The 144179-nt window shown below is 41.2% G+C and overlaps 6 protein-coding genes and 1 non-coding gene across 7 annotated transcripts; 5 read left to right on the top strand and 2 right to left on the bottom strand.

The window, feature by feature from the left end:
- Positions 1-16761: 16761 nt before the first annotated feature.
- Positions 16762-28796, top strand: LOC131231251 (uncharacterized). Its single transcript, XM_058227383.1, has 4 exons — positions 16762-16962; positions 21832-21990; positions 24338-24556; positions 27957-28796. The coding sequence occupies exons 1-4, from the start codon at positions 16789-16791 to the stop codon at positions 28296-28298; spliced, it is 894 nt and encodes a 297-aa protein (XP_058083366.1). The 5' UTR covers positions 16762-16788; the 3' UTR covers positions 28299-28796.
- Positions 28797-32884: 4088 nt separating this feature from the next.
- On the top strand, positions 32885-40413 carry LOC131231595 (stem-specific protein TSJT1-like). The gene is made up of 4 exons (XM_058227844.1): positions 32885-33128; positions 38995-39235; positions 39928-40048; positions 40121-40413. Exons 1-4 carry the CDS (start codon positions 32929-32931, stop codon positions 40318-40320), a joined length of 762 nt encoding a protein of 253 aa, XP_058083827.1. The 5' UTR covers positions 32885-32928; the 3' UTR covers positions 40321-40413.
- TRNAI-UAU (transfer RNA isoleucine (anticodon UAU)) lies at positions 37315-37388 on the top strand. Its single transcript has one exon. It is a non-coding gene; the product is annotated as a tRNA-Ile (tRNA).
- Positions 40414-58306: 17893 nt separating the features above from the next.
- LOC131231937 (monothiol glutaredoxin-S17) lies at positions 58307-68996 on the top strand. Its single transcript, XM_058228339.1, has 3 exons — positions 58307-58529; positions 60070-60144; positions 67142-68996. The coding sequence occupies exons 1-3, from the start codon at positions 58359-58361 to the stop codon at positions 68381-68383; spliced, it is 1488 nt and encodes a 495-aa protein (XP_058084322.1). The 5' UTR covers positions 58307-58358; the 3' UTR covers positions 68384-68996.
- Positions 68997-73117: 4121 nt separating this feature from the next.
- On the bottom strand, positions 73118-91922 carry LOC131231037 (pentatricopeptide repeat-containing protein At4g21705, mitochondrial-like). Its single transcript, XM_058227117.1, has 2 exons — positions 91563-91922; positions 73118-74537 (listed from the first exon to the last, which is right to left on the bottom strand). The coding sequence occupies exons 1-2, from the start codon at positions 91839-91841 to the stop codon at positions 73278-73280; spliced, it is 1539 nt and encodes a 512-aa protein (XP_058083100.1). The 5' UTR covers positions 91842-91922; the 3' UTR covers positions 73118-73277.
- A 21330-nt stretch (positions 91923-113252) lies between these two features.
- Positions 113253-131883, top strand: LOC131230764 (pentatricopeptide repeat-containing protein At2g20710, mitochondrial-like). Its single transcript, XM_058226731.1, has 2 exons — positions 113253-113586; positions 130489-131883. The coding sequence occupies exons 1-2, from the start codon at positions 113305-113307 to the stop codon at positions 131722-131724; spliced, it is 1518 nt and encodes a 505-aa protein (XP_058082714.1). The 5' UTR covers positions 113253-113304; the 3' UTR covers positions 131725-131883.
- A 10610-nt stretch (positions 131884-142493) lies between these two features.
- Positions 142494-143730, bottom strand: LOC131231006 (E3 ubiquitin-protein ligase RMA1H1-like). The gene has a single exon (XM_058227054.1). The coding sequence runs from the start codon at positions 143723-143725 to the stop codon at positions 142988-142990; it is 738 nt and encodes a 245-aa protein (XP_058083037.1). The 5' UTR covers positions 143726-143730; the 3' UTR covers positions 142494-142987.
- Positions 143731-144179: the final 449 nt, after the last annotated feature.

Below are 144179 nucleotides of genomic sequence, written 5' to 3'. Positions count from 1 at the left end.
CCATGGTGTGTCTACTTACGGTAAACGCGGCTTCCCTGTGAAAGGAACTTCCTGTTACGGTAAGGTTGGTGGGGCCCACCGTGATATTTTTGAGATATCCACCCCGTCCATCCATTTTTACATATCATTTTAGGACATGGGTTCGAAAATGATACAGATCCAAAACTCAAGTGGGCCGCGTGAGAGAAAACAGCGAGGATTGAACATCCACCGTTGAAGCATTCGTGGGGCTTTAGAAGTTTTGGGATAAAATAATATTTTTCTGTTTTCAGTTCATCTCGGTAGGAATGAACTTATGAACGGTATGGATGTTATGTAAACATATCAGTGGGCCCAGGGAGGTTTCAACGGTAGGCATTTTCCTATCCGAATGTTCATAGTCGTTTGTCCCAGTTGAGTTTTAGATCTGACTCATTTTTAAGCCCATAGCCTAAAATGATCTTTAAACACGGATGGACGGTGTGGATATCTAAAAAACATCACGGAGGGCCACACCTAGCGTCCCGTCGCAGGGAGTTCCTGCGAAAGCCCTTCGCAGGCAATCCGCGTCCCCGTTCAGGGTGATAAGTACTGATAACTCATACGATCATGGAATGTGTCGATCAATCCAGACCGACCAATCGATAGCCCACCTCATGGATGGACCAATTGTCAAAGAATGAAGTGATGGGTTGTTTTGAGCCATCCGATCTATAGACTTATCATGAGCCGTCTATCCAAACTTTTCTTGACCACCAAAGAAATTGATGATGGATCTGATAATCGTCACTAATTTTCACCTACGGCCATCCAAGATGTGGTCTACTAATTGGACAGTGCAGATCTATCACCAACCAATGGTTCACAAGCTTCGCCAGCACTACACTCCTATAAATACATCTCTCGATGACTGCCGTACGTGCGAGATCCAAGTCATCCCAAACCCAAGATTCAGGCCAGCCACTCTTCAGGTGGGCCACACGTGCAGATCAAATGCATACCACTGTTAAAATCTTTTCAATGAAATATCAGATGAATATAAACCATCATGATTTCAACGTCCCGACGAATAAACCAAGGGGCCCACCTGATGGATGGTCAGTCACGGAAGTTGTGTATTGACCGTTGATGGCCTCTTGCAAATGGCACTCGAACGCACTTGCGTATAAAGAACGCATCTTCAAAAGTTTCTATGATAAAAGGGGCATTGCATGATTGCATGTGGCATTTAAAAATCGACGGCTAACAAAGGGTAGCGATAGGTGTGGCCCACTTAAGCTTTCTATCTTGATTAGACACGACTGGTGGCCCACCCACCCACTTTTCTTCATGTAAATCAATTTGGGCCCAGTTACTTTGATCCTTGGAGAACAAGTTATTTTGTAAGGATTGAGGGTGGGGCCCACCGGAAGTTCCTGTGGTCGAAGCTACGTGGGTCCCATGGAGATATCCGTGAGAAATCCACACCGTCCAGAAGTTTCTCCAGCTCATGTTAGGACATTATCACAAAAATGAGGTAGATCCAAAATTCAAGTGGACCACACTAGATGAAACATTGGGGATGGAAAGTCCACCGTCAAAGCCTTTATGTGGCCGCAGAAGTTTTGGAACAGGCTAATATTTAAGATTTCATTTCATCCCAGTTAAAAAGACCTAATGAACGATTTGGGTGGCATATAAACATCGTGGTGGGGCCCGGGACGGTTTCAATGGTGGGTATTTTCATTCCCACATTTTCCACTTTAAGTTACGAATCTACCTTATTTTTTGAAACATATTCTAAAATGGGTTGGAGAAGTTAATGAACAGGGTGGATTTCTCCTTGACATCTCAGTGGGCCCCACAAGCAACTTTTATCCTCCATTACAGCTGTCCCACCATGAAATTGGACAACCCAAAATTTTTAGATGATCAAACCATTATTAGATTTTTTAAATGGTTGTCCATTGTTTTTTTTTAATATATGGTACGGCCTACCTTAGATTTATATAAGATTGGTGAATCCCATCTTTATAGCAGAATTCTTATAATTGAAGGGTTGGATGGACGCAATGAGATTGGTCCCACTTAATAAAATAAATGAAAATCATCTAAAAATCTTTAAATTCACATATAATCAACATAATGATTAGAACTTTAAATTCACATGATACTCAACATAATGATTAGAACTACCTAATTTTTTGAAGCGTTTAACTTTCATGATGAAAAGAATGTAATGGATGGATTGGATTACATACGCACAGCTCAATGGGCGACGCCCAGCACTTGTAGAATAAGCTTGTTAAGAGGGCTTGAAGAGGAATCGGCCTGAATTTTCTGAACCCCACTGCCGTATCCGTTCATCTGATACTGTGCCTATCGTTGAACTCAGAAATCATGACAATCCAAAACTCAGGAAGGTCTCACCAAAGGAAACAGCTGAGATGGAACACCCGCCATTAGCTTTGTGTAGGGTCTACGGCTGTGTCTATATTTCATCTGATCCATTCATCTAACTTGAATCGTCAGGAAGTAAGCATCCCCCAAAATCACACAACTCCAAAACTCAGACGGGACACAACACGTGAATTTTAAAGTTTAAAATATAAATTCCCTGCGGGGTGGCCCACCTATACTTTAAATGGTCCTTATTTATGGTATCAAGGACAAAAACGAGTGTTTTACCTGACGGACGGAGTGGATCTGATTAAAGTAAAGTAATTCCTTTCACAGAAGCAGTAAGCACGGTCCACACGTACATACGCATGTCACGCAAGGGTCCTCGCCATTTCCCACGGTGGTCTTAACTGCCACCAGCCCGGTGGCTAGTGGTCGGTGCTCTGTGGGCCCACTATGATGAATGTGTTTCATCCATTCCGTTCACCCATTTTTGCAAATCATTTTAGGGCTTTATCCAAAAAATGAGAAGGATATAAATCTCGGGTGGACCACACCACAAGAAAACAATAGTGATTAGATATCGAACATTAAAATCCTCCTTGATTAGGTCATACAGCTCAGATGAAGGGAAAAAATAAAAATCAGCTTGATCCAAAACTTTTATGGCCCCCAAAAGGTTTTTAATGGTTGACGCTTATTCAACACTGTTTCTTGTAATGTGGTCCACTTGAGATTGGGATATGCCTCATTTTTGGTCTCATGCCATAAAATGATCCGTAACAATAGATGGACGGAATGGATGAAACACATACATTATGGTGAGGCCCATAGAAGACCAACCACTAGCCATTGGCCGGTGGCCGGGGAGTAGCCAATCCGTTCCCGATTTCCCACGGTGGTCTTAAGATTTGAATTGTAAAAGACATTAGAGGTATTCGCGCGAGGAGAGATTGAGTACTTATACACGCACATGCGAGAATTTGGAATGGGTGTACAAGATCCAGGCAAGTAACCAGGTGGGGCCCATCATGAATTTTCCTTGGCCCAAAATTAGTATATTCTAGACTTCTGGTGGTCCACACGTTAATGTCGAATATAGACCATTGCTCATCTTTTCTTTTAAAAATTGAGTTTTTCATACGCCTTTTGAGTTGACTGGCCAGATTTTGGAGCTGGGGTATGTTACCGTGGACTTCACCTGATGAGTGGCCAGGATGCAAAGTTGGCCCACTTTGTTGGAACATGTGCTGCGAATTGCCTCTTCCCGCGCTAATCGAAGCGGATTGCATATGTTCCTTTGACGGACTCGGTCCAGTCAAGGGCTCTCTGGGGCCCACCCTGATATATCGGCTTTATGCACACCGTCTGGCAAGATATATCTTTTGCCTTAAAATGACGTGAGAAAATGGATGGACGGCTTGGATAAACAGATACATCACGGTGGGCCCACCCACAGAACTGCCCGTTCGGGGCTAGAGACGGAAGGGTGGTAGGACGGTGCGGATAAAACGTATAAATTATGATGGGCCCCACAGCGCCAGCCACAGGGTCACCAGAAAATCCGCTTCCCATAAAACACACTCCAATTATTTGAGGAATCACGTCATGTTGTGGCAGAGTATGGTAGGCCGTACTCTCATGCACAAGCATCAGATCCATGGCATGAGTGTGCGTAAATCCAACCGTTCAAAACATGAAACACCATTGTAGATGATGCATAAAATAAAACTCGACAATGATCTGACTATCCCAACCGTTAGATTGTTCTTTGACCGTCAACCTTGTTTTTCTCGCCAACCACTCGATTCTCAAGATCCAAGCCAACCATTGGGTGGGTCCCAGTGTTTCATGCCAGCTACTCATCAGGTGGGCCCAAAATATTTTGCCCATTCATCCTTCCAATAAATCCGTGACCTATGATACATCTGTGACCTATCCTATGAATAAACTAGCAAGATTTTACGTCCAAACACATACATCATGGGTCCCATTCGATGGATGGTCTATGACTAAAGTTGCATCTTTGATATTGACCATTGATGGCATACGTAGATGTCAGTTGGCGCGATTGTATAATGGAAACATCTTTCAAGTTAAAAGTCCCTAAAAAGCATTACATGTGAAGTGAAATATAAAGAGCTTGGTGTTACGCTTCTATTTTGGATAAGAGCTACCGGCTGTCTTAGTCACTCAATAAAACGGATGCGGATTGCGTCCTACGTATGGGTGTACCTAGGTTAGCTCGATGTGCTCACTCGAAAAAGCGCTATTCCACTCGGTTGGAAGCTGAGCTCGAGCCAAGTTAAGTTGATTTTTTTTAATCTAAAAAATAAGGTAGAGCCGAGTTCAAGTTAGCCCCACCTCTACTCAACTCGGATCAAATCCAACTCGAATTGAACTTGGATCGAACTAGTTCAGTGACTTGGTTACTTGATATTGATATTGCTCACCAAGCGTTTGATGAAATGACTCAACGAAATGTGACCGGTTGCAAGGAAGGTATGTATACGAAACAAATACCTTTCTTTTTTAATTTTTTAATTTTTGTGTTGCTTAGAATGTGTTTAATAAAATACATGTAAAACCATTACTATTGTTTTGCATATAGTAAAATTTTAAAGGTGTAGTCCAGGTGTTTGTAAAAATGCTGCACAGGCGAACTCAACTTAATCTTAGCTCCAACTCGGCTCAAACTGGCCTAAACTGCTAACCGAACCGAGCCAAGCTGGCCAATCAGGCTCGAGGACTGAGTAGAGCCAAGTTCGAGCTAAGGTTAGCTAGTAGCCAAGCCAAGCCAGCTCGACTCGGTTCAACTTAATGTACACCCGTAGTCCTACCCCCGCCCAAATGGATTGCTTTGTGGGGCCCACTGTGATGTAAGTGATTTATCAACGCCGTTCATCGCTTATCTCAGATCATTTTAAGGTATGATCCTAAAAATGAGGCAGGTACACAGCTCCAGTGGACCACACCAAAGGAATCTGCAGTGATAATGACATCCACCATTGAAACCTTTCTAATGGCCACTGTGATATATATATATATATATATACCATACAACCTATTTATAAGGTCATGTAGATGTGGATGAAGTGAAAACAAAGATATCAGCTTGATCCGAAACTTCTCTAGCTCCCAAGAAGTTTTTAATGGTGGATGTTCAATCCCCACTTTGTGGTCCACTTAAGCCTTGCGCTTGCCTTATTTTTTGAATCATATCTTCAAATGATTTGAGAAAAACTATGAACGGCATGGATAAAGCACTTATATCACGGTAAGCCCCACAAAGCCCTGCCCGGACAAATTAGGCGGTGTAGGACACAATCCGCGTCCGAAATGAGCTATTGTGGGCCCCACCATGTAGTGGCCCACCCAGTCATTTTCAGATAATTTTTGTATGGGACCATATACTTGCAATGAATAAAAAGCAACAACTATTTGCGCAAGGATAAGACAAAGAGGCGTCCACACATATGTGGGAATGAACGGGTGCGCTAGATCTTAGGAATAACCAGGTGGGGGCCATCATGAATATGCCTTGGTCCAGAAGCCCATCATGAATATGGTCCATTCCTCACCAGATCCTGGGAATAATCAGGTGGGCCATCATGAATATGCCTTGGTCCAGAAACCCATCATGAATATGGTCCATTCCTCACCTTTTTCTTTCAACCATCCAACTCTATCACAGCAAATTTACAAAAAACAACTTATATAGAATTTACATTTGGTTTCTTTATTTTGATAAAGTTTTGAAAAAGCTACCCCGTTGTGTAAGTAATTATAGTGCTTGGCGACCGCATGAGCAAAGGAGTCCGTAGCTCTCGTGGGCCCCACCATGATGTTTTTACAGAGCTGTACATGAACTGAGTTAACTCGGTTAACTAGCTCGACTCGACATGAAAAAGCTCGATACAACTCGGTTCGAAACTGAGTTCGAGCCTAGTCGAGCTGGTTTTTGGAGCTCGAAAAAATTTCGAGCCAAGTTCAAGCTTTTCTGAGCTCGGATCGAACTCGGATCAAACCAAGTCAGTGATTTGATTACTTTAATATTAATGTTGCTTACCAAGTGTTTGATGAAATGACTCAACAAAGTGTTGGCTGGTGATGAGGAATGTATGGATATGAAACAAATACCCTTGTATCTTGATTTTGATGTTGCCTGTTGAATGTTTGATGAAATACCTATAAACTGTTGTTGTTGTTTTACATACTGTAAGAAATTGAAGGTGCACTCCATGTGTTTGAGAAAATGTTGCACATGCTCGCTTTTGGCTTGAACTCAACTCAAATTGGCCTGAGTTGTTGACCAAACCAAGTTGAATTGGCCAATCAGGCTCGAGGACCAAGTCGAGCCGAGTTCAAGTTGGGGTCAACTAATGGCTGAGCCGAGTCGAGCCGTGTCGAGCTCGACTCAATTCAACTAGTGTACAACTCCATGTTTATATAAAATCCACTTGACCACTAGGTGTAACAGCCCTCATTAGGCTCTTGTTGTGAAGCTTGCAGTGTGATGGGAGAACTTGTTGCTTATGCCTTTTGTTTAGACTGAACAGATGTTGATTTTTTGTTTTAATTAAGGGAATGTTTTTAATTTTTAATGGTTTGTTGTGACTAAAATTACAATAAGTTTGCAATAGCTTTAAACATATTTTTTTTCCCTTTTATGTTTATGAAATCAGGAAGCCCTATTGTTCACCATCGTCTCTTGGGTATGGTCGGATGACAGTACCCTTCCTAACCTTCATATCATGTTGATTGGTTTTTAATTAGTTTAATTCTGTTGTTTACTTTGTCTCCTGAGCATAGTTTAGTGATGGAATCCATTCTAATTCATATACCTTCCATCTCTTGAAAATTATATCAAAGGAAGTTCAATTGATTTTCATGGTTACACCCTTCAACTGGATGAAGATGAGACTCTAAGTCCAGTTGAGTTCTTGAAACAGGCATAAGATCTCCATGATCTGTATAAGTGGATTCTCTAAATCTCTAGTTTCTTACCTCTAAATTTTTTAAGTTTTACATTAATATTTCATAATTATTTCTCAAATTATAATCAATTTAGATTTCATCTTAGTCTAGTTCTAATTCTACCTAGTTTCAGATAACATACGGGTTTTAGTCCCTTGGGATTCGACCTCGATCTCACCGAGTTTGTTACTACATCACAACCCTATACTTGGGGAGTGAACAATAAGGTGGATTTCTTATTAACATCTCAATGGGCCCCACAAGCAACTTGTATCCTCCATTACAGCTGTCCCACCATGAAATTGGACAACCCAAAATTTTAGATGATCAAACCATTATTAGATTTTTTAAATGGTTGTCCATTGTTTATATATATATATATATATCTATATATATATATATATATATATATATATATATATATATGGTACGGCCTACCTTAGATTCGTATAAGATTGGTGAATCCCATCTTTATAGTAGAATTCTTATAATTGAAGGGTTGGATGGATGGACGCAATGAGATTGGTCCCACTTAATAAAATAAAAGAAAATCATCTAAAAATCTTTAAATTCACATTATAATCAACATAATGATTAGAACTTTAAATTCACATGATAATCAACATAATGATTAGAACTACCTAATTTTTGAAGCATCTAACTTTCATGATGAAAAGAATGTAATGGATGGATTGGATTACATACGCATAGCTCAATGGCCCACGCCCAGCACTTGTAGAATAAGCTTGTTAAGAGGGCTTGGAGAGGAATCGGCCTGAATTTTCTCAACCCCGCTACCGTAACGTGGGTGGAACTTTGGTGAGATCCAATCCGTTCATCTGATACTCTGCCTATCGTTGAACTCATAAATCATGACAATCAAAAACTCAGGAAGGTCTCACTAAAGGAAACAGCTGAGATGGAACACCCCCCATTAGCTTTGTGCAGGGTCTACGGCTGTGTATATATTTCATCTGATCCATTCATCTAACTTGAATTGTCAGGAAGTAAGCATCCCCCAAAATTACATAATTCCAAAACTCGGACGGGCCATAACACGTGAATTTTTAAGTTTAAAATAAATTCCCTACGTGGTGGCCCATCTAAGCGTTAAATGGTCCTTATTTATGGGATCAAGGACAAAAAGGAGTGTTTTACCTGATGGACGGAGTGGATCTGATTAAAGTAAAGTAATTCCCCTCACAGAAGCAGTAAGCACGGTCCACACGTACATACGCAAGTTACGCAAGAGTGCTCGCCATTTGCTACGGTAGTCTTAAGATTTGAATTATAAAAAGCATTAGAGGTATTCGCGCGAGGAGAGATTGAGTACTTATCCACGCACATGCGAGATTTGGAATGGGTGTGCAAGATCCAGGCGAGTAACCAGGTTGGGTCCATCATGAATTCTCCTTGGCCCAAAATCAGTATATTCTAGACTTACGGTGGCCCACACGTTAACGTCGAATATAGACCATTGCTCATCTTTTCTTTTAAAAATTGAGTTTTTCATATGTCGATTATATACCGAGTCCGTCGAGGCGGAGGCACAACGTAATCCGCTTCCCCTCGACTCGGAGGCGGATTGCGTCCTACCCCGCCCGTCTCTGGCCCCGAATGGCAGTTCTGTAGGCTGGACCACCGTGATGTGTCTGTTTATCCATGCCGTCCATTCCTGTTCTCAGATTATTTAAGGCATAAACACAAAAATTAGGCAGATAAAACGCTCAAATGGATAACACCAAAGATGACTCTTGCATTTAATGCAACCAAGCTTATTATTTGGTGTGGTCCCCTTGAAAGTTTAATATCTCTCATTTTTCTATTCAGGCCTTAAAATGACCCAATAAAATGGATGGACGGCTTGGATAAACGTATACATCACGGTGGGCCCACCACAGAACTGCCTGTACGGGGCTAGAGACGGGTGGGGGTAGGATGTAATCCGCGTCGCTCGACTCGGCCTGCTGTCTGACGTTAAACATCTATCCGCTCACAACTCAATCCTACTCACTCCACGCCTACAATATAGAATGTCTAGTTGGATCCTCTCCGTTCATCTAGTGTGCTCCATCATAGATGTGCTCTGGCCCAAAATTCTGGTCAGTCTACTCATCAAATAAGCCACACGTGTATCAAGAAATTGGATGGTTTAAATTTTGACATATACGTCACATATAACCCCACTTATTGACATGAGACCACCGTAAAAACCAAGTGGGTCCAGTCCCATGAATGAATGGGATCAGTCACATGTATTCCCTGGCACGTGTGAGGGGTAGGATTGTCCATAAAAGGGGAAGCGGATCCCCTGGTGATCCTGCTCTGTGGGGCCACCTTGATACATTTTATTTATATCCACGCCGTCCATCCGTTTTTCCAGATCATTTTTGGTACGGTACCAAAAAATGAAGCAGTTTGAATGCTCAAGGGGACCACACCACAGGAAACAGTGGGGATAATGACATCTACTGTTGAAACCTTCCTAGGGCCCACCATAACATTTATTTTCCATCCAACCTTCTGATAAGGTCACACATACATATCAACTTGATCTAAAACTTTTGTGCCCCCCTAGAACTTTTTAATGGCGAGCGTTCATTTACCAGTGTTTCTTATATTGTGGTCCAAATGAGATTTATATTTTCTTAATTTTTGGTTTCATACCTAAAATAAGATGAGAAAACGGATGAACGGTGTGGATAAAACGCATACATTATGGTAGGCCCCACAGTGCCAGCCACAGGGTCACCAGAAAATCCGCTTCCCATAAAGCACTCCTCCAATTATTTGAGGAATCACGTCATGTTGTGGCAGAGTATGGTAGGCCGTACTCTCATGCACAACCATCAGATCCATGGCATGAGTGTGCGTAAATCCAACCGTTCAAAACGTGAAACAACATCGTAGATGATGTATAAAATAAAACTCAACAATGATGTGACTATCCCAACCGTTAGATTGTTCTTTGACCGTCCACCTTGTTTTTCTCACCAACCTCTCGATTCTCAAGATCCAAGCCAACCATTGGGTGGGTCCCAATGTTTCATGCCAACTACTCATCAGGTGGGCCCAAAATATTTTGCCCATTCATCCTTCTAATAAATCCGTGACCTATAATACATCCATGACCTATCCTATGAATAAACTAGCAAGATTTTACGTCTTAGCACATAAATCATGGGTCCCACTCGATGGATGGTCTATGACTAAAGTTGCATCTTTGATATTGACCATTGATGGCATACGTTGATGTCAGTCGGCGCGATTGTATAATGGAAACATCTTTCAAGTTAAAAGTCCCAAAAAAGCATTACATGTGATGTGGAATATATAGGGTTTGGTGTGACGCTTCTATTTTGTATAAGGAGCTACCGACTGTCTTAGTCACTCAATAAAACGGCCGCGTTGCGTCCTACTTATGGGTGTACCTAGGTTAGCTCGCTCTGCTCACCGGAAAAAAGCGCTATTCCACTCGGTTGGAAGCTAAGTTCGAGCCAAGTTAAGCTGATTTTTTTTTTTAATCTAAGAAATGAGTTAGAGTCGAATTCAAGTTGGCCCACCTCTACTCAACTCGGATCGAACCCAACTCGAATTGAACTTGGATCGGACTAGTTCGGTGACTCGGTTACTTTGATATTGATGTTGCTCACCAAGCGTTTGATGAAATGACTCAATGAAATGATTTATCAACGCCGTTCATCGCTTATCTCAGATCATTTTAAGATATGATCCTAAAAATGAGGCAGGTACACAGCTCTAGTGGACCACACCAAAGGAATTTGCGGTGATAATGACATCCACCATTGAAACCTTTCTAATGGCCACTGTGATATTTTTTTTTTAAAACCATACAACCTATTCATGAGGTCATGTAGATGTGGATGAAGTGAAAACACAGATATCGGCTTGATCCGAAACTTCTCTAGCTCCCAAGAAGTTTTTAATGGTGGATGTTCAATCCCCACTTTGTGGTCCACTTAAGCCTTACGCTTGCCTTATTGTTTAGGTCATATCTTCAAATGATTTGAGAAAAACTATGAACAGCATAGATAAAACACTTATATCCCGGTAAGCCCCACAAAGCCCTGCCCGGACAGATTAGGAGGGGTAGGACTCACTTCGCGTCTGAAACGAGCTATTGTGGGCCCCACCATGTAGTGGCCCACCCAGTCATTTTCAAATAAATTTTGTATGGGACCATATACTTGCAATGAATAAAAAGCAGCAACTATTTGCGCGAGGATAAGACAAAGAGGCGTCCACACACATGTGGGAATGAACGGGTGCGCGAGATCCTGGGAATAACCAGGTGGGGCCATCATGAATATGCCTTGGTCCAGAAACCCATCATGAATATGGTCCATTCCTCACCAGATCCTGGGAATAACCAGGTGGGGCCATCATGAATATGCCTTGGTCCAAAAACCCATCATGAATATAGTCCATTCCTCACCTTTTTCTTTCAACCATCCAGCTCTATCACAGCAAATTTACAAAAAAACAACTTATATAGAATTTACATTCAGGTTCTTTATTCTGATAAAGTTTTGAAAAAGCTACCCTGTCGTGTAAGTAATTATAGTGGTTGGCGACCGCACCAGCAAAGGAGTCGGCAGCTCTCGTGGGCCCCACCATGATGTTTTTATAGAGCTGTACATGAACTGAGTTAACTCGGTTAACTGGCTCGACGTGACACGAAAAAGCTCAATACGACTCGGTTTGAAATTGAGTTCGAGCCTAGTCGAGCTGGTTTTTGGAGCTCGAAAAAATTTCGAGCCAAGTTCAAGCTTTTCTGAGCTCGGATCGAATCAAGTCAATGATTTGGTTACTTTATTATTGATGTTGCTTACCGAATATTTGATGAAATGACTCAACAAAGTGTTGGCTGGTGGTGAGGAATGTATGGATATGAAACAAATATCCTTGTATCTTGATTTTGATGTTGCTTGATAAGTGTTTGATGAAATACCTATAAACTATTATTGTCATTTTACATACTGCGAGAAATTGAAAGCGCACTCCATATGTTTGAGAAAATGTTGCACATGCTCGCTTTTGGCTCGAACTCAGCTCAAATTGGCCTAAGTTGTTGACCGAACCAAGTCGAATTGGCCAATCAGGCTCTAGGACCAAGCCGAGCCGAGTTCAAGTTGGGGTCAACTAATGGCTGAGCTGGGTCGAGCCGTGCCAAACTCGACTCAATTCAACTAGTGTACAGCTCCATGTTTATATAAAATCCACCTAACCATCAGGTGCAACAGCCCTCATTAGGCCCAAAGCCAAAACCTCAGCTTCTTCCATGGTTCGATTGAACCACGCAATTAAATAAAGTTTATAGGGTAAAAGTAACCCACCAAATTGTTTCCCTTGGTGTGGCCCATCTAAATCACAGATGGGCTTGATATTTTGGTACCGTGATTAAATTTTAGTATATCATCTAATTGTTGGAGTGGATTTCATATAATTACCGTGGTGGACCTTATAAAAGTCAAAGGTGAACATGTCTTTCCTAATTGCTTTCTTTAGTGTGCCCACTTGAATCATAAATCAACCAGATATTTTGATACTAAACCTAATGTAAAATTACACATTTAATTATTAAAACGAATTTCACATACATATCACAATGAGCTTAGCATGAAAATATATTTACCCTGATATATTAAAAAATAGATTTTATGGTCCACCCACCCTTAGTCTTTACGGGATCCACCGTAGAGTGTGTGTAAGGTCTACTTCAATTAATAGATGCATAATTCAAAGATAGACCAAAGGTTTAAAGAAGGGAAGAAAAAAAGAAAAGAAAAAGAGCTGAATCGTTATATGGGTGAGCTAAAATCAATTTCAATTACATGCCAGACAAATATTTAGACAAATGCCCAAATTTAATTCCGTCCATAGCTAAGTTGGACCACGCCAATAGAAGCAATTTAAACGTTGAGCACTTGAATTATAGATGGGCTTGTTTTTAGCTCCTAATAGGTTGATTCATTCACCTGGTAGTTGGGGTTGATTTTGTTTAAACATCAAGGTGGGCCCACTAGAACTGCCAAATCCTTTATGTCATTTGGCAACTTGAGTGGCTATTAATCAATATAATGGAAGATTTTCTAATGATAATTACTTAGATTAATAAGGTAGCTTATTGTAAACATTTTTCAAAAGCACACTGGAATGTAAGTTCTATATAAAGCAGGTAGTTTACTGTAAAATTCCTTTTACGGCCTTTTTCAGTGGGGCTGGCCCGATGGGCTGAGGCATGTAAAGTGTTATAGTGGACCACACTTACTAAATGGGCCAGATGTGGCGGATGTAACTTGTGCTGGCATCTCTACCGCTGCCAAGCCATTTGTGTCTGATCCTGGACGTTCATCTAGTGTGTCCCTCCATACATTTTCTGTGGCCCAAAATTCAGGCCAGTCAACTCATCAAGAAGGCCACACATATGAACAGAAATTGGACGGTTAAGGAATCAACCTGTGGTCCATATTCAACGTATGTATGTGGCAGCTTACTGAGGTGATGCCACCATACAAACCAAGTGGGGCCAAATTAATGAATGGACCAGATCAGTCACAAGTGTGCTGCCTTGGCACGTGTAGGGAGAGGAATCATTGAATAACCGTTCTGACTGTCCTTGTTGACCATCAGACTAATGGGATGATCTTGACCATTTGACTGTCGAAGCTGACCATTATACTTTTTGGGTCCACCCACCCACTAAGATAACCCCTGGTCAGCTCCTCGAGAATGTCTGACCAGAGAGTGGACGGTCGTGATTTACGCATGAATGTTTGCCGTGTGGTTTCCACCATACCATGACGATCATATAGTTTCCGTCTACGACTCATGTCCTGCCGGTACATACGGGAGTGGATCTTCTGTGGAAGGACGCGGTTTGCCTGAAGACCACGTCTGGTGAACCGACTCTGTGGGGCCCACCGTGATATATGTGTTTCATCCACACCGCCCATCTGTTGTTCCATCTCATTTCAGGGATGATCTCAAAAATAGTCAGATCGAAGACTCAAGTCCACAGGCAACGGAGGGGATTGAACGACTACCGTCGAAAACTTCATGGTGGCCACAGAATTTTTGAATCCAGCTGACATTTGTATTATCCCTTCATCTAGGTCTGTGTGACCTTATGAACAGGTTGGATGGAAAACAAACATCATGGTGGGCCCTGGAAAGTTTTCAGGTTGGGCATCATTATCCCCACTCTTTCGTGTGGTGAGGTCCACTTGATCTATGGATGCGATTCAATTTTGGGCTCATGCCATAAAATGAATTGAAAAAATGGATGGACGGAGTGGATAAAACACAGACATCAAGGTGGGCCCCACAGAATCGGGTCACCAGGGATGTTCCTGATGACCTGGTCTCCGGGCAATCCGCGTTGGACATAAGAAGAAGTTAGGTCAGGATGATGTGGACAGTTCTTTGGAGTGGGCCACTGTGGATCGACCGTAGGCTAAATATAGCTCTAGACCCGAGGTTGGACTTGATCTGAGAATCTTGTTATTAAATATAGATAGGGAGAGAGACAAATACTGTGATAGTTCACTATAATTTTTTAAATCGTGGTTAATCGTCCTTCTTACACGTGGCACTATGTACGACTATCTGACCATTCAAATGTCGGATTTATTATTGATGGTACGTACACGTGGCACTATATACGACTATCTGACCATCCAAATGTCGGATTTATTATTGGTGGTACGTATGTTGAAAATTACACCTTCCAATTGACGGCTGTGAAATGGACGGTCAAAAGTTAAATAGCGAGTGGTCCCAAATTCCAAGGGTTTAATAAGATGGTTACCATCATTTTTTCAGCGTGATTTCTGGGATTTTCTCCATCCATTTCAGGGTCAGAAATTTGGACGGCCTGGATTGCTTTGTAACTATGCCATGTCCCCCCTTTTTTTTAAATGGTGCTGAACAATGATAGTGAGTCGGGCCTGACTTTTGAATTGGTTGGGCTGGGCCATGTTGCTGGGCTCAGGCCCGTCCGTTGCCAGTCTTGAGTTTAACCCCCTACCCGAAATATGAGAACTGAGCCCAATTAGGACGATCCAAAATTTAGGTGGGGCCACAGCACTGGACCAGTGGCGATGGAGATCACCTGATGAACGGTTTGGATGGAATGCAAAGAATACAATGGGCCCCAAGACGGGCCTTTAACCCCAAACCGTTCATCAGGTGAACTAATCTAGACCGTCCAAATTGCTCAATCCAACTGTGGATTTAGCATTATAGGAAATTTTAACTGACATGGTAATATTAACCATCTGATTTTCCCTCCCAATTTGGACCACTCAGTATATTACCTTTAACCATCCATTTAATAGCCGAGTAGAATAAATACCATAGGCATATAATTGCTCATCCCCTGCTCATCATTCCTCCTAAGAACTAATTATAGTAGGTTATTAATGATCTATACAGACTCGCATGTTGTTTTTGAAGATCTATATATGAAAAAGATTCCTTCGTAGCATAACTGGAATGCACCAAGTAATACTCTGTGGTTGTGAAGATGGTCGATTATTGTGAAGTGGGTCAAGCAATTATAATAAATGTGAGAAAGTGAAGCATTTAGATTGTAATATTAAAGTTATAAATAATAAAGAATTCAATTAGAAGAAGAGTTTCATATCAGCTAAATCAAAACCAAAATATTATCTTTCAATTATCAATTATAATCTTTAATAATATTTTACTTTCCCTGCTAAGTAAATTATATTCTTTAATGTAATGCGTAACATTAGTCAAATAGCTGATAATTTTACTTGTAATTTGAGTATAGGCTCGCATGAGAAATGGCAATAATTATTTCCACGTGTAATTTGAACATAGTCGGAAGATAGGAGAAATCCACCCCGTCCATCCGTTTTGCCCACTCATGCTAGGACATGAGCCCGAAAAGGAAGCAGATTCAGAATTCAAGTGAGCCACACCACAGTGGGGAGAGAAATACTCAGGGGTTCAATTGTTTGGTTTGAAGTAAGTTACAAATTCAATTCCGTCATACATGCGGCTGAAAACCAAGCAGCAACAACAATAACTAAAAATAAACCGTTCAGATCATGGGTCCAATACAAGATGTAACATGAAACTAAAATTACAATTAATTGGTGATACGACTATTAGATGATGGACATTTTTATTGGACGGTTAAATGAAAAATAAATAAATCCAACGCTGTTATTTTAAAAACAACTGTCCACCAATATAGCATTGTTCAATCAATCTGATTTTTTGAATGTAAATTAATGACGGGCTTTTCAATTTTAGTTGGTTTAAGCTGAGTTAATATGGTACACACGCACCATTTCTAACCGCATGCGTATCAAGTGTCATACACAGCCAGAGTATCAAATAACTCCACTGGCAAGCAAGATAAAGGAAGTAAAAAAACGAATAGGAAGAAAGAGAATAGGAATGAATCTGGTGCAGTTGCATCCGTTATCCCTTTCTCCCGCCAATTCTCACCCTCCGCCATTTCCATCTCAAATTCTCCTGTCCAATTTCTCATCCCGATTTATCGCTGCGAGATATTCATTCAGGAGCTTTTGCAGCAGCAAAGGGAAAGCTGCAGACGACGCCGTCTCGGAGGTAACGAGATATCGCATCGCGCTATTTTTCGAGATTTCACCATCTGTACTTTCTCAATTCCCGAAATGGAGTTTGGGTTGTATGTCCAAACCCCATTTTGGAAAAACTCGAAAACTCGACTCGTACTCGGAAGGTGAGTCGAGTCGAGTTGATTGACTCGGTCGAGTTCTGTCGAGTCAGTTTTTAAAAAAACTGAAATCCTGGGGCCCACCCTCCATAGCCGCAACCGTCCATCCATGTGGGCTCCGCTGTGGATGATGAGTTGTTCGGGAATCCTACCGATTCAATGGTTTCGTGGGACTTGCTGTTGTCTGGAATTGGACGGTTATGATTATGTAAGTCCTGCAGCTCACATTCTGCAAGCAGAAATCCATTAAATGGATTGGTGGGGCCATTTGATCAGTATGGTTTTGCAGTGTGGGCCATCCACAGTGGGGTCCGCCGTATGGATGATTCTGATTGCCGAGAGCGGGCGGCTATGATTTGGGTGGTTTTGTGGCTAACAAAAGAGTCTTACAAAATTTCGAATATGCCAGATGAATGGAGGAAAAGTACGGTGGTACCTATTTATAAGAATTAAAGAGGCACACATAGCCATACTATGAAATGACTGATTGAGCAAAGACTAAGGAATGAGACGAATGTATCAAAAAATCAGTTTGGTCTCATGCCTGGCGGGTCTTACTATTAAAGCTATTTTCCTACTTAGACAATTGATGGAGAAATTTAGAGAAAGCACGAAGGATCTATAATATGGTTTTTACTGACTTAGAGAAAGCAAACGATAGGGTCACTAAAAAGTTAATCTGGTGAGTGTTGGGGAAAAAAAGCAGTTTCAAGATGATAGATTGACATGATTAAGGATATTTATGAGGGAGCGATAACAAATGTGAGAACCACTAGTGAGGAGACTTGCTATAGGCTCGCACCAGTGGTTAGCGTTGAGCCTATACCTTTTCGCATTGGTTATGAATGAGTTAAAGGCATTTGCAGGAAGAGTTCTATGGTGTATGATGTTGCAGATGCCATAGTTTTGGTTGACAAGACGAGGGTGGAAGTAAACACAAAGCTGGATTTATGGAGGGGTGCTTTAGAATGCGAAGGATTTCAAATTAGTTGGACTGAAATAAAATATATGAAGTTCAATTTTAGTAACAGTGAAAAACGAGGAACAAATCAAGATTGTTGACCAAGAGGTTTTCCAAAATGACCATTTTTGACATCTTGGGTCAATAATTTATGAGAGTGGAGAAGTTGAGAAGGATGTTGCCCATAGAATTCAAGCTGGGTGGAAGACATGGAAATGTCCCTTCGTAGTTTTATCTGACATCGTGTACCACTCAAATGGAAATTTTGTAGGATAGCTATAAGACTAGACATGTTTTATGGGACGAAATATGTAGTTAAGGAAAAACATGTATATAGGATGAGCGTGGCTGAAATGAGGATGTTGACTTGAGATGAATGAGTGGCAAGATGAGGAAAGATAGAGTTTGAAATGAATGTACTTAGGAGTAGGATTGGTAGGTAACAAGATGAGGGACAGTAGACTTAGGTGGTTTGGTCATGTGCAACCGAGACCAAGAACTGCGCCAGTTTGGAGTAAGTTGCTACAAGTTGAAGGCTCTAAAAGGGCAAGGGGAAGGCCTAAAAGGGCATGGGTGGAGTAAGTAAGAATACATAACAAGTTTCCATTTAATGAGGCCACAAAAGCATGTCTTGTTCTAAGAAATCAGTCCAACCATCTTATCCAGCCTATTTAACCATCCAACCTTCCATCCAAACATCCATCGGCATTGCAAAATATCAACAACACAATATTTCATCAAGAAATCATTAACAATTGGAACGAAAATGAAAGATTGTGGTCTCAATATTGCGCATGTTGTGATACCAATAATATCAAGAGATCATTAATGAAGAATTGAACACTACATACAACCATGTGCCCATAAAAAATGGAATGAAAAATTTTCTAATAAACAAAATTTTGATGATATCGATACATTAGCGATATTATTGAAATATTGTCGGTACACTTATGATACAAGCATTACCTAGAATTTATATAGTCGAAAATATTGGCGATACATTGGCGATATTGATGCATTGGCAATATAAGCGACATCTAGAATTTACATAGTTGAAAATATTGGTGATCACATTAGTGATATTGATACGTTGGCGATACTTAGCGATACATTGCTAATACTTGGAATTTCTGATACTACCAACATTATCGGTATCGCTGAGCTGGATATTGAGATGAATGAGTGGCAAGATGAGGAAAGATAGAGTTTGAAATGAATGTACTTAGGAGTAGGATTGGTAGGTAACAAGATGAGGGACAGTAGACTTAGGTGGTTTGGTCATGTGCAACCGAGACCAAGAACTGCGCCAGTTTGGAGTAAGTTGCTACAAGTTGAAGGCTCTAAAAGGGCAAGGGGAAGGCCTAAAAGGGCATGGGTGGAGTAAGTAAGAAAAGGCTTGATGAGCCATAGTCTAATTGAAGGTATGGGCCTTGATAGAGTAGAATGGTGGAACATGATTCATGTAGCCAACCCCAATTAATTGGGATACGGCTTAGATGATGGTGATGGTGATGATGATAATGATGATGATGATGATTTTCTTGATGAGAAATATAGACTGGATCAATGTCTAAAAGGCAATTGCTTGATACTCTAGCAAAGTATGACTTTTGATATGCAGACACTCAAGAAAATGTACACATGGTATGCATTTACTCAGACCGGAATTGTTCACAATATTTGTTTTATGCATTAAAAAAAACCCAAGCTCTTGTGGGGTCAACCATGTTGCATATGTAAAATCCACTTTGTCCATCATGTGAGAACCATAATGCACCTTACATACAAAATATAAGCGGGATTAAAAATTCATATAGGCGTGCACCAATGGGAAGAATGTAAAACTTCTCCCAAAATTGCTAATTTCGCACAGTGTGGCCCATCTGAATTTTGCATTAGGCTGATTTTTGTATTACTTCTTCATCCTGGTGAGTTACACCCGATTAATGGGTTTGAATAAAGATACACACCATGGTGGCCCTACACACAAACCTATGGTCGGCAATCCATCTCCATTGTTTCATGTAGTGTGGTCCATTTGAGTTGTGGATCTTGCTATTTTAAGCCTCAGGGCCTAACATCGAGGATGGAATCTGATGGGTAGAGTGAATTTTACATATACAACATGGTGGGCCCCACACACTTGGGCGTTTTATATAGTGCGCAGAACAACAGTTGATGTAGAGGACTCCCCTCCCAGTAGCTCAAACTAAACCAATGAAATAGTGGAGCTAACTTGGTAATCAAATGATCAATCCCGGAGTGGATGGTCCATCATATTCATGTTTTTCTGCAGGCATTTAGTTTATATGGTTAGAAAGGAATCATCGTTGCTTTCGGAATCAGCAAAGGAGCATTTCCGATGTATTCCAAATCGCGAAATATCATATCAAAGAATGGGGGTGTGCATCGAAGGTTATCCAGCAAATTCTGGATTACTGGGCAGTCTTGTAACGTATTTTCTTCTTGATCCTTTGTAATATATATATATATATATATATTCATGTTTTTCTGTTGGTGATATAACATCATCATCCATAGTCTAAGAGATCGAGTGTCTAATCCAGACCATTCAATTCGATTACGACCATAGTTTCCAGATTGGCGGTCCAGCATAGTTCAATTTTGGTTTGCAGATTGCAATCCACATGGACCCTAGTGAATCCAATTCGCCATATTCTGGTCACTGTCATTTTTTCAATTCGCAGTATCACTTGCGTCTATGGATTCCGTTTGTTCAATTTGATTTTTATTTTAAAATCTTATATTAACATGATTTGGATATTAATCTTATATTCAGTCCATGTATTTTTTTGGTTAATCCCATCCCTTTCGAGTTCAAATCATGCAAGTTATAGTGAAAGAGCAGAACTTTTCCAAATTGAATGACACTGGATTTGTGATTTCGTTGAGAATGATGAATGAATTTGCTTTGAATCAATTCGATGCGCTCATATGTGATAATCCAGCGTGTCATGAAACTACGATCATGCAATCACGGCCTTCTTTTCGATAGATGACTGAACTGATTGTTGTCTGATAGCTACATACAATCTCTTGTATTACTCTTTATTCAAGTGTTTGTAGGTAAGCCTCTGTTTGGTGATGGAAGGAAGAGAAACTATAAGGTCTTGATGCATCATAAAGTGCTTAGTGTCCAGATGCAAGTGGGACCAATGGTTATCTGATCCAAACTGCTCATCTGATGGGTTCTGCCATGGATGTGTGATGCACCAAAAATCTCCCAAGTGGAACACCCTAGATACACCCTTTGATCATTGGCCTGCATATAGATGGTTAACCAAAAAGAGTGCAATAAAGAATGACTAGGATCTTTGAATATGGAATGTTGTACGAAGCCCACATCCATGGAGGGGCCCATCAGTTCAACAGTTCTGATCATCTAGCCAGGGGCCCACTTGTATAGCATCCGGACCCATCAACACACCATTGACATTCAGATGTATTAGGACCCTATATTTCTCCCAAGAGGAAAAGATCCTGGTATAAGTGGGCCGAATGGATGGCAGATCAGCTTGATCATGTCATCATGCAACTTCTCGCCTGAAAGTCCAGATGGACATCTCTTTTTCATCCGATTTAGCTGTCTAAAAGAATCCATGCAGCATAGCTGAAAACTGATTTTTTCCTTTTTCCTTTTTTCTTTTTTACTTCTTAATGTATGGATGTATGCATGTTTTTCATACGTGCGAATGTGGTGGATTTTTACACCTTATGTGTGGAATGTGTGAATGTCGTCTTCCATTCTCATCGATAGGAATTCTCGGTACTCTCATCGGACATTCCATGGGATGGTGGGAGTTCATGGAGCACAATGGCCTTGTATTTCTTCAGTTTACACATTCCTCTGAGTTTCGGTGGGCTTTCGCTTGTCACCCAACTACTACATCAACCTATTCTTGACCCCCAAATGAAGGTGAATGAAACAATTGGCCTTTTGGTGAATGTTTCTGAAATTGAAGAAAGAAAACATCTATTAGCCTTCTAACAAGGATAAGAAACGAATCTGGCTGAAAGTTTTAAGTTTCTACAATTGCAATTAGGAACATCTTGCATGGTTCCGTCCTTCTCTTGAAGGACTATTTCATACTTCGCTTCTTCTTCTTTTTTTCCATCTTGTTTTCAAAAGTTTGGGTTAGTAACTGTTATTCTGTCATAGAGGAAAATTTGTACATGTTTATACATTTAGTGTTTGTTTGGTTTTCCAATTACAATGGTAAATGACTGTAAATGGGTAATGGTTATTTACTATTGTAAATGTGCTGGGACATCACTTACATTTGTCTGCAATGATGATTTTGCTAAATTGTTTGTTTCACCCAGAAATCATTGTAAAATGGTAGTTTTATAATGTGAAAATGTAATGATTACAATTTGCTTTACCCACTTCCTTTACGAGTGTATTTGACTCCGATTTATCGAGCCATAATTCATGTTTAAACAAACAACTGGAAATGATAATGACGACTCATTTACTTTGCATTTCATAGGAAATTTGAAAACCAAACAGACCAAGTGCCAAGGCAATTCGCATGAAGGCGGATCCAAGAGGATCTGCCGCAAACATGTGATGGATGTGGATGATTCATCTGGTGGGTACCACTGCGAATGTTTCCTCTACTCGAGAATCAGGCTGGATCATTCATCATAGGCTGCATGCATGTGAGATGAATGTATGGTTGGAAACGGAAGAAAATATGCTCCGGGGTCTGTCTTCAATGCACATGCGACCCCCCTGATATGTTGGCCGACCGGGTTATTTGTCTGATGCATGTTTCAGTGGGACACACTTGATGAATGGCCCGATAATTAGCTAGACCACCTTGGAATGTATGCCATGAACTCCTCTTGAATCTGCCTTCACATGAGTTGCCAAAGGAATGGCTGGTGAAATAGGATTTGTAAAGGCGTGACAAGGCTATGATGATGGTGGTTTCCCCATTTTAACCTCAACAGTTGTAGAGTAAGATGGATACTACAAACATGATGACTTTCAATCTGCTTGTGAATTTCCACACACACTCACTGTGTGTGCCTACACCTACATGCACGCATGCAGAAGATGGTCAGAATGGATGTCATCAACACATCATGGTGGGCCTGCAGACACAGATAGGCAAACAAGGGATGATATGCAAGATAGTCAGAGTGGATGTCATCAACATGCCAAGGTGGGGCCCACAGCAACTGTTTGTCATCAACACACACAAATAGACCATCAAATGCATCGTTGAATGATAGGCCCTGGGCCAAAAGATCAGGTTGGTCCATGATTCAGGTCGGCCACGCCAGGGGAAACAGTTTAGAGGGTGGGTATCCCCCTGTACATTGTTTGCAATCATGTGGTGCGCCTGAATGATGGATGGGCATATTTTTTGGACTCTAGGCCTAACATTGGGTGACAAATATGATGGTCAACATGGATGTCACATACACATCATGGCGGGGCACATCCAGTTTTGCTCGCACGTAAGTTCCCTGCGGCATAGCTTGCAGGGGACTGGTACCATATATATACACATATATTCTATTGATTCATGAGTGGATTACACGAGTGCATGTATACATGCTCATGCTTGCCTCTCCCATACCAGGATCAACCACAACTTCATGCTTTGTGCAACTATAAGGTGCATTTGACACATGTGATGCATCCATCGTTGTGTATTCTTAACATGCCTGTCAAATCCCCTTGATTTTCGTGATATGGGCATCAACATGATCATCATACATTATAATGCAGGGGCATTTTCACACCGGGCTTGAGTGGGGTGGCATGTGGGATGCAGGGGCACACTTGGGGTAGGCAGCTCGTGTGAAGCGGAAACCATGTGAAGTGGGGTCTAGGCTATGAGATAAAGGGATTGTTTCGCCATGCTCTATCAGTTCAAGCTTTTAGAGCAAGTGGTTAATTGTTTTGCATCAAAGTGGTATTAGAGCAGGTGGTCTCATGTTCGAGACTCCTCATAGGGGGTGATTAATGTAGCGGCATTTTCACACTGGGCTCGACTGGGGTGGCCTATGGGATGCAGGGACACACTCGAGGTGGGCCGCCTGTGTGAGGTGGGCCTAACCCATGGGATATGGGGTCTGGGCTATGAGATAAAGGTATTGATTCGTCGTGCTCTATTAGTTTGAGCTTTTAAAGCAAGTGATTAATTGTCTTGCATCATTTTAGCTTCACATTCACCATACTAATGCCTTTGTCATGTATCATAGTTGCATGCTGACATTATGATTTTTATTTCTCTTATTTGAGACAGGCTATATCATTGCCTATTATCCAAACTACAGAGCTGTTGGGGGCTTTAGCACTCTTACAGTACACTACAAAGCGACAGTATAAGCTAACCAGTTTCTTCCATGGTAAGAAGCATTCCGGTGAAAGGAATTGGATACAGGCATCGGCACTGGGTTTTGGTTTTCTGATTTCATTGGTTCTACTCACATCGCTGCTTGCTGACAGATTAATTGGTACAAAGGTTAGTTTAATGCTCTAATCATGTTTTAAACTGCTTAGGAGAGTCATTTGATTCTCTAGTAAGGTTGTCGTTTACATACAGTTATAAGTGGAAAACTAGGCTAAATGCCTTAAGGATAGGCATTTTGGGTGCCTTTATCTCTAGTTTAAACTTGAAATGAGGGCCAAATGACTTATATAGGCAATAAGGTACCTTTACTAGAGCTTTAACATGAAAAGTGGACCGAATCGCTAAGTACAGGGACTTATGTTCCTTTACATAGAGTTTGAATTTGAAAAGTTGGCTAAATGCCTTAATGATAGGCAATTAGGTACCTTCACCTACTTTAACTTCAAAAGTGGGCTAAATGCCTTATGAATACACAATTAGGTGCCTTTAGCTAGAATTTTAACCTATACCTACAATTTTAAATTGAAAAGTGGAATAAATGCCTAGAATTGAACCAAAAATTCTCTTTGTCCATCATCAATTGAATCATTGTTCGTGACCCTAGATTCTATTTTAGCATCAATCTAATTATTGTTCAAGTTTTTTTCTTTTCTTTTTCTTATCAATGAGTAGATCTCTTTACTTGTATGACTTGGATGTCTCATATTTCTTAAAAAAAGTGATTTGATTGATGGGATTTGGTATGATACTAATGAGATCGATGAGATTGATATTCAAATATTTCTTCTTAGAACGTATTGATTTGACCCATAAGTGGGATCACCACCCAATAGCATGTTGCTGCTAGAAGCAGAACCCCGTGTTTCTTATAGAGAATCTCCTAGTTGAAGGATATGGAGTGAGGTGCCTATATTGGAGTTCTAACATGAAGAGTGGGTTGAACGGCTTAATGATAAGCATTTGTGCTTCTATACGGCTATACCTACGGTTTTAATTTGAAAAGCAGAATAAATGCCTTAAAGGATTGGGAGCGAGGTGCTTTTAATAGAGTTTTAACATGTGTTTGTTTTGGGGAAAACAGTGATTAGAGTGATGATTTCTCTCTACACCCAATTTTATTAACCTTAATACAGTTACACTATGGCATCATGTAGGAGCACAAAAGAGCCATAGTCAGCCAGGCCACAACCATACAATATAAGCCCAAGCGCAAATGCATATACAATCTAACAATGAAAAGTGGGTTGAATGGCTTAAAGATAGGTATTTAGGTGCCCGTACATAGTTTGAATTTTAGAAGTAGGCTAAATGCCATAAGGATAGGTATTTAAGTTACTTTACGTACAAGTTTTTAACTTGAATAGCGGGTTAAATGCCTTGATAGGCATGCAAGTATGGCCCTTGATACAGTGGAATGGTCGAACAAAATTCATGTTGGTGGATGAGGTTGTTGATGATGATAGGCATCTAGGTGCCTTTACCTAGAGTTTTAACTTTAAATGCTAAATGCCTATATGATAGGCAGGTACACTAATGCCTCAAGGATAGGCATTTATGTGTTATTACCTAGAGTTATAACTTGAAAAAGGGCCAAAATGCCATAATGATAGGCATTTAGGTGCCTTTGACATTAAAACTAGGTTGAATGCCCTAAGGATAGGCATTTAGGTGCCTTTAACATTAAAACCAGGTTGAATGCCCTAAGGATAGGCATTTAGGTGCATTCACCTTCGGTTTTAACTTCAAAACTGGGCTAAACATTTCAAGGATAGGCATCTAGGTGCCTCTACCAATAGGTTTTTTTTCTTTCCAAAAGGTGATACTACCGGGGATTGAACCCTGGATCACCCGCTCACACTACAATGCCTCCACCAATAGTTTTTGCTTGAAAAACATGCTAAATCCGTTAAGGATATTCATACAAGAGCCTTTAACTAAATTTTTAACATTAAAAGTGCACTAAATGGCCTGAGGATAGGCAATTAGGTGCCTTTAGCTAGTGCGTTAACTTGAATAGTGGCTAAAGTACCTTATACATAGGCATTTAGGTGCATTTGCCTAGAGTTTCAACTTGAAACGTGGGCTAAATGACACTAGGCTAAGCATGTAGGTGCCTTTACATAAAATTTTAACTCAAAAAAGTAGGCTAAATGCCTCAAGGATAGGCATTTAGGTACCTTTTCCTACGACTTTAACTCCAAAAGTGGGCTAAATGCCTTAAGGATAGATATTTAGGTGCCTCTAGTTATATTGTAACTTGAAAAGCAGCTAAATGCCTTATTGATGAGCATTTACGAGGCTTTACCTACAATTGTTACATGAAAAGCGGCTAAATTCCTTGAGAAGTCTTTTACTCAACGCTTGAAATTGAAAAATGGACCAAGTTCCATAAGGATTGCCACATATGTGTTTTTGCTTAGAGATTTCAAATGAAAATGGCATAATTGCCCTAAGGGATAGGCATATAGGTGCCTTTATATTTTCTTAGAGATTGAACTTGAAAAGTGGGCCAGATGCCTAAGGAGTAAGGATAGGCATTTCGGTGCCCGTTTAACAAGAATTTCTGCTTGAAAATTGAGCTAAATGCCTGTAGGATAGGCATTATAGGCATTTAGGTGCCTTTGATAGTTTTAATTTGGACAGTTGGCCAAATGACTTAAAGATGGGTATTTGGGTGCCTTTTACCTAGAGTTTAACTTGAAAAAGGGACCAGATCTCTCAAGGATAGGCATTTAGGTCCCTTTACCTAGAGTTAAACTTGTTGGATCGGAATGATATTTGCATGCTAGCCCATGAAATGTGTGTTGGACCTAATGAACTGTCTAGATCAATGTATTGGATTGTCTAAACATCCCAATGCAGCTAGGAGCTAGTGTTTTGGGCACACTAGTGCATCTCTCATTATATTTAGTGATTAATTGGAAACTTCCCTATTGCACGAGGAATTTTTATGTGGGGCCCACCATTGAGCTCATGAATCCCACCATAGTTTAAAAACATCAATGACTCCTAACCTAGTTGAGTCGAGTCGACTCGGTCAAGTTTCTCCAAAACTGATATGAGTTCTTCCAAGTTTTTTCAGTATGATTGAATATTTAAAAGTATAAATAGTATCTAAATAGTGTCAAGTTGTGCCAAGTCGAGTTTTGTTGATTTTTTAGGTTTTTTTTTTAAGAGTTGAGTGGGGATTTTTTAGAGTTTTGACAGAGTCATGAAAAGATCTAGTTTTTCGCTAGTCTTGATGAAATCTGGTCTACTTGACTCAGGCGAGTTGAGTTGAGTTTTTAAATTATGTTCCCATATTGGATGGTCCATGCTCGAAGAATCTCGTCAATCGAGCCAGTCTTAGCATTTGAGTTTTTCTCATTCTGGACATAGGACGTTTAGAATCGCTGCAAGTTTTAATGTGTGGCCCACCCATGAGGTGACCCATGGATTGGGTGGCGAATATTGTTTATATATTATACAATTCTGTACTGAAAATGTATATGATCTGCCATGCCATTTGCAGGATGTCAATAACCCAATGCTGACAGAGATCCTTTCAAGCAGTAATGCTGCCAAAGTGGCATGTTTCACTGTCTATTGCTTCATCACTCCTCTACTGGAAGAGATTGTCTACAGAGGATTTCTACTAACATCGCTCACTTCCACGATGGAATGGTGGCGGGCCGTCATCATAAGCGCTTGCGTCTTCAGTGCGGCACACCTATCTTGGGAGAATGCACCACAGCTCTTCATCATCGGGTGTGTCCTCGGATGCACTTACTGCTGGACAGGTAATTTAGCATCGTCTTTCACCATCCATTCACTGTATAATGCAGTGATACTGCTGTCCATGATTTTAGCTTAAGAGAGGTTGGAGGCATCATTGAGACTGCATGGGGGTCCATTCCCAAGATGAGGAGAGTTCATGCAGTTGGGCCCACTGTCGGATTCCCTTTTGTGCAAAAGTCGTCCGAGTCTGACGATCATGACCGCCTGCTTATTGGGTTTTTTTTTTTGGGTAGCTGAATGTGAAATGCGGGTTGTTAGATAGGGTTAGCGACAGGTGGCCCATTTGGGGCCTGACCCTCTAGTTACATGGCTAGGGTCCCTAACATGGCTTGAGGGCTGGCCCAGTTGAGAAATCTAGGCCTAGTGTCCGTGCTGAGCTATGCTTGGGCCAATGATGAATGGATGGTTTAGGGCAATTGTGAATTACATCAGGTATTGTGTTGTAAAAATGCAATGATTACAAATTATGGGTGGCCCCACACATCATTAGTGTATATTAACTATTGTGTTTACGTATAATGTCTATTTAGTTATAAAGACTTTACATGTAATCCGAAACATGGTTTTTTGCCAAGTTTCATATTACAGCTAAAAGCTATAATGTGTTCACAGCCTGTAAAGGCTTTATAGGCAAATGCAAGTATCCAAATAGCTTTGCAATCTGATTATCTGCAATCTTTTTATAATTAAGGATTTTACATGCATCTAAATGACATATTACTAAAATATCAAATCGATAAGAAAAATACACTGATTCGAGTGTTGGGATAGAAGATTTCCATTGCAACATATGGAAAAATAAAATTGTAATGATTACAAATTCAAATGTGTGCATTTTATTAAATATGTGTTTGGTGCCGAATTTCATGCTTAAACAAATATTCTAGGGCTATTTCAAACCTTTGATCGCTTAAATCTCGGGCTATCATTGGGCCGGGCTGGGGTTGGGCTGCTTGTGTGGAGCCTGGCCCAAAATATTAAGCCCGTTAAGTAACTAGGCCAGGCTTGGGCTTAATCAAGAGCTCCTCAGGATTTTGAGAACATTTTTTTTTAATGGAACATGCATGATGAGGCACACTTAATGAACGGCTCAGATGTAATGCAAAAGTGGATGGCTGGGGGCTTGAGCTCGGGCTTGATCTCGTGCTCATGCCCTGTATAATCATCACGGGCCAGGCTCGGTTGTGTTTGTTGGGCCTGTTGTGGGCCCAGATTGGGCTCGAGTGTCTGGTTTACATTGGGCACCTGCTTAGATAGACCTTGACCTGGTCTGTGGACAGCTCTATTTAAATATTTTCTTACAGGGCTGGCTCTGGGCCAGCTGACCTTGTAGCTCAAGGACCAGGGCAAGCTGATTAGGTTCAGGGCTTAGGGGTCGGGTTAGCCTGGCTCACAGCTAGCAATTCATTTGCGGGCAATGTGGGGTCGATTGCTCAATTTTGGGGTTTTTTTTTTTTTTTTTTTTTTGTGGTGGGGCCCATTCGCTAACGGTGGTTCCAACTGCTGCCATGTGGTGGGTCACATGTATGATTGAGGCTCCAAATTAAGGAAATTGGTACCCACACCCAAACTGGTTAGACACACCATTTCCCACCTACTTTGTGGTAGATAGGGGTGTACAGCGAGTCGAACCAAGTCTAGCTGGCCTCAACTCAACTCGGATCGGCCACTAGTTGACCTCAGCTCAAATTCGGCTCGGCTCGGTCCTCGAGCCTGACTAGCTAGCTCGACTTGGTTCAGTTAGCAGCTCGGGCCAACTCAAGCCAAGTTCGCCATTGCAGCATTTTCACACACGCCTTGAACGCACTTTCAAAATCTCACTGTATGTGAGACATCAACAATGGTTTTATAGGTATTTTATTAAACACCTTCTAAGCAACATAAAAATCAAGAAAAAAAGGGTGTTGGTTTCATATGCATACCTTCCTTGCCACCTGCCACACTTCTTTGAGTCATTTCATTAAACACTTGGCGAGCAACATCGATCCAAGTTGGATTCTAGCCGGGTTTGATCCGAGTGGAATCGAGTTAGGGCCAGCTCGAACTCAGCTAAAACTCATTTTCAGGCTCAAAAAATCAGCTCTACTCTGCTCAAACTTAGCTTCAAACCGAGACGAATCGAGCGAGCTAACCGAGCTATCTCGGTTCGTGTACAGCTCTATGTAGATGATGGCTGGGCATGGGCCTCTGAATGGGCCCACGTCATGTCCCACCTCACATTGGCCGGTTTGGGCTGATGAATTTGGGCCCACTATATAATTGGGCTGGGCCTCCTTTGGGTTGTGCAAAAGCCCAATAAGACAACCCGGCCCAGCCTGACTTTTTCATTTAAATTGGTTTGGGACCATTTGAAAGATAGGGGAGAGTCTTAAACCAGAGACATTGCAAAGTTGCAAGGTAATCCAGACCGTCCAAATCTCTGTACTGAGAAGACCATGGTAACTATCTATTTTACCGTTCGAACTTGGGCCATTTAATATTCTACTTTTCACCGTCTATTTGATGGCACTCAATTGAATAACTAGGATTGCATGGTCAGTGTGATTTTAGGCATATCGTCCATCCACAATCTGTCCAACAATTTGGACGGTCTAGATGGCTGTACATGAGTGCCATAAGTGGGGAGTATGAGTCAATGGTGGTAGCCTAGCTCTTCCTATTTTAAACAGCTGTTGTGGGGCACGTGATTGTAGCAGTCTGAATCTGTCGGCTCGGATCAATCCATCTTCCCGTCAATCTGTTGATTGGCTAGGACATCAGATCCATGTAGACAGTGGGCCCCAACATGAAGATCATCTCGAGCAAAAAACGAGGCCGATCCACTCATCAAGCAGCCCGCATCATCAAAATCAACGGACGTACAATGGTACGAGTCCGTAAGATGTACGGTCATGATGTAGTCTGTTGTATTTTCAAAATGACCAAATTGTCCTTCGACCGCTATCTCGGCCGTTTTCCTATTTCTGGCAAGAAGATAAACTGAAAAAACCGCCCGGGGAGATGATAAGGTAGAGGCGGTAGAACCGGAATACGGTAGAGCCATCTCTCTGATGTACACGTGGCGTAGTGATAAATCAATGTGGACTGTCCATCTTATAGGAAACTAAAGTAAATCTATTATAACCATTAATTTTCTTTATTTCTCCATCCTAAAACCTGACCGTTGATGAATTCGTTTTCTACCTTTGGTTTTAAGACCAGTGGTTAGTTGGCTAGGGCCAACCGATCTATGTCTGTTTTGAAAAATTGGCCATTGACAGTGGGATCAATGAGATGGACGGTTCCGATTGATATATTACCTGACACATGTACCATAGAGCGATGGGCCAACCATATTCCGGTGCTACCAGCTCCACTGTAACATTACCCTTTTGGCCTATCCTCAGGCCGCCATTTGTTCCCACGTGTCAGAAACTGACCTCAACCACTTCTGCCGCATGCATACAGGTCACTAGCATGCCACGTCATACTCCCGGCGTACGGTAGCATCTTTCGGTTTCAGAAATGGATGAGATCGTTTTGTCTCTGTCGCGACTTAGGATCCAGCGTGTGTCGCTAGCAGTGGGGCCCACATATGTAGTGTTAAAATGATCGTAACCGTCGTTTTCTAGACCCAGTAAGAAAATTACACTGAACGGACGATTCTGATCATTATTATCCGTAGACGAATTTACAACAATAAAAATAAACATTTTCAATGGCTGATATTTGACTATAAAAATCAAAGGTTAAAATCGCCATTGAGATAATTTTCTGGAATTAGATTATTTATTTTATTAATAAGAAGATGGACAGTCCAAATTATCGGATCATCTTAGAATGTGGGCCACGGAGGGTAGCGACGCACGGTGGTTATTAGTCGCGCGACACCGGCAAAGTGTAATTTGGAATCAAGGAATAGTTTAATACTCTGGTAGAGTGTGATGGATGATACTCAGGCAGTCAGAAATTCCTCAAAAATTGCTTGCATTTTCAAAATAAACTGTCCAAATTATTCGCACCAGTATAGATGTATCATAAACCAAATATTACTCAAACTTTAGATTTCCTGAGATTTATTTAACGGTTACAACATAAAAAAATCTAATGGGCTTCATAAAACAGGTGTACACCAATCAGAGGTCAGGATTGTTCAACTAATCTGATTTTTATACTGTAACTTAAATATAGTGCTTTCCACAATTTAAACGGTTTAATTTGGATTTACGCCACGTGTACTATTGCTAAGTGCCTGCGTATCAAACGTCATATGCAGCCGGAGTATCAATACTCCCGTTTGGAATCATGCTCCCCCGCACGTGCAAATAGAAACTTGTCGTAAGACGGGAAAAACATGAGAGATCCGGACCGTTGATTTCGTGGGCCCCGATGTAGATGTGATGTGGCCCAAAATACAGGTTAGTCTGATTATTAGGTGGGCACCAAATGAACAATCCACGTCCAACGGTGTGGCCCACCCAACGAACAGACGGTTCTTTGCTTCTGGACAGAAGTTTGTGAATGGTTGGCAGGCTGGCCCACCTAATAAAGGCCGGATCTTGCACACGCTCTCCACTTTCGCACGTGTGGGGATCAAAGAATGGAAATCCTACTCTCGCGAGTAGCTATTGCAATGCTCGGTCACTTCCACTATAACTGTAGAGCCTTTGTTCGATCAATGCCACAGAATTCCTTTCTCGCCGAAAATTTCAAAGGCTTGTCGGAAAATGTTGGCGGTTTTCGAGAAATCGATCGGAAATCCGCCGGCGGAGCTGAGAATTCCGTCGGACCCGCAAGAGAAGCCGAAGACCCGAGTAGAAACGGCGGAGATGTTCCGGTCTTCGTGGCCCGGTAGCACGTTTTACAACCTTTGTAACGGGAATTTCATGGCCCTCTCACATGCAAATGAAAATCCATTGCACCCAAGGTATTCCTCTCTCTTAAAAATTTCATGGGGTTTATGCCGGTTTTCCTGCATCTGAACCGTGCAAAATGTGGGCCATATCATAAAGATCACCTGGTGCAAAAATCAGGCCGATTGGTGACCATCTGTCCGTTGATCTTGATTTTGACGGCTCTCCTGATGAGTTGACCGTTCAAAAGATAAGAGCCCGATCATGAAGAAGAGCTGGCGCAAGTGTGAACATGGGGTGATCTATGATCAGGTGGACCGAACCTGTATCTTGGTCAGATCGCCGTCCATCCCTTTTCAATGGTGTGGCCAACCTGATAAGTGGGTCAGCCTGAAATTTGTATCAGGTGGCCTTCATGATGGGGCCCACCTTTTGTACGTTTCAGATTTTCTCCAGATTTGGCATGTCGTCAGGAAAGGCAGTGAAGTTACATGGATATATTAGTATGCATGGTTGTATACGATGATCCCTCTTTTATCTTACAAATTTTCATTTGTATACATGTAGTTGAGCTTGCACTTGTTGCCTTGCCTACGTGGTAGTTTCAACCCACTTAGATTAGGTTTCACACCAAATTTCAGGCCATTCTAAAACTCAAGTGGGCCCCACCAAGTACTTTTAGATGTTTTGAGCATAATTTCCGATGATTTCGGATAGTGAGGGTTCACACCGAATTTCAAGGCATTCTAAAACTCAAGTGGGCTCCACCAAGTACTTTTAGATGTTTTAAGCACAATTTCACATGATTTCGGATGGTGTGGCCCACCTGAGCTCCGGATGATTTTTTTGCACTTCCCATAACTAGGGGACCTACCAAATCCACAAAGTGGATGTCCATCACACATCATGGGCCCACAGAGCTTGAACTCATGGGAAGCTACATGAGGTCGATCTCATATAGTGTATTTCCGTTTTTTTTTTTTTTTTTTTTTTGTAAATCCAAGTTTTCCTTAGATATTTTTAGAAACAAGAGAGATCCTGTTATATTATAATAATCAGCTGGCCCACCATAGATTTTACTAACATATATGGTGATCAAGACCGTTGATAGGTCATCAAGTGGATGTGTAGTACACCATCTAAATGGTTCATTATGAATTTCGCTGCAAGATTAATGATCTAGTGAGCTAGGTGTATGAGGATCCGTCCATATGCACATGGTTTCATTTGGACTGGTTGATATCCACATTACCTATCTGAACCGTCCATTAAGTCCAGCATGCCTTTCACATACTGCCTTTTAAAACTCGTACTGATGCAATGATCCAAACTGTCGAGTTAGTGGCCTGAAAAATGGATGTAGAGGATTATTTGTAGCAGATAGGCCCAATCACGGATGCTTTGGACCATCTGATAGTTGAGAGTTTTGCCAGTAGGGGAAAGAAAGGGGACTGGATCCAATGGACAGCTCAGATAGGTGATGTGAATGCTAACAACTTCAAATGCAGCTATGTCCCATGGCCCACTAGATCATTACTCTTGCTACAGTTATGGTCTTGTTTAGACCTTTCATTAGGTGGGCCCCACACGTTGTCGATGTTTGCCTAAAGATCAAGTTAGATCACTCATCATGTGGTCATTGATCTCACATTGTTTAAGACACATCTTAGGGTTTTTGTGTGTAAGAAATGCTCACGTGGGTCCCACTAATTTGCATGACATCTCGTCTCACCATGAAAATGAGATGCCTATAAAAATCAGGTGGATTCAGGTGTCAAGTGGGGCATTATAGAAAACAATAAACAACGGTCTAAAATTAAAATCTCACATCTAAGGGTTGAATGGACTTGATTTTTTGGGCATTCCATTTTCATGCTGAGAGAACCTTATTGAACGGACGAGATGTCATACAAACACCATGATGGCCTCACACTCTAATTAGTTGGATGTGCAACTAATTGGGTGTGACTCTCTCCTCTTCTGTGTGTCTGTCTGTATGTATGTACTAGGTAAGGAATATACATGTGTTATGCAAGAGTGCATAGCGATCCTGAGTTTTCCACCCTCCAATTCATAAAGTTATTATGATGATAGTAAAGGCTACTATATATAGACTAGGATAGTCAAGTGACATATGGTGCACATGAAGAGAGAGAGAGAGTGTGTGTGTGTGAGAGAGAGAGAGAGAGTGCCATATAATGCACATGCAGAGAGAGTCGAGTGCCATATAGTGCACATGCGTATGCCCAAAGAGAGAGAGAGTCAAGTGCCCATGCAGACAGAAAGAGAGATCATATGGTGCACATGCACATGTCCAGAGAGAGAGAGTCAAGTGACCTATAGTGCACATGCAGAGATGAAGAGAGTGTCATATAGTGCACATGTACATGCGCGTGCCCAGAGAGAGAGAGTCAAGAGCCATGTAGTGCACATGAGAGCCATATAGTGCATATGCACGGAGAGATAGGGAGTCCCGTGCCATATAGTGCACATGCATAGAGAGATCGAGTCAAAGTACCATATGGTGCACACATGAGAGCCATATAGTGCATATGCACAGAGAGATAGGGAGAGTCAAGTGCCATATAGTGCACATGCATAGAGAGATCGAGTCAAGTGCCATATACTGCACAAGCACTTGTGCACACAAAGAGAGAGAGAGAGAGGGAAGGGCCATATATAGTGCACATGCAGAGAGAGAGAGAGTCAAGTGTCCACCATATAGTGCACATGCAGAGAGTCCACCATATAGTGCTGCGTGTGCAGAGAGAGAGAGAGAGAGAGAGAGTCAAGTGCCATATAGAGAGGGGGATCCTCGAGTGCCATATAGTGCACATGGATCGAGAGAGAGAGAGAGAGAGAGAGAGAGAGAGAGAGAGAGAGAGAGAGGCTATCAGGTATTACCATAGAAGCCTGCGCAAGATCCAAGTAATTCAATAGGTATTTAGCACCCATGATGTATATGGCAAGCCATGATTTTGTTGTTAGGCAATACAAGAGAAGCATCAAAACTGTATAACTACTGATTTGTCTAATAAGGTATATTTGTTTTAGGATTTGGGGCATTCCTTAGCTGGCCCAATTACATTTGCTACCTCTTCTGCTACACCTGTTCTGTGAACCAAGCTAGTGTACCTAACCAAATGCCACATCGATCCAGATCCACCGTCCATCAAGCAGGTAGTTGTGGGCCCCTTGTGGCTCATCATGATGAAAGAATTACCTAAAAATCAGAGTGTTCCAAAACTAAAGTGGTTGAATTTATAGTTTTTAGGAATGATTTTATGTGGTGGCCCACCTTGGTGTTATATCAGCTTCATTTTTTAGATCAAGTTCAAACAAGGTTTGTTGTACCTGATGGACGGTGTAGAATAATGCAAATTAAGTCTATTTCCCTTTTAGAGGAAATAACCTGGGAATGTACCTAGGCAAGGTATGCAGGCATTTACCTTTTCTACCTAGAATTATAGGTGGGGCCCACAAATGGATAAGTAGAATTAAACATTTGTCTAGCCAGCAGAACGTGCGGTGGTGAGTCTGGTGACTGTTTAAATGAACTGGAGCTGGCCTTTTGTGGTACGGTGAGGTAGAGAGTCTAACCGCAGGTTGCCTGTGGGTCCAAAAATCAATTATAAGTGAATCCTCACCATTCAGTCATGAATGTTTGGCTGTTGAATCCTCACCATTCAGACATTTCATCATCACCAAGCAACTCGAGAAAACGCTACAAACATGGGTCTAGTTTGGCTAAGGTGGGTCGAGCCCAATCCATTTACTTAAAGGCCATGTCTTATCATTGAAGGGCCGATGGGAACCTGATGAACTCGACCTGATCCTAGCTTTGATGCGTGACAGAGTCGGCCGGCCCACAAACCAACCCGACACATTGCTGTCCATAGGTGTGATGAATAGCTAGGTTCAACAATTAGTGGTCCAAATCAATGGCCTATGGGCCTAGGTACCTTGGCTGGGGGCATTGAGGGTGCAAGAGCTTTGCTGAGATACAATGAAGCTCGCACACACGTGTGCTAGCATGGCACATACGTGCTAGATCTTCGACAAGTGTATGAACCTGATCATGGGGTAGGGCATCAATATAGTGGTGTCATTTTGATGGATGGATTGGATCCTGGACACATCATTCCATACGGGCACATGGGTGTTGTGTACATGGCTTTATTGCACATGAACATGGGGTGAGCTACAATTATTTAATTTACTTTTATTTAAAATATCATATGGATAGGTCTAAATCATTCAGGTCCCATAGCTCAGTTGGTTAGAGCGTTGGTCTTATGAGCCGAAGGTCGTGGGTTCGAGCCCCGCCGGGACCATTGGTCTTATGTATAATGATCTCTTATCTCCATTAATGAGTCACCCATCACCATGGCTCATGGGATGGATTATTAGTCCTTTAAGTTCTGTTATTTATATATTTTTTATATCATTTATTATGATGCTTAAGGAATTTTATATACTTTTTTATCATTTATTTTGATGCTTAGATAATTAATTTTATAATTTTTCTATCATTTATCATTTATTATTATGTTTTGTTATTGATATATTTTTCATATAATTTATTATGATGCTTACCATTTCAGGTGTGATATGTGCATGCTTATGGAAAAATGTCATTTGTGTGTGTATGCACGTGCAGGCACATATAGAGAGATGCTTACATAACAACCAGATCTCATGGAAACTAGTGAGTAGAGCCGAACACAAGCCAAGACAGCTCGAACGCTCGGCTTGGATTGGTTTGAAAAAGGTTAGCTTGGATTGGTTTGAATAGAAGTTCAAACCAAACCAAGCCTCGGAGTTAAGCTTGTTTAAAAAAACAAACCAAGCTCAAACCAGAGTAGTAGCGGTTCGGCTCACCTCAAAGCTTGGCTTGATTTAGCTCAGCTTAATTGATTTGACTTGATTCGGCTCATAGATTGTATGCACACTATTTCCTATGGTATAATCCACTTGAGCTTTAAACATGATTCAATTTTGAGATCATGTTAAAATGATATGTAAAAATGGATGGACAATGTGGATAATACATATACATGACAATGTGGATAATACATAATACATATACATGAATGCACATTGTTTCCTATAGTTTAGTCTACTTGAGCTTTGGATATGATTCAATTTTGGATTATGGCCTAAAATGATATGTAAAAATGGATGGATGGCATGAATAATACATCTACATAACAGTGGGCCCACAAAGTTTACTAAGTACACTAAAATAGGTTTCAAATTAGCTCGATTCGACTTGGCTCGGCTCAAATATTTGGACCAAATCAAACCAACCTCAAACAATAGGGATAGGCTCGAAGCTCGGCTCATGTAAAGCCCAAACAAAGTTGTCACATAACCAAACTTGGATTAAACTCGGCTTAGCTCATGCATGCACATGCACAACTCCACTCGTGAGCACTTTTTGACACATGATTTGAAAATAGCACCTCATGAAACCTTAGAGCCCAAAATTTAGATTGATCCAAAATTCTAGTGTGCCATAGCAAAGTGAGAGGAAAATTAAGGGAGGAATTCCCTCTCACTTTGCTATGGCCCACTAGATCAAGCTAACATTTAACCCTACGAGTTTCATGAAATAATCGGGTTAGAGCATTGGTCTTATGAGCCGAAGGTCACGGGTTCAACCCCCACTAGGACCCCTCGCTCTTGTATATTGTTCTTTTTCCTCTATCTATGAGCCAAACCATCGCCATTGGTTCATATCCAAAATCCGAACTATCCAGTTCCATGTGAGCATTTGTGTGTGTTGAAACATTCGCATACAAACCAAAGAATAGGAGTGTGATATAAGTAGGACATGTTCAAATGATATTTTGAATGTGTCTGCTCTAATTGAGTTCTTTCTCAAGTTGATGTTTTCCTCCGCCGGAAGGGAATAAGATGTTTAGTTTTCTATTGTAGGTCGATCGTCGTGATGGATGATGTGTTTTGCATCTTTGTCGGAAATCTAGAGAACGTTTGCGACCTTAGACGACATTACGGGCTTTCTCGGCACACAACAGAAGCAATGCTAGTGGTGGAAGTGTTTCGAGTTCTCCGCGACCGGGCACCTTACCCTTCTGATCAAGTCATCAAAGACCTCGCTGGCAAGTTCGCATTCGTCCTCTTCGATGCCAAGAATGGTACTCTCTTCATAGCCAGGGTAAGAGATTTCACATCACATGATTAAGGTAGCCCTAACTCTTCATTTGAGTGAGACCCACCAGATAATCGCCATCCCATAATTACATGGCTGAGGTCTCCCATTACACGAATTTGAGATTGATCACAACTCTAGTGGGGCCCACCAATATGCTCGACCACAATATCCAACCCTTAGGTAGATCGAAACCATTGATCAATTTGGCCATCCAGATAACATAACCTTAAAATTAAACTGTTTAGACAACCGTAACAATTGAATTTGTAGGCCATTGAATGGACAGTAGTAACTAATGACGAGCCATTTAAGTTCAACAGGACACTATCTAATCATGTATTTTGGAGCTATGGTCCCTCCACCATGGTACACTAAAGTTGGATGGTCTGCATTGTTCCACCTTGAACTCTTGCCCATAGTTAAAAACGACGGAAAATCGACTCAACTCGACCTAGTTGACTCAACTCGACTCAAAATAACTCCGGCGAGTTCTCGAAAAAGTAGTGTTTTTGAGTTCTTTCCTTATTAGTTGAAAGATACATATAATATTGAGGCATGCTGAGTTCAGTCAAGTTCAGCTGAGTTTTTACCGAATCATGATAAAATCTAGTGTTTTCCCAACCCTTTATAAAATCTAGTCGAGTTGAGTTGACTCAAGCAAGGCGATCTAACATGGATATGAAAATTACACATAGGATCGAGAGGGAGGCATTAAGCTCCAATGGGGCATAGCCGGCGACGAATCATTAGTATGTTCTGATGACCCGAAGATCATGTCGGCGGTGTGCGGAAAGTCGTACGCCCCATTTCCACCAGGTATGTATAAAACCAACCTCACTTCTTCCTTTGATATCATCATCCCATACTAAGAACAGACACCACTGGTAGGGTGCATTTTCTTGAATGGGAGTGGATTGGCGAGCTTCGATCATCCTCTATATAAGGTTAGGGCGATCACACGCGAAGACGATGATGGCCATGTGTGTGGGGTTATCTTCCAAGTAGACCTCTACGTGCGACGGCCGAGCATCCCGCGTGTAGGCAGCGCCACGAACTGGGCCGACGCCACTCTTGTGAAGGGAGAATAGGGTTGGGATCGAAGATCGGTGGATCGTCTCAGCGCCATGGATACAAGTAGTCAAATGCATGCAAGGTGACAAGCATATATATAAATATATATCATTAGTAGGAGAATGTATGCAGGTGTTGTGAATTGTAATAAGCTGTGTTAGTTCATCTACAAGCATTGGAGAATAAGATTATCTTGCAATGTTGAGTGTGGGGTCCACCGTGATGTAGGGCCCACTTTTTTGATAAGGTGTACTACTTCAAGTTCACCCCATATAAACCTAAGAAAAGGACTGATCCAAAGATGGGAAGAGATGGGATGAGGGACGGACACCATTAAAACATTCTGGATGTGTGTGGGCCCCACCTTGTTTTGTGTTTGCAACCCCACGTGGTTTTAGAGGTTTTGGGCATGATTTTACGTGTTGTGGCCCACTTGAGTTTTGGATCGGTCTGATTTTTATGCTCGAAGGGACACATGATGGATGGTGTGGATGTCGTTCACACATCACAGTGGGGCCCACACGATGTTATGGTATGGTGGAATGGGGGCCTGGATAAGTGCCCCACCAGGAACTAGCTAGAGACGGACGGTCCTGGCAGGGGCTGTGTGGGGCCCACAGTGAAGTATTGTGTTTTATCCACACCGTCCATCCATTTTTACATATCATTTTAGGACTTGATTCCCAATAGGAGGCAGATCGAAGGCTTGGGTGGACCACACTACAGGAAGAAGTGATGACAACGACGGCCATCGTTGAAACCTACCTAGGGCTTATCGTTATGTTTATTTGCTATCAAACCTGTTCATAAGGTCAGAGAGACCCGGATAAAGGGAATAGATAAATTTAAGCATAATCCAAAATTTCTGTGGTCCCCAGGAGGTTTTCAACGGTAGGCATTCCATGCCTACTGTTTCCTATAGTGTGGTCCACTTGAGACTTAGATCTGCCTCTTTTTTTGGTTCGTGCACTAAAATGATCTTTCAAAATGGATGGACGGAATGGATAAAACACATACATCAAGGTGGGCCCCACAGAGCCATGCCAGGACCGTCCGTCTCTAGTGGGTCCTGGTGGGGGTAGTACCCAATCCGCGTCCAGCTTGCTTTACTGGCAATGGGCCACTTTGTCTGGGTGGGCCCACATGCTTCCCATCGAAGCCGTTAACGGCATGACTTAGTGATGGACCAAACATCTCGATGGTGCATTCCTTGCCACCCGATCGTGTCCTATTTTCAGTTACATGTGGACCTTTTATGATTGCCAGTTGCCACAGATGGATGGCTAGGATTGTTCGAGTGAGGAAGTTCTTTAAGAAGGTACCCATGCATGGTGGGCCCATATCAGGGCCTAGATCAGGGCGTAGATCAACGTTGATGGACAGTTTAAAGTATTGGATTGTATATAGATACCAGGATGGGTCCTACAAAAAGATAATGGTGAGCATTATATATGAGTTTTGGATGATCGTGATTTTTTGTTTTAATGGTTAAAATGAGACATAGTACCTGATGAACGGAGTAGATTTAAACACCGATACCCCCATGTGTCTCTCGGTCTGCGAAAGTAGGGAGCGGATTAGGTGTGACCCAGACTCACCCAGGACGGTACGTCCCTTACAGTGGGGCCCACATTAATGTATGTATTCTCTATCCATTCCGTCCATACGTTTTTCAAGATCATTTTATGTCATTATCCAAAAACTGAGGCAGATCCAATTAGAAGGTGGACCATACCATAGTAAACAGTGATGATTGACCATTAATGGGCCACACGAGTTTTGGATCAAGCTTTTATTTGTTATTTACCTTCATCCAGGCTTATATAACCTTATAGACAGATTGGATGGAAACTAAACAATACGTAATAAATTAAGATGATCCCTAATAAGCTTTTAATGGTGGAGATATAAATCACCACTGTTTCCTATGGTATGGTCCACCTAATAATTGTATCTTCTTCAGGTTTTGGTCTAGTACCCTAACATGATCTGTAGAAACGGATGGACGGCGTGGATGTAGAATACAAACATCAAGGTGGGCCCCACAGTGAGGGCCGCACCGACTTGGACAGTGGGCCTTTTGAAACTATCCCACGCCGTCCACGAGCCATCCATAGCTGAGTAATCAGAAACCTCGTGATCTGATGGCTCCGATCATGAATAGGGATGCCCCAGAAATGTCCCAGGTTGGAAGATCCTAACCGTTGGATATTTGGACTGCAGCCATTAAAGAGATCGGTGTATCCATAACTGCAGGGCCCACCGTGATGTATTTGTTTTATATCCACACCGTCCATCTCATTTTAGACACAAGGCCCAAAACGAAGCAGAACCAAATCTCAGGTGGACCCTACCACAGGAGACAGTGGTGATTGAACTCCCACCATTAAAAAAATTCCTAAGGCCCACCGTAATGTTTACTTTCCATCAAACCTGTTAATAAGGTCATACAGAACTGGATGAAGGGAAAACACAAATATAAGTTCGATCCATCGGATGGATCCACCAAATCCGGGCACCTATTATCGGTACGTAAGTCGATATTGGACGCGGATTGGCGTCCTACCCAACCCGTCTCTCCAGCTGGAAACGGGCAGCATCTTTGAATGGCCACCGTGATATTTGGATCTTATCCATACCGTCCATCCATTTTTTTCGTATAATTTTACAGTAAAACACCCATAAATGAGCTAGATCCAAGGCTCAAGTTGGCCACACCACAGGAAGCAGCGGTGATAATGATTTTCACCGTTGAAACTTTTCTAGGGCCCACCATGATGTTTATTTGTCATCCAACCTATTCATAAAGTTACATAGACCTGGATGAAGAGAAAACACAAATATCAGCTCCATCCAAAACTTCTGTGGCCTCCAAGAAGTTTTCAACGGTAAGAATTTAATCCCCATTACGTACTCCACGTGAGCCTTGGATCTGCCTCATTTTTATACTTTCATCTTAAAATGATTCGAAAAAATGGATGGACGGTGTGGATAAGAACCATACATCACGGTGGCCACTCATAGCTACTGCCCGTTCCAGCCGGAGACGCGCCGGGGTAGGACGCAATCCGCATCCGTTTATACTCAACTTCGCACGTGGACACGAGTCACGCGTGTGCATTAGCTCATCAGTAGGTGATATGCGTACAAAATAAACGAACGGTTGAAAAAGAAAAACTCTACCTACTGAAGTGGGCCATTTGGCAATCAATACCAACCTTTGAGAAATGCCAAAGCGAACACTTGCCAGCCTGCCCTGCATATCCAACTAACAGGTAGGTGGGCCCCACCTGTAGACTTCCAATACACTCCATTCGGCTGTTTTCTGTTGATATTTCCTTATACAAGTGGGCCCCACCTCATCAGGTGGACGGACTACAATGTTTCATGTATACATGCCACCTCATCAGGTGGGCCACACATATAATTAGAACCATGCACCGTTAACGACTTTCTGTCTATTTCTCTTATACATGTGTCCCAAATAGTAGGGGAATACCATCTTCTCGTGTTAATGATCGGCACAGATCCCACACGCACGCGAGAATTCCTTACGTGCGGCGCGATTCATCCCTTTAATTTCTACCCGCGCGAATCTTCACAGAATTTGTTAGAGCTCCGAAGACCCGGGAATCTGACAGCTTGGACCACTCATAACTCGACACGTGTCATGCTCAAAGTCGGTTCCCACCGACTCTTTTTCCATTTTAAAGCTGAGGCGCGAGCCGCGAAAACTTTTACAAAAGGAAGAAACCACAAAAACCCTAACCCTAATTTCTCCCCTTTATCCCTCTCTCTTGAAATCCTAGCCCTAACTTCGATTTCAATGGCGGAATTCGGGCAGAAGGTGAAGGAGCGAGCGATGGAGCTGAAGTCCGTGCTCCAGAAAGGGATGAGAGTCGTCGGTGAATCCTGCAAGAAGGGCTGGTACAAGGTCAGGAAGATGGCCGGCCGATGACGTCTTCGATCCCCTACGAAACCCTAATTCCGACACGTTCGATACGTGTAAATCTCGGATCTTTTCTTAGAATGTTAGGCTGCTTTCATGTTTTGATTTTCGCGTTTGGTTGATAGTTTGGGAACCCTAATTTCATTTAGATTTTTATGTAATTCTCTCTTCTTTAGTTGAATCGTTTTGTTTGATTTTGGAATCGGAAAACGCCCGAGTCGACTCGGTGTCTGATCGGTTTGACTCGCATAATGGAAATTTCACACGTACATAAGGCACACGTGCCAATATGAAATACGTGCGAGATTTAAGCTTTCCATCAGCTTGGCTACACTGGTTTAGATCGTCTGGTGCAGAAATCCGGCTACTTACACCAAACCAAATGAACGGCTAGGATGAGATGTTCTAACCGTGAAGTTTTTGTACACGGTAGCGCACTCAACATGAGGAACTGACTGTGGGGCCCACCTGATGTATGTATTGTATATCCACGCTGCCTATCTGTTTTTCCAGCTCATTTTAGGGTAGGAGCCCAAAAATGAAGCAGATCCAAATCTCAGATGGACCACACCATGAGAAACGGTGGTGATTAAGTAGATCCAGCAGAAAACAGTGGTGATAGTGACATCCACCGTTGAATCTTACTAGGGCCCACCTTGATGTTTATGGATGAAGTGAAAACAGAAATATCAGTCTTATCTAGAACTTTTGTGACCCTTAAGAAGTTTTTAATTGTGGGCTTTGGCTCATGACCTAAGCCTGGGCTTGTTCTAGGCCACCCTTATTGTGGGGCCCACCTTGATGCATGTGTGTATTTAATGTCCATCCGTTTAGGAATGAGCCGAGAAATGAAGCAGATCTAAATCTTAGGTGGACCATATTATAGGCAACGGTGCTGATTTCAGAAACATTATGGTGGGCCCTAGGAAGTGTTTAATGGTTTGGCGTTCTATCACCATTCTCCCCTATAATATGGTACGGTTGAGATTTGGTTCTTATTCATTTCTGGGCCCCTGACCTAAAATGATCTGGCAAAACGGATGGACGGTGTGGATATGAAATATATGCATGAAGGTAGGCCTTACCCAGCCTAGCCACTGAGGGGGATGCTAGTGTGGCACAGTTGCCTCTAAATGTGCTGGGCTTTAGATGAAGGTCTAGCCAGGCCTGGGCTTTTCAGCCAGCTGAAAAACATATATTAATGCGTGTCAACAGGCCGGGCTTGTCTGTTAGTGGGTCCAACCCAACACATAAGATCCAAGGCCCGCTTAGCATGCGCCTTGCATTGCAAGCCCAATCTGAAGAAAATTTGATGGGCCCGGCTCAGAGGAAAATTGATCAATCCTTCCCTACTAAGGAATGAAAGACATGGTGGCCCCACACGCATATATCTAGAGCTGTACACGTGTCGAACCGAGCCGACCTTGGCACAATTGGACTCAGCTTGGCCACTAGCTGACCCCAGCTTGAACTCGGCTTGGCTCGGTCCTCGAGCCTGACTTGGCAGCTCGGTTCTGTCAGCAGCTCGGGCCAATTCGAGCCAAGATCGAGCACGTGTGGCATTTTCTCAAACACGTGGAGTGCACTTTCAATTTCTCACTGTATGTAAAACAATAGCATCAATTTATGCAACATCAAAATCAAGATACAATGTATTTGTTTCGTATCCATACCTTCCTCGCCTCCAATCGACACTTCGTTGAGTCATTTCATCAATATCAAAATAACCGAGTCACCGAACTAGTTTGATCCGAGTTTGCTTCGCATTGGGGTTCAATCCGAGTCTATTTGAGCTCGGGCAAGCTCAAACTTGGCACGTATTTTTTTTTAGCTCTAAAAATCAGCTTGACTCGGCTCTCGGCTTGTACTTACTTTCGATCCGAGTTGAATTGAGCTTTTTCAAGTCAAGTCAAGCGAGTTAACTCGGTTCGTATACGGCTCTATGACTATGGTTGGCATCCCATCCCCACTGTTCCCATAGTGTGGCTGGCTTTAAGCTGGTGTTGTAGAGGCTTTGGATCCATCCACGTCTCAGATTTGCAGCACAATTGGTGAACGGTCATATCACAGCTGTACGCAATGCGGCCTTGGCCCCAATGTCATTGATTCTGTGAGGGGCAGATCGGTTAGAACCCCCCACGACTAATATGTTATCGGATGACACCCAATCCACTCCCCAAAAGTTATAATGAAATTTCTAATTTGATGCATGGTATTATGTGAGATTAGGTGTTGTATTTTAAAAAGATTTTTTAAAATAATTTTATTTTAAAATTCAAAGTTTTACTTTCATATTTTTTTCAAAGTATGTTTGTTTTTACTTCCTTACTATGTCAATGTAGCCCAAGATGATCTAAGCCATCCATCATATGTGGTTTCAGTGGATCATAAGTTAAGACATTCAAAAGTAAGTCCAATCCTCTCCATCGTTTGTAAAAAAAGCTTATTCTACAACTTTCCTGGTGGTCAGCACTGTGGTTTGTTTGCAGAATCCAACTTATCTAAAAAGGCTCACCGCACTATGAAAGCAGGATGCCTTGGAATTATGGCAAAGTCTTTTCAAAAACTTTTAAATGGATGTCTATCGTTTTACAGTGTGGCTCACTTACTTAGGGCCAGTTTGATTGCCCTGTCTTCTCCGGTGCATATAGTAACAATTTACTTTCTTTAACACTAATTACTACTCGAGAATTTTATGAAATTAATGTGGGGCCATCGTGATGTATGTGACTTATCCACACCACTCATTTGTTATGTCAACGGAATTTAGGGTATAAGAAAAAAAACCTGAGGTAGATCCAAACCTCAGGTGGACCACACCAAAGGAAACAGTGGAAATTAAACGCCTACCATTAAAAATTCTTAAGGCCCTTAAAAGTTTTGGATCAAGCTGATATTTGTGTTTTGCCCTTATCCATGTCTGTGTGACCTCATGAATGGGTTAGATGATGATGGAAAAAAAAAAACCTTAATGTGGGCCCTAGTAGGGGAAATAAGTTTCATCAATGGACGAATTTAGACCATTGTTTCCTTTCATGTGAGCCATTTGAGTATTGTATCCGTCTCATTTTTTGGTTCATGCCCTAAAATGTTAAATAAAATAGATGAACAGCGCAAATATATCATATACATTACAGTGGGGTTTACAGTTTTGATTGTATAGACCTGAATTTTCAGCGCAAATCTATCATATACATTACAGTGGGGTTTACAGTTTTGATTGTATAGACCTGAATTTTCAGCATTTCTTCGTCATAGTGGGTCAACTCCATTGAATTGGGTATTGCCAACATAGCTACGTGTATGATGCAACTTCCAAGTTGCCAAGAAGGCAGGGCCTACGAAGATCATCTAGGGTAAAAGATAGGTTGCTCCATGCCTATTGTAGAAACAATGGGTAGTCAATGGATTGACGGATAGTATAGCACATCTAATGAATGGATTGGTCTGATTTAAGATCCCATTGATATTTAAGGTGGATTGTACTTTCTTAGTTGGGATATGCATAGGTGTTATCTGGGTAACACGGAAGACTGTGTGGGTCCTACCTTGATGTAGGTGTGGGATGTCAATGTCGTCCATCCATTTTTCTAGCTCATTTGAGGCAAATGCAAGTAAACCACGTTAGAAAAATAGTAATCACTGAATGCCCACCATTAAAAACTTCCAACCACCCATGGAGGAGCTCACAGAGACACAAATGAAGAGAAAACACAAATATCAGCTTGATTCATAACATTCATGACCTCAAAGAAGTTTTTAATGGCATACGTTCAATTCTCACCGTGTCTTACTTTAGATTTACAAGTTGGAAACACCAATCAAAGACAATAATATTAGGGTTGTCAATGGGTTGGACCTGGGGTACGTCTCAACCCGGATTTTAAACTATTTTGGGCCAGGCCATCAGTTGCCTTATTCAAAATTCTGATTTTTTGGGCCCGAGCCCGGCCCATTGATACCTCTAGCTGACATACAACACATACATTAAGGTGGAACCTACAGTGAGTAAAATGATGGGGTTTTCCTCCTCAATTTAGAGGAGAGGTAGTGCAGCACGGATGTCTTAAATCTTGTTTCACCGCACTATTTGACTGGTTGAGTGGGCGGCTCGACCGGTCGAAGTGAGTTGCTTGACGTAAAGTCCAGCAAGTTAGATTTTTTGGCTTCAACTAGTCGAAGGGGTCCTTCAACCAATCGAGGACCCGGCTCGACTAGTCGAGGGTTATGTAGATTTTGCACGAATTTTGTACGATGCGTAAATTTGAGGTGGTTTCGCAAAAGTGTGAAAATGGAGTTTCTTAAACTGTAAATAGGGGTCCCTAGGACTATTCTAGGGTATGCTAAGGCGTTTTCACGATCGAGAGAGAGAGAGAGAGAGAGAGAGAGAGAGAGAGAGAGAGCTTGTGGAATGGAGGATTCTGCTCGTAAATGTGATCTACAATGCAGCCGACATTTCAGTACTTCTAGGTCCTCATGATCGGTAAGATTTCTCCATTTTTCATTATTTTCTTATTGTTTATCCACTTCTACGTGAGTGAAGAAAGTTTGATCCAAGTGGTGTGTGCTTGTGATCGGTTGTAACATTATACTTCATAGTGAATCGTTGCTCTGGACTAGATCCCGTGGTTTTTACCTCTTCGAGGGTTTTCCACGTAAAATCTCTTATGTCGTGTAGTTTGTGCTTTGATTTATTTCATTGCTTTATTTATATCCCATAATTCTATTATTTTGGGAGGCGAAATCCTAAGATTTTTGTGCAATACTCCCAGCATAAAATATCACTACAGTATAACCCAAGTAACACCTAATCTGCTCTCTGTTATGTTATGCTTGTAAGTGCACTATCCCAGCTGCCAATCATGTGGGTCCATCTATCAATCATGTGGGTCCCTTTATAAAGATTTCCTATATGAAAAGACCAGCGTTCACTCATCAGGTGGCCCACAGTGTATAAAAGAAGAAGACATATCTTGGTCAAGGTTTTAGCTGTTCATTTGTTTTTAGTCTACCATCTTGGCCATCTACACGGTGGGAAGACTGATGGAAGGCTTGGAATGTCCACAGATGTACCTCCTTGATATATGAGATGCTTTATTGCTGACTTGGCAATTCTATGCGGGTTCTGCAGTGGGGAGCGGATTGGTTGAGGCCCGCCTCATCTAACATAAAGTTCTGACGTGGCAATGTTTGATCTGGGCCACATGAGACTGTTAGGGAAGTGGATTGGCTTGTGTACCATACACCACTGACCTGACTGATGTGTTGATGTCACTAAGTTATGTGGGTCCCATAACAATGTATGTGTTATATCAAAACCATCCATCTATTTGGAGAGCTCGTCATAAGTCATGAGCCGAAAAATAAGACAGATCCAAAAATTAAGTGGACCACACTGCAAAAAGCAGTTGAGGATTAAACGTTTACCATTGAAACCCTTCTGGGGTCACAGAAGTTTTGGATAATATGATGTTGGTTTTTCCTCTTAATCAGCTTTAAAATAAACGTTATGGGGCCTATGAATGTTTTAACGGAGATAATCATTGTTCCCACTGGTATTTGTGGTGTGGTCCATTTGAGATTTGGATATGATTCATTTTTAGACTCGTGGTGTAGAATGATCTCTTCAAATGGATGAACGGTGTGGATATAATAAATACATCATTATGTGCCCACATCAGGGCCTTACCTGTTGCTGGGACCAGCTCAACTCAATCCACTCCCTATGGGGGAAGGAGATTGGATGGTGACTTTGCTGTGGCGCCCAGTGTGATGTGTGGTTATCCATCCATCCATCCATCCGTTTTGCCAACTTATTTTAGAGCATGAGTCTAAAATTCAAACAGCTCAAAAGCTTAAGGGGACCACCACACAGGAAACGGTGATGATTGGACACCCATCATTTCAAACTTTTTGGGGCCATAAAGGTTCTGGATCAAGCTGATATTTAATGTTTCCCTTCGTCCTGATTTCATGTGGTGTGGTCCACTTGAGCTTTGGATATGCTTCAATTTTGTGCTCATGATCTAAAATGAGCAGGCAAAATGGATGAATGGCTTGGATAAAACACATATATCACAGTGGGACTCTCTTATGGTGCGGTCCACCTGAGGTTTGAATATGCTTCAATTTTCAGCTCATGCCTTAAAATGAGCCGACAAAATGGGTGAATTGCAGGGATAAAACACATATATCATGGTGGGACTCTTCCGTGGTGTGGTTCACTAGAATTTTGGATATGCTTCAATTTTAGTCTCATGCCCTAAAATGAGCTGACAAAACGGATGGACGGCGTGGATAAAACGACATACATCACGGTGGTCCCCACACTCCTGACACCTCATAGATACGTGGAGTTGGGGTCACACGCAATCAAAGTCCATAGTTCGCCTTCACCAACACTTGAAGTTAGGGTCTTCTACAGTAAGCACGTCATCATCCAGACCATCCAGATCATAGTGCCCATTGCTGATAGATCATAGTCGGACAACCACACTCATTAAATAATCTTGACCGCTCAATTGACGGTTATTAAATGGACGGTTAAAAAATAAACTAGCCAGTGGTCCTACAAAGAATTCCACCTTTTAACAATGAATAACAGGCCCACCATTCAGTGATCTGATCTGGCCTTCCATCTGTGGATGGGCAATGCTGCGCAAAGCTCCCCCATCGTTTGATCCTAGCCATTCAATAATTTGCAACGGCAAAAAGTCCACTAATGGACGATCCTGACCACAGAAAGGTGGGTCCCACATTGTATGATAGTGGATGAGTCGCATTCAATCTTTTTTTTTGAGCAAAATCTTCAAGCCTATCAGGAATGAAATCTCTTCACGAGCCTGTATTTGGAAATCTATGCAATCGCAACAGCTAGATCTGCTTCTCGTGCACCGCTGCTCACGCTCATCTTGTGCTGCCCCCTTCTCAGGTGACACCACCTCAGTCGGTGGGTCCCATCTCTGGAACTGTCCAGTAGAGTCATGATCTGTGATGGATTACAGGGCCCGAGTAGAACGCAGATAAGGTGGGACCCCGGATCCAGGTGGGTGCGGCCTGACTGTGGGGCCCACATCAATGCATGTGTTGTCGGAAACGGATTGGCTACTCCCCCTGACACCAGCCCAATGGCTGGTCCGCGTCATGATGTATGTGTTTCATCCATTCCGTTCATCCATTTTTACAGATCATTTTATGGTTTGATCCCAAAAATAAATGGTATATAAATCTCAGTAGGCCACACCACATGAAAGCAATAGTGATTGGATATCCACCGTTAAAATCCTCCTAAGGCCCACTGTACTGTTTATTTGACATCCAATATGTTGATTAGGTCATACAGGCCCAGATGAAGGGAAAAAACAAAAATCAGCTTGATCCAAAATTTTATGGCCCCAAAATGTTTTTTTAATGGTCAACGCTCATTCAACACTGTTTCATGTAATGTGGTTTAAGATTTAGATATATCTCATTTTTCGTATAATAATGTAAATTGATCTGTAAAAATAGATGGACAGCATGGATGAAACACATACATCATGGTGAGGCCCACGGAGCACCGACCACCAGCCATTGGCTGGTGTCAGGGGGAGTAGCCAATCCATTTCCTGTGTTGTATGCCCACGTAGTCCTGTTTTGTCAGCTCTTTTAGAGGGCACAGTCCTCATTGGTATCTGTGTATTATGGTAGAAGTGTTAGAACTTTTTATAGCACTGCCCAATTTGAACCAAGGGCCCTGTAGCAGGTGGTGAGATATAACGGTTGTTTATCATCTAAAACTAGAGTAGGTTTATCATCGACTATTCATATCCATATATGTATGATCAAGCGATTTATAAAAAGGGTGGGTTTTCATTCTAATGAGTTTATTTTATTTTATTTTTTTTCTCTTTCAATCATAACTTATAGTTTTTCATTGTAATAATCAAGATAACTCAATTCACACAACATGAAAATAGAAGAAACTCAATTACATCAATTGTAATGAGAAATGCAAAAATTATAAAAGCATCCCTTGGTGATTTAGTGTACGTGGTGTGGGATAGTGATGCCTTAGATTTAAGGGCCTGTTTGGGAGGGTGGATTTGGAACCCCCTGGATATTTGGCATCCTGGAGTGTGAATCGACTCTAATCTAAAAGTACTTATCCATGATATATTTACAAGGGTTTAAATTTAATTATTAAATTAACTTTAATATCTCTAATTACTAAGATATGTAATTTTTAACACAATGGTTGTGATAAGCATGCTGAAATATATGCTTTGCCAAAAATGTTGAAATTCCAAGTCTTGAATGGGCTACAAGCACAAGATCATGTTTGAGTGACTAACCAATAATTTTTAATCGTTGATTTACATGGACAATGTTTGGACAGTGCCAGACAATGTTTGGACTGTGCTGATCATCATTAGTGGGTCATGTGCCCAATAGAATGATAGTGTATAGTGACACATATGTTACACCTGCAACTAATGAAATGATTTTAGGTGTAATCCAAGCTCTCACTATGGGTTACAAACCCCTCAAAGAAGGGATTGGAAACCCCCGGTTACTTTATGCTGCCAAACAACTAGGGGATTTGAAACCCCCTCAAATCCCCTCCAATCCACGGTGTCAAACTACCCCTTAAGTGTTCTTTGGTTCAATGACTTGAGCATAGACAAAGAGAATTACACTCCCAAAAAAGAAAAGAAAAGACCTTCCTTTCAATCCAATGCTTTATATAGATGAAAAGAAATTACTTCACTCTTTATCTAAGTTAGGCCAGTGTAATAATGCAGATGGATAGAATTACACTACTCATATGCTAAAGTTAATCTAGTATAATACCGTGAACAAGTTGTCCTATGCCTTCTTTTTTTCTTTTTTCTTTTTTTTTTTTGGAGTTAGCTTGTTAGTACACACACTCCATGAGCCACCCCCACTAGGGATCGACACCAAGACCTCAAGTGTTGACACGAGGTATCTCCTCCAAGTCTACCATTTGAGCTATGGATTTGGGTGTCTCTACTCAATCTGCCAATTGAACAAGTTGTCCTATGCTAAAATAAGATAAAAGATAGGCAATGTTATACTATTGGTTTTAGTTGATATGTGTTTAGGTGGCAAAGACTCAGAACTCTTCAATTTTTCTTATATTCATTTGGGCTTGAGGACAATCATGGTCTATCAAATGACACCATATATACTAATCGTTTATCATATATACTAGTGATTTTTCATTTGTCGGTCATTGATTACACCCACATTCTACCCTGCCCTGCTTTTTTTTTTTTTGTGCAAAAATAAATAATTTGTCGTGAATTTAGGCCAATTAATTTAACATAGTTATCATCCTGCTTTTCGAATATTTTCACCCATAAAAACCACGTGAAATGTCATGATGTATTGATAGAACTCATTACTCGATGTGATCATGTTATGGTCGATACCCATGTTTGGTCACGAGGCCACTATAGTGGTTAGTTAGCCCTGTCACGTGCATAAGATACACGTTCGGAGCTACTCCTGACTTCATGAATTTTGACTTCATTTAGTCATAAGAATGATCAAGTAAGTTTTCCTTCTGTCTCTTGTTAAGATTTCGCTGATATGTGACATCATTTAAGTTGCCGGATATGACTCAAGTAAACTAAGTATTAATAATTCCAAAAATAAAACAAATACAAATCTTAAATGAACAATACGACATAAAACAATTCTTAGATGGGTCATACAATAGGCAATAATAGTCATCGGGCAACCACCGTTAAAAACTTCTTAGGTCCACCGTAATGTTTATTTGCAATCCAACCTTACCATCCAAACTTCCTAGGTCCACCATTAAAAACTTCTTAGGAGTGTTGCCAAGTGCCACCCACATTAGCCTTGTTGGACAACCTCATTTTCTTGGTTGTGTTTGGCTAATTAGTGGATGGGTAGGACCAATTTCATCACGTTCAGATGGTATGCAAATTCACCATTTCTAGATTGGGGGCACCCAAATAAGCTTACATGTAGACGGGGTGATATATGAATGGACTATTTATAGATTTTGGAGACACCCCAACAAGCCCAAGCACTTGAGAGCCAAGTTGGTCCCCAGCCACATGAATTTCCTTTGATCAGAAGTTATGTGGGGCCCACGGACAGGCCTATGAGAAATCCACTCCATCCATTAGTTTTTCAACCTCACAATATGACCTATCATTGAAAATTGTGGGGACTACAAAAGTTTTGAATAAGGATGATATTTGTGCATCTATTTTATTCCAATGTCAATAACATTATGAATGATTTGGATGGCATATAAGTATCATGGTGCGCGGTTGATATTTCCATTCTCACGGTTTCCTACCATATGGTCTACATGAGTTTCAACTCTACATGTTCCTAGAATCCCGTCCTACTGCGAGGTTGAAAAATTAATGGACGGATTGGATCTCTCACGGGCATCTCTCTGACCTGGCAAACCATGTCCACCATCTAAAGAGGTCCCTTTGATATTCAAAAACTGCTAAGCAACACTCGGACAAGACTAGGGGTGCACATTGAACCGGTGGAACCGTGGAACCGGACCAGAACCGACCAAACGGTCCGGTTTTGTCCGGTTCTAGAGTGCACCTATTTCGGTTCTGGTTCCAAAATTCAAAGATAGATGCCGAATTTCATGGTGGGCTATAAGCTTAAAAATCAAGTCAATCCATCACTTGGTTGGACCACACTACATACAATAGTTGAGAGGGGTTGTCCTTCCATCAAAACATTCATAATCATTTATTGGGCCCACTAAGAGGTGGTTCACAAATCCAGCCCATCAATTGTGTGTGTGTCCCACTTGGATGAGGGGCGGATCAAGTTTCAGCCACATCCAAAACTTAGGCAGGTCCCACCAAGTGCTTTTATATGTTTTAGTCATGTCTTCACATGGTTTTAGATGGTACGACCCACATTAGTTGATTTTTGGGATATCATATAAACTAAAGGGCACCCATCAAATGCACGGTATTGATGTTTGATTCAGATCACGGTGGGGTCCACACAGCTCTACCTCCTAGTACCATTTCCCTCCATAAAAGCCATTTGAATTAATTTTAGAGCCCATTTTACAAGAAACCGCTTTTCTACTAAAAAAAAGTTTGAAACCCACCTTTAGACATTAACTGACTTTTGGTAAAGTTTATAGCAATTCATGTTTGTTCTCACGTGCATTTGGATAACGAAATCACATCTTTTTTTTCTAAAGTAGTTAATTGTGTGCGTTTTAGTTATTTTTTTAACGGTTATGACAAACATGGCATTCATCTACATCACCCCAGGCTAGTGGAACTTTTCGCTTCATTGTGGATGGAGCATGGATCAAAATTCATACTGTTTGGGCAATCTTAACCGTCTAATACTGTCTGTGTTTGATTTTGAACCACCCATCATTTTGTTTTTAGCCGTCCATCTGATTGAATCATCAAATCTATTTGGATGGTTGGAGCTGTGGTGCACAGCCGAATAGGCGCCATTTTCAGAGAAACGGTCATCAATCGTGCATGCTAACTTGAAACACGTGTGAGATTTAAGCCCATCAGTACATGGGCCCCAAGGGAGGAGAGAAAGGGGAAAGAGTAGATAGTGGAAGCTGGGAGCCATCTACACCACTCATTTTACAGTGTGTAGAACACTGAACACTCAAGTATGTGGGCTCCCCATGTTTTAAATGTATAAAATTCAATCCGTTCATTCAATTCTATATTCGACGTTAGGTTTTGAAGTAAAAAATTAGTGAAATCTAAAACTTAGATGGCCACACCATATGGAACAATGTGAACGAGATACTGACCATTAATCAGGTCTTACTCACCCGGATGAAGAGAAAAGAAAAACTACAACTTGATAAAAACTTGCATATGTCAAGTAGCAAAAAGTCTACCCGTACGATTTGATTGGAGCATGTGCCACTGCTGGTAGAACTTGGTCTCCAAAACATGTTCAAAAGTTGTTTAGTCAAATATGATTTGAACTGCACTAGCCTCTTCTCATAATTTATTTTCCGCACACTTACAAGTAATCAAACCCTTAACCTAGTGTTGAAACTCTTGTGAGTCCACCAACAGGGCAAGAGTAAGGACCCAATCCTCTCCTAACAATATGTTATCCGATCAAAACAGCCCATTTTTCAATATCATGCAGCCATATGGTGTTGGGTTGACAATCCCGGTCCATATTAACTCAAGTGCACTCACTTACTCTAGGAAGCGGATTGGCTGGTATACCTCACACCAGCTATAAAGTTGCCGTATTGATGTTAGCAAGTTCCGTGGGTTTTAACATAAAGTATGTTTTATTGAAAATATCTGAGGCCACAGAGATCAAACTAATATTCGTGTCTAGTCTTCCCTCTACCTGTACCAGTACGACATTATGAACTGATTAGATATTTACCTGTACCAGTATGATGTTATGAACTGATTAGATGACAAATAAATACAAACGTGGGGTCCTAAGAAGATTTTACCAAGAATGTCATTATCCCACTATTTCCTCTAGTAGCCCACTTAAGCTTTAGACATGTTTCAATTCTAAGCTCATGCAGAGTTTATTCAATACACTGTAGTATTGAGTTACTCACTGCACAACTCTGTACTAGCCAGTAGAGTTGTACATGGGATGACTTGACTCGGCAAACTCGATTCATCAGACTTGTTCAGACCTGACTCAAGTCAATATGAATTAAACAAATTTTGTCAAATTCGAACTCAAATCTAGCCGAGTTCACTTGGATTTAACTTGGTACCAGCTCGACTTATATATATATATAAAACTCAAATTGACATGTGTATTTAGGTTTTGTGTTATGATTTTAGCCCATAGTTACTTGATGCACCCGACTCGACTTGATTGGTACTTGTAACTGGGTCGGACTCAGTTCAGATTTGTCTAAACTAGACCCAAATGTAGATTGGGTTAGGCATACTGGACTTAGTATTAAATCAGGTCTAGTTCAGGTCAAGTCTATTTCAAAATTGAATTGAGTCCGGGTAGGCCTAACACAATTCGACTCGAATGGATGCCCAACTCTACCCACTAGCCATGGTATACGGTCACAAGCGACGCAATCAATACTACTATTCTAAAACTTTTTTAGTTCATAATAAGTTTTTGATGATGAGCTTTCACTCCCCATAACGTGGCCCACTTCAGCATTGGATCTGCCTCATTTTTAACCTGTACCCTAATATGATATGCGAAAATGAATAAACAATGTGGATAAACCATAACATCAAGGTGGCCCTCAAACCCCAGCCTGTATCAAGCTGGCGGGGTAGTACTGAATCCTCGTCCAATCCTACCGTGTCCGAAGGCCAATCCAAGTCAGCATCCTACTGCTACCAACTCACAATCTCAAGATCAGATGGCTTAAACAATCATCGGCAGCATTTCGTGGACACTTGTTGGTGGAAATAGGACGGTTGGATATTCTTCATTGTCAACCGTCCAATCAATGTCCACTGATCCACTGATCCAATAATCAAATAATCTTTGGTCCATGATCCATCTACCCTGGGTACCATAATTCGGCCAGTGACTACTTATATGCCACGTGTGCAAGTTCTAATGCCGCGTATCATCCATCATACAGCCAGAGCATCAAAGTTTTTCTGTTCTGGGTATAGCCTGATGAACCGAAGTACGCTAGATCCATCCACCCACTAAAATGCAAATGGAAATTTTTTATATCAATCTGAACCGTCCATCTAGTATATCCAGTCATAGATGGCCCAAAAATCACAAAAAAATATAATTCTCAGCACCTGTTTTCTTCATCACTCAACACTTAAAACTTGACCGTTAATTATAATAAACTCCTACCGTTTTTCTGGTTTCTGTTGTCCAATCAGATAGAATCAAGCATCTTTCTTGCATAGAAGGTTCCATAAGATGACCGGTCCCGATTGATGCATTAAACTGCCACGTGTAATGTGGAGAGATGCCTACACCACATTCATGTTCTTCCGAATCTACCGTATCTCGCAACAAAGGGGGTTGCGTTCTTCTTAACCTTAACCTACACCCCTTCACCCCCCTTTCGGTTCGTCAATATCCAGAGAGAGAGAGAGAGAGAAAGAGAGAGGAATGGCAGGCTCCGTGAAAGACCTGAAGTCGGAGGATGAGCTTGCTAACGTACTCCGGGAGGGCGCACCTGTTATTCTTCACTTCTGGGCATCGTGGTGCGAGGCATCCAAGCAGATGGACCAAGTCTTCGCGCATCTCTCCACCGATTTTCCACACGCCCATTTCTTCAGGGTTTGATTCTCTCCGTCTCTTCCCCATGGTTTCTTTTTTATTTTCCGATTTTGCCCTCATCCTTTTTTCTGAAATACCGTTTGAGACCTGACTTTTATTTTTATTTTTACTTCTGATTCATTTTTATTTTTTTTAAAAAAATTTATTTATATGTTTGGGGTTTTGGTTTTTTTAAAGATTATTTTATTATTTTGTTTTTTGTTTTCTTTTTTCGAATTTTATTGGGATTTTGTTTTGCTGATATTGATTTTTTCTTTGTTCTGACGAAAACCCATTTAGAAATTTTCATTTCAATAATATATATATATATATATATATATATATATATATATATATATATATATATATATATATATATAATTTTTTGCTGAAGAAAATCTCATTTGGGTTTTGTTTTCTGCTTGGAAAAGGCAAGTATTTTGTACATATTTTCTGGAGCAACGCTCGGACTGTCCAATCGATTGATCGGAACCGTCCGCTGGGTGCAGCTCAAACTTCATGGGCCACCATGCAAGAATCATGCTGATGAAAGTGATCTGATCCATCTCAAAGTTGGATTTCTTTTTTATAACCATCCAATTTTCAAGCAACGACCTTTCAAAAATAAAAAATAAAAATCAAGCAACGGATTGGATGGTTAGGATTGTCTGATAGAAGTGATTCTTTGGAACTAGAAACAATCCATGATGAACCCCAACAAATGGATTCCTCAAAATTTTCATTGGACCTATTTTCCATAAAGTGATCTTAACCATGCAATCAGTTATTATTATTATTATTATTTTATTCTTTTGCATAGTAGCTAATGAAACCTTTATCAGCTGTCTAATTGCAACTAGGAGCACCTGAGCATTTTTCCATATTCATCTCTCTCTCTCTCTCTCTCTCTCTCTCTCTACACACACACACACACACACACACACACAAAGAGATAGCACTACACACACAGAGATAGCACTACATAAAGGTGGTGTTATGCACAAGTCACAAGCATTTTTTCCGTATTCATCTCTCTCTCTCTCTCTCTCTCTCTCTCTCTCTCTCTCTCTCTCTCTCCACACACACACACACACACACAAAGAGATAGCACTACACGCACAAAGAGAGCACTACATAAAGGTGGTCTTATGCACAAGTCACAACTAGTTGGATCATAACACTTTCGTCCAACTAGTTGCGTGTGAAACGTCACAGATGCACACATGTACAAGGATGTTCGCCTGGAACTAGTTGGACAGTAAGTTATCCTCCAACTAGCACATAATTGACAACTAGTTGGTTTTTTCTCCCTTTACAGATTTTTTTTTTTAAAAAAAAAAATATCCGTTTGCATCTTTACTTAATTTATATAGAAATACCATTTGGGATTGTCATTCTTATGTGTTTGTCTATTTTTCCCATAAAAAAACATATTTGGTATTGAAATGTTTTATATATGTTTCTTTTCTGATGTGGGGTTAAGGGATATATGCTTGACATTGCTTTCTTTTAATCATTATCCCAATACATTAATCTTTATTTGTTTCTGTTCCTTTCTCAGGTTGAAGCAGAGGAACAACCTGAGATTTCGGAGTCGTATTCAGTTTCAGCAGTCCCTTATTTCGTCTTTTGTAAGGTCAGTTATTTTTATTTTTGGCCTCTCTTTATTTCTGGTCTTGATGCAAGCATCCGCGCTAAGGCTTATTGCAAAAGAAACCAATGAACAAAATGAATGGAAAAGGAATATGGGGAAATACTGCACGTGTAGCATTTGCATGTAGGTTGCTAACTCACCCCATGTTTTTTCCTTTATCTGATCAGGCAATCCTCTATATGGGTCAATCCGAATCTTGGACCCAATTTTGTGGTTTATGCTCTTATTGTTGACTATATTGTTGTTTAATATGGGATTTAGAATCTAGAAATGTGTATGTATCATCACATTGTGCGTGCAATAAAATAAGAACAGTAGTATTCGTCATTTGTGTTGGTTGATGATACTGGAGAGGGAAAATTCTAATTTTGAGGTTTTTACGATTGCTCTTAGTCCAGTGGTTTAAAAATTAGCTACCCAAGTACTTTGAATGCAACTTTAGCACGAATCTCACACCCCCCCCCCTTTGACGTTGTTTTAGTAGAAATAACATAGAAGCAATCTTTTAGTTAAATTTGATGGCCAGGGAATCCCCAAAGCGATCTACTTCATTATCTTGGCTCAATTATTGGACTTTGATGGAGACATTGATGAGAATGTTGCAATATAATTAGAGCACGGTGGATGAAGTGGATATGTATCTTGCCCAGTATAGTATTTGTGTGATCATCACATACACATGAAATGTAAGGGATAGATTTTGTAACATAGCTATTCAGCCAACTATGCTTTATGGGGCAAAGTGTTGGGTGGTTAGAAGGCAACTTGAGAAGAGATGAGTAGCTTTTTGCTTCTTCATTTATGTTTTGTATGCACGGTTTTAAATGTTGATTATGATCACGACCATAACGGTCACCTCCATTACATGATGCGGGGCTGAACTACTCCATTCAAAAAAGGTCTGTATTTGCGTGTATCAGATTATCCACCCCCATTATGTGATACAGTGGTGAACTGGTCCATTAAGGGGAAAAAATTGGGTTGTATTTGCTCCTATTGGCCAATACAAAGCGATATGCTCCGTATTGACACTAACACAAGGTTGTTGCAGCCAACAGAGGCCGATATGGCCAGAAGGCCCCATTTTGGAATTTTTATTTTCAAAATTTCTGTTGTTTTTCCACTGCCTTTTCATTTAGAACTAATTTTATACTAGATTTAGGCCCATTTTGATGATCTAAAGATTCTAAACACAAGATTTGAGTAGGATTTGATGGAATGAAGCAGAATGGACCAATTGAAAAATATCAAAAGTAGGGGTAAACCATAACTCTCTCTTTTTTTCATCTCCTTTTTGTTGTATTCATATATAATGGGTTAATCCCCCAAATCATGCTTGATTTGTGTTCAATCAGGACCTATTTGGTTGTCTTTCAGCAGGTGAAGCTGATGATAACATCTTTAACAAAGAGTAGTTTGATAACCGGTGAATAGTTTTTTGTTTCAATAGAGATTATGATGTTTTACATTTTTCCCTATTTTCCAATAACTTTCTGAGATTTTTTTATTTTTGTGCCAAAAAATTTCATATGGGCATATATTGTCCAATATGGGTCTTTAATGCCTTGTTTACATGTTGCATTTGCTAGTCTCTCTCTCTCTCTATCTTGAGTTATTATTGGGGGAGCCGCGGAGGTGGTGGTGGAGCACCTCCATTTTGTTCTTGAGTGGTTGCTTCTTTGTAGCCTGTTGCATGCTAGGGTGGGGCTGTTTCTGGCCTACCTTTCTGTGTTTTCTGTCTCCATCAATTAAATACAAAAAAGCAAAAAAGAAAAAAGAAAAATGGAAAAAATAGAAGGCAAGTTGAGAGGAGAATGACCGGTATGGAGCTAAGGAAGATAGATGGATATGAGGGAAGACTAGAAAGGACAAACTTAAGAATGAGGTCATCTAAAGCTGCTTGGGAAGTAGTCTTGATAAGAGACAGCAACATAGAGAACTTTGATCGAGGTTGATGGGCTAGAAAAGAGGATGAGACAGACTAAATGATTTGGATTGAGGTGGTGACATTACAGTACAATTGGTTATTTAATCATTGAAGCAATTTTTATTAAGAAGAAACCCTCGATGGGGCAAAATAATATGCCTAGGAAAGAGCATCCACCCATGCCTACATTGCAAGAAAACTCTTCCAAGTTCACCGTGAATTCACCTTGAGAGAGATCGCCCAAAAGGCCATATAAAACCTGACCTAATCAATCACCGCACTACGAAATCTGGTTCATCATTAATATGTTCTACTATTTAGTTCCTTCCAAATTGGCCAGAGCATGCCTAGGAGATGGGATCCACAACTTTCTCCCTTTTCGTTCAGCAGGACCAACTTTCCTCTCCCAAAGGGGCTGGCCATCAACTCAGGCATTGACCATGCCATGCCAAGTTAATGAAAGCACCATCCTCATATGTCAACGAGAGGGAGGGAGGGAGAGATGGTCTCATTTCATTCTCCTCATTTCTTAGTAACATTCATCGATGATTATTGGTCATGCACACCCCAAAGGGAATGCAAAGGAAAATAAACAAAATTGTTGGGAAGAACCTAACAATCCTCTGGCAGAGCAAGAAGTCAAGAATCCCCTCTCCATTCTCCAAATCTTCTTATGAGGCATAAAAAACAAAAGAAAACTCAAGAACTTTTTTATTTCTAAGATATCATAATGCTTTACAACTCCAAAGTCCAAATAGAGCCTTATATGAGCTTAACAAAAGAAAGATGCCTGTTTATGGAAATGATTAGGGATAGATTAGGGAGAGACTTCCTACATTGGAAGATTGGCATTGGACTTACTATCACAATTCCAGGACACAAATCTAAGGTAAGATCTTGACCATTGGTTTAGACAGGGATCCTAAATTAAATTCTAAAATCTGAAAATTTTGCAAAGTTTTATGCTTCCGCTTCTTTCTAAATTCGGCTACAGGCCCAACCATATGAATGTTCTGATTTGCACCAAACCCAACTCCAAACCTATATTCAAAGACCCAATGTGTACACAACAGGTGTACCCGAACCTGATTGGATGTGGGTCTGGGTCTTCAAGAAACTAGACCCAGACCCAAAAGGACCTGGACTGGCAAGACCCAAACCTGGTTAGCCCTGATATGGGCACTATAGGACCCATCCCGTTTGAAGCCCTATAGAGAACCCATGGTGCAAACACCAACAGGACCTTATGCTGAGTGATTCCACATGGTTATCCCCCCCTGATGTTTAGTTTTTGTTCAAATCTAGTAAGTTAATTTCAGATTTCTGCAATTAGTTTCTTTTGATCCTAGTTGCATTATTTTGGCATCAGAGTAAGTTTGCCTTGGGGACTTGATTGTTTTTTTTTTTCCTTTCTGAAAGCCTTTCTATTCTTCTCCAAAACCTGCAAAAAAACCCCTACAGCCGCTGTTTTTAGCTAATAACCTATTCCCAACTGAGTACCCACCAGTCCTTAGGTCAATCCATTATACCAGCTAGGTTCACCCAAGAACCACCCCAAACTTTGTCCTAAACCAATCATAACAGATGCTTAAGCCTGAACTGGAGGCCAAACACAGCCCCAACCATTGCAAGGCTACACACACAATTAAAAAATCTCAGGGCTACCTATACTCTGTCAAGAATTATTACACAATCCATCCACCACCAACCCATTAACCTGTCCCCAAATTCAGCCCTTATTCCAACCGAACTTCTGTCCATGTATGAGTAGCCAGACAGTTATCAAATCTGTCCCCAAACTGGTTCCCTGAACAGTCTCTAACCTGCCCGTATCTGTCCCAAAACAGTCGTAATCAGTTGTAATCATTCCCTAGTAAGTCCATCTTCAGTAGACTAGCTACCGATTCATTCACTAGTTGTTTTTATTGAGGTGGCAAGGTGTAGGTATTCTTACAATCTTTATGGTTGCTGCTATCTGGATGCCATCTGGATTCCCGTACGGCTTACATTTTTTATTTATTTATTTATTTATTTGTGAATTTGTCCAAGTCTACATATATAGCTTGATCTCATATATAGCTTGTTTAGAGATCAAAATGATTGCATGTTTGAAGAGATTGTTGCAATCCTGGAAGAATCCACCATTCAATGGATTTACAGATGGATCGATTGAGGAGTTCATCAATGGATAGACTGATGGATCTGCATAGGAATCCGAGGGATACAGCAGATGAGCCATGCATTAAGGTAAATAGAAAGTGACTGAAAGTGTGATGGCTGTATTGCCAAATACCAAGGAGACTGTTAAAGTTGAAATGGATTTGAAGGTCTCATCCGAACAACGACCTGAGCCCACAAGTCAGAGGCCAACAGCAACAAAGGCAAGACTCTGACAAACGGAAGCCTATCAAGACTTCCTCATGTTCATGCTCGCAAATCCAGTACTGTAAAAGAAGTGAAGCCTTGCAACTAGCTCCCTTAGCCCTGCATTCTCTTTCACAACATGCTACAGTAGCTTGCTGTAGTAATGCTACACTTGCGTGCCACTGATATGGAAATGGAGTGTGGAATATGCAATTGCATAGGGATGCATAGAGTTTCATGACCGTTAATGGTTCTGAGATCTGTTAAGTCGATTGGAGGGTGGTGAAATGGTGTTATGGATAACATACTACTGTTCAATTCTTTTCATATAGTTCATTGTTTTATATAAATGCCATGTAATAATATCACAGACTGAATGATTCAGGACAACTAACCACTAGCTTTAAAAGCCCGAACTGATAGAGCATGGTGAATCAATCCTTTTATCTCATAGCCCGAGCCCGGTGTAAAAATGCTCCTGCATTAATCACCCCTGGTGAGAAGTCTCGAACATGAGACCTCCCACTCTGATACCACTTTGACGCAAGATAAATAACCACTAGCTCTAAAAGCTCGAACTGATAGAGCGTGGCGAATCAATCCCTTTATCTCATAACCCAGGTCAGGCCCTTGGCTGAACCCCCCTCGTGGGCCCACTTCACATGGGTCTCGCCTCACACGGGCTGCCCACCCCGAGTGTGCCCCTGCTTTACACAGGCCACACCACTCTAGTCCAATGTGAAAATGCCCCTGCATTATTGAATAAACATAAATTTCTTAGAGTGAGGTTCTAAGCATAAAAATGTTAGATTGTGGTTTATTTCATAATATATCCTATGCTTTTTTCATATCCCGAGTATGTTTATATTTCCTTATTTGCTACAGATAAAATCATGTTATGCTTTATGGGCCATTTTTTTTCCAATTCAACTCAATCTATCCCTTGCGAGTCTCTGACCCGATTTGATGTTATAACTCAAGCCTTCTTGAAAAAAAACCCAGTTTTGATTTGATACTTGTATGCTTATGTTAATTGGGGTTTTTTTAAATGGATCTTGGTTCTTGTATATTTTCACTTATATTTTACTGTAATTCTGTATGAACTGCTTTTGCCTACAAGTCGTTTCGTTTCCAGAGCTTTCTTTACCCTAATTAATGTTTGATTGTGAGGCTTGGTCCTGTGGAAAGATAGTTGTGGTGCATTTCCTGTTGTGTTGCCCAATGTTCAAATGCTTGGACTTGACTTGAAGATTGGTCTTTTGGCTCTGGATCTCGACTTGGCCTTGCCAGCGAAATTCTTGCTGGTCTTATGAATATGAGGAATGCTAAGGGCCCATTTGGAAGCACCCTCCAAAGGGGTGTTTGAAGCAGCTGAAGTTGTGCATTTTGATGCACTTTGCAAACGCCTGCCTCCTCTCGAGTTGTAAAGCTGACTGGAAAAGCAGGCTTGAAACCCCCTTTCAAGGAAGTCTGTCTAAACATGCCCTAAGTGCTTGTGCACACATGTGGGAAATAATGCGAGCACCCATTGATTAGGCCACCTAAGCAAGTGCATATTTGGTAATTGTGCAAGAGAAATGCTAGCATGCATCCTGCTTCATAGATGGTCTATGTACATCCTAATTGTTAATGTTGTGAATGTTCGTTGCGGTTGGGATTGTTGATCTGGTAGGCCACCATGAGGATAGGGCATATGGTGGTCCAAATCAAGGGATTGGATTGGAGCCAGCCAATCGGTAGAGTGACTAGGGTGACTCTGCATGTTCAATCAGCAAAACTCACAACAATTGGATATTCAGAGCTTTCCATTCTATGCAGTGTCCCACTAGGTGAACAATCCCGATTGCCGTATAATTCACCACATCTACCATGAGGGAGCTGCATAGAGCTTCTTTGATATGAGTTGCATGGTTTTTTCCCCCATCATGTCCAAAATGCACCAATTGGCATTCCTTAGGTGGGCTAATATGTTATGGCTCTCCATTGCTTTTCGCTAGCGTGTTTGTGGGACTTTGCTTGTAGCCTGGGGGTTACAAGATCTCTGTAACCCCAAGCTCTGTGGGGTCCCTATCGTGATGTTCATGTTATATCCACTGTCCATCTGTTTCACCAGCTCATTTGAAGACATCAGTTGAAAAACGAGGGAGATTCAAAACTCAAGTAGGCCACACCAAAAGAAACAGTTGGGAATGGAAACACCCACTATCGAAACCTTCCTGAGGCCCACCATGATGTTTATATGCCATTCAACACATTCAGCAGGTGATTCCCACCTGGATGAAGGGAAAACACAAATATCAGCGTGATTCAAAACTTCTGCGGCCCCAAGGTCTTAATGGTGGCATCCGATCCACATTGTTTCTTGTAGTGTGGCCTACATTAGTTTTGGATCTCCCTCATGTTCTAAAATGATATGGGGAATTGGATGGACGGAGTGGATATAACACAGACATCATGGTGGGGCCCGTAGAACTTGGAGTTATGGGAGATTTTTAGAACCCGGGTTTTAGGCAAGTTGCCTCCTTTGCTATTGGTATTCCTACAAAAGATTTGAGTTTGGACTTTATCAAATAAAGCCAACTTGATCAACCTCTGAGCTGATCAACGAGATTTCTTTTTTAAAAAAAAATCATATATCCTACCATGAACCTTTCAAAATGTGCTTACATATATGTTTTTCTTACTCAGGATGGTAAAACCATTGATACGCTAGAGGGTGCGAACCCGTCAAGTTTGGCCAATACAGTTGCAAAGGTGGCAGGATCCACCAACCTTGAGGCAGAATCAGCTGCTCCTGCCAGCATCGGAATGGCTGCAGGACCCTCTGTCCTTGAAACAGTCAAGGAGCTAGCAAAGGAAAATGGTTCTTCCAAAATGGACAACTCAACACCCTACCTCAGCGACTCATTGAAGAAACACCTGCAGCAGCTCGTCAACTCCCGCCCTGTCTTCCTCTTCATGAAAGGAAGTCCCGAGCAGCCCAAGTGCGGTTTCAGCCGGAAGGTCATCGAGGTTCTCAAGGACGAAGGAGTCGAATTCGGAAGCTTCGACATACTCACTGATAACGACGTGCGTGAGGGGATGAAGAAGTTCTCCAACTGGCCCACCTTCCCTCAGCTATTCTGCAAGGGCGAGCTTTTGGGCGGCTGTGATATCGTGATTGCTATGCATGAGAGTGGTGAACTCAAGGAGGTCTTCCGAGATCACGGAGTTCTTCCCGTCGCCAACGGAGCAGAAGCCCCTGCACCATTGTCATCAGAAGTCTCTGGAAAGGGCGGTGTATCAGGCCCCACCGGCATAAGTGATGATCTGACTGCACGTCTTAAGGGCCTCATCAACTCAAGCCCCATCATGCTGTTCATGAAAGGGAAGAAAGACGAACCCAAGTGCGGTTTCAGCCGGAAGGTCGTCGACATCCTCAACCAAGAGGGGTTAGAGTTTGGGAGCTTTGATATCCTCACGGACGATGAGGTCCGGCAAGGCCTCAAGGTCTTTTCAAACTGGTCCAGCTATCCTCAGCTATATATAAAGGGTGAACTGATCGGTGGGTCCGACATCGTGTTGGAGATGCAGAAGAGCGGGGAGCTCAAGCGGGTGTTGGCCGAGAAGGGAATCGTCCCGAGAGAGAGTCTTGAGGACCGGCTGAAGAAGCTGATATCCTCGTCGCCAACAATGCTTTTCCTGAAGGGCACGCCAGACTCACCCCGGTGCGGTTTCAGCTCCAAGGTCGTGGAGGCTTTGAGGGCAGAGGGCGTGAGCTTTGGTTCCTTTGATATACTGTCCGATGACGAAGTGCGGCAGGGATTGAAGACGTTCTCAAACTGGCCGACGTATCCACAGCTTTACTACAAAGGGGAGTTGGTTGGAGGTTGTGACATTGTGTTGGAACTGCACAACAGCGGTGAGCTCAAATCAACGCTTTCCGAGTAGGTACTATCCCAGCTAGCAGAGTATATGTTGTTGGGAAATGATACAATACGCTTACTTCCTGCAGTACATGCGTAGTGGAATGTGGATCAAGGTCGTCCATCTATTGGCCCTTACCATGGATGGACCATAGTTCAAAGATTCAACTTGATTAGACAATTCTAGCCATCCAATTGGTGGTGAGAAAGGGTAAAGGCGACCAGTTGACCATCATTGGGGTATCGACTGCTAGAATTTTCTGATTAGTGTGGTTCTTGAACAGTCTTCCATCCACATGAGGGCCCCCTAGATGGGCAGGTCGTGGTCCACCGCCTACTCTTCCATGTGTGTGGTGGGAGGTATGTTTTATGGGTGTGTTACTATACAAACTGCTGTATTGCATCTTTTCTCTCCGTCGTTAAAAAAAATATATTGGAAATCTTGGATTTTGCTTAAAGAGTTTGCAGTTTCAAGACATTTTCTGCTCAATCTGAGCTGTTGATTGACGGATTAATATAGTCCAAACCATATGTTTTGCTCATTCATGGAAGTCCTATCTATTTGTGGGTCATGCATGCTTAGATCTTGGAAAGAAGTGTTTATCTATATAAATGCAATGCTGAAATGTGTTTGTTGATATTACACGTTTTGGATTGGTGTGGGGCCGGCAAGACAGAACAGTGAATTACCAGTGTTGTCCCATACCAAACCAAATGAAAACGGCCCTGACCTTAAAACATTCTGTAAGAATTTCGTGTCGCATTTTTTTGGGCTGCGATAAATGGGTCAACATTCTGCAAAATGTGCTTGGTGGGTTCTGCATTCTATGTTATTCCCAATCTTGGGTGCATCCAAACAGGACCTCAGATGAGACAATCCTCTCCCAATCTTGGGTACATCCAAACAGGACCAAAGATGAGACCATCCTCTCCGGTATTTTTTTTTCTTTCTATTTTTGAATTGATCAAACCAACAGAGAATTGCTATGGTTTTCTCATCAGTTCTGTTGCATTCAAGTGTTGTCAAATGTATCTAGACTTGTGCTTGTCTGAGATGTGGCTCTCTCTCTCTCTCTCTCTGGGTTTGGGTTTCTACTGTCAATTTGATGGTCACAGATAAGATGGATAGGATTGTGTTATAGGTGTGGTTTTTGAGATATAAACCATCCATGCTAAGGCACTGCACATGGATGGACTTGATTTGCACATCACCTGGCCACATGTACTCTAGAGAGATGACTCTACTGCATCACGGTTTACCTTGCACACCATAACACCTCCCTTTCATGTGTGTTTTCCTTCTCCGAAGAGCTCTTTCATGATCCCTTATCGCATGTCTTTCCATTGACACTGATGGATCTCCTTGAGATTGAAGTCTGTGTCTAGTATCTTGCCTGACCCAAGAAAATGGAAAAGCCCATGTAGCTCATAAGATTAGAGAATGTGGTTACAAACCATGGTGTTGGGGAAGGATTCCTGCGAAGAGGGAAGGAACTAGGGGTCTACACGAACCAAGCTAGCTCGGTTAGCTCGCTCGACTCGACTCGAAAAAGCTCGATTCGACTCGGTTCGAACCTGAGTTTGAGCTGATTTTTTGAGCTTGAAAATGAGTTCGAGCTGAGTTTGAGCTGGACCCAGCTCGACTCGGATCGAACCAGTTCGAGTGTTTGATGAAATGACTTAACGAAGTGTGGCTGGTGGCAAGGAAGGTATGTATATGAAGCAAATACCCTTTTTTTCTTGATTTTTATGTTGCTTCGAAGGTGTTTGATAAAATTCAAACACCTTTAAAACCCTTGCTGCTGTTTTACATATAGTCGGATTTTGAAGGTGTAGTCCAGGTGTTTGTGAAAATGTTGCACAGGCAAACTCGGCTCGATCTTGGCTCGAACTGGCCCGAGCTGCTGACCGAACCAAGCCGAGCTGGCCCGTCAGGCTCGAGGACCAAGCCGAGCCGAGTTCAAGCTGAGGTCAGCTAGTGGCCAAGCTAAGTCGAGCTAAGGCCAGCTCGACTCGATGTACACCCCTAAAAGGAACTGAACTTTCCTTTTAGCTCAAGGCGTAGGAAAATCATGATAGGGATAGGGGATAAGCTATGAATGAAACTTGGATATGGGTCTTTTGTTGAAATGGAATGGCCTTATTTTTTTGTTCTTTTTATTTATCGTGAAGTATTATATCATTACATATAGGATATCCGACTTGAATCAGCATATTTGTGTTTTACTCTATGTGATTCTTCTTCAACGAGGCTTGAATAGAATAGTAGAGCAAATACAAGCATTAGTAGCAAAACAAAGCAAAAATGCATTCCTTATCATTAATATATTCAGAGCCTTTCAGGAGAATTGATGACTGCACTGCATGCATTTATAGTGCATTTCTAGTGCATCTGAAATCGTTGATTGGCTAGTCGTAAATAACCCCAATGTTGTAGAACAAAGAATAGAATTATCTCAGATCTACACCTAGGTATTGATGGTGATGCTTAAATATTAAAGAACAGAATGGAATGGTATAGAGCCAGTGAAATTGAAACCGTTGATTGGTAAGTACATAGAAATTCCTTCTAATGTCCTTCTAAAATTGAAAGTTCGACTTTTACTATGATCTAAAACTTTGGTGGGCCATGGCAAAAGAAAACAATTTCCTTGATTTGCATCTCTCTTTGCTATGGCCCACCAGAGTTTTGGATCAGGGTGAAAGTTGATCCATGGGGGTTTCAGGGGGTGCAGCATCACATGGACTGTTCAGATTTTAGGCCCATGACACGTGTGCAAAGTTGCACACGTGAGCATATATATATATATATAGAAAAGGTTCTATGCGGTCGAGCTCATGGGAACTTCCCATGAGGTTGAGCTGTGTGTGTCCCACTGTGATGCATGTTGAACATTTACCCCATCAGTCAGATGTGCCATTCCATGGTGGGCCTCGGGCTTAAAATTAAAGTCAATCCATGACTTGTGTGGGCCACACAACGTACAAAAGTTGAGAGGGGTTACCCTTCCATTAGAACATTCATAATCATTTGTTGGGCCCACCGAGATATGGTTCACAAATCCAGCCCATCCATTATGTGTGTCCCACTTGGATGAGGGGTCGGACCAAGTTTCAGATGCATCCAAATTTCAAGTAGGCCCTGGGCATGTCTTCACATGATTTTAGATGGTATGGCCCACCTGAGTTCCGTATACCGCTGATTTTTAGGATATCCCATAATTTAAAGGGGACCCATCAAATGCACGGTGTTGATGTTCGACATACATAACGGTGGGGCCAACATAGCTTGACCTCATGGGAAGTTCCCATAAGCTCAACCGCATAGAACCTTTTCCCATAGTTTTGACCCATCACGAAATTAGGTCAGGTTCAGGTCTCACCATTTTGGACCTGATTAAAATCAGGTGGGGTCAGGTCTAGTTATGTACAATTATATATGTTTAACATACATTGATGACTTCCGCAGCAAAATGAGGTTTCTAAGCCTGGAAAACCCATTTACACATGATAGACACGTCTAATGGCACGGGTGTGTGCAACCTAATCCATCCATCAGGCGGGCCCAAACATGTAAATGCTCTTATTTTAGCCAAACCTAACTCAAAACCTAGATCCAAATGCCTGATGGGCATCTGATAGGCACCCAAAACCCAATCAGATCCAAGTCTTGAGTATTCGAGAACTAGACCTGGACCTGGCAAGACCCAAACCCAGTTAGCCCAGGTAAGGGCACCATAAAACCCGACCAACGACAGCACCATAGGATTTTTTGAGCCCAACCAAACCAACTGATTGGATTTGAATTTCTTAAAAAATAGGTCCTTGCTCATGGCTAGGTGGTAGACTCACAAGAGTTTCAACACGAGGTCATTGGTTCGAGTACCCATTATAGTGAAATCCCACTATGCTGTGTAAGTGTGTGTTAAAATTAAAATGATAATTAAAAAATCTTTAAAAAGGGTTAACGTCCATTCATTCTCTTGAATCAACATCCACATCTCCACTTTTTGTACACGTGGCAAAGAGATCCAAAATGATAATCATCTAGTCCTTACCTTAGATGGGCTGAATCCCAAAATTCACCATTGGATGGGACAATGTTAAGAGAGGTGGGCCACGATATTTGGTTGACTGTTTGTAACCGTCTATCTTCTTGGGTATGGCCCATCAAAGGCAAAGCACTCCTGATGATGTATCGTGGATCTTGCATGTTTGCACCAGTACCAAAAGAGAGTAGGAAACATCATTCCAGATTGCCTCTTGGGGAATTAAATTACCTATCTGGCCCGAAAACTCAGATTATCCAAAAATCATCAATTGCATTGTCAAAGATCAAAACCAACATCATAGATGAATTGAAATCCTCTCATCCGTCCACAGAGCCGCTCTCATCAGGCTCTTGGGAGCTTTCATGCAAACAAGCAACGGCTCGGATCCTACACAAATTGAATCCGGGGAATGATAGTATAAGAGATAAATATCACATGCAAATCTCACAAACTCCATTCACACAAGTGTACATGTGACATGTGGGCCACATCACTGATGGGAGCCCAGAAATCAAACCAACCAGACTATCCTAACCATTCACTTTTGAGGAGTTTTGAGGGACAAATGAACGGTTAAGATAAGTCCAGCAGTTGCCCCATGGCTCCTCAATGGTGGCCGGACAAGTGAACGGTGCGGATTTCACACACATGTACCATGCGTCGCCATGAAGTACATGTGACACACACATGTACCATGCATCGCCATGAAAGTCTTTAGAATTTCTCCCTTGAGTTCTTACCAAAAAAGCAGCAGCAACCAGTCTCAGCTTCCAGAACTCACTGATCCAACGCAAAAACTAACCATTGCAATCAAATGGCCTGGAAAGAGAAACCACCCATCACAATTCTAACCATCGGTTCACTGATCTAACCGTTCAATCCTTCAGTCACTTGCCTTGAACTGAGAATCTTCTTCGTTTCTCCATTTACGTCTATGTTATCAATTTTCATTCTGCTCAGAATCCCATCAACATCTCTCCCTGCTTTGATACTCGCCCTGATCAACGCATGATACATCTCTCTATTCATACCAATTGCCGTACTCAACAAACCCACAAAAGCTTCCACCCCTTCAACATCGCCTTCCTCACCAAACCAGTCCAATATCTTCGTAACCACCTTTGGCTTTGGCTTCCACCCTTCATTTCCAGGGGCTGCCGCAAAGGCCCGCTTCATAAATTCCACAGCCTTCCCCATCTTGCCTCTATCCGCATACCCCGCCGCCACAATCCCGTAACTGCTCGAGATCGGACACTTCCCCATTTTCACCAGCTCTTCTATCATCATCTCAGCCTTTTTCACTGCCCCCTTTTGGCAATACCCATTAAGAACCACATTAGGCACGTGGAGATCGTAGCAATTTCCAGCCACCTCCCATTCTTTCAGCAAAGCTTCAGCCTCTTCAAACTCCTCCATCTTCATCAATGACCCGAGAATGCTTTTATAATCCTTGTTAACGAGCCTCTTACAAGATGCTTTCTGTAGCTTCAATAGCCTCAGCACCTCCTCCTTATTGCCAAGGCTGCTATAGTGAGAGATCAGATGGTTGTAGCCCTCACCATCTCTGTTTCCTACAAGCTTCTCTTCTGATTTCTTTAAAGCAGTGACTGCCTTATCAGTAAGGCCCGCTTTTATGTAGATGTTGGCCACCAAAGCATATGTATTCCATTCGACGGTGATGTGGGGCTGGCACTCCATTTCTTCTAGAACCATCTCCATCCCGTCAATATCAGACCTTGCCCCATATGAGTTCATGCAAATCGTATAGCTGAAATTGTCAGGTGGGACATCATTCTCCTTCATCTCGGCCAGCACGTCTGGGACCTTCTCGTGCTGGTCTGTGTTCGTGTAGAGGCACATGAGGTCGTTGTAGGGGAGAGCCACTGATGCGAAACCCAAGTCCTTCATCTTCTGCATATGGGACAGGGACTTCTCAATCAGATGCTCTCGGACGTAACAGTTCAAGAGAGAGCCGTAGGTCTTTTCGGTCTTGTTTTCTTCGCTCAAGCTCTGGAAGTAGCTCTCAGCAGCGGCCACACCGTGGATCTTACCGATCAGATCCAACCGCACAGCATGGTCGCTTGGCATTAATACAAAACCACCTTTGCCACCCATCCATTCGGAAACCTGCCTCCGTCAAAGCATTGCCGAGAGTTAGGGAACCAAAATCAAAAGAAATAAAAATGGGGTGAGAAACTCATTTTAGCAAAGATGTTGAATACTGCATAAAACAGAGAAAGAATTGCTTTGGTTCCTGTTTCAAAGGAGCTGTTCCACTTGTGAGCTTCCAAAAACAATCCCGCCCATTCATTGAGTGGGTCCCACAGTGAATCAACCATGTTAGAAAAATCTCCCTGACCGGGCAATCTTAACCATCTGGTTGGCGATATACAAATAGGCAGTAGGAAGAGGGAAAAAAAAAAAAAACGGGCGGCATCATCATCATTGGATGAGAAAAAGGTCCAACAAATTTGGTAGTATCATAAGATCCATGATATGTGTGGCTAGTCCATTCATGGAAGGAAACCACATGAGGAATGGTTTGAGTCATGCGCTTATGACTCACATATCCAACTTGAGTGCAAGATACACAATGGTGAGGTCGGTGAACTGCACTAAGATTGGATTCATATTTATATACTATTCATACAACCACACAGAGGCTTAGTTATTTCTATTTCAATATACAATTGATGAGGACATCACACGCACGCACACGCACACCGCCCCCCCTACGCACGTACGCATGAAGGAGGGCCCCACTGTCGATCTATATCGATGACGTCGTCCAGGGATGGCCCCTATCTAGAAGACAGAGTTTTAGTTCCTTGGAGTGGGCCCGATGATCAAGTAAAGCCCATCATGGGATCTCATGATCGGGGCCCACTAGTTAATTTGATTTCATATTTTAGGTTTTGCTTATTGTTATTATTTAAAATATCATGAACACTTTAGATTTCTTTATTTGGTTTTTATTTTAGTTTATTTCATCGCTAAGTAATAAGTTGCGCACATGGCGCGAATTTTGAGGTATAGGGTTTTCTTATAAATAGGCACCCCTTGTATTTCTTTTGATTCATTGAAAATTAATAAAAATTTTGCGCTTTCCTACTCTCTGAGTTGTGAAGCCTAATTGGGTGCGAAGCTCTCTCTTCATCGAAGGGTTAACTACTGTGGTGCGAAGCTACATCTATCCCGATTCGCCCCCATCCATCGTCATCTCTACTACTCATGTTCTATCATCCCTTCTTCTCATCTCACCCAATCATCTACACTTCGAATCAATCATCTATTACAGCAATTCCCCTCCCCACATCAAAATTTCATAATCTGGCCCTACAGGAGGGCTGAAACTTCGGCGGAGCACCACGCACAAACCGTACATCGGATCGAGCTGAGATTTGGGAGTTTTAGAGTCCATCCCTAGCCGACCAGGGCAAAGGTGGCCTTTTTCTGAATAGTGGGCCCCACACACGTGCGGCTGGGATCACACGGACGTGCGTCTGGGCCATTGTTGTTATCCACGCGTGCAGTACGTCTCTGGTTCGTCTCTCTCCTCTCTTTCACTCCGCTTTCACCCAAAATCCCTAAACCTAACCCTAAATTACTCAAATCACCAATTTTGTGCCCCTTTTCTTACCCTAGGGTTCCTCGAATTGGAATTTCTGAATCCCTTGGATTAGGGACTGATTACTATGCATGTGTGGATGATTATTTTTTATCTTTGAGTATCGTTTGGTTCATAATTTTTATTGATCCAGCCCTATCATGTGTAGGCCTAAACCCACATAGATTCCCCTTAATTGAATGTTTGGACTTTCACGTGGCATATGGAATTTGTGTAATTGTTTCTAAAATAACGTGATCTTAAGCCTGAAATCTCGCATATCATATTTAATTTTCATGTCCTGCATCAACAATGCATTTCAAATTTATTTATTTTTAATGCAGATATATCTAATCATGCATTCTTTGATAGCCGACCCCAAATAGCAGGCTATGAAGATGATAAATCCTCCGATATTTTCAACCCCAAATAGCTAGGACAAGGCTATGATGATGGTGGTGGTGGTGGTGGTGCCACATTCTTCCATATTATTGTATAACTGTATTTATGTGTCAGCTGGATGGGCTTTCTAGGGTCCATGGCAGACAAGTAGTGCTGTCAATGGGTTAGGTTCACGAGTACCTGTAACTGGTTTAATTGGGTTCAAGTCTTGCCGTGTCCATGCCCATTCGAGTCGGATCTTGTTTTTAGGACCCAGACCTAGATCCAATCAGGATTGGGTTATCCATCGGGTCTTCGGACCTAGGTTTCGATTCAAGTCCAGGGCATTCATATGATTGGGCCTACCTGATAGATGGATTACATCATACATGTGCCACTTTGACACAAACGTGATATGTAAATGGGCTCTCTCACATGCATAAAGCTTAGTAAACTCTCTTCTGCTACTGAAACATATAAGATGTATTGATATACAAAACATTAACAGTGAAGTTAACTAGACCCGAGCTTTAACCGGGTCCAAAATGGTGACCTGAACCTGACCCAATTTCTAGATAGGCACATAAAATGTAACCAAATCCGTTAAAATTGGGCCAGGTCCATCGGCACCCCTTCAGTCCGGGAACCCATTGACCGCCAAATGACACATCCACCTCTAAGTTGCATGGGTAGAATTTAGCAGTGGAGGCATGTGCAATGTGCTTTGTTTTATTCCAAATGTGTTGCTAGTGCACCATCTAGACCCATTTCACAGAAGTAAAATGAACGGAACAAAATTAACTGGAAAAGGCTAATGGGTTTCCTATGGATCACACCATGAAAGGTATATTGGGTTCCCATAATGTTTTCACACTCTTTGCTGCATCTAACCCCAATAAAGATGACAACTGATAGGAAAAAAGAACGAAAGAAAAGAAAAGATGACAGAAACATGTGTCCAACTTACAAGTTGTTAATCCTTATGAGGCTCTTCATGGGCTATCTAGCATTTACCATCTCAAAACCATAAACATATTCAACATATTTAATCAAAATCTAAAAAGATGAATAAAAATGAGTCCAGAGAGAGAGAGAGAGAGAGAGAGAGAGAGAGAGAGAGAGAGGGAGGGAGGCTCTTTTTTGAGTACATGTGAATCCAAGCTGTCAAATCATGGGCCCTCTGGAAAGAGATGGCTCAGAACTACACTGATCAGAAGAAGCCAGCCATCCAACACCTGTTGAATTTGGAGCACTGATAATTTTCTTTTAGCCACATATTTGGATAGGCATAAATCAGAAGGTGAGGATTGTATGATAGTTCGCTTTTCATGTCACATGATATATCTGCAACAGGGGCCACGACTTCAACTGTCTGGATTGAAGTTCACGTATGGCATGTTACTTTTGGTAAGTGGCCACAGTGACGACTCATTTACAGGATCCTCAACACAGGGATTGCATAGCGTACTTAATTTTTTTAATGAATGGTAGCTTTACAGCAGCAAACATTGATATTTGATAGAGAAATGCAAATACAACAAAAGAGCAACAGCTCAGTCCCTACTAACAGGAATACTACCCTAGCCAAAAAAAAAAAGCCCAAGAATCCAGCCAAAGAATCCCATGGCTAACCAACTTCAAGGGCGGATTTATGAACCCCAGCCTTCACTGGCACATCATCTTCAGATTTCACAGATCCTTTAACATGTGAAAATTCACCTGGGACCTAGAACATAATCTAGAACTTCTCCCAACAAGTTGGCAAGTCTCCAGGGAGGGGGAATCCTCTTTCATCCACATAATCACATTACTCGAGTCTCCCTCAATAACCCACAGAGAGAAATTATGCACAGCAGCCAGCTTCACCCCCTGGCAAAGCAGCCGCTTCAGCGAGACTAGAATCCGGGTTTCCAACTGGGTTTGAGCTAATGTACTTGGGCTTACGAAAAAGTGGTGCACGGTCTGGTGATCCAGTGAATTGGTCTATTAGGCCCCCCCATGGCTGGACCATGCTCTAAAAATCTCCTCTATAGGACAATCCTAACCTTCCAACTTGTAATGTAGTGATAGGCTGTCAATAATGGAAGTATATACACTGTCCAGTCCATGTTCAACTCAAAAGGGGGCCCAAACTGGTGCCTTGGGTCTTCCAATCTGGTATATTTTTGGGGTATGGTCATGATCCATCCAGTGGGTCAGAACAGACCGATGGTGCGGATCACTGAACTGGGCCGCACTGAGACGAAACCGAAAACCTGAGTAAATCATGCACATCTGCTTTACCACTTTTAAGCACTTAGTAGCAAGCCAAATTAGAGTCTAGCCATTCTTTTTGCATGCTTTCCAGTAGGCAATTCATACTTACAGAAGTGTAACTAAATTCCCAAAAAGAAAATGGTTGCATGGAAATCACAAGTACTGGGTACAAAAAGTGACTCCCTCCCATCGTTGAACAAGTCTACTGAGGTAGTTCACCACCATCTTCGAGATGGTGGTGACCCCATCCTCCTTACATCTAGTACATATCCAAATTGTCAAGTACATTGTGGAAGGAGCACTGTTTTTTTTCAGAGATATGACTCATAAGGCCTCCCTTTTAGCTTTATCGTCCAGCCGCAAGGCCCCCCTTTCTTCTAAGAGATCCAACTCATGGATTTCCTCCACCATCTTGTCAAACTCTACTTCTCAAGCTCCAAGGACTTCTTTTTTGAAAACGTTAATTCTATCCTTCCTTTCTACTTAGGGCCTGTTTGGTAACGCTGAAAATTTTGACTTAATGCGGAATAGGAAAGAAATCGGCGTTTGGTTTTGTTTGTTAACACGGAACGTGGAAAGCGCTCCGTATATTTTAGCTGAATTTTTTCAGCAATGAAGGCCTAGCTTAATGGTGAAAGGAGAATGCGCTCGGTGTATTATTTTTTTTAATTCCAAAATTGTCATGCACTTTCTCCTTTGCATTAAACATAACCCAACATTTTAACGTGTGGCACTTCTCTGGGCCCACTATAATTTTTGTGTTAGATCCACACCACCCATCAACTTTTCTATATCATCCTAGATCATGATCCTAAAAAATGAGGCACATCCAAACCTCAGGTCTACCACACCATAGAAAGCAGTGGGAATGGAATAACTACCATTAAAACCTTCTTAGGGTTCATTGTGAAGTTTATTTGCCATCTAACCTCTTCATAAGGTCACACAAACCAGGATGAAGGGAAAACACAAAAATCAACTTGATCAGAGGCTTATGTGGCCCCAAGAAATTTTTTATGGTAGGCACCCAACTCGCACTATTTCTTGTAGTGTGGCCCACTTAAGCCTTAGATCTCACTTGTTTTTGGCCCTTTTCCTAAAATGATATGGAAAAATGAATGGACGGTGTGGATAAAACATATACATCACGGTATGCCCCATAGAGCCATTTGACAAGACCGTCAATCTCTAGCTATACCGCAATCCCACCCGAATTTGGGGGGAGTGGATCAGGTTGAGTAGCGAGACTCGCTACTACAGTTACGTCACCAAGTTCTGTGGGCTTACCATGTATGTGTTGTATCCACCCCATCCATCCATTTGGAAAGATCATTTTAGGGTATTATCCAAAGAATGAGGCATATCCAAAGCTGGAGTGGACCCCCACCCACCCCCCCCCCCCCCAAAGAAAATAGTGGAGAGAATGACACCCACCATTGAAACCTTCCTAAGGTCCACCATGATATTTATTTGAGATCCAACATGTTCATGTGTTAATGCGGACATAAAAGGAGGGAAAAAAATACCAGCTTGATCGAAAACTTTTGTGGCCCTTAGAAGTTTTTAATGGTGGGCGTCACTCTCCCCATTGTTTTCTATGGTGGGGTCCACTCAAGGTTTGGATCTGACTCATTCTTTGGATCATGCCCTAATATGATTTCTCCAAATGGATGAATGGAGTGGATACAACACATACATCATGATGGGACCCACAGAACTTGGTGACATCACTTCAGTAGTCTCGCTATTCAACATAACAGTAGTTAATCCACGTCTGATTATTGGGTTTAGCAGTTGCGGTGTGGCACATGTCACCTACCTTGGCCCTAACCAGGAGGCCCACCTTGATGTATGTATCCTATATCCACTCTATTCATCCGTTTTTTCAAATCATTATGGGGCATTATACAAAAAATGAAGCAAATCCAATTATCAAGGAGGCCATGTCGTAGGAAATAGTGGTGAGTGACCATTAATGGGCCAAGAAAGTTCTAGGCCACATGAGATTGGATCATCCTCATTTTTGGGATCAATCCCTATAATGATTTGGAAAAATGGATGGACGGCGTGGATAAAACACATACATTATGATGGGGGCCACACAATACCGTCCAATAGCCAGGGGCTATTGACGTCGTTAGTATGCAATCTGGATCCACTAAGGTGGGTGGAACCCTGACTATGAGGCCCATGGTGATGTATGTGACTACATTCATGCTATCCATCCATATTGAAAGCTCATTTTTGGGCATGATCCAAAAAATGAAGTAGATCCAAACCTCAGATGGACCATAGTACAAGAAAAAGTGGTAAATGACCCTTAAAATTTTCTTGCGAGCTACAAAAGGTTTGGATTAAGATGATATATGGGTGGTCTCTTCGTCTAGGTGTTTTTGACCATATAAACATGTTGGTAAATTAACATTTTGATTGAATCTATGAAGATTTTAATGGTAGGGATCAATCATGATTATTTCATAAGGGCAAATGTGTCAAATTAACATTTTCCAAACATTTCAGACGTTAGTAAACAAACGGGTTGTTCTAAATCCAATACTAGGTTTTCAACTTCAGATTCAGATTTCAGATTCAGACTTCCAACTTCAGATTTAACAAACAGACCCTTAGTCTGAAACCCACATACTAGCCACCTCGAAAGACGACCACCAATCAGCTATAAGTTGCACAAAACCATCAATCTCCAACCAAAATGCTTCAAACTTGAAAGGCCTCAGGCCTCAATTACCTGGAGGCTGGAGCTACTTCTAGAAGAATGGGGTCATGATAAAAAAAACAGTTCTAGGAAGACCGCACGGTGAAACCAAAGGGAACTTCTCAACTCAATCTACTAACACCAAAAAATCTGTCTAAGCACAATAGCATTGTATTTTTCCACCCATTTGACCAAGTGAACTTAGCTCCCCCCAAAGGAAGATCCACTAGATCATGCCGGGAAACCCATTCAAAAAACAATCCCATGCTTTTGGACACCTGCCCACTACTAGATTTTTCATGGGAGAAACACACCACATTGAAGTCCCCTCCAACACACCACGGGGCCATCCAACGCTGTTTAAAACCATCTAACTCAGACCAAAGCCGATCGCATAATCTGTAGCTATGGGGACCATAGATTGTCAAAAAAATCCATCACAAACTAGAGGAGATATGACAAAAAGGACTGACAAAGAAAAAGATCCAAACAGAGAATCAACCTTTTTATAAATTTCAGAATTCCAAGAAACAACTATCCCCCCAACCGTACCATCTACATCAACAAACACCCAATCTTTATTCTTAATTCCCCAAAGAGAATCAATCATACATTTGTCAACAGCTTGCAATTTGAATTCTTGAAAAGAAATAATCTCTGCCTTTGAGTTTCTGCACACTTTCCGCACTTGGGCCCTCTTGAATTTACACCCCAACCCGTGCACATTCTAGGACAAAATAATCATTGAACACCTCCCCTTCCTGTTCTAGCCCTTTTACCACCACTCACCTTGCCATTCAAATAATAATTAATGGAGCATTTGAGACTAAGCAATTCTCTCCACCCCTTGGGAGATTTTCTGAGCTTGAGCCCTCGAATATCCTTCCGCCATTGAGCCCCTTGATCCTTGACAAACTGATAAAAAGGCTGCACATGCTCATCCCAAGCTCCAAACGTCATTCCACCCTGACCCCCCACCCTTTCTAGAATATCCTTGGCCCATCTGTATTGCTCGACTGTGATATTCTCAGCCCCAACCACAGTATTTGCACATCATCACATTTCCCATTCTCTATCACAGGATCTAAAATCAATCTGTCTTTGACTGTCTTTGTACAAAGGGGAGTAACCAGCAGAGCCTCTTCAAGCATCGCCCTAGTCGATTCTCACGTCCCCTCAGCAACCACATCACCCTTCGTCCCTCCCGCTTCGGGAGCAATGATCAAAGCCCGAGAATCATTTACCAGAGTCCGGACCTGAGAATCACCCTTCTCACTGCTCAGAACATTCTCAAAGCTCCTCCTCAAAGGAGGGATTAGCCTTCCGTCATCGTCACTGCACCTACTCCAGTTCCATCCTCAAGCTAAAAGAACTCCTCGCTCTCCATAGATCGCAGGCTATCCGAAGCTTTCTGCTGAGAAATAAGAGAATGCTCTCAACACTCTTTCACGTGAGCCATATCCACCCGAGTGGTAGAAGCTGAGAAGTTCCCACGTATAGAAGATACTGGAGTAGGAGAGATGAGACTGGGCCCAAAACCTTCAAGTGCCCCTTGGGTGGCCTTGAGCAGAAGGATCACAACTTGAAATTACTTTGGCCTAACCATCTAATTTACGGCTATCAAATGAATGTTTAAAAAGTAAAATAACCATGTGGGTGATTCAGAAGGTCAGGATTTCCATACAACTATGCCATGTCAATGTTGGATGAGTCGACACCATTTCTAAAATGACATTGAAGTATCACAAGAGTCTAAGGGGTATTTTAGATGCCTCTAAGTCTTTAAGTTGTGACTTTCACCTAAAAGTGATTTTCAATAGTAAGTCACAGAAAGTGAGTTCTCACCCCCAGCCCCATGAAGTTTCCTAGCAGTTTTGCTTATAAGTGATGTACAAGTGACTTTCCACCCTCAAACACCATATGTAAATCACTTTCCACTTACAGATCTTTTACGCATCCAAACGACCCCTAAGGGATCATTCAAATGCGGGTAAAATCCCACTTATAGGAAGAATTTACACTACTAACAGTTACACGAGTTTAAATCTATCATGTTTGTGTAGAGAAACAACACCTTTCCCAATTACATTTAAATCAATAAGATTACTAGTATGGAGAGATTTAACAAAAGATGGTTAACTCCATCTTATGCAAGCATATTATCAAACATGTACAATGCAAAAGAGAAACTAAGATTTTTAATATGGAAAACCCTCTAATAAGAAGGGAAAAACTGCAGGACTTAATCTAGCAATAAATCTACTATGACGATAATGAAAGTACAATCATCAAGAGAACACCATCTCTTGGATGCTTAAAATACACTACTCAACAACCTTCAAGAGAATACCCTCTCTTGGATAACCAAATCAACACTCAACAACCTTCAAGAGAACACTCTCTCTTAGATAACCAAATACAAGATCTTATGGATGGATTACAAGCATCAAATAACAAAGAAGTTTCTTATCAACAGAGGATTATAGAGAAGAAACCACTAACCAGCCCTTGAAGAAGGCAACCGACGAAACCGGAATTTGTGGATGGAACCTTCATGATCCCGAAGACGAAAGACCTCTTGAAATTAACAAGAGACTTGAACCAATACCTTGTATAGAGTACCTTGCTCTCTTTCCTTGCAGAAGACTCCTCTTTTCTCCAGGAGACAACCCCCAAAAAGTTGTTACAATTTTTCTGTATATATGACTCTCAAAAACCCTCTTTTGCTTTTTATCTTAAACAAATGGGGGGCAAAGCAAAAAGACTAAAAATGCCCCTAACTTGGGCCTCACAGGTGCAAGGCACCTTTCAGGTCCACACGTGGGTCTCACCTCCACATGAAGAGGGATTCCCAACATTCTCCCCCTCCCGACACATGAGGGAACCAACAGAAGACAAATACTCACTTGACGCACATGCCAGCCAAGCTTCTACAAAGCTCGTGCTTCTCCTTTGGAACGACCTTCGTCATCATATCTGACGGATTCCAATCAATGTGGATCTTCATGAACTGCATTGTCTAGTTATCCAATGCTTCACGTATCTAGTGGTAACGGACATCTATATGTTTGGTTCAATAGTGATATGTGACGTTCTTGCTTAAATCCATGGAATTTCCGCTATCACAATAAACCACATACTTTTCTTGCTTTAAGCCCAATTCTTGGAGAAATTTATTCATCCACAACAGCTCTTTTCCAACTTCAATAGCCACAATGTATTTTGCTTCTGTCGTAGAGAGAGCAACACACTTCTGCAGTTTTGATTGCCATGATACAAATCCTACTACAAAAGCGAATAAATACCCATGAGTGGGTTTTCTGCTATTTGTGTCACCCGCCATGTCAACATTTTATATATCTTTCCAAAACAAAATTTGTATCTCCAAAATAAAAACACACATTCGACAAGCCTTTCAAATATCTAAGAATTTACTTGACCACTGCCCAATGTTCTTTATTAGGATTGGCTACTTGCTCTGATACCAATTCACCTGTAGGGTGTTGTATTTGGTTATCCAAAAAAACGTGTTCTTTTGAAGGTTGTTGGGTGTTGTATTTAGTTATCTAAGAAAACGTGTTCTTTTGAAGGTTGTTGGGTGTTGTATTTGGTTATTCAAGAGAGGGTGTTCTCTTGAAGGTTGTTGAGTACTGTATTTTAGGATCCAAGAGTTAGTGTTATCTTGATGATTGTACTTCCATTATTGTCATAGTGGATTTGTTATTGGACTAGGTCCCATAGTTTTTCCTTCTTATTGAAGGGTTTTCCACATTAAAAATCTTGGTGTCTCTTGCATTTTACATGTTTGATGATATACTATTTTAATATGGAATTGACCATCTTTTATTAAATCTCTTAATAATAGTAATCTTATTGATTTACACGTAATTGGAAATGTTTTGTTTCTCTACAGTTTGGACACTGGGAAAGTGTTTGTCTTGATCAATGTAATTGCATTTGGGTAGTGGGAAAGAGTCTCCCTTTTATAAGAATTTCAAAAAAAAAGAAAAATTGTTTTACTGCAAAGAATTTGTGGGGTCTTTTAAATGTGAGGTTGGCTTCCCAAGTCCATGTATAGTATCGCATGTGGGCCCACCATTGTGTGTGTGTGTGTATGTGCACGGGTGGCACTCCAAAAATAAGGCCAACCTAACCATCATATTGGCCATCGCGTGACTTTGGAGGCTTTAGGCAGTTGTCAATTATTCTCTATGGTGTGGCCCATTCAATGATCGGATAGGCCTGATTTTCAAAGCATCCCAATCATCATGAGGGCATCACTCAATACACAAGTTGGATGGCATACGCACAACACCGTGGGCCCCACACAAGCAATAATTAAAAATAAGCAAGTGAGTATTCATATGAACAGGCAGGTGAATAACTTGTATACGGAGGTGAATAACTTCTTACTGTTGGTTGTATAAGCCAGATTTGTTTGTAGAAGGAAGAGAGAAGAAAAACAAACAGAAAGCTAATTTTTTAAACTTTCAAATTGTTTTTTACTGCTTCACTTCTTGCTTCAACCGGATACACAAAAGCTCCTTATATAGACTTTTGTATGAAAGGTGAAAAGACAACAATACCTCTACTAGGAGCTTCCACCATTTAATATTTATAGAAATCTACACAGCCTTTCCATCTTCCAAAATACATCCATGAAAACTGTCGCAGTTGCATTGGAAGTTCAACAGACTTTGTTGCTGGAAATGAATTTTGGTTTGCAACTCCAATACTCCCCTTCAAACCAAAATCGGTTTCATTCCGAGTTTCTCCCTTAGTCGTCAAAATGCTTCTGCCGGCAATGCCTTGGTGAAAATATCTGTCACTTGTTCAGTAGTATGACAATACTCTAGCTTTATTGTTTTCCACTTTACATGATCTCTTAGAAAATGATATCTGGTATCAATGTGTTTTCTCCTTCCATGTTACACTGGATTTTTTGCTAGCTCGATTGCAGACTTGTTATCCACATATATGACCATGGATTCTTCTTGAGGATGCTTTAGCTTTTTTAGCAAGTTTTTCAATCAGATTGCTTCGCAAACGGTGGACAATGCTACCATGTATTCGGCTTCACATGTGGATAAAGCGACCACGCTTTGCTTTTTTGAATTCCATATGGAAGTCATCGACCCAAGATAGAACACATAACCAGTGGTGCTTTCCCTTTCATCTTAGTCACCTCCCTAATCGCTGTCTGAGTATCCATACAATTTTGCTTCTTCGTTATATGGATAGAATAGGCTGAATTCCATAGTTCCTTTCACGGACCTGAGGATTTTTAAGAAGTGAAGTAGTAAAAAACAGTTTAAAAGTTTAAAAAATTAGTTTTCTGTTTGTTTTTCTTCTCTCTTCCCTCTAAAAACAAATCTGGCTTGTACAGCTGTCAACCAACAAACTGGTATCAGAGCAATTTTATTTTTATTTTTGAAGTCGTAGCAGTTTTCAGCCAACAGGAAGTTTTTTTTTCAAAAGAATCTATTTAAGAAGTTTAAAAAAACCAGAATTATATTCCATCCCTCTCTCCCTTCTTAAAAACTTAGCCATTCCTTCTCCAAAAATCAGATTGTCTAGGTATCTTGAGGCTTAGTAAAGCCAATTCGTATAACCCATAAAGCTTGTTCGTGTAAAGATGGCCACACAATTTAGCCGCAGGTTCCTAAGTTGTCAAAGGACAACTATGAAAATTGGTGCATCCAAATGAAGGCAATGTTCGGGTCGCAAGATCTATGAGAGATCATCATTGATTGGTATGTAGAACCCACTATGGAGGAAGAAGCCGCTTTTACCAACGAGGAAAAGACCGCCCTCAAAAATCAAAGGAAGAAAGACAAGAAGACTTTGTTCCTCCTCTATTAAGGGTTGGATGAATCAACCTTTGAAAAGATTGCCGAAGCAACATCAAGCAAGCTTGAGAGATTGGTAGCACCATCTTCAAAGGCGTTGATCGTGTGAAACGGGTTCACCTACAATCTCTTAGAGCCGGGTTCGAAGCCACACACATGAAGGAAGGTGAGAACGTTTACAACTATTTTTCAAAATTACTTGTAGTCGTGAATAACTTGAAAAGAAATGGTGAAAAGATCAAAGACATTCATGTATTTGAAAAGGTGTTTCGATCCCTCACAACCAAGTTTGAACATGTGGTTGTGGCTATTGAAAAATCAAAAGATCTTAAAAAGCTCTCCATTGAGGAATTAATGGGATCGCTCAAGTTCATGAACAAAAAATACAAAAGTATGCTAGTTCCAGAAGTTTGGAGGAAGCATTGAAGTCAAGATTGACTCTAAATGAACAAAAGACCAGTTGTGGTCGTGGAAGCTCCCATTTTCAAGGTGGTCGCGCCAATAACAATCGTGCAAGAGGTACAGGGCGTGAATATCATCAAAACCATGCTCAAAATCAACAAAAATTTACCAATGTCCGTGAAGGAAGAATTGGAAGAGGAAGATCTATGCGTGGTTGTGGAAACACATAAAATGTACAATGCCATAATTGTGGCAAGATTGGCCACTATGCCTCTGACTGTTGGAGTAAGACTGTTGGAGTAAAGTGGATCACGATGAACGATCCAACTATGCCTAAGCATCTCACCATGAAAATGAAAACTCCACGCTTCTTCTTGCACAAGAAAAGACATGTGATCGGCCGGACTTATGGCATCTCGACACTAGTGTGAGTAATCATATGTGCGGCAACAAAGAATTGTTCATGGAATTCACATAAGGAGTTCAAGGTAATGTAAGTTTTGGTGATTCATCAAAGGTACCCGGGAAAGGTAAAGGAAAAATTAAAATTTATTAGAAGAATGGTGTGCCGAATTTCATATCCAATGTGTATTACCTACCAAATATGAAAAGTAACATACTCAGTATCGGCCAACTCCTTGAAAAAGAGTATGTCATACACATGAAGAACTCTCTTTCCTTGAGAGATGTGCATGGGAGACTTATTGCTCAAGTCCAAATGGCAAATAATCGCATGTTCCCGCTCCATATCAACACAAGACTTGAGAAGCGTCTCTATGGTCTTGTAATGAATGAATCATGGAGATGGCATCTTCACTTCGAGCATCTCCATTTCAACGGCCTGAAGTTTTTGTCTTCATCAAGCATGGTACATGGCTTGCCACTCATCAAAGATCCAGAACATGTGTGTGAAGCGTGCACACTTGGCAAGCAACAAACAAACTCATTCCCAAGTGGAGTGTCATGAAGAGCAAAAGAGCCATTGCAGTTGTTCACACAGACATCTGTGGACCATTTGAAACATCCTCTCTTGGAGGTAATAAATACTTTATTACCTTCATTGATGATTTTAGCAATAAGCTATGGGTGTACTGTATCAAAGAAAAATCCGTTGCTTTCACTATCTTCAAGAATTTCAAAGCCCATGTTGAAACTGAAAGTGGCTTCAAAATCAAAGTTCTCAGCTCTGACGGAGGTGGGGAGTACACCTCAAATGCTTTTGGAGACTATTGCAGGGAACAAGGCATCAAGCAACAGTTCACAGCAGCCTACACGCCACAACAGAATGGCAAAGCAGAACGGAAGAACCGCACCATAATGGACATGACGAGGACCATGCTGAAAGAAAAAGGACTGCCAAAGAATTTCTGGGCAGAGGCAGTTGCTTGTACTGCCTATCTGCTCAATCGGTGCCCTACGAAAAGTGTCAGGAACATAACACCACAAGAGATATGGAGCGGCTACAAACCAACTGTGGCACACCTAAGAATCTTTAGGTGTACTGCGCACGCTCAAGTTCCAGAGGCGAGAAAAAAGAAGCTCGATGATCGTGGTGAGAAGTGCATCTTCATTGGATATAGTGAAGTATCCAAAGCTTACAAGTTCTACAATCCACTAACCAACAAAGTAGTGGTAAGTAGAGATGTGGTCTTCAGTGAGGAAGGTGAATGGAAATGGAATGAAGAATAAACTTTTAAAGAAAACCGATTCGAGGCAGAAGAATAAGAAGAAAAGACTGAAAGTCAAGAGCGGACAGCTGCAACTCCCTCTTCGGCCACATCATCAGTACATGGAAGTCCAGAAGGACAGCTCATCTCTCCAACAAGTACCTTATCAACCCGAAGTTCTGGCTCTTCCTCATCCATGACTCCTATCAAAATGAGGAGTTTAGAAGAAATCTATGAACAAACAGAAGAAATCAATCTTTTCTGCCTATATGTAGATCATGAGCCCCTTACATTCCATGAAGCTGTAAAAGAACAATGCTGGAAAATTGCCATGAAAGAAGAAATTCATGCCATTTAGAAAAATGACACTTGGGAGATGACTTCACTTCCTCAAGGCCAAAGAACTATTGGTATCAAATGGGTGTATAAGATCAAGCATACAGTCGATGGAAAGATCGATTGCTATAAAACAAGGCTCGTGGCTAAAGGCTACAAACAAAAGTATGGCGTGAACTATGAAGAAGTTTTTGCACCAATTGCTCGACTTGACATCATAAAGATGATAATCTCTCTTGCTGCTCATCACAGTTGGAAAATCTACCAACTAGATGTGAAGTCTGCATTCCTGAATGGAATACTTGAAGAAGAGGTCTATGTTGACCAACCTGATGGCTTCATTGTAAAAGGAGAGGAGCACAGGGTATATCGTTTAAAGAAAGCCTTGTATGGGTTAAAGCAGGCCCCACGTACTTGGAATGCACGTATTAATAGCTATATTCAAATAAATGGCTTCGCCAAATGTCCATATGAGCATGCGATCTATATCAAGAAGAATGCTCATGGAAATATGTTTATAGCCTGCCTATATGTTGATGACTTATTATTCACAAGGAACAATCAGCAGATGTTCCATGAATTCAAGCAGGCTATGTTCAAGGAATTCGAGATGACGGATGGCGGTCTTATGACCTTCTTCTTGGACATCGAGGTGAAACAACAACCTGGCGGCAACTTTATATCACAAAAAAGATATGCAAAAGAACTTCTTGAAAAGTTCAAGATGACCAACTGCAATGCCGTAAATATGCCTATAGCAACGGGCTTGAAATTGACAAGAGAAGGTGGAGGAAGAAATGTGAACTCAACTCGGTTCAAGAGTCTAATTAGAAGCCTTAGGTACCTCACAATCACAAGGCTGGATATTGTTTACAATGTTAGGCTTCTAAGCAAGTACATGGAACACCAAAAGAATCACATTGGCTCGCTAGTAAAAGAATCCTCAGGTATGTGAAAGGAGCCATGGAATTCGGCCTATTTTATCCATATAATGAAGAAGCAAAATTGTATGAATGCTCAGATAGCGATTGTAGAGATAACCAAGATGAAAGGAAAAGCACCACTGGCTATGTGTTTTATCTCATGTCGACAACTTTCACATAGAATTCAAAAAAGCAAAGCGTGGTCGCTTTATCCACATGTGAAGCCAAATATGTGACAGCATTGTCCACCGTTTGTGAAGCAATCTGATTAAAGAACTTGCTAAAAGAGCTAAAGCATCCTCAAGAAGAATCCACGATCATGTATGTGGATAACAAGTCTACAATCGAGCTAGCCAAAAATCCAGTGCAATATGGAAGGAACAAATACATCGATACCAGATATCATTTTCTAAAAGATCATGTAAAGCAGAAAACAATAAAGCTAGAGTATTATCATACTACTGAACAAGTGATAGATATTTTCACCAAGGCATTGCCGGCAAAAGCATTTCAACGACTAAGGGAGAAACTCGGAATGAAATCGTTTTTGGTTTGAAGGGGAGTATTGGAGTTGCAAACCAAAATTCATTTTCAGCAACAACATCTGTTGAACTTCCAATGCAACTGCAGTAGTTTTCATGGAGGTATTTTGTAAGATGTAAAGGCTGTGTAGATTTCTATAAATATTAAACGGTGCAAACTCCTAGTAGGGATATTGTTGTCTTTTCACCTTTCATACAAAAGTCTGTATAAGGAGCTTTTGTGTATCCGGTTGAAGCAAGAAGTGAAGCAGTAAAAAACAGTTCTAAAGTTTAAAAAAATAGTTTTCTGTTTGTTTTTATTTTCTCTCTTCCTTCTGCAAACAAATCTGGCTTGTACGGCCAACACTTACACGCAGGTGAATAACTTGTAGAATGAAATATTACTTCATGTCTAGTCATGAGAAAATTGATTAAATAAATAAAATAGTATAAAGTGCGAGAGTTGGAATGAAAATAGAATGGAGGAGCATCGAAACCTGGAGTGCGTGCGTGAATCTGCGGCGCTTCCGTAGGTCGAGGATGATCCGGCGGAGCTCCGGGACGTGGACCCGCTTCCCACTCTCCGCCCATCCATCGAGCTCCGGTACGACGCTCTGTTTAGGGTTCCCTAAGGGGCTGATCCTCGAGTGGAGGTTTGTGCGCGGGGAGCTCCTGGAGTAGTACGATCGAACGGCCCAGATTCGAGGGTGATGGGGCACGATGGACCTTCTCATCAGACGGTTAAAGAGCAAGAAGAAATGAGGAGAGGAAATCATCGTGAGATTTTGCTGAAGGAGGAGTGGAAGGCCCTTTCCAGGGTTTTAGAATTCTCGTTTGTCTTATGCAGGGTTTAAGGGTGGGAAGAAAAGCTTTCGTACTCTGGTGGAGTGGGGTGGTCGATATGCCGGCACTATAAGAAACCGCACACGTGACAGAAGGTGGGGAGAGCGGATTAGTAACTCAGTCTGTGGGGCCCACTCTCATGTGCCTTATCCACGCCGTCCATCCATTTTTTTCAGCTTATTTTAGGGCGTGAGCCCAAAATTAAAACATATCCAGAGCTCAAGTGGACCACACCACTAGAAAGGTTGGAATTGAATGCCTACCATTGAAAACCTCTCAGGTTGTACATTAGTTTAAAATGTAAATCGTCTGATGTTTGAATGGAAGCGAATTGCATACAGAGTAAACTCTGTGGGTCCCACAGTCATTCATGCATTTTATCCCATCCGTCCATACATTTTAGTAGATAAGTTTAGGTCGTTATCCCAACAATGAAGCATAACCAAAGATCAAATAGACCACACCAAAGGAAACAGTGTGAATTGAACATCTATAACATTTATCATTAAAATTTTTGTGAGGGCCACAGCAGTTTTAGATCAATCTTATATTTGTGTTTTCACTTCAAACATATCCTTATGATATTGTTAACAGTTTGGATGACAAATAAATATCACTGTGGGCCATAGAAAGGTTTCAACGGTGGAAATCATTATTCCCACAGTTTCCTGTGGTATGGTCCACTTGAGCTTTAGATATACCTCAATTTTTGGCTAAACCAATAAAATGATATGAAACAACAGATGGACGGAGTGGATGAGACAAATACATTCACTGTGGGCCCAACTTAGTTTACTCAGTACAATAAGAGTGTACTCAGTGACTCAGTACGCAATCCGATTTATGTTTGAATTGCTTAAAAAAAAATTTGGGTTAGCTTGTTAGTACACACCCATGTCACTACACACACTCCGTGTTAGCCACCCCCGCTAGGTATCGATACCAAGACCTCAAGTGTTGAAATTGATGGAGGCGGATTCAAAACACAAGTGATTCGGTCCTTACTCTCTTGCTGGGGTGGTAGACTCCCGGGAGTTTCAACTTCCGGTCAAGGTTCGAGTACCCATAGGTGGTGAAATTCCACTAGCGTAAGTGCGTGGGGGTATGCGTGTGTAAAATCAAAAAAAAAAAAAGTGATCTACTTATAAAATTGCCTGACTTGTGCATGAGGAGAACAATATACGTGATCCAATCCACTAATGTGACGCAACACGCAAGGAAGAATGGATTCCCCGAAAATCAAATCATTGCAAGATTCATGTGGACCACACCATCATAATTTCAGGCATGATTTTACACCATTTATCTATGGTGTGGCCCATTTAAGCTTTGGAATGGACTGATTTTCAAGATCTATAGTGAAATCATGAAGGTTCACGTGATGGACATGGTGGATCTGATGCACATTCTCCCTATGTTTGAGATGAAAAGATTCGAATGGTCCTAATTCATCTATGCTTTACACGCGGAGTCATAGAAAGGGATTATGGTTTTTCCATCTCTCCACATTACACGTGCGGGTAATGTGAAAATCGTTTCCATCCATTTTCATGGCCCTGGCATGGATGGTTTACGTTTCAAGATTCACACCTATTAGATAAGCGTATTCATCTGATCTGTGACCATTTAAGTGATGGTGGACAGAAATTGGTCAAATGTCATGTTTTGAGAAATCCACTCTGTCTATTTATTTTGCAGGCTTATGTTATGCCTTGAGTCCAAAAATTAGGCATATCCAACACTCAAGTGAGCCACGTGATAGGAAAAAGTGAGGAAGGAAATGCCTGCCGTTGAAACCTATCTAGGCCCACCGTTATGTTCATATTTCATCCAGAATGTTTGTAAGGTCATTCCACTGAGATGGACTAAAAATACAAAAATATCAGCTGGATCTAAAACCTTTACAATCCCATGAATGTGCATGTTTAATACCCATTATTACTTATCGTATGGCCCACTCGAGTTTTGGATTGTCTCATTTTAATGAGCTCACAAGATGGATGGATGAGATGGATTTCTGGTAAACCTCACGGTGGCACCACCTAGCTTCCTTTCGCAAGTAATATGCATCTATCAAAGTAAGCAATGTCATGAACAGCATGAAAAAAAAAACAAAAAACAAAACAATGAATATAATTATGTTATGGTTCTACTTAGAGTTGGGCACAATCCGACTTGACTCGCCTAATTCAGCTCGTCCGACTCATTCAAACCCAACTCAACCTGAACCGAATGGGTGAATTGGTCCGAACGGAGTAGGCTTCACCCAATCCGAACACAAACTAAGTCGAGTTCGAGTTACCCAGGAACTCAGGATCGTAATCCATGTACTCGGGTGCCGATTTTTGAGGTGTTACAGGTATGGTGTGTGTGTGTGTGTGTACACACACACACACACCTAATTTCTAATCCTCTCTACACTACCCGCCACACCCCCCGATTTGAAAAACCCAACCCAATCTCGTTTGACACCCATCAGCACAATCCTCCGGCCTTCCTCCTCCTCCTCTCTCTCTCTCTCTCTCTCTCTCTCTCTCTCTCTCTCTCCTGTAGCCAATGGCCTATCAGGTGCTTTTTAAAAAAATTATTTAAGTTCTCCTTTTAATGTTAAGAAGATAAACCAGACACAATAAATGATGGAGATGGAAGGAAGCGGGGTGACCCGATAAATGGCTGACCATCCCATAAGTGATGCGTTGGAACTCGGGAGTCGAGTTCATGCTCGACCCCCGATTTTCAGGGCGTTACACCTGGACTTGAATCGAGTCAGGCATGTTGGACTCGGAACCGAGTCGGATCGAGTTCGGGTCAGGTAGTTTTCAAAATCGAATCGAGTCAGGTTGGACCCAACTCGGTTCGACTCGACTCGATGCCCGCCTCTAACTTTATTCGTGGTTCTATTTTCAAAAAGCAAGGTATGGTGACAATAAAAGGGTGTTTGGATGGTGAATTAATTTATATGAGTTACTTATCTCTTAAGTAGCCTATCTTTATATCTATTTATAAATGAAACTTATTTATCTAAAATAAGTCACTTATTTATTGTTATAAGAAGGATAAGTAGCTTATTCTGTGGTATACAAATAGAACCTAAATAAAAAAGTTACTATTATGATTAGAGTTGTACACAAATCGAGTTAGCTTGGTTAATTTGCTTGACTCTACTAAAAAAAGCTTGATTTGACTCGACTTGAAATTGAGTTCGAGTTGATTTTTTGAGTAGAATTTTTTTTAGCTAAGTCCAAGCTGGACCGAGCTCAACTCATAACTTAACTCGAACTTGACTCGGTTTGAATTGATTCGACTCAGATCGGACTCACTTTTAAATAAATTAAATTATATATATATATATATATATATATATATATTATTTTATATACATTAAAATTTTTCAAACATAACCTCGAACTCAACTCGTAAGCTTGAACTCGAACTCAGCTTAAAAGATCGAGCTCAAGCTTGGCTCGAACTCAACTTGAGCTAGCCCGAGTTGCTGACTGAGCCAAGTTAAGCTGGCCAATCAAGCTTGATGACTGAGCAAAGCCGAGTTGGAGCTTAATAGCTTGTTGGCCGAGCCAAGTCGAGCCGAGCCAAGCTCGACTAGTTCAGCTCACGTGCAACTTTACTTATAATTACTCATAGATTAAACTTATTTCCAATAAGTTATTTATCTACTACTATAACAACAATGGAAAAAAATGTAACTTTATTGGTGGTATCCAGATGGGTCCAAAATAAGTTTGGAATTAACTTATTTGGTGGTATCCAAATAGACCCTAAATGAGTGGAGTTAATCCATACATTGTTGAATTATTTGGTTGAATTAAATAGACTATTAAAATTGAGAACCAAAAATTAAAAAAAAAAATTTGAGAAAGATGACTTATTGAATTAAGTCGAGGCGTGACTGAGTCAATCGGCTTGAAATCGAATTTGCTCCCCTTGGACAGCGTCCCAAGTGCAACATGTTTCCAGGGCAATTGACCTCCAGGATACAACGACTATGACCCGGTCGTAGCGGTGCTCGAACCACTTGCAGTTTAATCCGAAAGTGCTGAGTTGACTCAGTGACGAACTCAGCAATCAAAATGCTTAAAACCAAATATCAGAGAGTGTTTTATAAGAGAAAGATTTTCGTATTTTAAACCCAATAAATGCGACTAACCGGAACGGACACACATCTCTAGTTTAAAACGAAAATACGCAAGTGCGAATACACTCTCGCAAATAAAGTCCCGCAAGTACCCATACACAAATACACCCACGCGAGTACACTTACATCGCACCCCCGCTCAGCCCAGCCCGTCTCGTCTCGACTTGGCACACGCGCGCGTGTGGTCAATGACATAGATTAGAGCTATTGGCATAGCCCCCCACAAGACCAAATTCACATGTCCCCTGAAAAGAGCTTAAGCCTAAGGCAAAAAACTATCTTATATACAAAATGATTTCTTTGTCAAATATGATGTGGGGCAAAATCCACAATTAAAAAAAAAAAAAACACCAAAACTTTTAAATGTGGAGGAAAACTGAAAATTTGAAAAATCAAAATTTTAATATTTATTTTAAAACAAAATACAACATACATCACCCTGCAAGGTGTCCTACATATGGATGACTCTATTTCAATTCCACCCTTTAAAGGGCTTTCAACATTTTTACTTTTTATTTTTTATATTTTTATGGGTGACTCATCTTATTACTTCAAGTCGGGTCACAACTCATCGAAATCGATGATAATGTCGGCCAACTCACCTAAGTTGGCATGATTTGGCTGCGTGGGGTCCACTCATGATGCGAAACATGTGGAATCGAAGACATGTATCTTATGTGCTCCCTCATGTTCACCTACATCCCAAGAGTCAAACCAATGTAAAACTCACATGGTACACACCACATGGAGCAATGTACAATCATGCCCAAGATCTATATATTCATGACCCGGTGTGGCCCACTTGAGTTTTGGCGTGTTCTTCCATCCTGGCTGGGTGCACCTACTGACTGGGTTAGATGGCATGTACATGACAAGGTGGACCCCACATTCCATCTACATGTTTCTATGGTGGCCGTTCCCCTAGCAATGTCTCCCATTGTCATCTTTTGGTGTGGCCCACCTGAGTTATGGATGGGTTGGATGGCACTCACATATGGGACATTGCAACTAGCCACAGTGAATCAAGATCGTCCATCTGGTGACCACTATCACGATTGGCTTGCCATGGGATACACCATCTTGGCTATCTTTAGGCCAAAAGGCCGAAAACCCATGGCCATCAAACAGCCTGAGAAGGTGTAAAGATGGCCCACTTTTTAGAGAGAACCACTACTAGCTAGCTGGACAGTTAGGATCATCCAATCGGAGTGTGTTTTGAACCATGGGCCATCAGTAGCAATGCCCACGAGATGGACAGTCCTCATTCACTGACCATCTCCCTCTAAGATACATCACATGGGAGTGGAATAGATGCAGCCGGCCTCACCCAACACAGTGCGTCACTGACCATGGGGCCCAACTTGATATATGTATTGTATATCTGCGCCGTCCATCCATTTTCCAGATGATTTTAGGCATAATCCCAAAAAATGAAGCATATCCAAATCTCAGGTGGGCCACACCATAGGTAACAGTGGTAATTCAACGCCCACCATTAAAATTTTCCTAGGCCCACCATAACGTTTATTTTCCATCCAACATAAGGTCACACAGACCTGGATGAAGGGAAAAGCAAACATCAGCTTGATACAAAACTTTTGTGGGCCATGAGAAGTTTTTAATGGTCAATCACCACTGTTTCATGTGGCCCACATGAGAAGTTTTTAATGGTCAATCGCAACTATGTCATGTTGTGTGGTCCACCTGAAATTTGGATCTGCTTCATTTTTTGGCTCATGCCCTAAAACGATCCGGCAAGACGGATAGACGACGTGGATACAATACATATATTAAGGTGGGTCCCACGTTAAAGGCCAAACCTATTCCGTTCCCCAATCATCTTCTTTCACTATCTTACAAAAGGAACGGACACAAATGCAACTCAGTGAGATGCTGTGACAGGAATTTTATTATTGTTACTATTAGTTTTCTGCTCCCTAAGTGAGATACGGTCCAAGTTCGAATGACCACGTATGTTTGAATGCACCTTCATTACGGTACGTTTGAGATGTGTGGGGCCCACCCGTGATACGTATGTCGCATCCAAATCATGAATATGGTGTGTCTCCCCATATTCACCGTGCATCCCAAGGATTGTCTGGATCCATAATTCAGGTGGGCCACACCACACCACAAGAAACAATGTACAATCACCACTAGAACTTATAAATTCACGTGCTGCGGCCCACTCTCTCTCCTTTTTTTTTCGATCTGTACCTTTGTACTGATGGGGGCACTTCTAATGGACGGTTGGATGGCACTCACATATCTCAAGTGGGCCCGGCACAGCTCCAACACACCAAAGGTTCGAAAATCAAGGCCTCATTTTGGACAGATCATAGCCGAAGAATCCTATTGATCGGATTATTCAACAGGCGAAATTAGATGAGATCCACACCGTCCATCAGGTGAGCCACCCTGTCCCGATTTCGGCCTATAAATCAGGCCCATTCAAGACTCAGGTAGGCTACACAGCGGAAAACGGTTGAGATGGGAAGTCTCACCATTAAAATCGTCCAAATAGTATGTGGGGTCCACCGTGGTGTTTATATACCATCGAATCCACTTATCTAACACACCACATCAGATGAATGGAATCCCCAAAAATCAGGACATTCCAATCCTCATATAGGCCACACCATGTGAATTTACATTTTTAGTAATGATTTTTACACCGTTCCCACTCGTGTGGACCATAAAAATCTCATATTAGACTGAATTTTATTATCAACGGTGAAAATGTGAATATTCACATGATGGACGGAGTGGATCTGATTCATGTTTATCCAATATAGTGATTAGAGCGAGCCAGACCCTCCGCCTGCCTACAGTAGTCTCTCCCTTATTATTAAATCGAATGCATCCAAAACACTTCATTCGAACACATCACAGCCGTCCACAGCTGTGGATTTGAGTTTCTCCACATCAACGTACAAAATTTTAATTTAAAAAAATCATATCATATCATGGATGGCCCACTTCCTCTGAAGTCAACCTTAAAGGTGAGCTGGCAGCTACAAGCGTCCAACACATGGAAACACCCCAAAGCAAGATAGTTTAAAAAAAAAACCCGTTTCATTTTCATTTGGTAGACTTTTATCAGTGACAGTTTATCTTAACATATTAAACCAGATCACCATCAGCATACATCTCTGTTTCTCCTCCCAAATCCCAGCACGTGTGTTCCATCTAAAACGTTCAAAAGTTGAGCCCCACTATTAAGATGGTCTATGTCAAAAATCAGATCGTCCCGTATATTGAGTTAGATCCCTGGCTGTCCATTTATTTATACGGTATACAGCGTCTGATGAACGGACTGGTATGGTTTTTTCTCCAGATCAATCTTTATAGTGGTGGGGCACCGTTTTTATGGCTTGGATGCCGTGCATAAACGACACATTGGGAGAAAGGTGCGGCTGCATTCTACGCCAGCATGCAGCAGGCTGTTGGTGAAAAGAATTCCATGAAATGGATTAGAAGCGTCAAACCCTTGCCAGAACATACCGGGTGTAATGATTAATTAGATGGTGGGCCCCACCTTGATCTACCACCTAAATGATAGGATCCCATGCGTCGGTTTGGCCCATTGCTAGGCACTGGATGATGATTATGGAAGCGGATTGCGTGGTGTGCCATACACCATCGACTTCGATGGTGTGTTGACGTCACGAAGTTATGTAGGCCCCATAATAATGTATATGTTATATCCATACTGTCCATCCATTTTATGAGAACATTTTAGGGCATGATCCCAAAAATGAACAAAATCCAATCCTCAAGTGGACCACACAACCTAAAGCTGTGGGGTACAAGGATTTCCACCGTTGAAGCCTTCCTAAGGCCCACGACGATTCTTATTTTCCATAAGCCTCTTCATAAGGCCACAAATACATCGATGAAGGGAAAACACAAATATCAGCTTCATCCAAAACTTCAGTAGCCCCAGGAAGTTTTCATTGGTAGGCATTCAATCTCCACTGCTTTATGTGGTGTGGTACACTTAAGCCTATATATTCCTAATTTTTTGTTTCATACAATAAAATGATATCATGAAATGCATGGACGGTGTGGGGATATGACAAATATATTATGGTGGGCCCACAGAACTTGCTAACGCCCACACGTTGAACTTTGTCGGTTGTTCACCCGGCAATCTCTCCACTGAGCATAAAGTGGGATATGTGTATATGCAATGTTTCCCGTGCAGTAGCTGTATCAGGACTTTTTGGCGATTGGCATTCACATCACACATCTGAACCGTCCATTAGGTCCAGTCACCTCTTGTTCCCATGGCTTGAAAAATTCTTTTAGGGCCTGTTTGGCCGGACCGATCCCACGGTATTAGGTGGGATGGGATTCAAAAAACGTCATTATTACCCATGGCAGGGACTGTTCCCTGTTGCCATAGGATGAGCTTAATTGCCTTTTTTGTTTGTAATACGGTGGTACATTGAAAGGATATACCACCATCATTTGAAACTATTGACAATAACACACGATGTTATATCTAAACCTTTCATTTGTTTTGTAACCTCAATTTATGGCATGGGCCTAAAAATGAGGCAGATCCAAAACTTATGTGGCCCCAAAGAAGTTTTCAATGGTAAGTATTCAATCCCCATTGCTTTCTATGGTGGGTCCACTTGAGCTTTAGATCTAACTGATTTTTTGGGCCATGCTCTAAAATGATCTCAAAAAAATGGGTGGACGGTGTGGATATAGCCCACACATCATGGTGAGACCTACACAACTTGCTAACATTGAGTGATATTAGCAAGGAACCAATACGATTCCATCTAGCCTACTTCCAAGCTTTTCCACTCTTCCCAAACATGGAGTGGAATTGGCACAGTACCGGATGCAATTTCATCCCACCTAAGCCCATCTAATCCAGCCGGCCAAACAGGCCCTTACTGGACTGCTACGGATCATCACCTCCATCCATTTTTCATACCACTAATTGGAAGGATTGGATCCTATGAATTTTACAAGACACCCTGTGAAGGCCAGACTGTTGATTCCAGGGATATTCCACTGGCTACTGGTCGGTGCTATATAGGCTCACCATAATGTATGTGTTTTATCCACGCCGTATATCCATTTTTCCGGATCATTCTGTAGATCTAAATTTCAAGTGGACCACACCACAGGAAAATAGTAGTAATTGAATTTTCATCATTGAAAAATCTTTTAAGGCCTGCTATAATGTTTACGTGACATCTAACCTATTGTTTAGGTCATACGGGTTGCATGAAGGGAAAAATCAAACGGAGAAAAATAGCACCGTAGACAAGTCTGTCCTATATGCCCTTTTTTTTTTTTTTTTTTTTTTCCACCGCTGAAAAAGTATCTCACCGATTTTATTTTTAGGGCATGGAGCTGCGTTTTTTTACGAAAATATCCCTACCTATTAATGTAGAACAGTTTTAAAAAATAGGGGTATTTTTATCTTTTTAAATTTGTCAGTACAACTAGTAGTCTAGTTTAGTAATTAAGGATTTTTCTGGTCGAATGAAAAAACGTTAGTACGTAGGGTCTATACTAAAAAAACCCTTAAAGGTGTGTATTCAATCAACACTATTTCTTATGATGTGGTTCACCAGATATTTGAATCTATCTCAATTTTGAGCTCATGTAATAAAATGATATGGAAAAATGGATGAACAGTGTGGATGAAACACAAACATCATGGTGGGGTCCATAAGAGCACCGACACATTAATATCCAAACCGCGTCCATCCCACTTGTGGGATTTGATTGGGCCATGTTTCACCGTCAAATTAGAGCCCACACGCAAAGCATCTTTAAAGTTGCTGAGTGGAGTTCCTACGTGGTTTGATTCTAGGCTCATCTTCATGCACGTGAGAAGAATTGGAAGGCTAACATCATCTCATCAATGTGGTCTTATGGCTCTGGCCTCATCCGCAGTGGACCTCGCGACTGGATAGTCTGTACTAATGTAAGAGGATGCATCATGCGCAGTCGAAGCATGCCAGAGTATGATCCACCATACTTTTCCAGAGTAGAACATGAATCCTCTAGATCCCAACTGCATTGCAAATTTAGGTGTGGACATGAGTTGAAGCAAGTCAAGCTTGGCACAGCGTAACTCGGCTCGGCCACTGGCTCAACCCAAGTCAAACTTGACTCAGCTCAGCTCAATCCTCGAACCTAATTGCCAACTCAGCTCAGTTTGATTAGCCACTCGAGCCTGCTCGATCTAAGACCGAGTCTCTGTCACATTTTCTCAAACACTGGAGTGCACCTTTAACCACTCAGGAAATGTAAAGCAATAATATTAGTTCATCGACATTTCATCAAGTACTAAGTAGGTAACATAAAAATCAACATATAAGGGTATTTGTGTCATATCTATACTTTCCTTGTTACTAACTGACACGTCATTGAGTCATTTTGTTGAATAATTGTTGAGCAGCATCAATATCAAAATAATTGAGTCACCGAACCAGATTGAATCAAGTTCTATTCGAGTTGGGGTTCAATTTGAGTCTAGTGCCTGAACTTGAACTCGGCCTGAAATTTTTTTGAGCTCAAGAAATCAGCTTGAACTCGGCCTGAAATTTTTTTGAGCTCAAGAAATCAGCTTGAACTCAGTTTTAAATCAAGTTGAATCAAGCTTTTTCAAGTTGAGTCAAGTCGTAGCTAACTCGGCTCGTGTACACCCCAAATTGCTATTTGCAAGCAAGCCGGCCGGCTGCTTCACCAAGGGCAGATGCGTTTTTAAAAGGACAAAATATTTAATACTTTAGCAGAGTATGATGGTTTATACACATTCACTCAGAAATTCTGCAGTTTCAGATTTATATTACTCAAACCAAACCGTATATATCGTGGGTCCTACATTATAGGACTGGTAAATAAAAATAATAGGCTTTGATCATTTATTTACTAGTTAATTAGGGGGTTTAATGGACGGTTAATAAGAAACTAGTCAAATGTCAGAGTTAAGAAACAAACATCTATTAATCAGAGGCCAGGATCATTCAATCAATTTCATTTTGGGGTCATGGTCCATCCACAGCGTGATTTGGACGGTTTAACGTGAGTTACATATGCATGCCTATGGCTGACACGTGAGCACTGGTTTAATAATCCAGGCCATTGGTGCATTCTGTCCCACCGTAGATGGACTTATTAGGACTGTCTTGCCTTTCAATTTCTGGCCTACAGAAAGAGTACCGGTTAAGATGAAAAACGAAACAATGGGCCACCCTTAATTTAAAAGGTTCCTAAGTAGATGTTGAGATTTTCAATCTGGAATATTTTTAAGGCATGGTTCATCCATGTTGGAGGGCGCGGATTGCGTCCTACCCCTGCCCGTCTCTAGCTCCGAACAGACAGTTCTATGGGTGGGCCCACAGTGATCTATCTGTTTATCCAAGCCGTCCATCCCTTTTCTAAGATCATTTTAAGGGCAAATCAAGAAAATGACACAGATCCAACGCTCAAGTGGACCACACCAAATAATAAGCTTGGTTGCATTAAATGCATGAGTCATCTGTGGTGTGGTCCCATTGAGCGTTGGGTCGCTCATTTTTGTATTAATAACTTAAAATGATATGAGAAAAGGGATGAATGGCTTGGATAAACGGATACATCACGGTGGGCCCGCCCACAGAACTGCCCGTTCGGGGCTAGAGACGGGCGGGGGTAGGACGCAATCCGCGTCCCCCTGTTGGTTGGAATGCAATAGACCGATGATCTGGATTACCTAGCCAGGACCCCACTGTCGGTAATGAACCCGATGTATCTGGTCCATCCACGCTGTCCATCCATTTTTTCATCTTATTTTAGAGATTGAGACAAAAATTTAAGCATACCCAAAGATCAAGTGGACATATCACAGGAAACAGTTGGAATAATGATTTCCACCGTTGAAACCTTTATAGGGCCCACAGTGATGTTTATTTCTCATCCAACCTGTTCATAAGATCACAAAAACATGGATGAAGGGAAATCACAAATACAAGCTTGATCTAAAACTTATGTGGCCCCCAAGAAATTTGCAATGGTAGATGTTCAATTCACACTGTTTCCGGTGGTGTGGTCCAATTGAGGTTTGGATATACTTAATTTTTTGGTTAAAGCCCTAACATTATCAGGTAAAATGGATGGACGGAGTGGATAAAATACATAAATCAAGGTGGACCCCACAGAGTTTACTCAGTACGCTTAGCGTACTGAGTTACTCAGTACGCAATCCGCATGCAATAGACCGATGATCTGGATTACCTAGCCAGGGCCGCCCTGTCGGTAATGAACCCGATGTATATTTTACAAAGATACAGACGCGTGTATCGTATAATTACTAGAAAATATGAAATAACTTCCCGTTCTCAACAAATCCCAACGTATTGCTATAAGATAAATCAATGATCCAAGCCGTTGATTTGACGAGAGCTGACGATGGGTAGGTCAAAGATTTTTAAGATTGGAATATCCTAAACTTTCAAGACACAATGAGGCCCATGGTATAAACGGTTTGGATCATTAAAAATGACCAAAATCCAACGGCTATAGTCACGACTTATCCTATAACTATCCCCTCTGAAGTAATGTCGTAAAACATTACGCTGCATGAGTGGTGCCAGGAGCCCGTGCAAAAAGAAAAAGATTTAAAAAAACAAAAAAAAACTTGTGGGGCCCACCGTGATGTCTGTGCGACATCCACTCCATTCATTAGTTGCACCAGCTCATGTCAGTGCTTGAACCCAGAAATCAGTCAGGCCCAAAGCTCACGTGTACCACACCACACAGAAACATTGGGACCTAACATTACGGCCCACCGTCACGTTTGTATGCCATCCAAACCGTTCAAAACGATAAAAAATCCAAATATCATCATGTTCCAAAACTTAGGTGGACTTCAAGAAGGTTTCAATGGTGGATGTATCACATCCCCACTCTTTCCTATACCGTGGCCCACTTGAATTTTGGGTCTTCCTAAATTTTTATCTTAAGTTCTAAAACGCTATATCCCAACTGATGGACGGAGTGGATTTCACACAGACACAAACTGGACCCCACAGACATCTTTGTCGCCCTGCCTCCATACAGTCCCTCTACAAAGTAGCTGCCGGCGAGCTTCATCCAATGCAAATCCATTCACATTTCGTTTCTCTGTATCAGAGATCCAGAATACCTGTTACAGCTCATTTGACACTTTCGTTTCACTAAATAAGTGTCAAAATCGCGTCAAAAGCCGGCCCATCTTGACATCTCAAAACCCATTCTCTTCATTTCCAACCATATAAAAAGCCTAATGAATGTCAATCTCTTTCCAATTACCAACTTAGAATGGGACTCTTCCATCTAAGCAAGAAACTAATCTTCTTTCTCATGGTTCTAACATTCATTATCATGTCCACCACATGGGCCACACATGCCCGCCTACTACGACAACCGTCCGATTGGCGGGCCAGGTTCGAGCGTGACATGACGACATTTGAAGCGATGCTGCCGAAGGCGGTGCCGGTGCCGCCGTCAGGGCCGAGTCCTGAAGGCAATTGAAACACTAACCATTTTGGAGTGTTCTATGATTAAGGAATGTATTATTTCATTCATGTATGTTCTTACATTTGTTACTCTTACACACACCTTTTTTTGATAGACACGCCCTTTCTTTTTTTACTTTGGGTAATAAAATGATAAGATGTTGTAATACCAAAGTAGAAAGTAAGAGTGTGTCAGTAAAAAAGGGTGGGTGCAAATATCAATTTTCATTTAAAATTTGTAAGCATTATTTCATTATCAAATCAAGAAGCTAGATTTTTCAGTATAAGTACTTGTAGAGACCTGTTGGAAGTAGGGCTATGATTGGAGTTAGCCTGGGTTGGTTTGGGTCCAGGTTTGAACTGATGGGGCTGAGCCCATTGAGCCAGGGCTGTCCAAAATTTTGATTTTGGTTGACCCAGACCTGGCTTATTGAGAGTACTACTTAGAATGGGCAGGTGCACTCATGTGGAACTTTTACCACCACCACTTATGGTGATGCTAGGTTTTTGTGGAGCCCACATCAACTACACATGCAATCCACTCCATCCATCACGTTCTTCCCATCATCATCGCCATAGATACCAAAAATCAGGCCGATCCAAGACTTACGTGGGCCACAATGTGTGGAAGAACGTAAAATCATGCCTGAGACCTTTAAATTCACATGGTGTGGCCCACCTGGGTTTTGAAATGGCTTGATTTTGGGAATGTATGCATAATGCATGGATTGGCGTATACATAACGTGGTTTGCTCTGAAGGTTTTATTGGTTGGGCGTCTCATCCTTACCGTTCTTTTCAAGGTATTCAATCATGGCAATGGTGGCTTGTTTTCACGTGGGCCCCACTTCATGGTTGGATCTGATGGACAGTTTTATGTGGGAGGGCCCACTCCAATCACCATTGAAGCACACCTCCTAGATCTTGTATGACCATCAATGGGCCATCTATCACATCGGGCGGTTCGAAACTGCTGTTTTGAATGGTTAGGATGTAATATGATATTATTGGACTAATGTACCTTTAAAATCTGATTAGGGACGACAGTCCCTCAGCAAATGGGCCACGATAATAGAAACAGGTCGACAGGTTAGAAAACCCTGGTCGAATTTTCAGCCATACATTTGATTTGTGAAGTGGGCCAACTAGATTTTTGGGCCAGGTCGTCTACATCTATCATTTGGGGCGTCCTTTTGAGTGGGGCCCACTGTTGCGTGATCCGAACCAGTGGTATTATGGACCACACTTCAAATGCTCTATTGACCAAAGATCAGACGGATAGAAATATCCTGAACGTTTTCCGTAGGTTGTCAACATAAACTATTGAGAGAAGATACGACAATATATATTATTTCATGAAATAAATTGCTAAACATACTCGAGCAAGGATTTTCTGAGCTTGGGATTTAATCGTCCATGACCATTCAGTATGATTCCTAACATATCAACGGATAGGATCACTGAACAATGGGCCCCACTTGTACCAAGCGAAAGTTTGCACCATCCATATGGTGGTTATTAATCCTCTTCACACGTGCCACCGACGTATTGCTATGGTATTATAAAAAAAAATTGGGCAGACTATATATCTAAAATAACGCTGATCAAGCAATGCTAACCATCCAATTATTGGCAATGCTGACCATCCAATCAATGGCTATAAAATGGACAACTAAAAGAAAAAAAAGTAAGTGGGCCTACTTTTATTTTTACAAGCACTTACACCATGATAGGCACTTGAACGTATGACCTCATGTTAAGACTGGTGAGTTTACACTGAAATATAAGGATACTCTAAGGGCCTGTTTGGCCGGGCGGATTGGAAGGGATTGGATGGTATTGGAAGGGATTGGAAGTTAAATCTCAGGATTGGCCGGGCATGCCAAACAAACTAGGTGATCTGATCCTGGGATATAGCAATCCCATGGATCTTAAGACAATCCATTGACAACACCATCTTTACCTTTAAATCCCATCCAATCCACCCTAATCCATTCAAATTTGCCTGGGATGTGATTGGTTCAAGGGATTGGAAAGGATGGGAAGGTTTAATCTCGAGATTGGCCTGGCGCTCCAAACAGACTCGATATAGCAATCGAGTATATAGCAATCTCATCGATCTTGCACCAATCCACTGAAGCAGCCATTATTACCTTAAAATCCATGCCATCCACCCTAATACAATTCAATTCCTTCCAATCCACTCGGCCAAACACGCCCTAACCTAATACTCCCTCACTTATATTTAAGGGTTCATTTGGACACTTATAAAGTATAAAGTCCTTAAAAGTTGCAAAGGGTGAAGAGTTGAACACGACGAGTAAATGTAATTATATTTATTACAAATACTTGTACACAACAAGAGTACACTTTACAACACTCACAAACTATCACTCCTGAATGACAACTCTCACACACAAGGAAAAACTCTTTTGAACTCTTAGTACTTGGATACCTTGCTTTCACTCTTGAACTCACTCTTTATTGTTTATGTAAATTATTTACATAATGAGGCTCTCCTCATATCTATAGAGAGTTATGGAAGATTCTAGAATTAATATAACTCTAAAGAGTTCTAAAAGCTTTCAAATATCCTATAAGGTTCTATTATATTGCGGAACATTTTAAGAGAATCCGAAAGGTTTTAGCATAGTCTGGAACATTCCGAAAGAGTCAAGAAAACTCTATCAAACTCTAGAAGTTTCCGAAAGATTTTATAAAATTCTAGAAATTTTCAGAAATGTCTGGAAGTTTCCAGAAGACTCCGGAATATTCAAGAGAGGTGGTGATGACATTTAACACTCCCCCTCAGCACCGACTCTCACAATTCTGCTTTGGTCATCATGCCAAGTTGCTTTCTGAATTCGGTGAACTTAGCATTGCTAAGTCCTTTCGTGAATATGTTTGCAACTTGGTCGTCGGTCTTCACATGGCTCATCTTGATTTCTCCTTGAAGTACCTTATCTCTTACAAAGTGATAGTGTACCTCCACATGCTTGGTCCTGACATGAAACACTGGATTCTCAGCCAAGCAGATTGTTGATTGATTGTTGCAGCGCAATATCATTGGATAATCATCTGGTTGATGAAGATCCCTCATTAACTGTATAAGCCATGTGCTTTCTTGTGCTGCTATCGCCATTGCTCTGTATTCAGCCTTCGTGGTTGATAAAGATATTGTAGGTTGTCTCTTGCTACACCAAGAGATTGCTCCTGAGCCAAGGTTGAATACGTATCCAGTAGTTGATTGTCGTGTGTCATGATCACCACCATAGTCAGCATCGCAGTACCCAATTATCTTGCATGCTCCACCTTTCTTGTACAATAAACCAAGGTCTATCGTACCCTTCACATACCTCAGTATTCGATGTATTGCTTCAAGATGCGGCTTCTTTGGTGTTTGCATGAACCGGCTAACCACACCAACTGCGTAAGTTATATCTGGTCGCGGTAATGTAAGATAGATTAGACTACCAACTATTTGTCGATACATGGTTGCATCTTCCAACTCTTCTCCTTCTTCCGAACATAGCCTGGCGTTAACCTCCATAGGTGTGGCAATTGGCTTACATTCGAGCATCCCATATTTCTTTAATAGGTCTTTGGCGTACTTCTGCTAATAGAGGAATATGTCTTTATTACTTCGGTCAATCTCCAGCCCAAGAAAATGCTTTAGTTCTCCAAGTTCCTTCATTTGGAATCGCATGGATAAGTTCTCTCTTGTCCTTTCAATCTCACCGTCATTATCTCCAGTGATGATCAATCATCCACGTACAGTAGCACTATTATTAGTTTACCTTCATGAAATTTTACAAAGAGACTGGAGTTCGCATGTGCCACCGAGAACCCGCTTTGCACTAGGAATTCTCCTATCTTGTCGTGCTTGTTTAAGCCCATACAAGGCCTTATTTAGTTTGCAGAAATAGTCCCGATGCCTTTTACTCTGGAAACCACCTGGCTACTCCATGTATAAATCTCGATCAATTTCTCCATGTAGAAAGGCATTCTTCACATCCATCTGCCACAACTTCCTGTTGACTCGCTGCAAGTGCTAGTACTACTCGCACCGTTGTAATTTTTGCTACTTGGCTAAAAGTCTCATCATTGTCCAACCCATATTCTTGTGAGAATCCTCTGGCCACTAGTCGAGCTTTGTACCTTTCTATTGATCCATCGGGGCGAGTCTTGACTTTATACACCCATTTGCATAATATCGGCTTCACATCCTTGGGTTTTGGAACTAGTTCCCAGGTCTGATTTTGGTTCAATGCCTTAATCTCTTATTCCATCGCCTCCTGCCATTTTATGTTTCGAGTGCTTCTTTAAATGTCGTTGGCTATTTCACGGTCTCTTCTTCTGCTAAGGCAGTATCCACGTATCTTGGGTTAGGCTTTCTCTGTCTAGTCAACCTCCTAAGTGGTTAGTTGTCTACCGCAACTTCCTGTTGACTCGGGCAAAGCTCTTCTGGACTTCTTTGATGTACTCTAGTTTGCCATAGACTCATCGATTTATCTGGTGTTCCAGACAGATTAGGCACTTGCTCACCATCTCGTGCTGTAGGCGTTAACTCCTTAGTTGAACTAGGAGATTCTTCTCCTTTCCTTGTCCCCCCATCTTCTCATACAGTTCATCTTCTAAGTATTGAGAGTTTGACAGCTCCTCCTTCAGTGGTGACCACCATGATGAGGCTTCATCAAAGATAACATTTCTCGATGTATAGCACCCCGAATCAATGATCCAATAATCACTGTAGTTGATAGCTCCTTGATTGGAAACTGCGGCAAGGACTATTTCACCCGTCTCTATCACTATTGAGGAAGCAGCTACTTCGTTAGTGACTGTGTTAGACTGCTTGAGTGGTTCATCAAAATCTATCTCCTTCTTTGAACAATTTCCTTTGATGGATTCAGACACTACTAAGGATGCCTGAAAGTCCCAGTCATTTTTATTGTCTTCTTGGTGATTTATATAAGTCATCAAGTTACTTTCGACTGATTTTTTCTTAAACCAACAATTTTTTGTAAAGTGACCTTTCTTGTCGCAATTGAAACACTCTATATCATACCTTCGAGATACAGATGATCGTCGTTTATTTGTGCTGTTGTCGGATTAAACTCCCCCTGTCAAAGGACTTCTTCCTTGCTCTCCTCTCTTCTTGGACTTTCCAAAGTTCTGCTGACTTTGTTCGCCCTTTCTATTCTACTGTCAATGTCCACCTTTTTAATTATTGCAATAGAGTGCTTCATTTTCCTTATTTATTGATGCTCCAGCCATTTGTTTGCATAAACTTTCTTGATTGACCAACAAATTCTCCAACTCTATGAGAGTAGGTTGAGTGGGCCAACCTCGTATTGCCGTGATAAAAGCATTATACTCAGGCTTCAACCCGTGTATAATAATCCTCCTCATTATTTCCTTATGAATATTTGCTTTAGGATCCAATTCTGAAATTTCTCGGCATAAATCCTTTAATCTTGTAAAGTATTCGCTTATAGACTTTTCTCCTTGGGTGGTGGATATTAACTCATTCTCCAAATATTGAAGTCAAGCATTATTTGTTTTTGAAAATAATTATGCAAAGGTGTCTCATGCCATCTTGGGTGTGTCGTCATCCTTGATTCGCCGAAGCAACTCATCCTCAATGGTTGACTTGAGCACGTACATTGCTTTCTCGGCGTTAATCTTTCATTTTCGAAGTCCTTCAACATTTTCCTTAGGAGGTGGGGTAATCTCATTCTCATTAACAATCTCTCACAAGTCCTGCCCTTCAAGGTGAGACTTAATGTGACTCCTCCAATTTTAATAGTTGTGGTTGTTAAGCCTCGTAACTCTACTTGTTGTGTTCACAAGATCCGTCATCGTGACTTGGTATGATTATCACTCCCTTTACCAAGCAAGCCAATAAACTTCACACACTCTAAACTGTGTACAAAATGGATCCCGACCAAACCTTGCTCTGATACCAAATTGAAGAGTTGAACACGACAAGTAAATGTAATTATATTTATTACAAATACTTGTACACTTTACAACACTCACAAACTATCACTCCTGAATGACAACTCTCACACACAAGGAAAAACTTTTTTGAGAGTGCCTGGACACCTTGCTTTCACTCTTGAACTCACTCTTTGTTGTTTATGTATATTATTTACCTAATGAGGCTCTCCCCATATTTATAGAGAGTTATGGAAGATTCTAGAATTAATATAACTCTAAAGAGTTATAAAAGCTTCTAAATATCTTATAAGGTTCTATTATATTCCGGAACATTCTAAGAGAATCTGGAAGGTTTTAGCATGGTCTGAAACATTCCGGAAGAGTTAAGAAAACTCTATTGAACTCTAGAAGTTTTCGAAAGATTCTAGAAAATTCTAGAAATTTCCAGAAATGTCTGGAAGTTTCCGGAATATTCAAGAGAGGTGGTGATGACATTTAGCAAAGGGATTATAGATAATTTTATTACATGAGATGTTTTGATGCATGTATTTGTTGGGAGCTGTTTGGATGCGTGTATTTGCTTGTAAAAGCTTTACAAACTATTATAGTCAAAGTTTTTACAGCTAAAAAAGTATTATACATATTAGAACACAATATTTAATATACACTCATGATATGCAAGGCCCATCCTAATGTATATTGTAGATCCAATCTATCCATCATGTACTTACCTTGATGCTCTCCTGGGGCCTTAAAAAATAGCTTGTCCATTATCAAATGGACCACACAAGGAAAAGATGAGACATCCAACATTAAAAACTTATAAATTGCATTTGGGGCCGGCCCACTGTGATGGGTGGAAGACATCCAATCCGTTTAGTGTGTGTATGCTTTAATGCCCTCTTAGGGCCTTAAAAGAAAAAAACAAGTCTTTCTTATATAATTTTCATAGATTTTGAAAAGTTTACTGCCCAAACTCTCATATATAAATATCTACTTTATTCATTGTAAACACGTTATAAACTAGTCAAACAAGAAATTTGTTTACTTGATGGATTATTACTTAAAAGCCAAGCGAAATAGTATGTAAACCGATTACACCCTTTCAAGTATAATGTTTTTACAACTAAAAAAGTATAGGCATCCAAACGGCTCCTATTATTTTTTAAGCCTTTTTCTTAGTGGTAGACTATATTTCAACACTGAAGTTTTGGGTTCGATTTGTAAGACTTCATCATGTAGGTCACATGTGATCATTAGATTGGATGTGATTGTTGGATCATACAGATTAAGTGATTTAACAGATTTATTACGGCTATGATCATTATACATAAATTTGGAAAAGAGTTTTGGATTATGATCCTTATACACATGTATTAAGTTGGATATGAAAAACTATGATGTGGAAACTTTAGAGGGGAAACTGCAAACAGTGCTAGCTTATCGAGAGAAGAACTTTGATACTCTTGAGAGGATGATGGATGATGCGCATGCGCTTAGAAATTTCACAGTTGGCACGATCATGAAACAAAAATTAGTCTTATTGTATGATTATGGAAATGGTGGACATTTATTGAACGGTTAAGAATGAAATATATCCAATGGTCCAATTTCCACAAACCGATCTGATATTGTGACTGTAACCTGGTCACTCTGGATAGGGTTTTCGATTGCTGCCTATCAAGCATCATACGCAGCCCGAGTATCGTAGAACTCCTCTTTCCCTGCAATCGTTGTCTCGAGCAGCTTTCAAGTTTTAACTCCGCCATTTCCTTGAAAACGCCCGAGCATGAATCTTAGGCACCCGAGTAGAATCAGTTCATTTCTGAAGTGTTGTCTTCGGGTCAGGGTTTTCTCCTCGGCTCAGGCTCTTACATCTCCGTCTCCTCCTCCTCCTCGTACACGTGGAGATTCTCTCTACCATAGGATCTCGCCCCTCGGAGATCCGACGGTGTCGCTCGTTCCGGTGCTGGAGGGATGGATCAAGGAAGGGAAAACCGTGAAGAGATGGGAGCTTGAAGGGATGATAAAGCAGCTCAGGAAATACAGGCGATTCAAACACGCGCTTGAGGTATCTCCTCCTCCTCCCCCTCCTCTCTCTCTCTCTAGATTGGGAATGGTGACTCGTGATCGACACGGTCTGGTTAGGAGTACTGACTCGACCGATTCCAATCGGTGACTCGGACGGGACTCTCGACCCGGGTTTGACACGGTCCAGTAGGACGTGCTGACTCGGACGAGTCGATTCGGTGACTCGGGTGGGATTCTCCATCTCTATGATTAGGAAATGGTGAATCGGGATCAACTTGGGGCGGTCGGACTGCTGACTCGGACGGCACGCTCGCTCTCTAAGACTGGGAATGGTGTTTTGGCGTCGAGTCAGTTCAGTTGGAAGTGCCGACTCGAACGAGTCGAATCGATGACTCGGACGGGATTTTTTATTTTCTCGCTGGGTTAATGGTTTCAGATCCTGAAAAGTGAAAACTCAACTTAGATTCGTGGTCTAGACTTGTAGGTTTGCTAACATTTAAGAAACGATAGTGAGGATGTACAAATGGTATAGTTGTACTGCAATCTAGACCGTCCAAATCGCCAGACCAACTGTCAATACAGCATAACTGAAAAATTGCTTTTATTAACCATATGATTTTTTCCCTTTAAACTTGGACCGCTCACCATTTTACTTTTAACATTCATTTCATATCCATTAATTGGATGGTTAGGATTGCTCAATTAGTGTGAATTTAGATATATATGCTCCAACTACAATGGGACCCACAATTTGGATAGTATGGAATATGGATAGCTTTACATCAGTGCCACATGTGAGGAGGACGAGTCACCATCATTTTCCAAATGGTGCAAAAATTAAAGTAGGAGTCTAGCTTGGATTCTGAAGTAAAAGGTTGATAATGAAATCTTAAAATGCCACAAAATGCATAAATTACAACTGATAGAAAATTCGGTTCACGAAAAATTCTTGCTTTAAAACTTGAATTGATCAACTCGGCCTGGGTTCGGGTTTTCTTGAGCCTTGAAATGTTTAGTATATGAAGTTTATAAATAATGTATGGTCCCGGCGATTTGAATTGAGTTTTTCTGAGTTAGGATCTTGTATGAGTCTTGACTGAGTAATGACTAGATCTGTTTCTTTTTTTGGGATCTTGATAGGATGAGTCGAGTCAATGCTGCTGAATTGAGTGGAGTCAATTTCAGTTTTCATAGGTTAAAACTGATAATGGGTTTGCTAGCCCACAAACACCCCTCTGCATGTGCAGCACATGTGCCAACCTCGCATGTGTGTGGGCTATTTAGGACCTGTTTTAATCATCATTTGATGGCTAAATTGTGCAGTTGGGATTTTGCTCTGTCTAATTTTCGGGCTATGCTCCAGCCAATGGGGCTAACATTTTCACAAAAAAAAACTATATGTTTTTTTTTTTTTGGAAAGATGAGAATTTTATTGAAAAAGAAAACAGTACAAGGACCACAAAAAAAGAATGAAACAAAAAACAGGAAAAAAACAACAAAAACAAAAGAGAACCAAAAACTACAAGAAAGCTGCCTTGGGGCAGCCAAACCCAAAGAACAAAATTACGGGGCCCAATCCCGGAAGATAATTAAAACTCTAGAAAACACTCTTGCGGCTGAGACTGATAAATTCCTAAAGCAACGGTTGTTATGCTCTTCCCAGATAGCCCAGAACACAGCGAGGAGAATACTCCTCCATTTCCTTTTGCCCATAGCTCCTCCAGGATCCGCATGCTAGGTACAAAGAAGCTCATCTATAGAACCCGGCATAACCCACAAAAAAACTGTATGCTATGTGTGATCACAGTTTAGTAGGGGGAAACACATCCCATACTCTTTCAGATGAAAAGATAGTTTGGGGTGAAATTAAGAAAGAGCCACTTTCTTTTTGTACATCCTTCGGCCCCTATAGAAATCTGGACCATACAAGTAGGCTCACACCTTGATGGGCCAGGTGCAAAAAAGCAAAAATGGGTGAGGTGTTCTAACATTCAGTGGACAAAAGTCCATTGATCTCGCTATTATGATCATCATATCAGCACAACTTTTGGACAATGCTGTTTCCGCCCATCCACTGTAGGGCACTATGTCTAGGCCCACAGTCACGACCCTGTACCTTATCAGTAGCCTGGTCAGACTTCTATTTGTCTCCGAATCACCCGGTCGTGCACTTCTCATATCCATGTTTGATAACTCAATCATCTGATTGTCATCAAAACCTTGTCCCAGCTATTTGGGGTTGGCTTTATGAGTTTCGTTTCATCATTAATCCTAAAACCTTATCCTTGGTAAGTGAACCAACCTTTGTAGCTCCTAACCACCTTGATCCATCTCCTTTGAGGTCCACCCTCCTTTTGTACTGGGGTGGTCTCTAGTCTTTGTAGCAGATCATGTCCAAACCATCTCAATCTCCTCTCCATCATTTAATCTCCTATTGGGTATTGGGTGTTACTCTTTGGATGACCCCATTCTTAATTCTATCCTTGTCTTCTTTGCACATCCACCTCAGTATCCTCATCTTTGCAATGCCTCATTGTCTATTGATGCTGCCTCCTAATTGCCCATTACTCAGCCACTTTACTCACACTCATCATGCTTGATACTTCAATAGTAAGCGTAAAAGCAATGTCTTATTAGGCCACATTCATACCTTAGTAGGCACCATTTGGCAAAAATTGCAGCTAAACATCATGTGGATCAGATCAAGGTTATCTGGATTGGAGATTGCTTCAGTATGTGGTATGGGGAACGGGTGCGCGGGATGCTGCTTCGTCCAATACATGGCACACTAGTTGTACGATCATGCGGGTCACTCCAAAGCATATCCTAAGTATATGCAATTTTATATATTTGAAATAATGAATGTTATTATTAATAGTATTATATTATATGCATGCTATAGAGTCAATTGAAGTATAAATCTCTAAATTGTAAATATAAATTTGCATTATAATTCAATTAACAGCAAGAATATCAAGCCAAATTTCCGGTCACTAAAAATAGCAATTGAGATCGAAAATGACCCAAGATCTAGATTGCGTGATTCAGAACATAAAATGTAGGGCAGATGGTGTTTTAGGTAAACATCAGATCAAAGTTGGAGTAGCATCATCTAGTTTTATTTGGTGTTAGCTTGATTAAGATACTGGGTTTACATTAGGTACTGGTGGGGAAAATGTGAGTCTTCGGCCCCAAAGGTCAAATGATCTTTTTGTGTGGGTTTCGGTTGAGTTAATCTTGGTCCAAGCTATTTTTGTTCACATGGCAGATAAATCGGGACAAAAAGTATGTAGAGTTTTGTTATTTTTGCTTACCTGGCACAACAATTAATAGATAGATGAAGGCAGACAGAATGTTAAATGCAAAATTTGAAATTGGCCAGTAATGGAAAAAAAAAAGTTAAGAACTGGGGTTTTCAACTTGGTAAAATGATTTGGGCCATTTGGACATACCTTGCAAGGGGACGTTTGAGGTGTAAACCCTCTTTTAAGCCAAACCAGGGTTTTTGATGTGCATCTGAATGCACTTTGCAAACCTCCATTTCACCATCCTGCTCGACAAAATAGGCGCTAAAATGCTGACTCAACAAAAACCAATCTGATTGGTTTCCATTGAGCTGACCCCAAAAAGTAGGCTTGAGACCCCTTCTCTAGAAACCCTCTTTTGCATAGGTGCATCCAAATGTGCCATTGGTCAAGCTAAGCCAACTTGGCTAGATTCTTAGTTATTTATTTATTTATTTGACAATTGGCCAGGCATGCCATAAGAGGCAACATTTACTCATCTCATGAAGGTGGTCCTGGTTGCATTACAAAGTCATTGGGATGCCCCCCTCTCCATTGCCAACTTGGTAGAGACACAAAGAACATAATGGTCCCGAGTTTATAACTCAAAGAATAAGGCCAGAAAAATGTTTTTTTTTTTTTTGTTAACTCAACCAAGTCACCTAGTTAACTAGAGGGTTCTTGGGTTTGAGTTTTGGATCTGTTTTGAAAAAGTCAGGATGAGTCTTCCTCGAGTTCATTTGAGTTTTTTCTTATTGACTTTTACATGTTTCCAAAATTTGAACTGAGCTTGTGTAAATCATTTCATAAAGCTATCCGCTAACAAGATCCAGCTATGGCTTCCATGTTCAGTAGCTTCTAGAAGCTTACCCACATTTCTTTGTAACATGTTCAGTGATTCAAATCGTTGGTCTATTGAGCCCCACTATGGAGGTACGGTGCCCCAAAAATCTCTTCAGTTGGACAATCTTGGCTATGTAATTTTTGTAAATAGATAGCTAAGAACATTAGTGAAATAATTGTCTGCATTTACCTGAAAAAGAACTAGAAGATCCAGTTTGAGATATATTTAGAGTGTGGTCCATCCACAGTTTAAAGTAGCTGGTGTGTAGATAAAAAAGAAAAGACCACCTTCTTCTTCTAAAAAATAGCCCATGAATCCATAAGTTGAGAGAAATCGCTAAGAAACGGGAAACAAAAGTGATATTGCTGATGAAAAGTCTAAATGAAGACTATTTACAAAGCCCTTAATATGACTTACATGTCTTGAACCCTAATTTTGTAACTTTTTTGAAATAATAAGCTTTCCTAAAATACCCGACAAGGTTTGGGGGAACAGCCATCACCGTAGGTTTGCTCCCTACCGGTGTGGGTTCAACTCCCCTCCTTGGCATTACCCGATACACGTGGTTGTGGGTGATCACATGTATCCGCAGGGAATAGTCTCACCTCAAAAGGGGCGGGGACACCTTGTGTCTTAAAAAAAAAAAAAAGCTTTCGCCTCAAAAGGGGTGGGGACACCCTATGTCTTTTAAAAAAAGCTTTCCTAAAATTGTAAGTTTACTAAAAATTAGTAAATGACTTTTGAACCAACTCAAACTCTTTCCATGACTCAAAAATAATAACTTTAAGCTATTTTAAGGCTCTCCAAACTCTAAAATACCCTAAAAATTAGCAAAAACCTTAACTTACTAAAAATAGAAAAGTTTAACTTAAAACTAAAAATAATCCCTAAAATGGCCTCTTTTTGGAAAACCATTTGGGGGCCAATTCTTTGGCAGCAGGTAGAGCTTGTCGATATGTTTCCAACGACATACTATATGCATGAAACAGATAACTAGTCACAAAATTATGTCGTCTGAAGCTATAGTGTGCTCTAAACCCTTGGGTCAAACTTTCTAGCCCAATTTCTTTCAATCATAAATGTCCATGTGATTGTCCTTGACTTTGTCCTAAATTAGAACCCTCCACTTGAAAAATTAAACACGTCCGCGAGTTTAGAATGATAGTGGCCCCTTGCAATGGCTTGCCTTTGTAGCGTTTGTTTTTTTATAATCGTTAATAACAACTGATGGCGAAAGCCCACATGTCGGATTGGAATTTTATATTTATGTGAAACTGTAGAAACTGTATCTTACCTTCTGCTTCTTCCCAATCCTTCGTGTTTGGGTTTTAATCTGCACATTTGCAATAATAGGTTTGCCAGTGTTAATTGTAGCTTCATTCGCTGCTCAACATCTATTAACCAAGGTGTTGTCATCTTCACTACTAGCCCTTGATCTATGCACTTGGATTGTTACTTAGAAGGTATAAGGATGCCAATCTTTGTTGAGTTTAGTAAGATGATAATGAAAGTGTCCATCTTCTTAGCCATCTAGTAATCCATATTTGTTGATCCATTGATCCCTTCTGTCAATCCAACCGTCAATTGATGTCCTGATTCAATTGAAACTTAAAAATAAAAAATAAAAAATCCAGAAATCCATTAGTTGATTGATTTGTGGATCCATCAAGCAATTTGATGGTGGATTCGTTAAGAGGCACCCCTTTATTTGTATAGGTTCACTCTTTTTTTTTTTTGTTGGTGGATTTCTCAATGGGCACTCCTTGATCTTCATAAGTCCACTCTTCTTCTTCAACATCTGATTGGCCAAAAAGCATTTGGGTCCCTACATTTACCTCGCCTCCATGGGATTGTGGTCTATGGTTATGCATGGGTGTTATACCTGTTGGACCTCGAATTAGTTGATTGTGAGCCCTTTCAATAGTCATGGGCTATTCGTTGCCATGATTATATTTGTGATCCACAACCTTAGTCAACCGAACAATTGCCGCTTGCACCTCATTCATTGATTGTTACAAGGCCATGAACTCAACCCTAGTCACTAGTTGATTATACGGAACATCACTTGTGGGATTGTCGCCATTTGATCCACTATTAGAAGCTATTGACCCGAGGAAAGACCTTACCTTGATACCAAATAACGTAGCGGGTGCGTGGATAAAAGAGGAGACGGCCACCTTTTTAAAATAGCCATTGAATCCACAAGGAGAGAGAAATATCTCAAAATTGAGAAATGAAAATGCTATTTCTGATTAAAGTCTGAATGAGATCTGTTTACAAGGCCCTTAATATGACTTACATAATCCCTACACTCTAAATTTGTGACTTTCCCAAAATAATATATTTACTAAAAATAGTAAAAGACTTCTAAACTCACTCAAACTTTTCCCATGACTCAAATAAGGATTTAAGCTATTTTAAGACTCTCCAAACCCTAAAATAGTAAAAACCGTAGCTTAGTAAAAATAATAAAGTTTAACTTAAAATTTAAAAATAAACCCTAAAACAACCTATTTTGGGCTAATTGCTTTTGGCATTGGCCAGTATATAAAGCTTGTTGATAGCTTTCCAAATATCCTATGTGCAAAATGGATCATCAATCACAAAGTTATGGCCACCGGAAGCTATAGTGTGAGCTAAAACCATTGGATCAGACTTACTAGCTTGATTTCTTTTAATCCTAACCATGTGATTGTCCTTGACTTTGCCCTGCACCATAGTTGGGCCTAATGGATAATTGGTCTGGATCACTGAACCATTGGTCATGCTTGTACAAACTTAAACTTTACTATACAATGCAAATCCTCGATTCAAGCATCATATAGTTCCTTTTCTTTGTTAGTCTAATGTCTAAAGACTCAGACTTGACTCAAAAATCACTTATAGGTTTCCTTGTTAGATTGAGTCAATGAAAAAGTGGCTTCTTCTTCTTAGCTACACGAATCCTATTATGCTATTTCATTCTATGAAAACTTATGGTTTTGATTAAAAATTGTTAATGGTCCACATAAAACTACAATGTCTAGACACCATGATTAGTGGACCAGACTGACTTTTGCATACAGTGTGGTGTCCATAACATTATCCAAGCCAAGCACATGTGGTCCTCCGACATGCTAGCTTAGCACACAACCCCATCTCACCTAGCAGCCACACATCAGGGAGGCCATGGTATCCAATGGTCTAACACTATTTAAGAAGTTACAAGCAATTAAGACTTAGAGAAACGATAGATAATCATGTGTGTGTGTGTGTGTGTGTGTGTAGCCAATGCTAAGCATATACTTAATGAAGGATCGTTCTGAGGTGTTATTCGGTTTTGAGGAATTTCATATGCAAGTATAGATACAATTCAATACTAAAGTGTGTATTTTATCTTCAGACTGCTAGGAAATATGTATCACATGATTTTAACTCATGACATTATTTACCAAACTTCATATAAACATACGTTACAGCAAAATGGAGTAGCTAAATGTAAGAATTGACAATTACTTGAGGTTGTCAAGCCATTGTTGTTAAATATGAAGGTTGTATTTTTTTTTTTTTTTGAGCAATACCATCTTGACACCATGCTAGTTGCTAAATCAGATGCCGTCATCTATCTCAGATGGAAAATCACATTTCTCTATTTTATGTACTCGTAGTCTAATATTTTCAATTTCTCATATGTTTGGTTGTATGTGTTTCGTACATTAGTTTGATCATGTCCTCGACAAATTTGAATCAAAGGCTATCAAGTGTATTTTTCTTGGGGTACTCAATGATGATACAAATGTTATAATTCTGTTTCTTGTAGATGTTGTGTTAGCTGGTGTTATGTTTTTAAACATACCCCATATTTCTCTGAGAGAGGAAGGTCACTGTAATTATAAAAAGGTTCTACTATATCCATTGTGCCAGACACAACATCTTTAGTAGAGAGATGTCTGTACAATATGTATGTCCCCCTTTGCAAATCTACTCCAGACATTCCAAGAGAGGAGATGGAGTGCATATAAGCACGTCTTCTATCAATCATCCTACCCTCTTAAAAGATCATCGTCCCTTTGAATCTTCACTTGTATTGTAAAATGAAGATGACTTGCCTATTACCTTAGTAAGGGTATACATTCTTACACTCAACATCATATTTCTAAAAAAATAAAAATAAATATCGTTTGGTGGCTTATCCTTTCATTTTGACAGTTTGCTCTATCTTTGTCATTTGTGTCTCTTTCTTATTCTTTCCACGAGGTTCTCAACAGTAATCGGTAGAAACGAACTATGGAAGAAGAGATGGTTTCACTCTATCAAAATCGAACTTAAACAATAACTGAACTACCTACGGGAAAACTTGCAGTTGGGTGTAGATGGGTGTATATGGTGAAGTATGACCCTGATAGTTCAATTGATCAATTAAAAGCTCAATTGGTTCCAAAATAGTACTCTATTAGGTCCCAGAGACTTGTTCGGCCATAACCAAGTTTCACTCTGTATGTGTTGTTGTTTCCATTGTTGCAAATTTAAATTGGTCGTTATATCAGCTTGATGTAAAGAATGCCTTTATTCATGGAGATCTTATTGAAGAAGTCTATATAAAGCTACTGTTTGGCTTTATTGCTCATGGGGAGTCAAATAAAGTATGCTACCTTAAGAAGTCAATCTATGGTCTAAAACAATTTCCACGAGCTTGTTCATCTACAAGTTCAGTGAAGTGGTGTTTGAATTTGGGATGAATTGTGGGCAAGTTAACCACTAAGTCTTTGGAAGATGAAGTGAGGTAGGTGTTATTGTGTTTGTTGCATACGTGGATGATATCATTGTCATTGGCATTGACAATATAGGTATTGACAAGTTGAATAAATTTTTACAACAACACTTATATACAAAGGACTGGGGACATTTTTGATACTTTTGGGGTGTTAAGTTAACAAGAGCAGCGCCCAGCTGCGTATGCGGCGCATGGAGAAGATGACATGCCCCCCCCATCAACTCCATCGCGGGCGAACCGACGCATGGCATCGGGATTCTAAGCCCCACTCCCCTTCCCTCCTCGGCCAGCACCCACGACAATTACCGTCGCGCAGAGATGCTGCCATGTGTTGCTGATTCAGCCGTCCCCTTGAGATCATCACCGGACGTTAATAGCGATCGTCCTGTCCAGACACATGGCATCTCATCCTCCTTGATACATGGCCACTTCTCCTTTCGAGCCTGCGGCTCGTATCCAGCCTCGAATAAGGCTTTAGGGTTGAGATCTCTTTTCTCACCAGCCTCGGGAATCTCAAACCTTCCTCCCATAGATCTCAACCGTCCCACGACCTCAGAACCTCCATCGGACCCTACCCTACCAATCCACCCAACCCTTCATTTCCCAAACCGACACCAACAATCCAAACCAAGTGCCCCCACCTTCCAAAATCACATGGATTCTCCCCTCCTATCTTACCCCAAACCCAAACCCCCTGAACTCTTCCTTTCTCAGATACCCATCTTGGGATATTATAGAACCCCCTGACCTAGACAATTACTCCCAAAACTCAGAATATCAGGAATCCACCCCCCCATATACTCCTACCTCCCAACATAGTGACTCTCCAGATAAAGACCTAGCCATCTTGTTCCAAGGAGATAGAATGGAGGACCTCATCGAAGTGGAACCCTTACAGATTCGATCAGGAAACCCATCCCAAGTTATGGAGTACCCCATGATCCCGACCAGGAGCCCTGATACCTAGAGATCCGATCTGATCGAAGTTATTCAAGGAAAAAAAATGGATCAGGGACGGCATCGGCCACGTCGAAAGAGCCCTCGGTTTATCATTTGAGGATTCCCCGGAAGATTACATCGCCCTATTTCACTGCGTCGAAACTTGCAGCCGTCCCCTCCCAGCTTCAAGATCGCCCAAACTACGTCCCTCCAAATTGACCAACAAAAGGGAACTTCAAAGCCTATCCTCATCTCTTGGATCAGATTTTTCTCCCAAGTCCGGCCCAGGGCTCTCAGGCAAAAGGGGCAGATCAGTTTCCTTGTGAAGATCCTTTCTTGGAACGTTAGGGGCGTGGGATCTAAACACAAATGTAGGATCCTCAAAGCTACATGCGATTGTACTAACCCGGATATTGTTTGCTTTCAGCAAACCAAAGTCTCAAGCTTCTCCTTTCAATTACTCGAATCCATCTGGAAAGCCCAAGATGCCAAATGGGTTACTTTGAACGCTTCTGGTAGTGCGGGAGGTGTTCTTGTGGCCTGGAAGTCTACCGTCTGGTCCTTGGTGAACAGCTGGAATGGAATCTTCCCGACTTCGGTAATCCTTCAAAATTCGTCATCCGCCCTGCAAATTCTAATCACCTTAGTCTACGACCCCACCTCAGAAGCTGACAGAGACGATTTCTGGGAGGATCTCAACTCCGCTAGGAACAACTTCGATGGCCCTTGGTGCGTCTTCGGAGATTTTAACATCATAAGATTTGTTGAAGAAAAATCTCACAGCTACACAGTCTCCTCCTCTATGCGGAACTTCTCAGCTTGGATCAATAATCAAGAGCTCATCGACCTTCCTCTTTTGGCCTCCAGATTTACTTGGTCTAATGGCAGGCTTAACCCGATGCAATCCAGATTGGATAGATTCCTCCTGTCCTCGGATTGGATCGATCATTACCCCCTGGTGACTCAATCGGCCCTCCCCGGAACAACGTCAGATCATTGCCCTCTGCTGCTCTCTTTGGATCCCTAAAGTTGGGGTCCCAAACCATTCCGTTTTGAATCCTCATGGCTGAAGATCCTTGGCTTCCCTCAGCTCATCAAAGATTGGCGGGCTGGTTTCTCAGTTAACGGCTTCGCTAGTTTTAGACTCAATGCCAAACTGAAGCTTCTAAAAGACAAAATCAAACAGTGGAAAGCTTCGGATTTCACTTCTAAGGATAAAGAGTTGGACCTCTTGTTAGCCGACCTCCAGAAAATCGATCGCGACTCAGAAGATGGCCCCATGTCTACCGATCAACTGGTTACTAGAATTCAACTGATTGAGAAAATCTCAGCAAAAGCCCTGCAAGAGGAAATTGAGTGGAAGCAACGATCAAGATCTAAATGGATCAAGGAGGGAGACAAAAATACAAAGTTTTTCCGTAGTATCGCCAGCTCGCATTTCAGAAGTAACAGAATCATTTGCATTGAGGTGAAAGGTTCTCGGACTGAAGATAGAGCCCAGATAGAAGAAGAAGCAATCAACTACTTCAGTAAACTCCTCAGAGCAGCAGAGTGGAAAAGACCTGGCCTCGACCTCCTGCCTTTTCAGAAAATCTCCCCTTCCAAAGTCAGCTTGCTGGAGTCTCCTTTCTCCTTACAAGAGGTGAAGTTTGCCTTGGACGAGATGGATGGAGATAAAGCTCCTGGTCCTGATGGATACCCCATCATTTTCTTCCAGTTTTTTTTTGGGAGCTTCTAAGCCAAGATGTTATGGAATTTCTCTTGGAATTTTTCCATAGGGTCACCTCTCAAAAGGAAGCCTCCTTCATCGCGCTTATCCCCAAATCTCTGGGGGCTTCCATATTCAAGGACTATAGATCGATCAGCCTGTTCGTTAGCCCTTACAAAATCCTAGCCAAAGTTCTGGCATATCATCTTAATCAGGTTATGGGAAAGGTGATATCAGGGAACCAAAGCGCCTTCATCTCGGGCAGGCAAATTATCGACAGTGCGTTAATAGCCCATGAAGCTCTTCACTCCAGTCATAAATCTGGCTCTAAAGGAATCATATGCAATCTGGACCTAGAGAAGGCCTATGATCACATTGACTGGAAGTTCCTGCGATACATGCTGGGTCGAATGGGCTTTGGTTATAAATGGATAGGATGGATCATGGAATGTGTAAGCTCGCCCCATTTCTCTATTCTGCTGAATGGCTCTCCAAAAGGCTTCTTTAAAAGCTCTCGGGGCCTCCGCCAAGGCGATCCGCTCTTGCCAATCCTGTTCCTGATCGTTGGAGAAGTCTTATCAGACATGATATCCAAGGGGCAATCAGAATGCATCCTTAGTGGTATAAGAATCAAAGGTATGATCAGTCCGATAACACACATTTAATTCGCGGATGACACTTTACTCTTTAGTGAACCTAATCAGGAGATGATAGGCAATCTTCACACTACAATCAAATGCTTCGAAGTGGTCTCTGGTTTATGGGTCAACATGTCAAAAACCAAGATCTTCGAGACTAATATGGTGCAGGAAGAGATCAGCCAATACGCTTCCCTCTTCAACTGCTCTAGCGACAGTTTCCCCTCTTTTGTTGGTCTCCCGCTCTGCATTGGTAAGCCGCCCATCTCTTGCTGGAACAAAATTATCAAGAGATTTGATCACTATCTTGCCAGATGGAAGTGCAGATACCTTTCCTTCGGTGGTCGTGTCACTCTCATCAAATCGGCCCTATCGAATCTCCCGTTGTATTACATGTCTCTATTAATATGCCCAGCCCCAATCTTGGCAACGCTGGAAAAACTCAGACGCGATTTCCTTTGGCACGACCAAGAAGATAAAAAGAAATTCCATCTAGTCGATTGGAAGGAGGTGTGCAAGCAATATCAGGCAGGAGGTGCTGGAATCAAATCACTAAAGATCATGAACAAAGCTTTACTTGGCAAGTGGATATGGCGACTGGGAGTCGAGAAAGACATGCTATGGAACAAAGTCATCAAGAGTAAATATGGTTCTTCCTCAAGTGGATGGTGGACCCCTGACTCCTCTTCCTATAGAGCCTTGGCCCTGTGGAGAGGAATTATGGCCATGAAACAAGCAACTCTCAGCCACATTGATTTTGTAATAGGTAATGGCTCTAAGGTGTGTTTCTGGGAAGACACATGGTTGGGTGATCTCCCCCTCAAATCTCAATTTCCAAACATATACAACATTGCCTTAAACTGTGAGATTGCTGTTGGAGAATGCTTCTCCATTTCAGATGGGCCCCCGATTTGGAACTTGCTTTGTAGGAGAAATCTGTACGACGAGGAGATAAAAGAATACTCAGCCCTCCATCATCGTGTTTCTAGCTACAAGCTGTATCCCCTTTCTGATGACAAGATCAGATGGATCCCAGAAAAATCAAATGTTTTTTCGGTTAAATCCTTCTACAACACTTTGGATCCTATCCCTATGCAAATCCCTGATATCACAACAAATCACCTATGGAAGTACTCGGCCCCCCCAAAGGTGGCGTTCTTTGGCTGGTTGGTTGGTAGAAACAAAACTCTGTCAGTTGAGAATATTAAGAAGAGAGGAATGATCCTCCCCAATGTATGCCTTTGCTACTTGGCTGCTGAAGAAACCAACAACCATCTCTTCGTGCACTGTCCCCTCCTCAGCGGGATCTGGGGTCACATCCGCTCTGTTTTCGACATGGCTTTGTGCTCCCCTTTCTCAACAGGATCTCTCCTAAAAGCTTGGCACGGTGTTCACATAGGATCTCAAAGATCCCCTATTTGGAAGATAACTCTTCTGGCAGTCTGGTGGACAGTCTGGGAAGAGAGGAACAGCAGATGTTTTAGAAATGAGTTGCATTCAATTCTGTCCCTCCTTCGTAGAGTCAATCAGTTCATTATTGAATGGGCTTCTAATGTAGACAAGCTCAGAGGTTGTAATCTCTTGTTTCTCGGTGTCTAGCTGGTTCGCTATCTCAGCGTCCCTAGGCCTTAGTTTTTCTTCTGTTTTTCTCCTTTGTTTTGTACATTTTCCCCTTTTTAATGCAATTGCGTTGCTCTTCAAAAAAAAAAAAGGTCTATGTTGGGAATTAACTTGTCATGATGAAAATTTGCAATGGATTTACTGGATGGATAGGTCCTCTGGGAGCCAAGCCCACTGAAACTCCCATGGATACAAACCAAAAGTTGTGTGGATTAGGGGGAACTGTTTGATGATCCAGGGAAATCTTTGACTTGTTAAAAAAATAATCTATTTAACAATTACCCGACTAGATATCACTTATCCAGTCAATGTATTTAAAGGGAGGTTGTGCGTCATATAATTAGGTATTTAAAGGGAGCACCTAGTCGTGTCATTCTCTATAAGCGGAATGGCCATTTCTGAGTAGAAGGGTATTCAAATGCAGACTTGGGTGCCTCTCCATTTGGCAAGTGATCTACTACCGGTTATTGTACCTTGGTAGGTGGTAATCTTGTTACACAAACGAGTAAGAAGCAAAGTGTAGTTGCTCATTCAAGCACCAAGACAAAATACAAGGTAGTGGCCCGTGCAATGTGTGAGCTCATGTGGCTAAAAACATTAATATGTGAGCTTGGGTTTATGGTTGATTTTACTATGAGGTTGTACTATAATAATCAAGTTACCTCTCACATTACTAACATCCCAGTTTATCATGAGAGAACCAAGCATATTTAAGTAGATTGTCACTTTGTCAAGGAGAATGTTGCTAGCATGGAAATATGCACACCGTTCGTCAAGTCTCAAGATCAATTGAATGCTCTAAGTTGTACTCATCTAGATCACTTCTTTGTCAAGTTGGACATTCATGATGCATATGCTCCAACTTGAGGGTGATTGTTGATGGCCCAGATTGATCACACGTGTGGTCCAATGGGCCAGCTTAGTTTCTCATGTGGTTTTCTTTGTTTTATAGGCTTAAACATGTGTTGAGTTAAGGTTTAGGCCTATGGGCTGAAGTAATACAATAGCTTAAGTGTGAAGGGCATACTTGTAATTTTGCTTTTAATGAGTGGAGCTCTGATAATAGAACGAGGTGGGGGCGTGAGAGGGGCTGTTGTCCTCTCTTCCTCACTTTTTCTCTCTTTTTTCTTCTCTTTCTTTGTCTATTTTATGCTTTTGAACATAATTAATAAGTGTAACATGACGAATTCTTTGGTATCGTTGTGCTTGGTGCACTGTTTGTGTTAGACTCAAACACATGCTGTGTTCCAATCATGGGCACTTGGACAGTGGGTCACTCTGGTGCATGGTAGGGGAACAGGTAGGTGGTATGCTATTTCCTCCAATACGTGGTATGCTTGGGCTAGGATTATGTCAGTTACTTAAATATATACATTAATATGCCATAAATAGTTTTCTATATGAATAGATATTGCAATTTACAAATGATGAATTGATTATTATAGTTCTCACCTGCATTGCATTTAGTGTATTAAATATCAACGATATCAGCTGATATATCCCACGATATATCTTGTATCCCACCTGTGCGATATGAAACACATATATAGTATCAATATATCCCACTTATTCGATCCAATGAGCATTTTCAATTTTCGATCCATGTTTTTGTTGTAAATCATGTTAAAGCAGTGTCAATTGGTTACAAATGTATGATTCTTTATGTTTTCCATGAAAAATCATGGATTTAGAACTTCGATTTCAAGATTTGTGGGAGATGGGGGTCAAGTTGGTGAAAAATTGAGAAAAATCAAAATTTTCATAAATTAGTTGGAATCTTTGTATCCAAACACAAAGCTAACCATATATGTAACCTGATGTAGTGATTCTTCTTTTGCTTTTGAATGTAGTGCTTGTGTTTCCGTACACGTCTTCTTACGTTTATAAATTATATGAATAGACTTTGCATATACTTGCATCAATTCAGTTGGAAAGCAAATATATTAGGACCCCATACAAAGGAAACCCTTATTATGTGTACTCTTTTTGTAATGTTTTGATTTCTAAGTGTGTATTGATGTCTTTTTCAACAATCCCTGAAGTTGCATTGAAAAATTCGACCAATTCCCCAATGTTCCCATGTTTCCCAACAACAACGATACATTATGTGATACAACCGATATATCCCCTGCGATAACTGATATTTATCTATATGCCAAGGGTGTGATACTTTACACGATAACGATATTTAAAACATTGATTGCATTATATTGTAGGCATTCCATTACATAAAGAGACATGCTCTAGTGCTCTCAGATTAAGTTATAGTACTCCTAGTTGCATTGGGACACTTAGACAATCAAATTGATTGATCTTGTCCATCCATTAGGTCCAACACAGATTTCATACGATACCATGCATATATCCCACCAATTGGACCAACACATGATACCATGGATATATCCCGCCAATCCGAAATGCTAACAATCTGATCATTAGCCTTTTAATATGGACAGTCAAGATCATTTACAATCTTTCAAAAAAAAACAAAAAAACAAAAAAAGAAAAAAAAGAAAAGAAAAGAAAAGATCGTTTACACAAAATAGGTCCGATCAACCAATTGATCAATCTATTTGTTGAGAACTGTAATATATTGCTTATGATTCTGAGGATTCTCTTTTGTTAGGCAATCCTAAACATCCCATACTGGCTCAGAAAATGGCAGATCAGGGATGGATTGGATCATTGATCACTGTGATTTTTGCATACTAGCCCATAAGATGTGTTCTGGTTCAGATCGACCTGTCCCAGTGGCCAGATGCAACTAGGAGCACTATAACTTATAGTGGTCCCAGGCACTGGTTCTCTTACATAAATAAAAGTATAAATATCTACACTTTTAACTGTAAATTTGTAAAACTATGGATGCAACTACAAGCACTATAACTTATAGTGGTTCCAGGCACTGGTTCTCTTACATAAATAAAAGTATAAATTTCTACACTTTTAACTGTAAATTTGTAAGACCATAATCGTTACTAAAGAGTATAGAACCATAATTTCAGGTTGGTATAAATAGTGATTGGGATTGCAAATGACCCAAAATCCGTATTGTGTGGTTCGGAACTGAAAAAGATTGGTGTTTGACTTCGTCCCAGTCGATAGAAAGTTGCTCTTGAATCTTTACATTGCTGGCTGTCAACCTTCCTTCTTCAGGTATCTCAGTGGATGACGGATCGGAGGTATTTTGAGTTATCACAAAGCACCGTTGCAATTCGGCTGGACTTGATCAGCAAAGTACACGGCCTAGAACATGCAGAGAAGTACTTCAATAACATCCCAATAAAGTTGAAATCCACTGAAACATATGGCACTCTTCTCAACTGCTATGTGCAAAGAAAGTTTGTCGAGAAGGCAGAGGCCCTCTTTCAGAAAATGAAGGATCTGGGTCTTGTCAATTCCCTTTCATACAATACATTGATGAACCTTTACCTTCAGACAGAACGGTATGAGAAATTCGACAATGTGGTGAAGGAAATGGACAGAAACAGCATCCGTCGTGATGTTTTCACATTCAGCATCCAAATGACCAGATTGGTGGCAACGGCTGACATCGATGGGATGGAAGCTGCCCTGAGGAAGATGGAAGATGATCCGCTGATTGCTCCGAATTGGGATGTGTATTTGATAGTGGCGGATGGGTACAAGAAAGCAGGCCTGCCAGACAAGGCTCTGGAGATGCTGAAGAGATCAGAGGCGTTGGTCACTCGGGATCAGCGGCGGATTGCATACGATTTTCTCCTCACCATGTACGCAGGCATTGGGCGGAAGGACGAGATGTACCGGCTCTGGAATCTGCAGAAGTCGTCTTCGAAGAAGGTGAGCAATGCATCTTATATCTCTATGATAGTCTCCCTGGCAAAATTGGATGATATCGAGGGCGCCGAGAAGATTATAGCGGAATGGGAGTCCGTGTGCTTCTGCTATGATTTCCGGGTGCCGAACCGACTCATCGTTGCTTATTGCAAGAAGGGTCTGTTTGTCAAGGCCGAATCGTTTATAAACAAGGCCATCCAAGAAGGGAAGACGCCATATCCAAGCACGTGGGAGTGTTTGGCAACTGGGTATCTAGAGGATAATCAGATTCCAAGGGGTGTGGAGATGATGAAGAAGGCTATGTCTGTGAAACGGCACGGGTGGAAGCCAAATTCTGATAATGTGGCGTCTTGCCTTGAGTACTTCAAAGGGCAGGGAGATGTGGAAGGAGCAGAGGAGTTTGTGAGATTGCTAAGGCCTTGGGTTCCTCCGACGAGGGATGTATACCACAGGTTGCTTAGGACCTACGTTATTGCGGGAAAGTCTGTCTCTGACGTGCTCGATCGGATGAAAGAGGATGGTTTGGATGCTGACGAAGAATTGCATGAAATCTTGAAAACTGGACAAGATTCGTAGTGAGTGTTTGGATGCTCGATTGAACTGAATTGTAATTTGCTCAGTTCGTGATAGAGGGAATGTCACACTTTTAATCCATAATCATTACCAAACCCTAATTGCAATTCTGTGCATTTCAAGTTGGATTTGAAAAGAGAGTAATTACTGTTTGGAGACTAACTCATCCTTGTGGACGGAGATGGGCTACTTCATTTGGGTCATTTACTCTTTTATTGAATTGAATTATTGCAATTCATTTGGTCATCCAAATGCAGCCTTAGTTTCCAGAATCAGATAAAAGCAAGAGCGGTGGATTGGCCACTCAAAGCAGGTTGTTGGAAGCACCTCCGCCGATTTACTTCATTTTTCAGAAAATCGAGGCCTAGTGCTACACTAGAGGAGTTTCAGGTATGGCATCTGTAATCACTAAGAGCTTCTGGTTGAGATAGTTTTTTTTCCCCCCATGAAAATCATGACAGTCGACTATCACCTGTCATGATCCCCATGGTTGGGCCGCCATTCTTCTAGTGGTGGTTCTGAACACAGATCAATGATGAAAGATGAATTGGTTTTTGAGTCTGTTCATTCAAAGGATAAAAGCTGGAAACAGATTCCTATGATTGTCCTTTGATCTGTGCTGAAATGGTGAGTTTTGTCTACTACTGATAGCGAGCTTTGCTAAGCCCACACGTGTGCAATAAAGCCCATGTACATACCACACATGTGGCAGCATGTGTAGTCTAATTTGTTCACTGCATCTTGTATTTTTAGTATATTATCTAACTAAATATACATGATGCGGCTATATACACTTGCAGCTATAAACTAAGATGTCGAACAAATGAGATACAGAAAATAAAGAAAAGAAAATATTTGGGACATTAAAACCAATGGGTCCCAGCATGGATGGGCTATACCCAGTTGGATTTGAACCATTGCTGTTTATTCAGGAAGGAATCCTCAACCTCAGAGTCACGACTAAAAATCGCTTCCATTGGATGTGTTGGGATGCTTTATTGAATTGGATTGTAATCTCTAATATGATGAAATCAACAAGAAAGCCAAATTGCAATTTTCTTAGCATTCTCTGATTGTTTGGGCTCCAAATTGCAATCACATTACCATTAAATGGGATTTGCAAAAAACCCGAATGCAATCATATTTCCTCTCTATTAAACTGAATGTCTGCGATTTGATTCACTTGTGCATCCAAATACGGGCTAACAAGCATTGGAAAAGCAATTTTCTGAATTACTCCAAGTTATAATTCTAAATTATCTTACTGGGTTTTCTCTAAATTGTAGCATGTAACTTGTTTCATACTTGCATCCTCATACTTGCATCGGCACATTCGTCATTTTGATGATTTCTGTTTTTGAGATAGAATTGGGTTACATGGCCTTGATTCTAAAACAAAGTACATTTGATTGATATAATGGAAAATAGTTTAATAGTGATTTCAGCAGCATTTCGGCTTGTATGACGTCTCTTACAATGACAGAAGAATTGTGCGGGTTTGAAACCCTTGCTTCTCTCATATAAACAATTATTATATGCATAGGAGGACGAATCCCTAATAAATCTGTAAAAATCGCATAACACATGGGCCATTGGGACCCCTGTTGCACAGTCACGCAACAGACTCTTGCTTACTCGAACCACTGCAAGATTGGAGTGAATTTTGTGGATTTGTTTGATTTCCAACGTGTTAATGGCTCGTTTGGATGCATGGTACTGATTCTAATGAAAGCTGCTCTAATAAAGTGCCTGTTTGGGTGACACTTAAAAATGAGATCTTCTTATTTTAGTTCATCAATTATGCTGCAGCAGGAACCAAAATGAGATTTAACTCATTTTAAGTGTCACCCAAACAAGCTTTCGTCCTCATTTTGGTGAGAGAGAGAGAGAGGAAAAAAAACAAAACAGATTGCAAATAGAGATTCCACGGAAATGCGATTTCCACATTCTGCCACACGTGCCAATTTGTAGCAGGTGTGCTTTATCGGATCTTTCCAACAGGTGGGCCCGTTATTTAAAATCTTCCTATCTGAAAATGGGACGCGGCTTCAGTGGATCTCTGGTTGTGGGGCCCACTCCGTTTTGACAGCTCAGTTTGGGGCATGATCCAAAAAGTGAAGCAGATCCAAATCTCAGATGGACCACACCAGATGAAACGGTGTAGATTGAATACCCACCATTAAAAACTTGTGGCCCGAAGTTTTTAATGGCCAATAAGTTTCCTCTGATGTGGTCCACCGGAGATTTTGATCTGCTTCATTTTTGGGATCATGCCCTAAAATGAGCTGTCTAAACGGATGGACGGCGTGGATGTAAGGAACATACATTACGATGGGTCCCACAGGGATCCACCGAAGATGAGGCCATTTCACACCCCCCACGTGGGCCACAGCCGACAAAACAAATGGGCGGTTGTGGCGCACCTGAGGAGGCTGATTTTTGAGTCAGTAGATCCAAGAATCATTTCCGACCAGATGGAAAGCTCAGATCTCACACACGTGTTCTGTAGTGCCATGTGCCCCCGTGTGGATGTGTCAGGGCTCTGCACACGTGTGGAGTTAGCAAATCTTCTGCGAAAGAAGTGAGGCTTGAGAAAAATACTAATCATACCGTATATAATATATGACAACAACCAAACAACTTATACGGTTGTTGGGAAATCAAGCTCTTTGGTGGGCCCCACATCACGTGGTTGGAAGACGTGCGTTGAAATGGTTAGGTTTGGATCATTAATAACTAATAAGTTAGCTGAGGAAATTGACCCCAAAAATGTCTTATTTAGAACGTTATCTAGCATCACGCTGTCCTTCACACGTGCCACACAAGGCAACCGTGTGGAACATTTTTGCAAAGCATAAGGTGGTCGGATTGGGTACTACCCCGCCCTGCTTCTGAGGTGCCACCATGATGTGTAGGTTTTATCCACACCGTCCATCCATTTTTGGCATATTATTTTAGGGTAGAAGACCAAAAATGAGGTAGTGCCAAGGCTCAAGTGGACCACACAATGAGGATTAAATACCTACCGTTGTAAAATTTTGGGGGCCACAGAAATTTTGAATCAAGATGATATTTTTGTTTTCGCTTCATCCAGGTTTATGTGACTTTATGAACAGGTTGGATGGCAATTAGCCATCATGGTGGACCTGCTGTGGGTGTCATAATCACTGCTGGTGTGAGCTACTTGAGCTTTGGATCTGTCTTATTTTTGGGCCAGTACCTGAAATGATATATGGCAAAATAGATGGATAATGTGGATAAAAGCTATACATTATGGTGGGCCCTCAGAGCCCTAGTCCATTACTATTTAGGGACAGGCTATCCAATCCGCGCCCTTCATTGAGTTATTGTCGTCCACTCATCAGATGGGCCACTCTTATAAAAGCTAGAAAGGTTTTGACACATAACACCTTTACTTTTAGCCCAAAGAAAAATAACACCCTAATTCATGTATTTTTCACAAATATGTCCTTTTAGTTTTCATTTTTGGTAAAAACCACCTGGTGTACACATCCATCACTAGAATATGATGTAATCACCTTTATAGTCGTCTGTTGACCCAAAATAAATAAATAAATAATAATAATAATAATAAAAAATCCTTTTACCCTTAAGTTAGAGAGAAGAGAAGCTAGAATTAGAGTTAGGGTTTTAAAAATTGAGAGAGGGAGTATATTGACATTTTAAAAAAAGACGTTTGCTAAACTAACCATGGTTAGTTATGGTCCATAATAACTAACAGCCCGTGGTCTTTGATTATATTTGAAAAAGAGGAGGAATTTTGAGAAATTACATAAGAAAGGGTGTTATTTGTCTTTATGCCAAAAGTTACTGGGTTGCATGTGAAATCCCAAAGAAGATTGCATGCTTTAAATAAGGGTTTTTTAAATATGAACCTTCAACCTTTGACATATGCTTTAAAAAAAATACACCTTACCCTTTTAATAAATAGTAGGTAGCACGTGGGACCCACATTGATTGATTTATATCATTAGTCAGAAATTGAATTGCATGCTAATTTCACTTAGTGTAATTCAGCATGCTTAGGGTTCTAATTAAACTCCGTGGGGCCCACTGTGATGTATGTGTCATATCCAGGCTGTATTTTTACCGCTCATTTTAAGGCATGGTTCCAAAATTGAGAGTGGTTTAGGTGAGACCCCATTATCGTGGAGCCCACCTTGATGTATGTATTTTGGATTGATGTCTTTCATCCAATTTTTTAGATCATTTTATAACATTATCAGGAAAATGAAATAGATTCAATGATCAAATAGACCATACAATAGGAAACAATGTTAATTGACCATTAACGAGCCATGAAAGTTTTGGATCAAGCTTATATTTGTTTTTTTCCCTTCATCCAGGCTTATGTGAACTTACCAACAGATTGGATAATAAATAAATACTACGAAAACATTAAGATATACTTAAGAAGTTTTTAATGGTAACGCAGTCAATCACTACTGTTTCTTATGAGATGGTCCACTGATAATTGGATCTGCTTCATTTTTTGGATAATACTCTAAAATGATATGGAAAAACAGATGAACAACATGGATACATAATATACAAATCAAGGTGGGCCCCACGGTAACCCATGGTAAAGGTTAGCCCCTATTGGGTGAGGCGGGGGTCTAATGGTAAAAGGGATGAACGGTGTGGATACCTAATACATACATCAAGGTGGACCATCTAATCAGGTCTTCCAAAAATTCAAAAATATCCAAAAGCTCAAGTGTACTACAATGTAGGAAATAGTGTGAATTGAACGTACACCGTTGAAAACTTTTCAAGGTCCACAAGTTTTGGATGAAGTTGATACACGTGTTTTCCCTTCATTCATGTCTGTGTACATTTATGAACGGGTAGGATGACAAATAAACATCACTGTGGGCCCTAGGAAGGTTTCAACGGTGGACACCATTATCTCCACTGTTTCCTATGGTGGGGTCCACTTGAGCTTTGTATATGCTTAAATTTTAATCTCAACCCTTAAAATGAGCTTAAAAAATGGATGGACCGCTTGGATTAGCGACATACATTGACGGTGGGCCCAACAGAGTTTACTACGTACGATAAAGCGTAGTACACGATCGACTTCCCATGGGCAGGCGTGTGCATGTGCGAGAATCCTTGTCTCCCGCAACTACGGATACTCCTATATTTGCACGTTTTCTATTATTTTCCTTCAGCCTCCTCGAAAGTTCATTTCTTCCGTAGCGTCCCACCCCCGCCTGTACGACCATCCGTCCAAGCAGGGCTTTGTGGGGCCCACTGTAATGTAATGGTTCTATGTACACCGTTCATTTATTTTTTCAGATCATTTTAGTATATGATCCCAAAAACGAGGCAGATCCAATGCTCAAGTGGACCACACAGTATGGGTTGAACTCCCACCATAAAAAACTTCCTAGAACGGTAGAAGTTTTGGATCAATACGATATTTTTGTTTTCTCTTCATCCAGATCTATATGACCTTATGAGCAGGTTGGATGTCAAATAAACATCACGATGGCTACTACGAAGGTTTCAATGGTGAGTTCCCGTTATCGTCGTTGCTCCCCGTGATGTAGTCCACTTAATCATTGGACTAACGCCGGGTATTTTCATATTGGGCTCAAGTGGGATAGCTTATGAGATATAGGGGCATATTCGGAGTGGGTAGCCCATGGAACCCATGGATTTGGGCCCATGTGAAGTGAGTGGTTCACGTGAAGAGGAAACTATGAATTTGTGGCCCACAAGGGGGTAAAACCTATGAATTTGGGCCTACGAGGAGGGTCTCTTCAGTGACTTAACCCATAGATTTGAAATATGAGATATGGAATAAATGGATTAATTTACCATGTTATATCAGCTCGAGCTTTTAGAGCAATTAGTTAATCTTCTCATCAACTTAGTATCATATACCTGCGTGATTTTTAGATTGGTATCTTAAAATAATCTTAAAAAAGCTATGGATAGCGTGAATAAAAACCATGCATTATGGTGGGACCACAAAGCCATACAAGTACACATTAAGTATTTAGTGCATCCAAGTGAGGGCACGATCCATGAGGTGCCCACCCTGATGTATCTGTTTATTCACTTGTCTATCCCTCTTCTTATATCATTTAAAGGTACCAGCTAAAAAATGAGGTACATTTAATGTTCAAGTGGATCACACCATAAATGGGAAACGGATTGGCTACTCCACCTGCCACCGGCCAATGGCTGGTGGTCGGTGGTATGTGGGCCCCAGCATGATGTATGTATTTCATCCATGCCATCCACATATTTTTCCAAATCATTTTATGACATGAGACCAAAAGTGAGGTATATGGATATCTCAAGTGGATCACATTACAGGAAACAGTGTTGAATGAGTGTAGACCATTAGAAACCTTTTGGAGTACATAAAAGTTTTGGATCAAGCTGATTTTTGTTTTTTCCCTTCATCTGGGCCTGTATGACCTAATCAACAGATTAGATGTAAAATAAACAGTACAATAGGCCTTGGGAGAATTTTAATTGTGGATATCCAATCAATATTGTTTTCCTATGGTGTGGTCCACCTGAGATTTATATCCCTCTCATTTTTTGGAAGAAACCCTAAAATGATCTATAAAAATGGATGAATAGAACGAATAAAATACATACATCATGGTGGGGCCCACAGAGCACCGAGGCTGGTGGCAGGGGAGTAGCCAATCCGTTTCCCCATAAATGACTCTCGCATTTTATGCAATTAAAGTTTATTGTTTGGTGTGGTTCACTTGAGTGTTAGATCTGCCTCATTTTAAATTCATACCTTAAAATGATTTGAAAAAAGGAATAAAAAATATGAATGGGCCACCCCACAAATCTACCCAATTTGTGGCTAAAGAAGGGCAGGGATAGGACACACCCAGATCCATACCTCAACCGGTAGACTGAGTGGAGATCCCTCGTTTCAACACTTGGGTCTTGGTATCAATCCCCAACGAGGTTGGCTAACATGGAGTGTGTGTACTGACACTTGTGTGTACTAACAAGCCAACTCAAAAAAAAAAAAAGAAAAAAAGAAAAAAAAAAGGGGCAGGGATAGGACGCATTCCGCCTCCAACAAAAATGGGCTAATTTCCAAGTTGTTTGGTAAAAGATGGAAAAGTAATTTCCAGGAAATTGATATACTCAATAAAGTGAAATAAGATTTTCACGGAGATATAATTTCTCTACTTTTCATATCCAAACAGGCTCTTTTGAAAAATCACATATAATTCATAATTCTAAAAAATAATACAATCAATGTTATGATTTAGAAAATACCGTAGAAATTTAGAAAATACTTTGATATTATCAATATCATAGATTTTTTTTTTTAAAAAAATTAATATTGTAAGATTTTTCAACAAGTTAGCAATTTTTAATTTTCAATATTTTATCAGAAATATTATTTAAAAGTTAAAATAATTCAGTTCATATTTTTTTAATATTATATTTTCAGCAAGATTTTTCCTTGAAGTCTGAAAATCTCTCAAGAAAATTCATGCCTGAGAAATTGCCGCGGCAGATGATGATGGGATGTTATTAGTTGGGTGGACCATAACTTATGATCCAACGGGTTAGATTTCAGACCTTTTAGAATCTCCTCAATTTTTAATTCTTAGAATTTTTCTTGTGATTTCAATGTATGCCACTTACACCACTTTTAAGTGCTTGATTATCAAGCTTCATATGCAGCCAGAGTATCAAATAACTCCCTATTAGGTGGTTGGGATGTTCCAATCAATCTCACTTTTTAGGGTTATGGAAGTGGCGTGCTTGTCAACTTCATATGCAGCCAGAGTAACGAATGATTCCCCATTAATAGAAGGTTGGGACGTTCCAATCGGAAGCGGATTGCGTCCTACCCCGATGATCCGTCCGGGCAGCGATCTGTGGGGCCCACAGTGATGTAAATACTTTATCCACGCCGTTTATCCCTTTTTTCAGATCATTTTACATCATGATCTTAAAAATGAAGCATGTATACAGTTCCAATGGTCCACACCAAAGGAAGCAGCATTGATAATGAATCCACCGTTGAAACCTTTCTAAGGGCATGTTGATTTTTTTTTAACCATACAACCTATTCATAAGGTCATGTATACATGTATAAAGTGAAAAAAATAAAAATAAAATCAGCTTAATCCGAAACTTCTGCAGCTCCCAAGACGTTTTTAATGTTGAGCGTTCAACCCTCACTTTGTGGTCCACTTTAATATTGGTTCCACCTAATTTTTTAGTTCATATACTAAAATGATCTGTAAATATCGATGAAAGGCGTGGATAAAACACTTACATCAATGTAGATCCCACAGATCGGGGTAGGACGCAGTCCGCTTCCGTTCGAATCAATCTCACTTTTTAGGGCAATGGAGCATTTAGAGTAGGTCCCACAATTTGCAGAGGTTGGTTTTCAAGTGCTGGCGTATCAAGCGTCATAACAGCTAGAACACCAAATAACTCCACTGTAAATAGGAGCTTGAGACATTCCATTCAATATTGCCCAGAATCACAAATCATGTAGAATGGGTCCCACAAATTGGACTGCTTGAATTCTAAATGCCAGCATATTAACTGTCACACGCAGCCGGAGTACCAAATAAAGGGTCTGGATTAGGTGTTACGCGGGTAACAACTACTAATCCAATGGGCCCCACCTTGATGATTTGTCTTATATCCACGCCATCCATCCGTTTTTCCAGCCCTTTTTAGGATGGGGTCACAAAAATTAAACAGATCCAAATTTCAGGTGGACCACACCATAGGAAGTAGTGCTGATTGAACGCTCACCATTAAAAACTTGCCAGGGCCTACTATGATGTTTATTAGCCATCCAACCGTTGATAAGGTCAACCTGACCTGGATGGAGGGTAAATACAAGGATCAGCTCGATCCAAAACTTTTGTGGCCCACAAAAGGTTTTTAATGGTCATTCAAGAGATATGGATCTGCTTTAACTTCTGGGATTTTAGGATTGTCCTAAAATGAGCCAGAATCTCGCTTCTATGGTCATGAACCATTTAGGGTCGGTCCCACATGTAACAAACAGCTTGGACTAAAAGTTGCTACGTAATGCCAATTTATAAGGGGAGCGGGTGAGGTGTTACCGGGTAACAGCTTAGTGGGCGTTACCCTTATCGTGGGGCCCACCTTGATGATGTTTTATCAACATCGTCCATCCGTTTCTTCAGCCCATTTTAAGATGGGGTCCAAAAATTACAAAAATTATGAAGATCCAAATCTCAGATGGACCACACCACAGGAAATAGTGGTGTTTGAGTGCCTCACCATTAAAAAAGCGAGATTCTTCAGCCCATTTCTTCATGATATTTATTTGCAATCCAACATGTTGATATCGTCAAGAAGATCTGGATGAAGAGAAAATACAAAGATCAGCTTCATCCAAAACATTTGTGGCCCACATTTTTTTAATGGTCATTCATCGTTGTTTCTAATGGTATGGTCCACCTGAGAGTTGGATCTTCTTAAGGTTTGGCATCGCGTCCTAGATCCCAAAATGAGATGAAAGAGCAGAAAAACAGGGTGGATATAAAGAAAATACATCAAAGTGGGCCCCACACGGTTGAGGTAACAACCACTGAGCTGTTACCCGGGTAACAGCTAATCCACTCCCATTTATTAGTGGGAAGCGTGTGGACAATCGAAAACTCGCCAACCCCAACCGTAAATTAGGTAATGAGTGTGATCGAATTCATTCCCCTTTATGATTCCTATCAGGATTCCTACCTTCTTTTAATGCATTTTCTGCATTTTAGGCTATAGAGCTAGGTTTATGACCTAAAGCACCCAGATTATTCTTATTGCTTTTATATGGAATATGGCAGCCCCAAGGTTCCCTTTATTTCCTTTTGTTGCCATTACCTTGCTCTATCACACCGTAACAAGCCGTGCACAGTCTAATAATTGAAGTTTTACCCACGAGCCACCGTACATCCTTTAATATCATATGCCATTATACATTTTCAAGCAAGGCAAGTTAAAAGCAACGATTATGCTGTGTGGACCCCACCATGATGTATGTGTTTTATCCACACGTCTATGTCTAATTTTTCACAGCATTTTAGGTCATGAGCCAATAATAATAATAAAACGAAGTCACATTAAATCTTAAGTAGACCACACCACATGAAACAATGGTGATGGAACGTCCACCATTAAAAACTTCTTAGTGGCCACGAATGTTTCGGATCAAGCCGCTACTTGTGTTTACCCTTCATCCATGTCTGTTTGACCTAATCAACAGGTCCGATGGCAGATAAATATTACAATGGACCCTAAGAAGTTTTTAACGATGGGAATTCAATCACCCCAATTTTCCTATGATGTGTTCCAACTGAGATTTTGATCTGCCCCATCTTCTAGCTCATGGATGGACGGCGTGCGTTACACGCACATCATGGTGGGGCCCACAAAGCACTGACCAGTATCATTGTCACTACTGGCAGGGTAAATATGCAATCCCCGTCTTCCGTCTATACTTGCAATTGGATCTCTGTATCTCACCGGAAAAGATCTTCTACAAACGGTTGCATGGGGCGTAACACAAATGAGATTGTTAGCATGCGCATGCTCAGGCCCACGAGTACCAATTCAGTGAGAACAAAAACCTGGGAAGGCCCCCCAAACAACGGTGCTCCCCTACTTTCCGCCAATCAACACATGGGGCCCACACCGTGATGCATGGCTCATGTTATAATACACAAATGGCCCAAATGCATGAAGGGTGGCCCAACAACAAATGAAAACTAAATTACCAGCAGATAGTGTAAAAGTTTCAGTGTCATTAGAAATAAGCATAGGTTTTTCAACAGAAATATACAACGGCAAGATTTCTACGTGGGAAGATACTCGTTTTTTTATAGATACCAACCCCTGCAAATTTCTTCCTTCCACTCCAACAGCCCTCTGTATCTTGAAATCACCCCCCCAAGTTTAATGAGATTTATATATGAGCCCTCTATATACAGGGAGCTGATCCAGTCCTTCCATTTCCTTGTGGCCCATTTGGCGTACACTCGTGCGAGCCAACCATCCATATAAAAGTTCAATTGACCATATACCAAAAATCAGTGTCCAGACAGGGATGTTTTGACTGATGGTTATGATAGTGGTGGGGCCCACAATACATATGGTTCAGATTACTGCACATGTGCCGCACGAGCAGTGATGGATGGAGGGCACCGGATCTCTTCCCCTATTTACAAGTATAGGAAAGAGGCCAACGAGGGAGAGCGCTTCAGAACAAAAGGAGGCAGATAATTATGCAGCAGAACAGAAAGGCAGAAATCCTACCAAGGGATCGCTCGGCCTGCATCTCCTGCCGTCTTAGCCGGGGGCTGTTTGCACTCCCCATAGGGTAGTAAGGGTTATAGTACAATCCCGCCTCAGGATATCCAAACACCCAAGGAAGTACTGCAATGGCTGTCCCGCCAAAGGTCGCGGCTGTCGGATGGAAGACACGGGCCGTCCCACCAAGATTCAACATTGGTGATTGATCGTAATGAGGGTCATTTTGATATTCACGTCGACGACGGCGTGGAGATTGTGGATGATCGTGGTGTTGATGTGGGCGGGAGTGCTCGGCTCTGTAGGCAGATGGTCTGTGTGGGATGTCTGGACTAGTGGCAGGTTGGGGACACATGGTATCACAGTCGGTCTGCGTGGTGCCATGGCCCCGACCATAGAGTGGAACCACAGCCGCCTGAGAGAGAGCAGCCTTGCAGACGGGGCATTGCTGGCTTGTGGTGTTCTTGTGGGTTAGCCACTTGTAAATGCATGGCCAGCAATAGAGGTGGCCACAGAGCGTGACGACCGGGTCTTGGGCGAAATCCAAGCAGATGTTGCAGTCGAAGCAGCCGCTGGCCGTATCAGAACTGCGTTGGGGGATGGCGTCGGGATCATGCTTACACGACAGTTCCTGGCCAGTTTGGGATTCTTCAATGGATTCAGCGCCGAAGCGTTGGTCTATGTCCATGTGATTTCTAAGGTTACAAGCAACCTGTGAGGAAGGAAAACAAGGTTAGTGAGCCTCGAATTGGGAATTGTTTAGAGGTGGAGAGTATTCCGGGAAGGCGGATTACAGGAGCCTCGACATGAAGACTTTTCACAGCATTTCTAATTCTAGCAAGTGGGGCTGACGGTCTGCTAATCCAGACCATTGATCAGTTGAGTCCCACTGTGCATGAACCACTCTTTTAAAACAAATCCCCTGGTCTGAAAATCAAGTATACTGCAATAAGCCTTGGTAAAGGACCCTAGAAATTCTTGTTGGAAGAGAGCAGAATCCCATGGAAGACATGTAGAAATGGGCCAGATTGATCAGTGACCCAAACATGGCAGGATGCCAGCCGCCCAATGTGCCATTTGTGTGAAGAAATCAGACCATGTAAACGATGGGCCCCACCCTGGCGCCAGGGATCAGAGCAACC

Source organism: Magnolia sinica, chromosome 17 (genome assembly GCF_029962835.1).
Source record: "Magnolia sinica isolate HGM2019 chromosome 17, MsV1, whole genome shotgun sequence".
NCBI lineage: Eukaryota > Viridiplantae > Streptophyta > Magnoliopsida > Magnoliales > Magnoliaceae > Magnolia > Magnolia sinica.
The sequence above is the reverse complement of the archived record's forward strand: the minus strand, read 5'-3'. Positions and strand labels throughout refer to the sequence as shown.

Excerpts from the sequence above, each read along its gene's own strand:
- LOC131231251 (XM_058227383.1), top strand. The coding sequence starts at position 16,789 with ATGAATCTGGTGCAGTTGCATCCGTTATCCCTTTCTCCCGCCAATTCT. Across the intron at positions 16,963-21,831 it reads CAGACGACGCCGTCTCGGAG|GAATTCTCGGTACTCTCATC; the intron begins GTAACGAGATAT and ends TCTCATCGATAG. Across the intron at positions 24,557-27,956 it reads ACAGATTAATTGGTACAAAG|GATGTCAATAACCCAATGCT; the intron begins GTTAGTTTAATG and ends TGCCATTTGCAG.
- LOC131231595 (XM_058227844.1), top strand. The coding sequence starts at position 32,929 with ATGTTGGCGGTTTTCGAGAAATCGATCGGAAATCCGCCGGCGGAGCTG. Across the intron at positions 33,129-38,994 it reads GAAAATCCATTGCACCCAAG|GTCGATCGTCGTGATGGATG; the intron begins GTATTCCTCTCT and ends TTTCTATTGTAG. Across the intron at positions 40,049-40,120 it reads GTACGCCCCATTTCCACCAG|GGTGCATTTTCTTGAATGGG; the intron begins GTATGTATAAAA and ends CACCACTGGTAG.
- LOC131231937 (XM_058228339.1), top strand. The coding sequence starts at position 58,359 with ATGGCAGGCTCCGTGAAAGACCTGAAGTCGGAGGATGAGCTTGCTAAC. Across the intron at positions 58,530-60,069 it reads CACACGCCCATTTCTTCAGG|GTTGAAGCAGAGGAACAACC; the intron begins GTTTGATTCTCT and ends TTCCTTTCTCAG. Across the intron at positions 60,145-67,141 it reads CTTATTTCGTCTTTTGTAAG|GATGGTAAAACCATTGATAC; the intron begins GTCAGTTATTTT and ends TTTCTTACTCAG.
- LOC131231037 (XM_058227117.1), bottom strand. The coding sequence starts at position 91,841 with ATGATTTCCTCTCCTCATTTCTTCTTGCTCTTTAACCGTCTGATGAGA. Across the intron at positions 74,538-91,562 it reads GATTCACGCACGCACTCCAG|GTTTCCGAATGGATGGGTGG; the intron begins GTTTCGATGCTC and ends TGACGGAGGCAG.
- LOC131230764 (XM_058226731.1), top strand. The coding sequence starts at position 113,305 with ATGAATCTTAGGCACCCGAGTAGAATCAGTTCATTTCTGAAGTGTTGT. Across the intron at positions 113,587-130,488 it reads GATTCAAACACGCGCTTGAG|GTATCTCAGTGGATGACGGA; the intron begins GTATCTCCTCCT and ends TTCCTTCTTCAG.
- LOC131231006 (XM_058227054.1), bottom strand. The coding sequence starts at position 143,725 with ATGGACATAGACCAACGCTTCGGCGCTGAATCCATTGAAGAATCCCAA.